This window comes from Somniosus microcephalus, chromosome 8 (genome assembly GCF_052327205.1).
Source record: "Somniosus microcephalus isolate GS21.2 chromosome 8, FLI_Smic_1.0, whole genome shotgun sequence".
NCBI classification, from domain to species: Eukaryota; Metazoa; Chordata; class Chondrichthyes; order Squaliformes; family Somniosidae; genus Somniosus; species Somniosus microcephalus.
In genome coordinates, this window is record NC_140994.1 from 266,534,485 (window position 1) to 266,678,663 (window position 144,179).

The 144,179-nt window shown below is 48.6% G+C and overlaps 2 protein-coding genes across 5 annotated transcripts in view; both read right to left on the reverse strand.

The window, feature by feature from the left end:
- Positions 1-3,316: 3,316 nt before the first annotated feature.
- Positions 3,317-94,230, reverse strand: canx (calnexin). Of its 4 annotated transcripts, none has more exons than XM_085996036.1 (15): positions 94,149-94,230; positions 64,630-64,791; positions 56,218-56,291; positions 51,401-51,459; positions 50,593-50,734; positions 46,431-46,512; positions 44,230-44,422; positions 38,916-39,105; positions 34,644-34,757; positions 33,563-33,719; positions 30,093-30,308; positions 17,728-17,847; positions 14,111-14,243; positions 9,893-10,047; positions 3,317-8,773 (listed from the first exon to the last, which is right to left on the reverse strand). In XM_085996036.1, exons 1-15 carry the CDS (start codon positions 94,218-94,220, stop codon positions 8,732-8,734), a joined length of 1,911 nt encoding a protein of 636 aa, XP_085852162.1. In that variant the 5' UTR covers positions 94,221-94,230; the 3' UTR covers positions 3,317-8,731. The 4 variants fall into 4 exon arrangements, with proteins under 4 accessions (XP_085852162.1, XP_085852165.1, XP_085852164.1 ...); XM_085996039.1 differs by lacking the exon at positions 94,149-94,230 and adding an exon at positions 94,033-94,100; XM_085996038.1 differs by lacking the exon at positions 94,149-94,230 and adding an exon at positions 91,011-91,029.
- Positions 94,231-130,100: 35,870 nt separating this feature from the next.
- Positions 130,101-144,179, reverse strand: part of mgat4b (alpha-1,3-mannosyl-glycoprotein 4-beta-N-acetylglucosaminyltransferase B) — a 373,057-nt gene continuing 358,978 nt past the window's right edge. Inside the window, exons 13-15 of the mRNA XM_085996041.1 lie at positions 139,920-140,007; positions 132,132-132,244; positions 130,101-130,488 (exon numbers count right to left, since the gene is read on the reverse strand). Coding sequence (XP_085852167.1) covers positions 130,462-130,488; positions 132,132-132,244; positions 139,920-140,007 — 228 coding nt within the window. The 3' untranslated portion in view covers positions 130,101-130,461. The remainder of the gene's footprint in view (positions 130,489-132,131; positions 132,245-139,919; positions 140,008-144,179) is intronic.

Below are 144,179 nucleotides of genomic sequence, written 5' to 3' on the forward strand. Positions count from 1 at the left end.
ACAAAGCTTTCCAATAAGGAGGGACTTCACTTATGTGGAGTTCCCATCTAAGTCACACACACCATCCCGACTTGGAAATATATCGGCCGTTGCTTCCTCGTCGCTGGGTCAAAATCCTGGAACTCCCTCCCTAACAGCACTATGGGAGCACCTTCACCACATGGACTGCAGTGGTTCAAGAAGGCGGCTCACCACCACCACCTCAAGGGCAAATAGGATGGGCAATAAATGGTGGCCTTGCCAGCGACTCCCACATCCCAGCAACGAATTTAAAAAAGACTGGAGAAGCTGGGGTTGTCCTCCTTAGAGCAAAGTTAAGGGGAGATTTGATAGAGCTGTTTAAAATTATGAAGGGTTTTGATATAGTAAATAAGGAGAAACTGTTTCCAGTGGCAGGAGGGTCGGTGACCAGAGGACACAGATTGAAGGTGTTTGGCAAAAGAACCAGAGGTGACATGAGGAAACACTTTTTACTCAGTGAGTTGTCAGGAATGCGCTGCCTGAAAGGGTGAGAGAAGCAAATTCAGTAGTAACTTTCAAAAGGGAATTGGATGAAACGTTTTAAAACATTATTTCGGGGCTATGGAATAGGATAGGCATTATGGGCCGAATGGCCTCCTTCTGTGCTGTGTGATTCTATCATTCTTTCTCCTATGCAGTGCTCCAGTACCTCACTCAGGTGAGCCCAGAATGCGATTGGTCAGAGGATATTTGATCTTGGCAGCATTAGCATATCATCATTGGAGAGATTTGTGGTAAAATGCTTACATATATTTTTAAACTGCAGAAACAGTTGAGAGCTATAGTTACAAGCCAGTAACTTTTCCCACCTTTGCCTCCTATAGTTATTAACTTGGCGTAGGATGCCAAATAACCTCTCGTACCCAATTCGTTCTTCATTTGGGAGCCGACAGACAGAGGTTCAAGAGCCAGTCCCGCAGCAGGGACATCACGGCTGATCCCCATCTTTTGCTCACAGTACACTGAACAGATCCACACTTACCAGGTAAGGTTGCTGATTAATTAATTAGTTAATTAATTAACTAATCAATTAATTCTTACACAACCTGCATTTATATACAGTAGCATATTTAATGTCGTAAATCATCCCAAGGAGCTCCACAGGAGCGTTGTCAAACAAAATTTGACACCGAGCCACATAAGGAGATAATAGGACAGATGAGGTAAGTTTTAAGGAGTGTCTTAAAGGAGAGAGAGGCAGAGAGGTTTAGGGAGGGAATTCCAGAGCTTAGAGCCCAGGCAGCTGAAGGCACGGCCGCCAATGGTGGAGCAGTGAAAATTGAGGATACGCAATAGGCCAGAATTGGAAGAGTGCAGATATCTGCGGGTTGCAGTATGCTCAATCCCACCGAGGGCTCTCTCCCTACTGCTCTGCTGCCTCCGCCACTTCTCAATCTTCATCTAACAATCCCACCACATTTCTGACCAAAATCTCCACCCTCTTAGCAAAGGGTAATGGTCGACGGGTGTTTTTGTGACTGGAAACCTGTTTCCAGTGGGGTTCCGCAGGGCTCAGTACTTGCTCTTCTTGGTAATTATCAATGATTTAGACTTCAATGTAAGAGGCACGATTAAGAAGTTTGCAGATGATACAAAAATTGGCCGTGTGGTTGATAATGAAGAATGCTGTAGCCTGCAGGAAGATATCAATGGACTGGTTAACTGGGCAGAAATGTGGCAAATGGAATTCAATCCAAAGAAGTGCGAGGTAATGCATTTGGGGAGGGCTAACAAGGCAAGGAATACACAATACATGGTAGGACACTGAGTAGTGTAGAGGAACAGAGGGACCTTGGAGTGCATGTCCACAGATCCCTGAAGGTAGCAGGACAGGTAGATAAGGATGTTGCCTGGCCTGCTGAGTTTTTCCAGCATTTTCTGTTATTTAGGTGGTTAAGGCAGCATACAGGACACTTTCTTTTATTAGCCAAGGCATAGAATGTAAGAGCAGGGAGGTTATGTTAGAACTGTATAAAACACTAGGTAGGCCACAGCTAGAATACTGGGAGCAGTTCTGGTCACCCCATGGGGCTAGTGCAGGAAAGTGGAGTTGAGGTAGAAGATCAGCCACGATCTTATTGAATGGCGGAGCAGGCTCGAGGGGCCAAATCCTGCTCCTATTTCTTATGTTACAGGAAGGATGTGATTGCACTAGAGAGGGTACAGAGGAGATTTATGAGGATGTTGCCAGGACCGGAGAATTTTAGCTATGAGGAAAGATTGGATAGGCTGAGTTCTGATGAAGGGTCACCGACCTGAAACGTTAACTCTGTTTCTCTCTCTCCACAGCGGCTGCCTGACCTGCTGAGTGTTTCCAGCATTTTTTGTTTTTATTTCAGATTGCCAGCATCTGCAGTATTTTGCTTTTGGATAGGCTGGGGTTATTTTCTTTGGAACAGAGGAGGCTGAGGGGAGATTGAATTGAGGTGTATAAAATTATGAGCAGCCTCGATAGAGTGGATAGGAAGGACCTATTTCCCTTAGCAGAGGTCAATAACCAGGGGGCAGAGATTTAAAGTAATTGGTAGAGGGATTAGAGGGGAGTTGAGGAGAACTTTTTTTCACCGAGAGGGTGGTGGGGGTCTGGAACTCACTGCCTGAAAGGGTGGTAGAGGCAGAAACCCTCATCAAGTGCATATCCAAGTACTTTTTAAATGTGAAGTGCCATAACCTACAGGGCGACGGATCAAGAGCTGGAAAGTGGGAATCGGCCAGCACAGACACGATGGGGCAAATGACCTTCTCCTGTGCCGTAAATCTCGAAATGCTTCAAAAACATCCACCATGAATTCATCCTCCCCCAGAACAGCCGATTGCTATGCCTTGCGCACCTTCATAAAGCTCTCTATACACCACCCCCCCCCCACCTTAACCTACACACTGCACCTCCTGGACTTAGTCTCCAGACATGGCCTCGAGTTACAAGGTCTCCATCTTTATCTTCTTTGATCTTCATTGCTGCTTGTGGAATCCTGCTGTGTGCAAATTGGCCAACGCGTTTCCTGCATTACACTTCAGAAAGTACTTCATTGGCCGTGAGGTGGTGAACGGCGCGATACAAATGCAAATTCTTTCTTCAGCCCTCAAAAAAGGGGAAAAAAAGCCGAGGACAGAGTGATAAAACTAAAGCTGGCTTCGGGAAGGGAGACCTACTCAGACCGACCCCAATCGAGCATTGTGTGGTTGACCATTGTAAGTTATCAGTGACCCAGCAGTGATAGGTAATAAATGTGTTGCCCACAGCCCGAGAACCAAACAATAAAGCAGCCAGCGCAATAAAGAGCCCAGACATCTGTTTTAATTAATCATTTTTTAGTTGCAGGAATCATTTTTATCACATGATCTTGAATTTACATTCCTGTCAGGGAATTACTCAACCATAACTTAACCTGGGATACAAACTAAGTCAATTTTGTCTAACGCTCCAAAACTCTATACAATCAGCATTTTAAAACTTATAAAATAATCTTCTTTGAAAAGGGTTCATCAGGTGCTATCTATGAACCATCAACAGGGTTAGAGTGTCTACGCTACTCAACAAGGTCATTCACCGAGCAGAATGGAGACCCTTTGAACTCGGTGGCAAAAGCATTATTTTTTTTTTACAAAACAGTGAACATTAGACCTCAACTTAATTATAAACTTAACATTGTAAAGAAAACATTATTTTATTACAGGAGTTAAAAGGAATCAGGAATATATTTTGCCAACTCAAAAAAAAATGGCGTTGGTTTAATTTTCTTGGATCAAGCTTCCCATTTGGATGTTCGGACTTGCCTTTGAATGGCCATGGACTGGACAAGCATCAACTGGCGTTGTAGAGAGCAGTCACTTAAAACGATTCATCACTTATACCAGCTCAGTATCAATCAAGGGCTTGTCTTATGACACACCAGTACACAAAAGGCACCTTCACTGCCAGTACAACAAAAGGTGGCATTTAACTTTCGCTGTTACATTAACACCTTGCTGTCAACAATTCCTTTTTTTTTGAAGTTACAACTTGCATATGCTTTAATTGGAAAATACTATAGCGGCCGGCGACGCACTGGTACAACCAGGGTAGCTGTAAAGATGGCCCGGTTAACATTACAGCCTTTCATTCCTGCCACTGTTGACTGCTGTGTCCACGATTAGTACTCCAGCACGGTTTCCTCATTCAGAAGTCAAGCTGCTTATAAAAGCTTCACATCAGAAAGGAAAAATAAAGTGGCCACACATTGCTCATCAGATCCCATAAACACGCGCAAGGGACAGATCCAGCCAACGGGTGGGATCATGGCCCGATGTCACGGGACAGCAGTAGTTTTTGTTTTGAGCTATCCGGCGCCAGTGGTCTTTTACTGCGAGCACACACTAACTGGCAAGGCCATGTTTGTCATCTCTTCCCAACTCCAAAAAAAACCCCCCAACCCAGTATTGCAATAACTTTGGTAGTGTTCCCATCACAGCCAAGAAAGTGTCCCATTAACACACACCACGAGCTCTCGTACAGTAACCCCAATCCCTAACATTCACCCACAAAAACCATTGCAGTTCAACAAGGCAAGCAGCCTAAATTAAACCGAATTACAAAGCTCCGATATTTAAGGAGCCCAGCCAAGAGAGGGGGGGGGGGGTGGGGGGTAATCTCGTTAGATCCCTTCAGACAACTTCTTCAACCAATGGGTTCGACAGCAGTAGCAGCAACAGCAGTAACAAAAAATAGTTAGAGAACTCAGTGCATTAGAACATGGCTAGCTGAAAATGTTAAGAGTGCAAGGACCACGCTGGACTTTATACCTCGGAATTGTTTCGGCAAGGGGGCGAGTCTATGTTATGTAAACGTGAATGCACAGCCATCACTATGTACTTCCTCCACTCAAACCTGCCACCGATTTACCATATCCGCACTAATGCGGTCTTGCAGCTCGCTGCAGCAATTGGGGAATCTGAACTCTTTACCATCAAAATCGAAAGAGGATCCAAATTGGCCGACGCGGTGTTCGCCCACCCCCCCCCCGGCCAGGTTAACTGGTCAGGGATAGAAAGTCTCATTGCTGGTAGAATGAGGTGGTTTGCTTTGATTGGCATTTGTCGGGAGTTTTCCCTCCCTCGCCCACGAAGACATTATTTCAGTGCACCTCGGGGAATGTCTGTCCAGGGATCAAGGTTCCCCGCGAGCGGCGCTTTGTTCTGCGCGGCCCGTTTCTTTTAGTGCGCGGTCCCTTTAAATTTCCACGCATGTGGTATTTACAAATGGGGGGGGGAAAAAGAGAGAGCAAGGCGGTGAGCGTCGCCTGCATGGGACCTTTTCCCCATTGCCGCGCAGCTTAGGAGGGAACATTGCTTCCGATTTTAAAAAAGGAACTCGACTACCAAGGCAGAGCAAAAATGGTCATGCACAAGTGAAGTTTTATCACCGGAAAGCTGAAAATCGCTTGATTGAGAAAGTGGACACAAGATACGGACAGGCTTGTGTTGCCAAGCACGGAGGAGATCTTTTAAGTAGTGTAGTTTGTTTTTAAAAATAAAAAAATCTACAACCATCTTACACCACATCAGAATAAGCAGCACTGTCGCCATGTTTTAGTAACTGGAGTTGGATCATTTTTGTGTTGCAGAAAGTGACTTAACAAAATAGTAACCGGTCGTTCATTTCTTTGTTGTTTGTGAGATGTTCGCTGGTACAGAGGGCTGCCGCGTTTGGCTACATAACTGTCATCGCGATGCTCCAAACTAACTCACTGACGCATTCAGAGGCGTCCGACAGTGTGAAATTTCTATCAAAAAAAGTACAAACCAAGTACCACATCGATGAAAAAATGTCTCACTATTTCTATGGGATTCACATTCACATACTTAACGTAGCATTGCAAAATAAATACTGCGAGTTTGCCATTATATCTATTCAGTGCTTTCCTGTGTGGTTGGTTCCTTTTGCTTTAAACCACCCCCCCACCCCCCCTCATGTACAGCTGTTCAAAGATTTTAAATCACCACAACGGTGATGGGGGGGGGGGGGGGGGGGGGGAAAGAATTCAGGACAATTCGGAGAACTGCCTCCCAACTGGGGAAACTGAAATTCTCCCTCTTCCTCAGCAGAAGAAATTGAAATTCCTTCGTCTGAGGATTGCAGTTTCAGCAGATTCCTACCCGCCCAACGCCAGGCGCGCAGGGTGCACCAGTCACCTTGCTTTTAGATATGGTGTTGGCGAAGGGGGAGACGGTGAAAGGCCCAAAACGTGGAACTAAACTTGCAACTCGGTAATTTTTACCACTCACAACCAGTGCACCATTCAAAGAGTGTGCGGGAGCCGAAGGTATAGAACGCTACAGAATAAATTACCGCGTGACGGGAAGTGATGTGTTCAAACCCACAATTGAATTTACAACACGCGCTCACGTGGAATCGGTCCCGTATTCCTGGAACGTTTACAGCACGCATTAGATTTTATGCGGAATTCCTCAGAAAAAACAATGTACCCCAACCCAAACTTCAAAATCAATACAAGTGTCGCAAGGTGAACCATTAGGTTCTCGCCATCTTTAATACCACCTAAGCTTACATTGTTGTCAAAGCGCTTACTAATGCCCGTGTATGCACCTTAGCAACAGCGGCACGAAGCCCGGGCCATCAATGCCAACAGCGTTTGGACAGTGGAGAGCAGTAGCAGAAACATTTTCACCATAGCAACTGACCAGCTCAGCTCTACAGAGAGCCGATTATGGATTGGAGCTGGACATGTTTGGAAAGAAATTGCAAGCTCTCTTCTGCAAACTACGTCCTGCTCTCCCCGCCCCCCACTTACATAAGTGAGATTCCAATGTTGGTGGGAGTCTAGAAGCAGAGACTTGATCCTCGTGCAGGATAAAAGGCCTCAAAAATAATAGAAGCAGCTGCTTAAGCCAAAAATAACCCCGTGTTCAAAAGTTACAACAAAGTCAGGTGGACAGAAAACAGAAGTCAAATGGACAGGAAGCAAACGATTGAACATTCGGTTCCTCCTGGCTCTTCCACACTGGGTTCAAGACCCAGGAGAGAAAGAGAGAGAGGGAGGAGAGAGAGAGATAATAATTGGATTGAAATGCAAGCCCTTCGGGGATTCCCCCCAACCCACCCTCCCTTAAACAAGGAACCAACGCAGCCAAGAAGAAAAACAAATACAACATTAATACCGGCTACTTATTAACGTGCGCATACAACAGTCTGGATTTTAAAATTCTTCTTCTACATAACCGCATTTACTGGCAGCAGTCAGTACCACCACATCCCACTGGTGAGGGAAAATATAGGACAGGCCGGTCAGAAAACAAAAAGGGTTTTAAAGGTCTCTGAATTGTTCCAAAAAGGGCACGGGCGGTGCGCCGAGCATTCTCCAAACTTGTTAGTAAGTCAAAAACAACAGAAGACGCTGGAAAAACTCAGCAGGCCAGGCTGTTGTTATTTCGGATTTCCAGCATCCGCAGTATTTTGCTATCTGGTTAGTAAGTCAGTTCCGTGTATTCTAATTTCATACAAAACACCATTTATGGGCAGGTAGGGGGGCCAAAATAGGCAAAGTAGCAACGACAGTAACTACAACCCATACTTAATTTCTCATTTTAGTGCAGAGCTCAGAGAATTGGGCTTTTGATGGGGGTGGGGGGGTGAAGCCGGCACATGAAAGAGCAAAGTCCATAAAACGCTCCTTAAAAAAATAAAAAATGTGGGTTGAAGCAAACTGTAAAGACAGCCAATTTAGGGGGGGGGGGGGGGGGGGAGGGCGCGAGGGGAGAACATACTTTTTGAACACAGGTTGGAGCTGGGGGGGGGGGGGGGGGGGGGGAAAGAGAGAGAAAAGAGAGAAAGCGGGAAAAACAAACTCGCAGGAAAAACCTGAATTGTTTGAGAGTTCTCCTTCCCCATTTATATTCAACCATTTTGTTTGAAAAGACATTTTTTAAAATGCTATCTATTCGCATGCGAGACGGCGGGGGGGAGGGGGGGCAAGTGTCAGTCTCGCTAACGTGCTGAGCTTCTACTTGTTGCTCCCCACGGGAATGCAGCAGCGACGAGTTCAAGACGAATTAAGACGTGGAATGGAAATCTCATTACATCCCGAGTAAGGAGACGCTCAGGGCTAAAGACGGGGAGGTTTCTGCTGTTGGGTGGAATTCACGGAATTTCATTCTGAATGAACCTTCAGGAAAAGTGGTCTGCCAACAGAGCGTAGTTTGCAGTTAAAGCCAAATGAAGCGTTCTGACAGTACACAGATCCCATTAGCTTCCCCTCTTTTCCTCCCCCATCCCCTCGCCCCACCCCAGGCTCCCTCCCTCCCTCCTCTTGGCTGGCTTGTGGAGATATCCATCATCTCCCTTGATTATTTTGTTTTTAAAATTCAGCAAGCCTGAAATCCAATTGAAAATTACCGGGAACTAATTTAATAATTCTAACAGTTTAGAGGACTTGTACCAACAAGTGGGAATTTGTGTTCTACTATATAATATATATTTATATATATAAAGTACATTTCAATTCAGGTTACAGTCCTTGCTGAAAACATACAGTCCTTGGTCTAACTAGTGTCTGGTCAGTGGGGTGTGTAGGGTTTTTTTTTTTTAAATTTTTTGTACACAACTCTGGTCTCACGAAATCCTGTAAAAGTTCCGCTCTCTGAAGTCCCAGTGACGGTGGTCTCTCCTTCGAAATCCCAGTGTTGCTCAAATGACGTTACGACAGAAAATGGCTCAATCTTTCCGTGGTTTTGTATTTGTATTCGCACTGTCTTTCTAGAATATAAATAACAAGCGCCACAAATTAAAATTCAAACTTGGGACAAAAGCAGTCAAATCCTAGCCTCCCTTGTATGCACGGGTACGGTTGCGTAGTGGTTATGTTACCGGACTTATAACCCAGAGAAATTAAAAGCTGGCTACCAGTAAAAGTGACCGTGACGCTGTCGGAATTGTGGTTAAAAACCGCAGCTGGTTCACTCATGTCCCTTCAGGGAAGGAAACCTGCCGTCCTTACCCGGTCTGGGCCTGTATGCGACTCCAGTCCCACACCGACGTGGTTGAGTTGACTGCCCTCTGAAGTGGCCCAGCGAGACCGTCAGTTGAATCAAACCGCTTGTTATAAATCTCATCATCAAGAAACTACTCGTGAAATAACGCTGGGCGGCCAGCTGGTGGCGCCGTCCAAGGAGTATAAATACTCTGGTGTGGGCCCAGCTTGCCCAAGGACATTTTGTAAGACAAGGAACTAGTGAAGTACAACTAGACCTCCATGTTCTGAAACAAGTTGATTAAAGCCTTGCTTTATACTCAAACCAAGTGAGTTTTATTACATCACCGCTTACTAGTGCTTCAAGAAAAAGGCCCACCACCACTTTCTCAGGGTGGGGTAGGGGTACTAGGGGCAGGCAAAAAATGCCAGCCTTGCTAGTGATGCCCACATCCCGAGAATGAATTTACAATGATGATCCTTGCATTTTAATATAACATGATAGGCCATACGGCCCCTCGAGCCTGATCCGCCATTCTATATCATGGCTGATCTACTTCCACTCCATTTTCCCGCCCGATCCCCATATCCCTTAATGTCCAAAAATCTAATCACTCAATCTTGCATCCTACATGACTAATAAGTAGGACAATCAAAGCCTCCAATGGACAGCGAGGGTCTCAATTTCCACCTCCACCAAATTAAAACCAAATCTCACTAAGTTAACTAGCTTTATGCAGAACAGTAATCAGGAGGGATTCACCTCCCACTCCCCAAGAGTGCAAGATATAGAAGACAGCACCCACTAAAAAGTTATCAATGTCGTCCTCCCTCTGTTCGATACCGACACGTGTCCAAAATGGCACATGTGACCATTCCCCAATCAAGGTGTCTTTGTGACTTACTTCATCATCCTGCTCCGCACTTCGCTTCTCCTGTGCCCCCTTCTCTCCTTCCTGCTCCTGCTCCTCCTCATCCTCTTCCTCTTCCTCCTCCTCTTCCTCCTCCTGGCTTGCATTTCCCGGAGCGTCCTCAGTATCACTCTTCTGTTTCTCTTCAGCTGCAATGAAATGATTAGCACACATTAAGCTTGAACTAATTTAATTGCACACTAATAGAATGCACGCAACGACAGAATAGAAGAGTTTCCGACCAGCATACAGAGCATTTTCGATTAGATACTTTACAACCTTTCGGACTCAACATTTGATTTCAATAACTTCAGATCATAACCACTGCTCCCATTGTTTTGGACAGCAGCTGCCGGTAGTGGTTCTGCTGTTGCGATTTACACCTCCTCTAGACCCATCTTTTGTTTCTTTACTTCTCCCATTACAGGAATCTCTCGTTTAAACGGCAAAATTCTCACTCCGAAAACAACACCTCAATAACCGGCAATGTTGCCGAGTTAGTCAGTGGGGGTAGTTCTCCAAACTGCCACTACTCGGCTACTTGGCGCTGTCGGAAGTCAGAACACCTCAATAACAGGCGTCTGACTCTCTCGCGCTGCCGGGAGTCTCTTCTGATCCGCCATTTTACAGGGGTACTGTGTGTCTCCCACGCTGCTGGTAGTCATTGCATTGCATTACCCTCAACTGGCAGTACTGTATCTTCCACCATCCATTTAACACAACATTCTGTAGGTGAGTACCCAATTACTGTACACTGCACATTTCTTGATTTTTTTATTTTCTTTGTTAAAAATAGCCTTGGTAGATACCCCTCTCCGTTACCCGGAATTTTTGATCAACCGGTACCATCCTGGTCCCGTCGGTACCGGATACCAAAGAGTTTCCTGTACTGCCCCCTTTTGCCTCGCACCATCAACACTCGTCATTTAATCTCTCCTGCCTTCCACCCCATCACAGGCCTTCCCTTTAGTTCTTTCCTCCCCTCCCCCCTTTCCCTGCCTCACTACTTGCTTATAAACTGTTAAATCTCTAACTTGTTCCAGTTCTGATGAAGGGTCATCGGCCTGAAACGTTAACTCAGTTGCTCTCTCCACAGATGCTGCCTGACCTGCCGAGTGTTTCCAGCATTTTCTGTTTCAATTTCAGATTGCCAGCACCCACAGCATTCAACTTTTGCTTTAGTAATCCAGCATTTTCTGTTCAGTTCAGAGCCTTTTCCTGCTATACTCATTAATTTGAAGGCAGTAAGTAGGACACTGTGGGAGGGGAATTGTACCCAAGTCAAGTCACCAAATTTCAATTCCTAAGCAATGACACCGAAAGGTTATTTAATTGGAAGGGTCATCACATTGGAGCCTAATCGCATCGTCTCATTCTCGACACAAACTAGCTCAGGAGTAACAAAGAGCATAAAATCCTGGCAAAATGATGCCCCGCTAGCCCAGGGATGCTAAAGACAAGAACTTCCCACCATGGCAGGAATGACGTATGAGGAGAGATTGGGTCGATTAGGCTTATACTCGCTGGAGTTTAGAAGATTGAGAGGGGATCTCATTGAAACTTATAAAATTCTAACAGGACTGGACAGACTAGATGCAGGAAGGATGTTCCCGATGGTCAGGGAGTCCAGAACCAGGGGTCACAGTCTAAGGATAAGGGGAAAGCCATTTAGGACAGAGATGAGGAGGAATTTCTTCACCCAGAGAGTGGTGAACCTGTGGAATTTTCTCTACCACACAAGGCCAATTTATTAAATATATTCAAGAAGGAGTTAGATATATTTCTTAAGGCTAAGGGGATCAAGGGATATGGGGAGAAAGCAGGGACAGGGTACTGAATTTGGATCAGCCATGATCGCATTGAATGGCAGAGCAGGCTTGAGAGGCTGAATGGCCTACTCCTGCTCCTATCTTCTATGTTTCTAAACTATGGGCTTTTACCTGTGGTCACAGCAGAGAGGCCATCTCTAAGCAGACTCGCTCTCGAACTACAACCTGTACCGCTGAGTTTGGAGTGAGTGGGTTTGTTTGTCACGGTACCATTTACCCATTACGTATGGTTTACTGGACTGGATAACACGAGATGCTGACCATATTCTCATTTATAATTCTGAAAAGTGGTACAGGTAGACTATCCTTTATCCGAAAACCTCGGGACCAGCCGAGTTTCAGATAAAGGAGAATTTCGGATTTCGGAAGGTGGGTCGGCGGGGGGTCGTGCGCACGACTTACGCTGACGCTCAGCCTAAGTCAGTCGGGGTCGGCGGTTGTGGTTGTCGGGGTCGGCGGGGGGTCGTGCGCACGACTTACCCTTTATCCGAACTTCCGCAACCGGAACCCTCTAAAAACCTTCGGTTTTTTCGTTCAGCGTAAGTCGTACGCACGACTTACGCTGAACGAAAAAACCTTCGGTTTTTAGAGGGTTTCGGTTTTCGGAAGTCCGGATAAAGGGTAGTCTACCTGTATTACATAGAATTTACAGCACAGAAACAGGCCATTCGGCCCAACTGGTCCATGTCGGTATTTATGCTCCACACGAGCCTCCTCCCACCCCTCTTTATCTCACCCCATCAACATATCCTTCCATTCCTTTCTCCCTCGTGTTTATCTAGCTTCTCCTTCAATGCATCTGTGCTATTTGCCTCAACCACTTCCTGTGACAGCGAGTTCCACATTCTCACCACTGAATTCCCTATTGGATTTATGAGTGACTGTCTTATATTTATGGCCTTTAGTTTTGGACTCCTCCACAAGTGGAAACATCTCTACATCTACCCTATTGAACCCCCTCATAATGTTATGTTAAAAGACCTCTATCAGGCTAAAAATTGAATTTATTTACAAGACAATTACACAGAAGCAGCAAGACTTCAGTTCTCAAGGCACTAAGTTGTCTCTTCTCGCACGTATTTCTTGCAGTTCGTTACTCAATAAGGCTTTGGCAATGTAAACCTTCAAATGATGCGATGCTGTAATCGGGCAAGGTGGCTCCTAGGTTGACCCCTGGAGTCGGTGTCGGATCCAGAAGATGAACTAGACATGGATTAAAGTCTGCAGTCTATATTCTAGACCAACAGCCCTCTGAATGCAGAGGCAGTCAATCATGTTCAATGATGCCATGCAGTATCCTATGCAGAGAACCACTCGACAAGACCATTGTTCACACCTCCTGCTTTAACCATGTATAATTTGAAGTAGAAGGGGTTTGCATCCTGGCTAATCTACAGATCGAAGAACCTGCCCGTGCCTCAGACACCCGGGCCCCGTCTCCAATTTTGTCGTTTAGCACAGGAAGGGCACTGTTCATTTCTTAAACAATCGATCAGTAAAAACACTGAATCCTCCCAAAACATTAGACCCATCACTGCCCCAGCTGACTAGAGTCTCGGGCATAATGTGACTGGAAACAGGCGCAATCAACGAGACAGACAATGATAGTGGATAAATTGACCAAAGCAGAATGCCAAACCTATCAATTGGAAAATAATTTATAAGCCGCTCACTAGTGAAGGTAAAAAGAATTCCCAAATCATTACAGCACAGGAGGCCATTCGGCCCGACGTGCCTGTGCTGGCTCTTTGAAAGATCAGTTGTGTTCAGTCCCACCCCCCCACTTTGTGTCCGCAACCCTGTCAGCTCCGCATCCTCGAGAACCCGTCCGACTCGTAAAATTATTGATGGAATCAGCTCCCACCACTTGTTCAGGTCGAGCGTTCCCGATCCCCACAACTCTCAGAGAGAAAACATTTCTCCTCATCACCCCTCCAGATCTTTTACCAATGATTTTGAATCTGGTTACTGACCCACTCACCAGAGGGAATAGTTTTTCTCTCTCTGCTCGATCAAAACCTATCATCTGGAAAACCTCCATTGGGTCACCTCTTCACCACCTCTGTTCCAAGGAGAACAGTCTGAACTTTTCCAACCTCTCCTCATCCCTGAAGTCCCTCATCCCTAAAGTAAAAACTTTTTTGTTTCTACAGCGCCTCTCTCAAGACTTCAGGAGACCCCAAAGCGCTTTACAGCCAATGAAGTACTTTAAGTGGAGTCACTGTTGCAATGTAAGAAACGCAGCAGCCAATTTGCACACAGCAAGCTCCCACAAACAGCTCTTTTGTTTTTTAAAAGCAATGTTGGTTGAGGGATAACTATTGGCTCCAGGGCACCGGGGGAGAACTCCCTGCTCTTCAAAAAGTAGCTCAGAGTTACTTACTTGTCTTTTCTTCTTGTGTTTCCTTTTTTTCCCCCTCTTCCTCCTTTTGCTCCTCCTCTTCCTCCTCCCCCTCTTCCTCCTTCACGTCAGGCTGTGGGGCGTCAGTCTTCTTGTATTCGGCAGCAGAGTCTTTCTACAAAAAGATAATTAACTTTCAATAATTCAGCGTTTATCCAGAACATCCCACCAGGCTTCATGCCAAACCAATTGGGCCTACGTCTGGCATGTTACGAAGCTTTAGCCAGCAGAACAGTTCAAGGGCAGCTCTGGACCATACCCAGCTGGAGGACTAGGACGCAGGTCTCAGGGATGATTACTTGTTTATTGCAGAGGTTCCTGCCTTTCCTGGAGTTGAGTCTATAATTCTCGTCAACATATCAAAGTAGGGACCATCCTGGGTACAGAGAAGGACAACTAAACTGCCACCAGATACAAGGCACCCAAGCCAGAAAGAGAAACTAAGGAACTGGGAAGGTGCAACAATGTCAGGGGGAAATCTTACTGAAGTGTTTTCATGGGGCATCGATTAGCTGAAGACTTAGTTTGACAGGATACACAAACTAACTGGAGACACAGATAGAGGGGGAGGGTGAGCAGTGTTATAAGAAACATAATAGGAGCAAGAGCCTGCTCTGCCACTCAGTAAAATCTTCTACCTCCACTCTACTTTCCCGCTCGATCTCCATATCCCTCGATTCCTCTAATGTCCAAAAGTCTATCGATCTCGGTCTTGAGTATCCTCAACGACTGAGCCTCCACAGCCCTCTGGGGCAGAGAATTCCAAAGATTCACCGCCCTCTGAGTGAAGAAATTCCTCCTCATCTCAGTCCTAAATGGCCGACCCCTTATCCTGAGACTGTGACCCCTGGTTCTAGACTCCCCAGCCAGGGGAAACATCCTCCCTGCATCTACCCTGTCAATCCCTGTAAGAATTTGACATGGTTCAGTAAGATCACCTCTCATTCGTCTAAACTCCAGAGAATCTCACTGCTTCACAGCAGAAGTCTGTGAAGACCAGACTGCCCGGGGACACACTGGAGGTGAAGGGAGTCAGCAAATTCAAGAGGGACCTGGAGTGTCTTTTAGTGGAAGAATGAGTTGCAGGTAAGAGAAAGAGAGAGTATGGCATTTTGTGAAAATTGAGGCAAGGCAGATGGACTACAAGCGTCTTCTCTTTCAGTCTATCCCCATCAAGTACAGCTTTTTTCAAAGCTCGGCAGTTTAATAAAATATAGAATATTGACTCCTGTAAAACATTAAACTTTAATACAAGGATGGTGCACAGATTATAAATCCAGAGTCACTTTGCATAATTGACCTCTCATCTCCAAAGTCTTGTGCTTTCCCGCCAAGATCTTGAAAATAATCACACGCGATTGGAGCGTTTTCACCGTAAAGCGCAACAATGACTGACACGTTCACTTCGTCAAGCTCCCAAAGTTGCCTGTAGCTAATCACTGGCCACTGTGGCCAGGAGGTCACAATTCCAGTCTTTTTGTACATGGCTCCTGTTAAATGCCAGCTTTGCTGGGGGTTTGGTGGGGGGGGGGGGGGGGGCCACTGACTAGGTAGACCAGCTGGTCATTTCAGAGGCTTCCCTTCAAGGAAATTACACACGCAGGATCATTTAGGCAGTGAAGGGGTTCAAACCTTCTGAGGAAGGATGTTCTTGCCATGGAGGGAGTGCAGCGAAGATTCACTAGACTGATACCTGGGATGGCAGGAATGACGTATGAGGAGAGATTGAGTCAATTAGGCTTATATTCGCTGGAGTTTAGAAGAATGAGAGGGGATCTCATTGAAACGTATAAAATTCTGTCAGGACTAGACAAACTAGATGCAGTAAGGATGTTCCCGATGGCGGGGGAGTCCGGAACTGGGGGTCGCAGTCTAAGGATAAGGGGTAAGCCATTTAGGACAGAGATGAGGAGGAATTTCTTCACCCAGAGAGTGGTGAACCTGTGGAATTCTCTACCACACAAGGCAGTTGAGGCCAATTCATTAAATATATTCAAGAAGGAGTTGGATATATTTCTTAAGGCTAAAGGGATCAAGGGATATGGGGAGAAAGCAGGGACAGGGTACTGAGTTTGGATGATCAGCCATGATCTCATTGAATGGCGGAGCAGGCTCGAGGGGCCGAATGGCCTACTCCTGCTCCTATCTTCTATGTTTCTATGTTAAACTGAAGTGCACCCAAGTTTGAACATCCCAACATCAACTACCGGACTAGTGACACCACCTCCCAAAACAAAACTAAATACAGGAGAAGCAAATGATCCTCGTAATTCCCTGGAAGTTTGATGTATGGTAGTCGGGTTATTCCACACAAGGGGCGATTGCGGTCTTACCAGGGAGGGGGCAATGTCTGCATCATTACGCAGATTACTATTTGAGATCCAGCCCATCCCAGTACCCTGGCAGATTAAGTGCAGACAGGTTTATCCCTGGCCATTTGACCAATCAGTTAAACTTTAAAGTAAAGGTCAGGTTGTTAGAATACAAACGGGACCAAAACTAACACACAGCCACTCTGCGAACATGTGAATTTGATGGACCAGGACTGGGGCATTCATGGACCTCGCGGCCAGAGGCAAAAACCATCGAGGCTCATTGGGTAGCCAAGCGGGATTGATTTTCTTCATTTTCTCTGCGATAGTCACGTGCTCAAATTTCACAACATGTTGAAACTTCCAGCACGTGTTGTGCATTCTTCATATTCTGCACAAATAATATGGGCTTCCGAATGGATTCGAGACCAGCGGAGAGCTGACCTGACGAGCGTTTGTATTAACAGATTCAGCTCCTCAAAATTCCTGCTGCCTTTTCCTCTTCATCTCCCAAGATATTGAGCACGGATAGCCTTCCCAATTCCTTACCCAGAGGCCATTCATGTGTTGACCATGATGGGGAGCGTTGGAAGGCTATTCAAAAGGCGGGGTGGTGGGGGGAATTATCGGAACAGGAGTAGGCCGTTTAGCCATTCAATGAGATCATGGCTGATCTGTGACCTAACTCCATATACCCACCTTTGGTCCATATCCCTTAATACCTTTGGTCATCAAAATTTGACAAATCTCAGATTTAAAATTAATTGATCTAGCATCAATTGCCATTTGCGGAAGAGAGTTCCAAACTTCTACCACCCTTTTGTGTCGAGAAGTGTTTCCTAACTTCACTCCTGAAAGGTCTGGCTCTTAATTTTTAGACTCTGCCCCCAAGTCCTAGAATCCCCAACCAGCGGAAATAGTTTCTCTCTCTATCCCATCAGTTCCCCGTTATATCCTATAGCCAAAGCCTAATCCCGTTCTTGCTCCCACATCCACACTCGTGTAATGTTACACCGGGATTTGAAAAGCAGCAGCAGACCCTGGCTGATTCACTCACCCTCCCCACAACCCGTTAAACATCCTTCCAATGCTCACCATCTCGGCTGGCACACGGGACAAGGTAGTTAAAAAGGCGGTCCTACGATCACATAATTGCCCCCCCCCCCCCCAGGCAGCAATCCCAAACCACAGCACACCTGTCGCCACCCTGGTGAAGGAGGTGGTTCTGAAGCAGTTGATGCAACGAACCTGAAAATACCGCAGCCAGTTTGGGGAAAAGGTTCCTACCTTTCCAGTACAGCAGAACACGATAACCAGGAACACAGGCAAGGCGATGATCAGGATGTACACAATCCAGAGCCACGGGCGTTCTTCTGCTGCTGACATCAGCTGTCCAACGACTCCAGACTGCAAACCAAACGCACTTGTTAAAATACCACAGCCTTCCGCACTCAATATCGAGTTCAACAACTTCAGATCATAACCTCAGCCCCGATTATATTTTTTATCCACACTTTTGGTTTGTGCCTTTTCTCTCTCTCCCACATGGCAGCTGTCTCTCACTCTGCCAGCGCATTTCACACTTCATCTCGAGCCATTGTTTGTTTCTTTACCTGTCCTATTACCATCTCGTCTCGCCTTGAATATCTCTTCATGTCTCTTCTTTCATCCCCTCCCCCATTTCCCAGCCCCCAAACTGGCCTTTTAATCTGTTTCATTTCCTGCCTTGAGTATTGTGTGCAGTTTTGGTCGCCTTATCTGAGGAAGGATGTTCTTGCCATGGAGGGAGTGCAGCGAAGATTCACCTGGGATGGCAGGAATGACGCATAAGGAGAGATTGGGTCAATTGGGCTTATACTCGCTGGAGTTTAGAAGAATGAGGGGATCTCATTGAAACTTATAAAATTCTAACAGGACTAGACAGACTAGATGCAGGAAGGATGTTCCCGATGGTCGGGGAGTCCAGAACCAGGGGTCACAGTCTAAGGATAAGGGGTAAGCCATTTAGGACAGAGATGAGGAGGAATTTCTTCACCCAGAGAGTGGTGAACCTGTGGAATTCTCTACCACAGAAGGCAGTGGAGGCCAATTCATTAAATATATTCAAGAAGGAGTTAGATATATTTCTTAAGGGTAAAGGGATCAAGGGATATGGGGAGAAAGCAGGGACAGGGTACTGAGTTTGGATGATCAGCCATGATCTCATTGAATGGTGGAGCAGGCTCGAGGGGCCGAATGGCCTACTCCTGCTCCTATCTATGTTTTTATGTTTTCTCTCAGTTCTGACGAAGGGTTTCGACCCGAAACATTGACTCTATTTCTCTCTCCACGGATGTTGCCTGGCCTGCTGAGTTTTTCCAGCATTTTCTGTTGTTATTTTGCACTTGTTAACAGATGGTCTATCGGAGCCTTCGGACACAAGTATATAGTGACCGGTTCACTGCTGCCTTTCTGTACCATTACCAGATAGTTGCCTGGGCTTTACTACAAGGTCAGCTAACGGGGCTTTATTAAAGCGGGTTTTTAACGTCAAAACACTTTCCAAAATAAAATATGGGAAGAATTAGAGTTGGCTGCAGGTTCTTGCTACTCCCCATTTGAATATTTTTTATTAAAACGTGCTCCAATGTTAATTGGAATTTCCTCAATGTGGAGAGATAGTAATCCATTGGCTCATTTATTATCGAGAAGCTTTGGAGGAGGGTTATAGCCCACAGTGCATGTTGAGGTACAAGTATTTACAGCACAGAAACAGGCCATTCGGCCCAACTGGTCCGTGCCGGTGTTTATGCTCCACACCAGCCTCCTCCCACCCCTCATCTCACCCCATCAACAGATCCTTCTGTTCCTTTCTCCCTCAAGTGATTATCCAGCTTCCCCTTAAATGGATCTATACTATTCGCCTCAACCACTCCCTGTGGTAGCGAGTTCCACATAGAAACATAGAAGATAGGAGCAGGAGTAGGCCATTCGGCCCCTCGAGCCTGCTCTGCCATTCAATGAGATCATGGCTGATCATCCAATTCAGTACCCTGTCCCTGCTTTCTCCCCATATCCCTTGATCCCTTTAGCCTTAAGAAATATATCCAACTCCTTCTTGAATATATTTAATGAATTGGCCTCTACTGCCTTCTGTGGTAGAGAATTGCACAGGTTCACCACTCTCTGGGTGAAGAAATTCCTCCTCATCTCTGTCCTAAATGGCTTGCCCCTTATCCTTAGACTGTGACCCCTGGTTCTGGACTCCCCGACCATCGGGAACATCCTTCCTGCATCTAGTCTGTCTAGTCCTGTTACAATTTTATAAGTTTCAATGAGATCCCCTCTCATTCTTCTAAACTCTAGCGAATATAAGCCCAATCGACCCCATCTCTCCTCATACGTCATTCCTGCCATCCCAGGTATCGGCCTGGTGAATCTTCGCTGCACTCCCTCCATGGCAAAAACATCCTTCCTCAGATAAGGTGACCAAAACTGCACACATTCTCACCACACTCTGGGTAAAGAAGTTTCTCCTGAATTCCCTATTGGATTTATTAGTGACTCTCTTATATTGGTGGCTCCAAGGTTGAAAGGAATAGGAGGGAAGTCAGGATATAGTGATTAGTTGACATCAAGTCTAAAAGGCTGTAAATTGGTAGAGAGCAAGAAAGGTGAGGGAGGTGAGGGGTTCCAGAGGTTTGAGGTCCGAGGAAAGAATGAGTTGAGAGTAGGAAACAGTGCAGTAAGTTTTGATTGCGAGGATGCAGGGAGTAAGAAATCCATTTGGAATAGGGACATTGGAGCATAAGAGGAACAAGAGGAAAGATCGATTGACAAAAGGGATACAAAAATTGCAATGGACAGAGGTCGGAAGCTCCATTTCTCATCAGTCAAGCACATTGAAGCTGGAATAACACCAAAAATAAACAGTGGGGTTAACAGCATTTAGAGTTAGGAACAGGAGGAGGCCATTCAGCCCCTTGACTCTGGTCTGCCATTCAATTAGATCACGTATCTTAACTTCATCTACCCTCAATACCCTTACTCAAATCTCAGTTTTGAAATTTTCAATTGCCCCCCAGCCTCAACAGCTTTTTAGGACAGAGCGTTCCAGGTTTCCACGGCCCTGTGTGTGAAGAAGTACTTCCTGACGTCACCCCTGAACGGTCTAGCTCTTATTTTAAGATTTCTTGAAGACCAAACCCACCCTAGGCTTGGATCTCTGTTCTGGGAAAGGCAACACCTCACGCACTCTGGGTGGGATCCCCCCCCCCACAAAAACCACAGTAGGTTCAATGTCTGATTCATCGCACCTCATCTCCAGCCTTGCAAGACGGTCTTTAATTTACTTTGAACAGTGCTCATCACTCTTCTCTTTCCATTTTGATTTCAACAAGTGTTAAATGCACCATTCTTCCTTCCCCCTACATTCTCACCATTTCCGACTCATCCCTTCCCAGAACCTCAAGACTCAAACTCCTCGCCTCCCTCAGTGTTCCAACTTGCCACCTCCTTCTGCAACCTACAGACTTGGTGTCATTTCCCAACAGTATTTTCAAGAAAATTCCCTCCCGTACAGGCATTACAAGATTTCTCAATGCCCTACACTGAAAAGTTTTCGCTCTTTCAGCAATATGGAGTTAAAGGACTCAATTATAACTCAAACTACAACCACTGCAAGTTATCATCTACTCCCTTTCAATATATACACATTTCTCCACATTATATTCCATTTGCCTTTTCTTGCCCACTCACTTAGCCTTATATCCCCTTGAAGCCTCTTTGCATCCTCCTCACAACTTACATTCCCACCCAGCTTTGTATCATCACCAAACTTGGATATATTACATTTGGTCCCCTCATCCAAATCATTGATATAGATTGTGAATAGCTGAGGCCCAAACAGTGATCCTTGCGGTACCCCACTAGTTACAGCCTGCCAACCCGAAAATGAATAGGAGGTACAGATTACAAAAGCGTGGAAATTATGAAGAACCTGTATAAAACAGTAGTTCGGCCTCAACTGGAGTAGTGTGTCCAATTCTGGGTACCGCACTTCAGGAAGGATGTGAAAGCCTTAGAGAGGGTGCAGAAAAGATTTACAAGAATGATTCCAGGGATGAGGGACTCCAGTTATGTGGATAGACTGGAGAAGCTGGGGTTGTTCTCCTTAAAGCGGAGGAGGTTACATAGAAACATAGAAGATAGGGGCAGGAGTAGGCCATTCGGCCCCTCGAGTCTGCTCCGCCATTCAATGCGATCATGGCTGATCATCCAAATTCAGTACCCGGTCCCTGCCTTCTCCCCATACCCCTTGATCACTTTAGCCTTAAGAAATATATCCAACTCCTTCTTGAATATATTTAATGTATTGGCCTCTACTGCCTTCTGTGGTAGAGAATTCCACAGGTTCACCACACTCGGTGAAGAAATTCCTCCTCATTTCTGTCCTAAAATGCCAACCCCTTATCCTTAGACTGTGACCCCTGGTTCTGGACTCCCCCGACCATCGGGAACATCCTCCCTGCATCTAGTCTGTCCAGTCCTGTCAGAATTTTATAAGTTTCAATGAGATCCCCTCTCATTCTTCTAAACTCCAACAAGTACAAGCCCAATTGTCCCAATCTCTCCTCATACGTCATCCCTGCCATCACAGGTATCAGCCTGGTGAATCTTCGCTGAACTCCTTCCATGGCAAGAACATCCTTCCTCAGATAAGGCGACCAAAACTGCACACAATACTCAAGGTGTGGTCTCACCAAGGCCCTGTACAACTGCAGCAAGACATCCTTGTTCCTGTACTCAAACCCTCTCGCTAAGAAGGCCAACATACCATTTGCCTTCTTAACCGCCTGCTGCACCTGCATGCTTACCTTCAGGGACTGGTGCACAAGGACACCCGGGTCTCGTTGCACTTCCCCTTCTCCCAATCGATTGCCATTCAGATAATAATCTGCCTTCCTGTTTTTGCCACCAATTGGATAACCTCACATTTATCCACGTTATATTGCATCTGCCATGCTTCTGCCCAATCACCCAACCTGTCCAAATCATCCTGTAGTTTCTCGGCATCCTCCTCACAGCACACACGCCCACCCAGCTTTGTGTCGTTTGCAAATTTGGAGATATTACATCTAGTTCCCTTGTCTAGATCATTAATATATACTGTGAATAGCTGGGGTCCAAGGACCGATCCCTGCGGTACCCCACTAGTCACTGCCTGCCACTCGGAAAAAGAGCCGTTTAATCCAACTCTTTGCTTTCTATCTGCCAACCAGTTCTCTATCCAAGTCAATACCTTGCCCCCAATCCCATGTGCCTTAACTTTACACGCTAATCTCTTATGTGGGATCTTATCGAAAGCCTTCTGAAAGTCCAAAGACACCACAACCACTGGTTCTCCCTTATCTATTTTACTAGTTACATCCTCAAAAAATTCCAGTAGATTAGTCAAGCACGATTTACCTTTTGTAAATCCATGTTGACTTTGTCCGATCCCGTCACTATTTTCCAAGTGCTCTGCTATTACATCTTTTATAATGGACTCTAGCATTTTCCCCACTACCGATGTCAGGCTTACCAGTCTGTAATTCCCCGTTTTCTCTCTACCACCTTTTTTGAATAGTGGGGTAACATTAGCGACCCTCCAATCCATGGGAACTGTTCCAGATTCCATCAAATGTTGGAAGATGATCAGCAATGCATCTACTATTTCTAGGGCCACTTCCTTAAGTACCCTAGGATGTAGATTATCAGGCCCTGGAGATTTATCGGCCTTCAATCCCATCAATTTCCCTAACACCATTTCCCTACAAATACTGATTTCTTTCAGTTCCTCCCTTTCATCAGACCCTATGTTCCCCGACATCTCTGGGAGGTTATTTGTGTCCTCCTTTGTGAAGACAGAACCAAAGTATGTATTTAATTGGTCTGCCATTTCTTTGTTCCCCATTATAAATTCCCCTGATTCTGACTGCAAGGGACCTACGCTTGACTTCACCAATCTTTTTCTCTTCACATATCTATAAAAGCTTTTACAGTCAGTTTTTATGTTCCCTGCAAGCTTACTCTCGTATTCTATTTCCCTTTCTTAATTAATCCCTTTGTCCTTCTTTGTTGAATCCTAAACTGCTCCCAATCCTCTGGTTTACTGCTTTTTCTGGCCAATTTATATGTCCTCTTCTTGGATCTTATGCTATCCCTAATTTCCCTCGTTAGCCACGGTTGAGTCACCTTTTTTGTTTTATTTTTATGCCAAACTGGGATGAACAAATTCTGTAGTTCATCCATGCGGTCTTTGAATGTTTGCCATTGCCTATCCACCGTCAACCCTTTGAGTGACATTCCCCAAATCAATCCTACCCAACTCGCGCCTCAGACAATCGTAGTTTCCTTTATTTAAATTCAGGAGAGGAGATTTGATAGAGATGTTCAAAATCATGAGGGGTCTAGACAGAGTAGATAGAGAGAAACTGTTCCCATTGGCAGAAGGGTCGAGAACCAGAGGACACAGATTTAAGGTGATTGGCAAAAGAACCAAAGGCGACAAGAGGAAAAACTTTTTTACGCAGCGAGTGGTTATGATCTGGAATGGAATGCACTGCCTGAAAGGGTGGTGGAGGCAGACTCAATCGTGGCTTTCAAAAGGGAGTTGGATAAGTACCTGAAGGAAAAATATTTGCAGGGCTACGGGGAAAGGGCGGGGGAGTGGGACTAGCTGAAGTGCTTTGCAGAGAGCCGGCACGGGCTCGACGGACCGAATGGCCTCCTACTGTGCTGTAATCGTTCTATGATAGAAGGTCTGATGATCAAAAGGCCTTCGATAAGATACCACATAATAGACTAATGAATAAGGTGAGAGAATGCGGAGTCAGGGGAAGAATGGATAGCTACCTGGCTTCTCAAGACAGAAAGCTGAGAGTAAGGGTAAAGGGGAGCTATTCACAGTGGCAGAAGGTGGGTAGTGGTGTTCCACAAGGATCAGTGCTGGGATCACTGCTGTTCACAATTTATATTAACGATTTAGACTTCGGAATCAGAAACACAATTTCCAAATGACACCAAATTGGGGGGATAGTCAATACTGAGGAGGACTGCAACAAATTACAGGAGGACATGAATAAACTTCCAGAATGGACATATAATTAGCAAATGAAATTCAACACAGATAAATGTGAGGTATTACATTTTGACAGGAAGAACAGGGAGGTCACTTATTATTTGGAGGGTGCGAGTCTGGGTGGGGTAGAGGAACAAAGGGATCTGGGAGTACAAATACACAAATCACTAAAAGTTGCGACACAGGTTAGCAAGGCCATAAAAAAAGCAAACCAAGCACTAGGGTTTATTTCTAGAGGAATAGAATTGAACAGTAGGGAAATTATGTTAAACTTGTATCGAACCTTGGTTAGACCACACTTGGAGTACTGCTTAGAGTTCTGGTCGCCACATTATAAAAAGGATATAGAGGCACTGGAGAGGGTGCAGAGAAGATTTACAAGGATGATGCCAGAAATGCGAGGGTATACATATCAGGAAAGGATGAACAGGCTGGGTCTCTTTTCTCTTGAAAAAAGGCTGAGGGGTGACCTAATAGAGGTCTTTAAAATTATGAAAGGTTTTGATAGATTGGGTACAGAGAGAATGTTTCCACTTGTGGGGAAGAGCATAACTAGAGGCCATCAATATAAGATAGTCACCAAGAAATCCAATAGGGAATTCAGAAGAAACTTCTTTACCCAGAGAGTGGTGAGAATGTGGAACTCGCTGCCACAGGGAGTGGTCGAGGCGAATAGTATAGATGCATTTAAGGGGAGGCGGGAGAAGGGAATAGAGGGTTAGGATGATAGATTTAGATGAGGAAAGACGGGAGGGGGCTCGAGTGGAGCATAACGCCGGCACGGACTGGTTGGGCCGAATGGCCTGTTTCTGTGCCGTAGATCCTATGTAATCCAATGACATCAGGGATACCAAATCAAACAAATTCCTTCGACCGTGGGAACTGGATCATCTTTATTAAACGGTAATAAACCTCGGGAGGAGTCTTCAGGTGTTTGGAGTTTCCTCAGCCTGAGACTCTCGAACCCTGCCCAGTCAATGCCGCACCGACTGAGAACATTGGCACTTAGTTAAAACGCAAAAAAAAACGGAAAATGAACTGAACATGAACACCAACAGGATGTTAAATCTCAGGATAGCATGTGACATCACAATAAATTGTATAGGTGACACACATTTGAAATAAAATGATTCACGTTCAAATAAAAAATAAGAAATAGAAGCAGGAGTCGGTCCTTTGGCCCAGCTCCGCCATTCAATAAGATCATGGCCGATCTTATACCTCAACTCCACCTTCCAGGACTATCCCCAAATCCCTTAATTCCCTCAATTGCCAAAAATCTATCGATCTCAGCCTTGAATACACTCAACGACTGAGCAGCCACAGCCCTCTGGGGTAGAGAATTCCAAAGATTCACCAAATTCCTCCTCATCTCAGTCCTAAATGGCCGACCCCTTATCCTGAGACTGTGACCCCTGGTTCTAGACTCCCCAGCCAGGGGAAACATCCTCCCTGCATCTACCCTGTCAAGCCCTGTAAGAATTTTGTATGTTTCAATGAGATCACCTCTCATTCTTCCAAACTCTAGGGAATATAGGCCTAGTCTCCTCAATCTCTCCTTGTAGGACTGTTGAGGGGATGACTCACCAGGGGAAGGCAGCAGCAGCCAGCTTCCTGGCACCAGGGATGCTTCTGCTGCTCAGGAAGGGAGGAAAAAGAGTGGGAGAGCAACAGTGGTCGGGGATTCTATCGTAAGGGGAACAGATAGGCGTTTCTGTGGCCGCAAACGTGACTCCAGGATGGTTTGTTGCCTCCCTGGGGCCAGGGTCAGGGATGTCACTGAGCAGCTACAGGGCATTCTTAAGGGGGAGGGTGAGCAGGCAGAGGTCGTGGTCCACATTGGGACCAACGACATAGGTAGGAAGGGGGAATGAGGTCCTGCATCAAGAATTTAGGGAGCTAGGTAACAGATTAAAGAGCAGGACCTCAAAGGGTGTAATCTTTGGATTACTCCCAGTGCCACGTGCTAGTGAGTATAGGAATGGGAGGATAGAGCAGATGAATGCGTGGCTAAAGAGTTGGTGTAGGGGGGAGGGTTTTACTTTCCTGGATCACTGGGCCTGCTTCTGGGAAAGGTGGGACTTGTACAAGTCGGACGGGTTGCACCTGAACCAGAGCGGGACAAATATCCTTGCGGGGAGGTTTGCTAGCACTGTTGGGGAGGGTTTAAACTAACTTGGCAGGGGGATGGGAGACAGAGGGGAGCTGAAATAGGGGGTGATGTGCTGCCAATTATAGAGAAAAAAAACAAGTCAGCTTGGTAGACAGGGCAAATATATAAGGGCAAGGCTGGATGGCATCTATTTTAATGCAAGGAGTCTTGCAAGTAAGGTGGATGAACTGAAGGTGTTGATAAACACATGGGAGTATGATATTGTTGCTATCACGGAGACATGGTTGAGGGAGGGGCAAGACTGGCAGCTCAATATTCCGGGGTACAGAATCTTCAGGCGAGACAGAGGGGGAGGTATAAGAGGGGGTGTCGCAATATTAATTAAGGAGTCAATTACTGCAGTAAGGAGGGATGATATATTAGCAGGTTCCTCTAATGAGGCCATATGGGTGGAGCTTAAAAACAAAAAGGGGGCAAGCAGTTTGCTGGGAGTGTACTATAGGCCTCCAAACAGTCAGGGGGAGATAGAGGAACAGATATGTAGGCAAATCCCAGAGGAATGTGCAAATAATAGGGTAATAATAATGGGGGATTTCAACTTCCCCAATATTAACTGGGATAGTCAGAGTGTGAAAGGCTCAGAGGGTGTAGAATTCTTAAAGTGCATCCAGGAGAGCTTTTTGAGCCAGCATGTAGAAAGTCCTACAAGAGAGGGGGCGGTACTGGACCTAATTCTAGGGAATGTGGCCGGCCAAGTGGAAAAAGTGCTAGTAGGTGAGCACTTTGGTGACAGTGACCATAATATGGTAAGGTTTAAGGTGGTCATGGAAAAGGACAGGGATGGGCCGGAAATAAAGGTTCTAAATTGGGGGAAGGCCGATTTTAATAAGATAAGGCAGGATCTGGCCAAAATGGACTGGGATCAGCTACTTGTAGGAAAATCCGCATCAGAGCAATGGGAGGCTTTCAGAAGGGCGATTGGGATCATACAATGGCAACATGTTCCCGTAAAGGTCAAGGGTGGTTCCAAAAACCACAGGGAACCTTGGATGTCAGGGGATATACGAGAATGGATTAGGAAAAAAGAGGGCGGCTTTTGGCAGATACAAAAGGCTAAAGACGGAGGAAGCCCTAGAGGAGTACAAAAAGTGCAGGGGGATACTTAAAAAAGAAATTAGGAGATCAAGGAGGGGCCATGAAATAACACTGGCGAGCAAAATAAAGGAAAATCCTAAGATGTTTTATAAGTATATTAAGGGTAAGAGGATAACTAGGGAAAAAATAGGGCCCATTAGGGACAAAAGTGGCAATCTGTGTGTGGAGCCGCAAGATGTAGGAGGGGTTCTAAATGAATTTTTTGCATCTGTTTTCACTATGGAGAAGGACGATGTAGACATAGAAATAGGGCGGGGGGACTGTGATATGCTCGAACATATTCACATCGAGAGGGAGGAGGTATTGGCGGTTTTAGCTGGCCTAAAAATGGATAAATCCCCAGGCCCGGATGAAATGTATCCCAGGCTGCTGTGTGAGGCAAAGAAAGAGATTGCGGGGGCTCGAACACATATATTCAGGACCTCTCTGGCCACAGGGGATGTGCCAGAGGACTGGAGAACCGCTAATGTAGTACCATTATTCAAGAAGGGAAGTAGGGAAAAACCGGGGAACTACAGGCCAGTGAGCCTAACATCAGTGGTAGGAAAATTATTGGAAAAAATTCTGAGGGACAAAATTTGTCTCCACTTGGAGAGGCAAGGATTAATCAGGGATAGTCAACATGGCTTTGTCAAGGGAAGATCATGTCTGACTAATTTGATTGAATTTTTTTGAGGGGGTGACTAGGTGTGTGGATGAGGGTAATGCAGTGGATGTGGTATACATGGATTTCAGTAAGGCCTTCGATAAAGTCCCGCACAGGAGACTGGTCAAGAAGGTAAGAGCCCATGGAATCCAGGGTGCCTTGGCACATTGGATACAAAACTGGCTTAGTGACAGAAGGCAGAGGGTGATGGTCGAAGGTTGTTTTTGTGACTGGAAGCCTGTGGCCAGTGGGGTACCACAGGGATCGGTGCTGGGTCCCTTGCTGTTTGTGGTCTACATTAATGACTTGGATATGAATGTAAAAGGTATGATCAGTAAGTTCGCGGATGATACAAAAATTGGTAGGGTGGTAAATAGCAAGGAGGGTAGCCTCAGTCTTCAGGACGATATAGATGGGTTGGTCAGATGGGCGGAACAGTGGCAAATGGAATTTAACCCGGAAAAGTGCGAGGTGATGCACTTTGGGGGGACTAACAAGGCAAGGGAATACACAATGAATGGTAAGACCCTAGGCAAGACGGAGGGTCAGAGGGATCTGGGTGTGCAAGTACACAGGTCCCTGAAGGCGGCGGAACAGGTGGATAAGGTGGTAAAAAAGGCATATGGGATGCTTGCTTCATTAGCCGAGGCATAGAATATAAGAGCAAGGAGTTATGATGGAACTGTATAAAACACTGGTTAGGCCACAGCTGGAATACTGTGTGCAGTTCTGGTCGCCACACTACAGGAAGGATGTGATCGTGTTGGAGAGGGTGCAGAGGAGGTTCACCAGGATGTTACCGGGGCTGGAGCGCTTCAGCTATGAAGAGAGACTGGGCAGATTGGGTTTGTTTTCCTTGAGCAGAGGAGGCTGAGGGGGGACATGATTGAGGTGTACAAAATTATGAGGGGCATAGATAGGATGGATGCTGAGGAGCTTTTCCCTTAGTAGAGGGTCAATACTAGGGGCATAGATTCAAGTAAAGGGCGGGAGGTTTAGAGGAAGAACTTTTTCACCCAGAGGGTGGTTGGAGTCTGGAACTCACTGCCTGAAAGGGCTTGTGGAGGCTGGAACCCTCACAACATTTAAGAAGCATTTGGATGAGCACTTGAAATGCCATAGCATACAAGGCTACGGACCAAATGCTGGAATATGGGATTAGATCAGAGATCAGACAGGGCTTGATGGCCGGCGCGGACACGATGGGCCGAAGGGCCTCTATCCGTGCTGTATAACTCTATGGCTCTATGACAATTCCACCCCCCCCCCCCCACCACCACTGCAGGAACCAGTCTGGTGAACCTTCGTTGCACTCTCTCTAAGGCAAGTATATCCTTCCTTAGGTAAGACCACCAAAACTGCACATAGTTTTACTCAGACGTCTACTTTGTAAAAGCCCGATTTCTTTCTCCAGCACATTTCATAAGATTGGTTCGGATCAAGATGACCCTTCAGCCCATCTTGGCCTCACCCTTGCAGAATACCAGCCCTACATCTTTCCATCACCGCTAACTGTTTCTTAAATGACACCAATGTCCCAGGTAGCTCATTCCAGCCGTTCCTCCCACCAAAAGAGGTCAGGCGAGATCCATCTCTTCTAACCCGATCCTGGCCGTAGGTTAAGATTGCATCCTTACCTCAGCCACCCCCTCGGCTGTTTTCTTCAGACCCCAGCCATCGTTCGCCCACTGGTCAGCCACTGCCTTGTCCGAGCAAACTATAAAGTTGTCAAAAAAGATATCAGATGTCATTGACCACAGCTCCAAGCCAACAGCACTGAAGGCAGTCATCCTGAACGGGTGCAGATCCTCAAAGTAGTCCGGATTGAAAATCTTCCTTGGTTTCCAGGCACCCTAAATGAGAAAGATAAAGCGAGAGCTAAAGTCCTCACGAATTTACCGGCGTGATGGATATTGAGATGGGGATATGATCCCATCATAAATTAAGTTAGCAAAATACTGCATTTTGAATTCAAGACTAGTTGCAATACTGTAACTTGTATAACTCACCTTTTCTTACTACTAGCCAAATGCAACCTAATCACAATTCCTAGAAAACCTCAGCACAGAAGGAGGCCTTTCGGCCCATCGTGCCTGTGCCAGCTCTTTGAAAGAGCTATCCAATTAGTCCCACTCCCCTGCTCTTTCCCCATCGACTGAGATTTTATGGATATTGATTTACATTCGCGCCACAGAAATGCCAGGCAATGACTATTCAACAAGCGAGAGTCTAACCACCTCCCCTTGACATTCAATGGCATTACCATCGCCGAATCCCCCACTATCAACATCCTGGGGGTCACCATTAACCAGAAACTCAACTGGACCAGCCACATAAATACTGTGGCAACAAGAGGTCTGAGGCTGGGTATTCTGCAGCCAGTGTCTCACCTCCCGACTCCCCAAAGCCTTTCCACCATCTACAAGGCACAAGTAAGGAGTGTGATGGAATACTCTCCACTTGCCTGGATGAGTGCAGCTCCAACAACACTCGAAGCTCGACACCATTCAGGATAAAGCAGCCCGCTTGATTGGCACCCCATCCACCACCTTCAACATTCACTCCCTCCACCACCGGCGCACCGTGGCTGCAGTGTGTACCATCTACAAGATGCACTGCAGCAACTCGCCAAGGCTTCTTCGGCAGCACCTCCCAAACCCGCGACCTCTTCCACCTAGAAGGACAAGGGCAGCAGGCGCATGGGAACACCACCACCTCCAAGTCACACACCATCCTGACTTAGAAGTATATCGCCGATTCTTCATCGTCGCTGGGTCAAAATCCTGGAACTCCCTCCCTAACAGCACTGTGGGAGCACCTTCACCACACGGACTGCAGCGGTTCAAGAAGGCGGCTCACCACCACCTTCTCGAGGGCAATTAGGGATGGGCAATAAATGCTGGCCTTGCCAGTGATGCCCAGATCCCACAAACGAATAAAAAAAAAAAATGGGGGTCCCAGGGATGAAGGACTTGAGTTATGTGGAGAGACTGGAGAAGCTGGGATTGTTCTCCTTAGAGCAGAGAAGGTTAAGAGATTTAATAGAGGTGTTCAAAAATCATAAAGGGTTTTGATAAGCGTAGAGAGGGAGAAACTGTTTCCAGTGGCAGGAGGGTCAATAACCAGAGGACACAGATTTAAGATAACTGGCAAAAGAACCAGAAGGGAGATGAGGAGAATTTATATGAGTTATGATGATCGGGAAGGCACTGCTTGAAAGGACGGTGGAAGCAGATTCAATAGTAACTTCTGAAAGGAAATTAGATAAATACGTGAAGGGGGAAAATCTGCAGGGCTACGGGGAAAGAGCAGGGGGGAGTGGGACTAATTGGAGAGCGCTTTCAAAGAGCCGGCACAGACAGGATGGGCCGAATGGCCCCCTTCTGTGCTGTGAGATTCTATGATTTGTTTGACTAGCCAATCTCTGAAGATCTCGATTTCTTTTGCAGTCCTGCTTTATGAAGACCCAGGTGAATTAGATAACCTGCACAGCTTACATCATATTGGGGGGCATTGTTCTGTGGACCCCACGCCAGGGCTTCTGTAGCTGACACTGCTCTGAACGGAGAGGTTACAAAACTAGGTTGAACCAAAATTCTTTTAAATACATAGGAATTAGTTAAAATCTGACACCGAGCCACATAAGGAGATATTAGAACAGGTGACTCTAAGCTTGGTCAAAGAGGTCAGTTTTAAGGAGCCTCTTAAAAGGAGGATAGAGATGCGGAGAGGTTTAGGGGGGAAATTCCAGAACTTAGGGCCCAGGCAGCTGAAGGCACGGCCACCAATGGTGGAGCGATGGAAATTGGGGATGTTCAAGAGGTCAGAATTGAAGGAGCGCAGAGATCTTGGAAGGTTGTAGGGCTGGAAGAGGTTGCAGAGATAGGGAGGGGTGAGGGATTTGAATACAAGGAGGAGAATTTAAAAATCGAAGCTTTCGTGGACCGGGAGCCAACGTAGGTCAGCAAGCACGGGGGGGGGGGGGGGGGAAAAGAGGGGGTGATGGGTGAATGGGGCTTGGTGCACCTTTCAGGTGCTTCGGACGTCCCAAAGTGCTTCATGACCAATTAATTACTTTCGAGGTGTAGTCACCATTAAGTCAACAAATGGGGCAGCCAATTTGCGCACAAGATCCCACCAACGAGAAATGACCAAATGATCTGTTTTTTGGTGTTGTTGGGCGAGGAATAAATGTTGGCCCAGGACAGGAGACAAACTCTCCTGTTCCTCTTCTTTGAATACGGTCATGGGATCTTTTACATCCACCCAATCAAGCACAAGTTTAATGTCTGATCCAAAAGGTCACCTCTGATCAGCACAATACTGAGGGGAGTGCACTGTTAAGTATCAGCTTAGATTTTGTGCTCAAGTCTCTAGAGGGACGTGAATCCACAACCTTCTGATTTGGAGTGAGAGCACTGCCCACTGAGCCAAGCAGATATTTGCCTCACAACTCAACATCATGAGGAGGGACTCGACAGGGTAGATGCGGAGAGGCTGTTTCCCCTGGCTAGAATTAGAGGTCAGTCTCAGGATAAGGGGTCGGCCATTTAGGGCCGAGATGGAGGAGGAATTTCTTCACTCAGAGGGTGGTGAATCTTTGGAATTCTCTGCCCCAGAGGGCGGTGGAGGCTCAGTCGTTGAGTATATTCAACACAGAGAGCGATAGATTTTTGGACTCTGGGGGGAATCAAGGGATATGGGGATCGGGCAGGAAAGTGGAGTTGAGGTCGAAAATCAGCCATGATCTTATTGAATGGCGGAGCAGGCTCGAGGGGCCGAATGGCCTCCTCCTGCTCCTATTTCTTATGTTCCTATGAAGGAATGAGCAAAGTCTTCCACCCCTCACTGCAATTGTTGGAAATTCCCCAGTAAAAATATACTAGGCAGCATTTTGTCTGAAGTTCAGAGCTCAGTAAAAGAATGAATAAATGGCTCAGGGATGCAAATTGGACTCAACGAGAACTGAAGGAAGTTCTCGAAGCAAAGCTGGACCATAAAAGGACAAGGAATCCTAAATTATACCGAGTGCAAGAGGGAGGACGATTAATGTGGTGGTTAATCCGGTGGTCAACAAAAGGAACTTTTCCCACTTCATTGCCATTACCTGGTAGTTGGGGTTGTCGATCATTGGAGCCTTCCATTTCCCCTTGTAATCTGGGTTATCAATAATCGGCACTTTCCAGAGCCCACAGCCAGGAGCAGTTTCACACTTAGTATTGGCTACTTGAGGAGCCTCCCACTCACCATCCATTTCCTCGTCCCTAGAGACACAGACAACGAGAAGAGCATCGTTACCAGCAACCACTTCACCGATCTTCACAACCAAAACACCGTCGGCCAGTTTTAGTGCAGTGGGTACATCAATATTGCCGCAGAGCAAATTACTGCCCCATGATAGGCAATCTCACACACTCCCCAATACAACCCACCAGCCCTCAAAAATCCCTCCATACACACACACTCTCCCAGTACACTGCGCAACCCCCCCCAGCACGTGTGTACACAGTGCACCCCGGCACACCACTTCCCCCCAATACACACGCCCACACCGTTCCCAAGCACGCTCGCACACAACCCCCCCACCGCAAGCACGCTCACACACAACCCCCCCACCTAAGCACTTGCGCACCCACCACCCCAAGCACGCTCGCACACAACGCCCCTCACCCCAAGCACGCTCGCACGCAAACCCCCTTCCCCGCCCCAAGCACGCTACCCCCCCTGCCCCGCCCCAAGCACGCAACCCCCCTCCCCGCCCCAAGCACGCCCTCACACAACCCCCCCACCCCAAGCACGCGCGCACAACCCCCCATCCCAAGCGTGCTCACACAACCCCCCCACCCCAAGCGCGCTCGCACACAACCCCCCCATCCCAAGCACACTCGCACACAACCTCCCCCATCCCAAGCACGCTCACATACCCCCCCCACCCCAAGCTCACTCGCACACAACCCCCCCATCCCAAGCACGCTTGCACACAACCCCCCCATCCCAAGCACGCTCGCACACAAACCCCCACCCCAAGCGCGCTCACACACAACCCCCCCACCCCAAGCACACTCACACACACAACCCCACCCCCACCACGCTCACACACCAGCACTAAAGACTGCTTTCGCATGATTACGTCCGGACTTGACTGCTCACAGTTATCTGAAGAGAGCTGGAGTTACAGCTGAACCTACCAGTCCTCTGGCTTTTCTGCATCAGGGTCAGGAATGTATTCAGGTTCGTCATCAAGCCAGCCCTCAGGCTTCACTGCATGTTCATCAGGAATCTTAGCTTCAGCATCCTCGTCCCTGCAAATGGGAGGTGGTCAGAAACCGTTGGTGGACACGAGGTTCCAATAGGCGCCCTTAACTGGTTACATTAACAAGACTAATAGCCTGGGCTGAAGTCACACTGTTCCAATGTTCCACTCCCAGAAGTGTGAGTCACCCCCTCACCCCCATGAGAAACCCTGGTGATGGGTTGATGCCCACACTACAGGATATCAAGTTCGAGAACCATCGGGGAGAATATCTATGAAAGAGAGATGAGAAGTGAAGAGGATGATGCGTTTTAAAAGCCTGTAGAATGTAGCCTGTAGACTGAGGGAAGGGCGGAGTTCCACAGTTTGAAGTGGAGTCACTGTTGTAATGTAGGAAACGCGGCAGCCAATATACGCACAGCAAGCTCCCACAAACAGCAATGTAATAATGACCAGATAATCTGTTTTAGCGATGTTGGTTGAGGGATAAATATTGGCCCTAGGACACCGGGGAGAACTCCTGTTCCACTTTGAAATAGTGCCATAGCATTTTTACGTCCACCAAAGGGGACAGTATAATGATTGGGTCGATTGGGCTTGTATTTGCTGGAGTTTAGAAGAATGAGAGGGGATCTCATTGAAACTTATAAAATTCTAACAGGACTAGACACAGGAAGGATGTTCCCGATGGCGGGGGAGTCCAGAACCAGGGGTCACAGTCTAAAGATAAGGGGTAGGCCATTCAGGACAGAGATGAGGAGGAATTTCTTCACCCAGAGAGTGGTGAACCTGTGGAATTCTCTACCGCAGAAGGCAGTAGAGGCCAATTCATTAAATATATTTAAGAAAGTTACAGGGCTATGGGGAAAGAGCAGGGGGGGGGGGGGGGGTAAGAGGCAGAGGGACTAACTCAATGGGCCAGAACATCGGGTCCCCACGAGCGAGTACGCGCTAGGCACTCAGGCTTAGGCCCAACAAAAGTGCCGGTTTGGTGCATGCACCGCGCACGCACGAGAAACCGGAACTTCCGTTCCCTTGAAGGAAGGGGTTCACAGGTCGAATGCGTGCGTCGGAGAGGCAGCGCGTACGCCTGGAACTTCCCTTTTTATTTTGCAGGTTTCTCCGGGAGGGTAAGTCTCCAGCAGCTGCGCATGAAAAAAGCAGTGACAAGGCCTGCTTTTAACAAGGTAAGAGGTTAATTAAGTAAAATGAAAACATTTTTTCCACAGGCTTATCATTTTAAAATACTTTAAAGAAACGCAAGTTTATTTTTAGCCCCGTTAAAAACTAATTAATTTTTTCAAAAATTTAAATTTGTTTAAAATAGTTAATGTAATTTATAGTTACTTTAAAAATGTGATTAAAATTTTTTTTTGAAGTTTTAGTTATGTTTTGGGCTGATTTGTATTTATAGATTTGACAGGTCTTCCTATCAAATCTATGAATAGAGATTCCCTGCTCCGATTGGCTCTCCATGGCCCACGTGATCCCAGGGGACGCTTCGAACTAACTGCGCCCCTGGGATACGCAAGCACTGCGCGCCGGCAGCTGGAGGAGGCCCAGGATCGGAATCCCACGCGGGCCCACAGCTCAACGGCCGGCGCGCTAGGTAAGTGCAGGTCGGGGGCTTGCACCCACGGGAAGCCACCGACCCGAATTTCTGGCCCATTAATAGTTCTTTCAAAGAGCTGGCACAGGCAGCATGGTCCGAATGGCCGTGACAGACCACAGCCAATTCAAAATGGAGCTGCTTTTACTCTCGAACACTTGGGTGATTAGACTAGGGTTCTGATGGCTGCATAAACTATTTATACTTCTGGTGTCATCAGAACTTATTGTGCAACATGCCAGCCCAGCAACTCGTCAGGCAACTGGGAGGGACACTCAATGCTAGTGCTTCGCGCAAGTGATGACACGACACAAGCAACAGTTCAGCTCATTTGCAAACATTACCCAAGTCCACACGATTATAACACAGCCTTTCAAATTATTATTTTTTTTTTTTAAAAAGTGAATTAATTTGAAAAATCTGTTCATCCATTGTACCACAGGTAAATTATGCAAAATTAAGAATGTGTCTCAATAGATTGCGACTCCACTCCAAAGAAAAAACACGATGAAACACATTGGCCCAGAAATTCGGGTCCCCACGGGCGAGTACGCGCTGGGTACTCACCCGTAGGCCCAACGAAAGTGCCGGTTTCGTGCATGCACTGCGCATGCGCGGGAAACCGGAACTTCCGTTCCCTTAAAGGAAGGGGTTCAGAGTTCGAACGTGTGCGCCAGAGAGGCAGCGCGTGCGCATTGAACTTACGGTTTTTTTAATATACAGGATTCTCCGGGAGGGTAAGTCTCCAGGAGTTACACTTTTAAAAAGCAGTCGCAAGACCTGCTTTTAACAAGGTAAGTGGTGAATTAATTAAAATTAAAACATTTTTTCCCCACAGGTTTATTATTTTTAAATACTTTAAAGAAAGGTAAGTTTATTTTTAGCCCCATTAGAAAATGTAATTAATTTTTTCAAAAATTTAAATTATTGTTTAATAGTTATTTCATGTAATTTATAGTTATTTTTAAAATGTGATGTTTTTTTAAAAATGTATTTGAAGTTTGTTAGTTATGTTTTGGGGCTTATAGTATTTATAGGTTTGACAGGTCTTCCTGTCAAATTTATGAATGAAGCATTCCCTGCTCCCATTGGCTCTCCATGGCCCACGTGATCCCAGGGAACGCATCGAACTAACTGCGCCCCTGGGATACGCAAGCACTGCACGTCGGCAGCTGGAGGAGGCCCAGGATCGGAATCCCACGCGGGCCCACAGCACAACGGCCGGTGCGCTAGGTAAGTGCAGGTCGGGGGCTTGCACCCGCGGGAAGCCTCCAACCCGAATTTCTGGGCCATTAACTGGGCACCATTCTACAAAGGGGATGAGGAGAGGGTGCAATGGGGAGGGCACAGAAGGGAGCAACAAGAACGATTCCAAGTGTAACATGGATTCAGTTCCGAGGCAAGTTAGTGTCAATCTCTGCAGCCGAGAGCAAAGGTGCTTAAGGGGAGGATAGAAATGATAAAATGGTTCAGGTAATATAGATGGTGAAATATTACCTTAGAATAAGGCAGGAGAGTGAGACCTTGGTTACAAACATAAACTAGACTAGATCAGATACAAGTAAAAAGACTTGGGATTCTATAGTGCCTTCCACAGCCTCAGGACGTCCCAAAGCGCTTTACAGCCAATTAAATATTTTTGAAGTGTAGTCACTGTTGTAATGTAGGAAACGCGGCAGCGAATTTACACACAGCAAGCTCCCACAAACAGCATTGTGATAATAATCCCAAGATCGTGATTGCAAGTTTTTCTTTTTTTCTCTTCCTCAATATAAATAAAACAACTTGTAGTAAAACGTCCCAAGGTGGTTCACAAAAGTGTTAATCAAAATTTGACACCGAGCCACAGGAGGAGATATCAGGACAGGTGACCAAAAGCTTGGTTAAAAAAAAAGGCAAGTTTTAAGGCGAGAGAGAGGCGGAGAGGTTTAGGGAGGGAATTCCAGAGCTCGGGGCCCAGGCAGCTGAAGGCACGGCCGCCAATGGTGGAGCGATGGAAATCGGGGATGCGCAAGATGCCAGAATTGCAGGAGTGCAGAGACTGTAGGGTTGGAGGAGGTGACAGAGATAGGGAGGGGGCGAGCTCATGGAAAGATTCGAAAAGAATGAGAATTTTAAAATCGAGGCGTTGCCGAACCGGGAGCCAATGTAGGTCAGCGAGCACAGGGGATGATGGGTGAACGGGACTTATTGCGAGTTGGGACACGGGGCAGCGGAGTTTTGGACAGAGCTCAAGTTTACCACGTGTAGAACGTGGGAGGCTGGCCAGGAGAGTTGAAATGATCAAGTCTAGAGGTATGAGTGAGGGTTTCAGCAGCAGATGGGCTGAGGCAGGGGCGGAGACGGGCGACGTTGCAGAGGTGGAAGTAGACGATCTTGGTGGTGGAGTGGATGTGTGGTCGGAAGCTCATCTCAGGGTCCAATACGACACCAAGGTTGCGAACAGTCTGGTTCAGCCTCGGACAGTTGCCAGGGAGAGGCTGGGGAACAGAGTTGGTGCTGGTGACCGAAGACAAGGTTTTCAGTCTTCCCAATATTTAGCTGGAGGAAATACAATCTTAAGTCCTCGATCGACTCGTAGCAAACCAAGTTACTCACCAGTCTTCCGGTTTGAATGCATCCGGGTCAGAAACTTTTGGTCTCTCATCCCAGTCTTCTGGCTTCTGGTCGTCTGGATCTTCAATCTCTTTTGGAGGATTAATGGGAGGAGTCATGTCATCCAGAAGGTTGCCACTGTTGACAACAGTTTGATCGATCAGGATCTGAAATGAGTTGTCAGGGTTGAGCACTACAAGGGAGGGGGGGGGGGGGAGAAGATAAAAAAATAAAGTTAATTTAATAAATGCTTAAATGCGTCTGCTTTACAACTCCCCAATCCTAGCAAAGAAACAACAGTCAGTCTTGCCCAGATCAGCGATCACTTCATTGTGGGTCTCTGCACAGGATCCAGACAAGCCGTGGCAAAAACCTCAGTCTGTTGCCTTAAACTCCCTTCTGTAAATCTAGATGCCCCAAAATCCACTCAAAAATAGCAAGGTCATCAACTATTGCCAAATAAAACTCGTACCAAAGAAAGATTAACCAGGCCTCAGCTACGAGTGTTGGCACCATACCAACAGTTTCAGACGTATATTGCCGAGTTACTACAATGCCTCAATATTAAAATTCTCATCCTGGTTTTCAAATCCCTCCATAGAAACATAGAAAATAGGAGCAGGAGTAGGCCATTCGGCCCCGCTCCGCCATTCAATGAGATCATGGCTGATCATCCAAATTCAGTACCTTGTCCCTGCCTTCTCCCCATATCCCTTGATCACTTTAGCCTTAAGAACTACATCTAACTCCTTCTTGAATATATTTAATGAATTGGCCTCAACTGCCTTCTGTGGTAGAGAATTCCACAGGTTCACCACTCTCTGGGTGAAGAAATTCCTCCTCATCTCTGTCCTAAATGGCTTACCCTTATCCTTAGACTATGACCCCTGGTTCTGGACTCCCCCGCCATCGGGAACATCCTTCCTGCATCTAGTCTGTCTAGTCCTGTTAGAATTTTATAAATTTCAATGAGATCCCCTCTCATTCTTCTAAACTCCAGCGAATATAAGCCCAATCGACCCAATCTCTCCTCATACGTCATTCCTGCCATCCCAGGTATCAGTCTGGTAAATCTTCGCTGCACTCCTTCCATGGCCTCACCCCTCCAGCCCCACAAGTCGCCTCTGGTTCTTTTGCCAATCATCTTAAATCTGTGCCCTCTGGTTACCGATCCTTCGTCTAAACCTTTCCAGATTTTGGACACCTCTCTCAAATCTCCTCTTAGACTTCACTGCTCGAAGGAGAACAACCTCAGCTTCTCCAGTCTATCCACGCAACCAAAGTCCCTCCTCATCCCTGGAACTTGTTCCAAAAAACACAAACATGGGCAAAAACCCCAAATGGGTCAATTGCAGAACACATGAAGTGGTCCTTTCATTGAACCATTTGGTTTTGGGTCAGAAAAGTGAAAGAACATTGCATCGAGAAGCACTACAATTCTAGTCTTTATTATAACGACCTTTAAATGATCTCTCGGATCCCCTTTCAAGCGGTGTAACATTAAAGATTTTTTTTTTTTTTTTTTTTAAGTATTATAAATGCAAGCGCTTGGCCTAATAACCAAAGCCTCGATGTGCACAAAGTATCAGGGCTTAGGAAGAAGAGTAAGCCATTTAGCCCCTTGAGCCTGTTCCGCCATTCAATGAGAGCATGGCTGATCTGTGGCCTAGCTACAATTGACCCAGCATCAATTGCCCTTTGTGTCTAGAAGTACTTTCTAACTTCACTCCTGAAAGGCCTGGCTCTAATTTTCAGGCTATGTCCCCCAGTCCTAGATTTCCAACCAGTGGAAATAGCTTCTCTCCATCTACCTGATCAGTTCCACTTAATATCTCGAAAACTTCGATCAGATCACCCCTTAACCGTCTAAATAACAGGGAATACAACCCTAGTTTGTGTAATGTCGCCTCGTAATTTAACCCTTGGGAGTCCAGGTATCAGAATCATAAAACCACCCTCTCAGGCAGTGTATTCCAAATCCTAACCACTCGCTGAGTAAAAAAGATTTTCCTCTTGTCGCCTTTGGATCTTCTGCCAATCACCTTAAATCTGTGTCCTCTGGTTCTCAACCCTTCCGCCAATGGGAACAGTTTCTCTCTATCTACTCTGTCCAGACCCCTCATGATTCTGAACACCTCTATCAAATCTCCTCTCAACCTTCTCTGCTCCAAGGAGAACAACCCCAGCTTCTCTAGTCTGTCCACGTAACGGAAGTCCCTCATCCCTAGAACCATTCTTGTAAATCTTTTCTGCACCCTCTCTAAAGCCTTCACATCCTTCCTAAAGTGCGGTGCCCAGAATTGGACACAATACTCCAGTTGAGGCCGAACCAGTGTTTTATAAAGATTCATCATAACTTCCTGGCCTTTGTACCCTGTGCCTCTATTTATGAAGCCCAGGATCCCGTATGCTTTTTTTCCAACCGCTTTCTCAACCTGCCCTGCCACCTTCAATGATTTGTGCACACATACCCCCAGGTCTCTCTGTTCATGCGCCCACTTTAGGATTGTACCCTTGAGTTTATATTGCCTCTCCTCGTTCTTCCTACCAAAATGTATCACTTCACACTTTTCTGCATTAAATTTCATCTGCCACATGTCCGCCCATTCCACCAGCCTGTCTATGTCCTCTTGACGTCTATCACTATCCTCCTCACTGTTCACTATACTTTCAAGTTTTGTCTCATCTGTAAATATTGAAATTGTGCTCTGTACACCCACTTCCAAGTCATTAATATATATCAAGAAAAGCAGCGGTCCTACAACCGATCCCTGGGGAACACCACTGTATACCTTCCGCCAGTCTGAAAAATAACCGTTCACCACTACTCTTAGAAACTAATAGTAAGATTGGGCAGTCAACATGGATTTATGAAAGGGAAATCCTGCTTGACAAACCTATTGGGAGTTCTTTGAGGATGTAACTAGTGGAGTAGACAAAGGGGAACCGGTAGATGTGGTGTATCTGGATTTTCAGAAGGCCTTCGATAAGGTCCCACACAAGAGGTTGGTGAACAAAATTAGGGCACATGGAATTGGGGGTAATATACTAGCATGGATTGAGAATTGGTTAACAGACAGAAAACAAAGAGTAGGGATAAACGGGTCTTTTTCAGGATGGCAGGCTGTGACTAGTGGGGTACCGCAAGGATCGGTGCTTGGGCCCCAGCTATTCACAATCTACAGTATTTCAATGATTTGGATGAGGGGACTAAATGTCACATTTCCAAATTTGCTGATGACACAAGGCTAGGTGGCAGTGTCAGTTGCGAAGAGGCTTCAAGGGGATCTCGACAGGCTCAGTGAGTGGACGAGAACATGGCAGATGGAATACAATGTGGATAAATGTGAAGTTATCCACTTTGGTGGAAAAACAGAAAGGCAGAGTATTTCCTAAATGGTGAAAGATTGGGGAATGCAGATGCTCAAAGGGACCTGGGTGTCCTTGTGCATGAGTCACTGAAAGTGAATGTGCAGGTGCAGCAAGCCATTAGGAAGGCAAATGGTATGCTGGCCTTCAGTACAAGAGGATTTGAGTACAGGAGTAAAGAAGTCTTACTCCAATTATATAAGGCCTTGGTGAGACCACACCTGGAGTACTGTGTACAATTTTGGTCTCCTTACCTAAGGAAGGATATACTTGCCATAGAGGGAGTGCAGCGAAGGTTCACGAGATTGATTCCTGGGATGGTGGGACTGTCATATGAGAAGAGATTGGGTAAACTAGGCCTGTATTCTCTTGAATTCAGAAGAATGAGAGGAGATCTCATTGAAGCATACAAAATTATTACAGGGCTTGATAGGGTGGATACTGGGAGAATGTTTCCCTTGGCTGGGGAGTCTAGAACCAGGGGCCACAGCCTCAGGATAAAGGGTAGGCCATTCAGGACTGAGATGAGAAGAAATTTCTTCACAGAGGGAGGTGAATCTTTGGAATTCTCTACCCCAGAGGGCAGTGGAGGCTCAGTCATTGGGTATATTCAAAACAGAAGTCGATAGATTTCTGACTAGTAAGGGCATCAAGGGATATGGCGATAGAGCCGGTGAATGGAGTTGAGGCAGAAGATCAGCCATGATTTCATTGAATGATGGAGCAGGCTCGAAGGGCCTTCTCCTGCTCCTATTGCTTATGTTCTTATGTACTCTCCGTTGCTATCACTCAGCCAATTTCGTATCCATACTGTCACTGTCCCTTTTATTCCATGGGCTTCAACTTTGCTGGCAAGCCTATTACGTGGCTCTTTATCAAACGCCTTTTGGAAGTCCATGTACACCACGTCAACCCCCCCTGTTACCTCATCAAAAACTCAAATCAAGTTAGTGGAAAATCTACACTGCACTCCCTCCAAGGCCAATATGTTCTTCCCAAGGTGTGGTGCCCAGAACTGAAGACAGTACTCCAGGTGTGGTCTAACCAGGGCTTTCTTTGGGCAGGCAGGTGACAACAAATGGCCACCACTGCACTTCCACTATCGAAAAGATTTCACAACTCATTCCAGCTCAGTGGCATCCCTGGTGCCCTTGTGCTTTGCCTTGGCGTTATCCGACCTCCTTATTACAGATAGAGCCTCGCGCGTGCCACTTGGCACTGTGGGAAATGTGACCTTCCATCGGCTTCAGATCACGATCTCCAGGCAAGAGACGCAAGGCTCCAGGGAAATGCCTCCTCGCTTCATGGCAAGCTCCTGTTGAGCGAGTCACAGAGCAATACCCCTAATGTCGGCCGTGACTCAGTGGGTAGCGCTCTGGCCTTGGAGTCAGAAGGTTGTGGGTTCAAGTCCCACTCCAGGGACTGGAGCACAAAACTCTAGGTTGACACTCCAGTGCAGTACTGAGGGAGTGCTGCACTGTCTGAGGTGCCGTGTGCCCGCTCAGATGGACGCGAAAGATCCCACGGGCACTATTTCGAAGAGCAGGGGTGTTCTTCCTGGTGTCCTGGGGACAATATTTATCCCTCAACCAACATCATTAAAACAGATTAACTGGTCATCATATTGCTATTTGCTGTGTGTAAATTGGTTGTCGCGTTTCCTGCATTACCACAGTGACCATCAACGTTCCCTCGAAGATGCGCAGCCGTCAGACGGTCCCGCGCAGCCCTTTTCAAATGTGAAATTTTGTGCATGCGCAGAACTTTGAATGAGCTGCACAACCCGTTAAAAGGACCACGTACCCCCCAAAAAAATTAGGGGGGGGGGGGGGGGGGGAAAACAGTGGTGACCGCATTTCAAAACTGACGTGAAAGGCAAGTCTTTCCATCAAAGTTCAGGAAGTGCGGACAGAGCTGATGATAAACAGGAGCTGCTATTGAGCAATACCTAGCGAGTAGAGGTGAGTCTTCTTGTCCGTGTAATAGCTTTTCAGGTCCACGTCGGAGCGTTTCGCATGCTTCTCCTCGTACTCTCCGGTTTTGAGGTTCTTGTGCCTGAAGATGAAGTGGAGTTTGTAATCTTCGCCGCACTTGTCTGGGCCAAACATGATGGTGTACGGAGTTTTGTCGTAAAATTTCTCCTACCAAGGAAAGATAAAACGACCAAAATTAAAAGCTGTTAATAGACCCAAACCCATTGCAGCCAGAGACAAACCTTGGAAGATGACGGGATTGAAGAGCAACAGGGTCATCACCTTCAGGAAAAGGAGGCGCCCAGAAATTCAGGTCCCCACGGGTGAGTATGCGCGGGGTGCTCACCCGTAGGCCCAACGGAAGTGCCGGTTTTGTGCATGCGCGGGAAACCGGAACTTCAGTTCCCTTAAAGGGGTTCAGAGGTCGAACACATGCGCCGGAGAGGCCGCGCGTACGCCTGGAACTTCCGTTTTTTTTTGCAGGTTTCTCTGGGAGGGGAGGGTAAGTCTCCAGGAGTTACACATGTAAAAAGCAGGCGCAAGGCCTGCTTTTAACAAGGTAAGTGGTGAATTAATTAAAATTAAAACATTTTTTTCCCCACAGGTTTATTATTTTTAAATACTTTAAAGAAAGGTAAGTTTATTTTTAGCCCCGTTAGAAAATTTAATTAATTTTTTCAAAAATTTAAATTGTTTAATAGTTATTTCATGTAATTTATAGTTAGTTTAAAAATGTGATGTTTTTTTAAAAATGTATTTGAAGTTTTAGTTATGTTTGGGGCTTATAGTATTTATAGGTTTGACAGCTCTTCCTGTCAATTTTATGAATGGGCATTCCCTGCTACCATTGGCTCTCCATGGCCCACGTGATCCCAGGGGACGCATCGAACTAACTGCGCCCCTGGGATACGCAAGCACTGCGCGCCGGCAGTTGGAGGAGGCCCAGGATCGGAATCCCACGCGGGCCCACAGCACAACGGCCGGTGCGCTAGGTAAGTGCAGGTCGGGGGCTTGCACCCGCGGGAAGCCTCCGACCCGAATTTCTGGGCCAAAAAAGGAAAAGACGGGGAAAACACAAAACCAGGGTACACGCTCATCCACTGCAAAACACAGATAGACCACAAGTTCCAACAGACCAGCCACAGCAACGGAAAGGCAAACAGTGAGTGGCTGCTGCTAAATACTTCCCCATGACACTATTGGATAATACGCTTCCTGCATGCTGGACCGCTTAATATAACAAGAGTCTAAACTACTGTCTGAGCCAGAATCGGCAGGATGAAACTGCTCTGTTTAGTTACACATGCCCCACTAGTGGGTAAACACACTATTTGACACAGGACTAAGATCTATACACCAGGAAGGTCGTAGACTTAGTTCAGCAAAACTTCAAATGCAATCCCAATACATTTGCTTACAATTGAGGCACCGACTCTAAACTACTTCTAGTAATATTAAACTATTGCACCTCCGACATTTCTTCACCCACTCCTGTTCTAGTTCACCCAAAAAGAACAAACTTGCGTTTATATAGTGCCTTTCATGACCTTGAGGCATCGCAAAGCGCTTTACAATCAATGAAGCACTTTTGAAATGTAGTCACTGCTGTAATGTAGGAAAAGCAGCAGCCAATTTGCACACAGCAAGCTCCCACAAACTGAATCTTTTTTCTTAGTTACGTTGGTTGATGGATATTGGGCCAAGACACTGGGGAGAACTCCCTGCTCTTCTTCGAAATAGTGGCCATGGGATCTTTTAACATCCACCAGATAGGGCCTTGGTTTAATGTCTCATCCTACAGACTACCCCTCCGACAGTGCGGCGCGCCCTCAGTACTGCCCCTCCGACAGTGCGGTGCTCCCTCAGTACTGCCCCTCCGACAGTGCAGCACTCCCTCAGTACTGCCCCTCCAACAGTGCAGCGCTCCGGACAGTACAGTACTCCCTCAGTACTGCCCCTCCGACAATGCAGCGCTCCCTCAGTACTGCACTGGGAGTGTAGTACTTTCCGTTTGGATCAGGACATTAGACTCAAGGCTGGCCCTGCACAATTTCGATTGAGGACATGAAGATGATACTCCGCTGCAAAGAGATTCCGTCAAGCGGTCGCTGAATAAATGCAAATAGGAGGACTGGCTATTCCCAGGAAGCACGCAGTGAAACAAAATCCCACTCACCAGATTTAAGTCTTTGGTTTGCGAGAGTAGCTTAATATATGCGCCACCACATTCAATTCCATTCTGAAAATTCACTTCGTACCTGAAAAGGTAATTTTATGGAAAAAAAATCAATTTTCAAGCTAAAATATTTTAAGCGTTAATTATTTGCACTTGGTGACAGTGAACAAGCTGCAAGTCCAACAGCTGCTCTAGATCACACTTACACACATACCAAACAATGTCATAAAAAGATCGACCAGGAGATCTTTTGGGGGGAGGATTAATTTGGTGCTCGTAGAAGGCAAGGAATGTATGAACTTGGGAACACAACACTTGCCCGTTTTACTGACAGCCAGTGCCAGCACCAAGCACACCCAGGTCAGCTCAGCGCAGCGCAGTGAAACTCCCCATGGCATACCATCATCCCATCTTAAACCCAACCTCAGAGGATCACAGCTTTTTGTAAGCTTAAATAAGGGCCCAGAATTTGCAGTCAGCGGCGAAGCTAAGGTGCTCACCGCTGGCCCCGAAGAAAGCTGCCCACAAAGATCATAGAAATTTACAGCACAGAAGGAGGCCATTCGGCCCATCGTGTCTGTGCCGGCCGACAAAGAGCTATCCGGCCTAATCCCACTTTCCAGCTCTTGGTCCGTAGCCCTGGAGGTTTCGGCACTTCGAGCGCACATCCAAGTACTGTTTAAATGTGATGAGGGTTTCTGCCTCTACCACCCTTTCAGGCAGAGAGTTCCAGACCCCCACCACCCTCTGGGTGAAAAGAACCCTCCTCAAATCCCCTCTAAACTTCCGACCAATTATTTTAAATCTCTGCCCCCTGGTTATTGACCTCTCTGCTAAGGGAAATAGGTCCTTCCTATCCACTCTATCGAGGCCCCTCATCATTTTATACACCTCTTAAATCTCCCCTCAGCCTCATCTGTTCCAAAGGAAACAACCCCCAGCCTATCCAATCTTTCCTCATAGCTAAAATTCCCCAGCCCAGGCAACATTCTCGTAAATCTCCTCTGTACCCTCGCTAGTGCAATCACATCCTTCCTGTAATGTGGTGACCAGAACTGCACGCAGTATTCTAGCTGAGGCCTAACTAGTGTTTTATACAGTTCCAGCATAACCCCCCTGCTCTTATATTCTATGCCTCGGCTAATAAAGTCAATTGTCCCGTATACCTTCTTAACCACCTTATCTACCCATCCTGCTACCTTCAGGGATCTGTGGACATGCACTCCAAGGTCCCTCTGATCCTCTGCACTTCAGTGTCCTACCATTTATAAGATCTCGATCTCTGTGGCGAGAAGTTTGCCTTTTGCGTCGCTCAAGTGATTTCAGTGACGTATAGTTGGGAATCCCTAGCGCGATCTGCTGTGGCCTCAACAAGCTGTCTGAGCAGCCAATCACAATGCAGAATTCTCACAGACCGGGAAACCAGGAAGTGAAGAAACGGCTTTTATTCAGACTTTTAAAAATGTTAGGGAGCAGAACAAAAATTGGGGCTCTCACATGGGGAAAAGGTAAACCTTAAATAAAGATGAACCAATTAAAAAAAATATATACTTTTTAATATAAAGTTCCTTAAGTTGCGGTCAGTTTCAAAAGGGTAATAACAGCAAAGGCCGTTCGTTCACCTTTTGTACCCACTGCAAATTCTGGACCATGAACGTTCTCCCGTCACACATTGGCCTATTACAACCTCCAAGTTAGACGGTCAATTCCTGGCTAACCGGTGGTCAGTCTCCTCTTGTAGCCCCACCAGAACTAAACCAGGATACCAAACTTATTTCACTCAAAATCTCTACTGCAGTTAAGAGACAAAACTCCCACCCATTCTCTGTTCAAGTCGCAGACATGAAATAAAATATTCTAAGCTACCGTGACCCCCACAGTCCTCAGTAAATATCAATTTTAGTACTTTAATTTGCATACAAATAATGGAATCTTACAACACAGCAGGCCATTCGGCCCATCGTGCCTGTGCCGGCTCTTTGAAAGAGCTCTCCAATTAATCCCACTCCTCTGCTCTTCCCCATATATCTGCACATTTTTATTTTCCAGTATTTATCCAATTCCCTTTTGAAAGTTATTATTGAATCTGCTTCCACCGCCCTTTCAGGCAGCGCATTCCAGATCACAACAACTCGCTGCGTAAAAAAAATGTCCTCACATCCTCTCTGGTTCTTTTGCCAATCACCTTAAATCTGTGTCCTCTGGTTACCGACCCTCCTGCCACTGGAAACACTTTCTCCTTATTAACTATCAAAAACCTTCATGATTTTGAACACCCGTGTCAAATCTCCCCTTAACTTTCTCTGCTCCAAGGAGAACACTCCCAGTTTCTCCAGTCTAGCTCCAGTACATAGATCCCTGAAGGCAGCAGGACAGGTAGATAAGGTGGTTAAAAAGGCGTATGGGATACTTATATTCTATGCCTCGGCTAATGAAGGCAAGAGCAGGGAGGTTATGATGGAGCTGTACAAAACGCTGGTTAGGCCACAGCTGGAATACTGTGTAGCGTTCTGGTCGCCACACTATAGGAAGGATGTGATTGCGTTGGAGAGGGTGCAGAGGAGATTCACCAGGATGTTACCTGGGCTGGAGCGCTTCAGCTATGAAGAGAGACTGGACAGGCCGGGGTCGTTTTCCTTGGAGCAGAGAAGGCTGAGGGGGGACCTGATTAAGGTGTACAAAATTATGCGGGGCATAGATAGGGTAGATAGAAAGGAACTTTTCCCCTTAGTAGGGGGGTCAATAACAAGAGGGCATAGCTTCAAGGTAAGGGGCAGGAGGTTTAGAGGGGATTTGAGGAAAAACTTTTTCACCCAGAGGGTGGTTGGAATCTGGAACTCACTGCCTGAAAGGGTGGTAGAGGCAGGAACCCTCACAACATTCAAGAAGCATTTAGATGAGCACTTGAAACGCCATAGCATACAAGGCTACGGACCAAGTGCTGGAAAATGGGATTAGAATAGACAGGGCTTGATGGCCGGCGTGGACAAATAAGGCAAGGGAATACACAATGAGTGGTAGGACCCTAGGAAGTACAGAGGGTCAGAGGGACCTTGGTGTACATGTACATAGATCCCTGAAGGCAGCGGAACAGGTAGATAAGGTGGTTAAAAAGGCATATGGGATACTTGCCTTCATTAGCCGAGGCATAGAATATAAGAGCAGGGAGGTTATGATGGAGCTGTACAAAACGCTGGTGAGGCCACAGCTGGAGTACTGTGTGCAGTTCTGGTCGCCTCACTATAGGAAGGATGTGATTGCTTTGGAGAGGGTGCAGAGAAGATTCACCAGGATGTTACCTGGGATGGAGCGCCTCAGCTATGAAGAAAGACTAAACAGGCTGGGGTTGTTTTCCTTGGAGCAAAGGCGGCTGAGGGGGGACCTGATTGAGGTGTACAAAATGATGAGGGGCATAGATAGGGTAAAGAGGAACTTTTCCCCTTAGTGGGGGGGGTCAATAACAAGGGGGCATAGATTCAGGGTAAGGGGCAGGAGATTTAGAGGGGATTTGAGGAGGAACTTTTTCACCCAGAGGGTGGTTGGAATCTGGAACTCACTGCCTGAAAGGGTGGTAGAGGCAGGAACCCTCACAACATTCAAGAAGCATTTGGATGAGCACTTGAAATGCCATTGCATACAAGGCTATGGACCAAATGCTGGAAAATGGGATTAGACAGGACAGGGATGGATGGGCGGCGCGGACACGATGGGCCGAAGGGCCTCTTTCTTCGCTGTAAAACTCTGACTCTATGGGCCGAAGGGCCTCTTTCTGTGCTGTATAACTCTATGACTAGTCAGATAACTGAAGTTCCTCATCCCCTGTATCATTCTCTTAAATCTCCTCTGCCCCCTCTCCCACCTAACCAGTGTTTTATAAAGGCTCAGCATGACTTCCTCTATTAATAAAGCCAAGGACCCCACATGCTTTCTTAAAACAGCCTTCTCAACTAGTCCTGCCACCTTCAACGAATGATTCATAAACACAAACAGAAACCTTGTCTGAAGCCTTGCTGTGCATCACACATCGATCAGATCATCCTGCTCCGGATTCTGGGGTCTTCAATCCCACCACTGGGACAAAGTGAAGGCCCAGCCCAGCCCAGGAACCACCGTCTACAACCTGACCAGTCACATACACGTTGCAAAATTCGGCCATACTTACTGGAGAAATAGCGGCTTGCTGTCGAATATGAATGGTTGCTCCAGTAAAGCCGCGATTGCGTGATGCTTAGCACGAGTTTTGAGAACCAGTCCCTTGTCTCCATTAAGTCTGCTGTCTTTCATCTCTTCCACCTCCCACTTGCCTGAAGAAAGAAAGAAAATACAAGAACCGGTCTTCATTTCATGCACCACCCATTATGGTTACTGACCAGCCCACCCATCACAATATCCTGAGTAGCCTACCCTCCACCACCCCCCCACCAAAATAACCTCCCCGCCCCCAGACCCCCCCTCCCCCACACCGTACCCTCCCCCAGACCCCCGTAACACCCCCCCAAACCCCCGTAACCCCCCCTCCCCACAGGCCCCCGCCACCCACCCCCCCACCCCCGCCCATCCATACCGCAAGTAGCCCCCACCCAATATCCTCCTAGTAGCCCCCACCTCCCTCCCCAGGCCAATATCCAGAGTAGCCCCCACCCAATACTATCCGGTATCTGCGCCCACGAACGCCCCCCTTCCCCCACACCAACATCCTCTAAGTATAAGAAATATTTTGAATCACAAATCCTCATTGATCACTTGAAAGCATAAAATTCTTACTACTTCTGTGAGGAAAGTTCCTCCCCATGCCCTATATTCTCTGCTGAAGGTGCCGTTTTATGCCAACCTGGTCTCATAATTTAACCCTTTTAGCCCCGTATCATTCTGGTGAAGCTGCGCTGCTCTTCCTCCAAGGCCCGAGGTGTGGTGCCCAGAGCTGTGCCCACATACAAAAATGCTTAAAAATGTACAGAAAATTCTCTCACCGTCGTATTTTGCAATATCTTCGTCGGTGTCTTCCTTTTTGGCTTTGGAGATGACCCAGCTGCAATGTGAAGAGAACAAGAATAGCAAACATCAAATGACAACGCCGGGCAGTCTCCAAGCCCCACAAGGCATTTTCTGGTCACACGAAACAGTTTTTGTCATGTGCCTGGACACCACTGGTTCAAAGTCCAACCATCCTTCAGGAGCAAAGGTTACGCTCACCACTTGCAAGGTGCAAAAAGTCATCAGGAAGGCTGTTGGAAAGTTGGCCTTTCTCTCGAGGGGGCTGGAGTACAAAGGGGAGGAAGGGAAGCTTCAGCTGGACAGAGCCTTGGTCAGACCCCATCTGGAGGAACCGCGTTCAGTTCTGGCCGTGCTTGAAGGGGGGGGGGGTAAATTCAAAACTAATCTACGGAAACATTATTTCAGTGAGCGAGTGGTCAATCTCTGGAACAGGCTCCCTGGGGAGACGGTGGAAGGAGATAGTATTGATGAAATTAATCCAAATTAGATAAATTTCTTTCGGAAAATAACATTTTGGGATCCAGTATATGAGTAATTTGAGATGTGACGTGTGGGGAGTGTAGCGAGCTCAGGAGGAACAGGTGACTTTGGACCCAAAGCTCTCCATCACTGGGGGTTTTCCTCGCCTCGTGTCTGGGTCTGGGTCTGTTGTCGGCTCATTGATAGAGACTGATCGCCGTGATCAGTCAACAACTCCATTATCGTTGGATCATGGGACTGCCAGGGTGGTAGATGGCGAACCTGATGGACCTTGGTCTGCCCTCATCTAACAGTTCCTACATTCCTGTATATATGGGGGGGCTGGGTCAGGTTGGAAGGGGTGAAAATGATGGGTCTGGACAGAGTAGAGAGAGAAACGGTTCCCATTGGCAGAAGGGTTGAGAACCAGAGGACACAGATTCAAGGTCATTGGCAAAAGAACCAAAGGCGACATGAGGGAAAACTTTTTTACACAGCGAGTGGTTAGGATCTGGAATGCACTGCCTGAAAGGGTGGTGGAGGCAGACTCAATCGTGGCTTTCAAAAGGGAGTTGGATAAGTATCTGAGGGAAAAAATTTGCAGGGCTACGGGGAAAGGGCGGGGGTGTGGGACTAGCTGAAGTGCTCTTGGAGAGAGCTGGCACGGGCTCGACAGGCCAAATGGCCTCCTTCTGTGCTGTAACCATTCTATGATCAGCCGCGCTTCCAATGCTCAGATCAATAGATTTCTGGGCACTAAGGGAATCAAGAGATTATGGGAATAGAGCGGGAAAGTGGAGTTGAGGTAGAAATTAATGACCTTATTGAATAGAAACATGGAAATATAGGAGCAGAAGTCGGCCCTTCGAGCCTGCTCCACCATTCAATACAATCATGGCTGATCCTCTTTCTCAATACCATATTCCCGCTCTCCCCTTGATGCCTTTTGCGTCTAGAAATCTCTCTCTCTCCTTCTTAAATATACTCAGTGACTTGGCCTCCACAGCCTTCTGTGGTAGAGAATTCCACAGGTTCACCACCCTCTGAGTGAAGAAATTTCTCATCTCAGTCCTAAATGTCCTACCTCATATCCTGAGACTGTGACCCCTCATTCTAGGCCCCCCCAGCCAGGGGAAACATCCTCCCTGCATCCAGTCTGTCTAACCCAGTCAGAATTTTATACGTTTCAATGAGATTCCCTCTCATTCTTCTAAACTCTAGTGAATACAGGCCTAGTCGACCCAATCTCTCCTCGTAAGACAGTCCTGCCATCCCAGGAGTCAGTCTGGTGAACCTTCGCTGCACTCCCTCTATGGCAAGTATATCCTTTCTTAGGTAAGGAGACCAAAACTGCACACAGTACTCCAGGTGTGGTCTCACCAAGGCCCTGTACAACTGTACTAAGACATCCTTGCTCCTGTACTCAAATCCTCTTGCAATGATGGGAGCAGGCGCGAGGGGCCGTATGGCCTACTCCTGTTCCTATTTCCTATGCGCTGCTGTTGTGTGCGGGAACCTCAGGCACGGAGAGAAATGGGCATCACTGCATTTGTCATTTTAGGGTGTGCATCAGGTCAGTCAGTTTGTGTTAATATCCCAGGCTCAGTAAACAGACTCACAGCTGCAGAGAGAGAAGCAGCCAAGAATGCAGGTGCTCTGTGAAGCAGCTCGATAAGAGTTTTTTTTTAATGCGTACGCGATCATCTGTAATAAAGGGATTACGCGATTTGGGGAGATGGTCAGGTGGTGCAAGCCAACAGCTCAGCAAATGCGCTGCCTCTCAATCAGCCCACAGCCAAAACAAAGAGATATGTTGATGATAATGAACAGGACTCCCAAAGGAACTGCTGTGACTCATCGCAGATATGCACTGGCCCATGATCAGTCAGTGAAATACTTGGGTGTGTACCAACAATTCTTTTTTCAAACACAGGATGAGGACATTATTCTCGTGTGTGTTCATTTTGAAAATGTTGCAAATTAAAGTTTGTGATCCAGTTTGCAATATAGCGCCCTTCACAAACTCAGGATGTCCCAAAGTGCTTCACAGCCAATGACGCACTTTTTTTTTATAAAGTGTATGTTAGTAACACAGCAAGATCCCAGAAACAGCAATGTGATAATGACCCCATAATCTGTCCCCCCCCCCCCCCCCCACAAAGGAGCTATTTAGGGATAAATACTGGCCAGGACACGAGAGATTAATCCCCTGCTCTTCTTCGAAATGGCACCATGGGATCTTCTCCGTCCACCGGAGGGGGCAGACGGGGCCTCGGTTTGAAGTATCCTCCGAAAGGCGGCACCTCCGACAGTGCAGCGCTCCCTCAGTACTGCCCCTCCGACAGTGCTGCACTCCCTCAGTACTCACCCTCCGACAGTGCAGCACTCCCTTAGTACTGCCCCTCCGACAGTGCGGCGCTCCCTCAGTACTGCCCCTCCGACAGTGCGGCGCTCCCTCAGTACTGCACTGGAAGTGTCAGCCTAGATTATGTGTCTGGAGTCCCTGGAGTGGGACTTGAACCCACAACTTTCTGACTGAGAGGCGAGTGCGCTGCCCACTGAGCCACGGCAACAAGACCATCAGGCTCATCTACGCTCACCCTATCCATTAAGGTGGTGCCACGACTAACCCTTAACTCCTATGTCTGCCTCCGGAACTCTCCGTTCCTCTGACATCTTTTGTACCCTCCTCTCCCTTCGCCTCTCCATTGGCAGTAGCCTGGCTTCCGAGCCTCCCTAAACCCTTACCCTCAATCACCTCTTCAACTAAGCTTCTGGTTATCGCTCCTAACCTGACCTATCCCCACTGGGCATCCATTTTCCAGATGTCTGTTTGTCAAGCACCTTGGGATATTTGTACATTTAAAGTTACTTTCAATTTGTTGCCAAGGCAACAAGAATTTTACAAGCATCCAACTGATACGGTAGCACAGCGGTGATGTCACTGGATCGTAATCCAGAGGCCTGGACTAATGATCCAGGGACGGGAGTTCAAAATCCCACCACCGCAACTAAATTCAGTTAATGAAATAAATCTGGAATTTAAAAAGCCATGAAACTACCGGATTGTCGTAAAAACCCATCTGGTTCGCTAATGTCCTTCAGGGAAGGAAATCTGCCACCTTTACCCGATCTGGCCTATATGTGACTCCAGGCCCACAGCAATGTGGTTGACTCTTGACTAGCGAGATACTCAGTTGTATCTTAGGGACAGGCAATAAACCCGTGATGCTCAGCCATCTATCAACCATATATCCCAATTTCCTGGAGTTTGGGACTGTACTATGCCATCCAAAGGGTAAGAAACAGGTTCGTTTGGCCCAACTGGTCTATGCTGGTGTTTATACTCCACACGAGCCTCCTCCCACCCTACTTTATCACATCCTGTCAGTATGTTCTTCTCTTCCTTTCTCTCTCTCTCATCTACTTTTCTAGTTTCCCCTTAAATGTATCTCTGCTACTCGCTCCACTCCCTGTGGTAGCGAGTTCCACATTCTCACCACTCTCTGGGTAAAGAAGTTTCTCCTGAATTCCCGATTGGTTTATGAGCGACTACCTTATATTTATCTCTAGTTTTGGACTCTTTCTCTCCCCCCCCCCGACAAATGGAAACATCTTTCTCTACACCTTCCCGAACAAACCCTTTCATAAGACCTCTATTAGAGTTGAGGGCAGTCAAGGGGACAGACAGAGGCTTTTGAATTTGGATGTACCAAGGTAGAGGCATTTAAGAACATAGAAGATAGGAGCAGGAGTAGGCCATTCGGCCCCTCGAGCCTGCTCCGCCATTCAATAAGATCATGGCTGATCATCCAAACTCAGTACCCTGTCCCTGCCTTCTCCCCATATCCCTTGATCCCTTTAGCCTTAAGAAATATATCTAACTCCTTCTTGAATATATTTAATGAATTGGCCTCTACTGCCTTCTGTGGCAGAGAATTCCACAGGTTCACCACTCTCTGGGTGAAGAAATTTCTCCTCATCTCAGTCCTAAATGGCTTACCCCTTATCCTTAGACTGTGAACCCTAGGAGCAGGAGTCGGCCATTCGGCCCCTCGAGCCTGCTCCGCCATTCAATAAGATCATGGCTGATCATCTACTTCATCTCCATTTTCCTGAACTATCCCCATATCCCTTGATTCCTTTGGAATGGAGAATGGGGAGGTAGTGGGGTGGGGCAGGGACAAGACAGTGAAAGCTCCGATGGAGCAGAGAGCACAGCAAATCAGTCGACTACCCAGAACAGCGCAGTTTGCCCGGACTCCCTCACTATGGATATCTGGAGGGTGCAGCCCTCGGCTCCAATGTTATAACCTCAGGATGTTGTCCTTACCTTCCCAAAGTGCCTTCATCGAACGATTCTGCGAAATTCACTTCTCCAATTGGAACAGGGGCTGTGTACGTGACCTGCAAAGCAACAAACGCATTAAATGAGGGCTTCATTTTTAGACAATTAGCACTGCATTCAGAACTGGAAAAGTGCAGAGTTTCAACATTGGGTTTAGACGCTGCTTAACCCTCGATCAAAACACAAGCCAGTTCAGAGGGCTCTCTGGGTTCTCTTCTGAATCCCGCAGGCCTATAAACACACTGCCACCTGCCCCACCCAGCAGCTGTATTCGAATTCCCACTGTCCCTGTTTTGGGGGGGGGGGGGGGGCAAGAGGTTGAAGAAAGGAAACTAAACTCTCAGCAAAGCTATTGTGGTGTGCTTATTAAAAAAATAAATCTTCAACCTCAGTTCTTCAGTCATATTTCAGACGTATCTGGTACAAGGACATCAGGTTTCAAAGGCCAATGCCATCTCGATCCCAAATCCCTTTGCAGTAACAAAAGAGAAATGTATCGCGCACAATCCCAGACTTTCAGCCCTTGAAGCTCCAGCCACTTCAATGCAACAGGCAGATCTCATTATAGTCCAACTCCTCAAGGAGGAGCCGTCGGTGATTTTATAAATTTTATAAATTTCTTATCTGCTTTGGGAGGACTTTTAGTTATAGCATTAAAGAACGGGGGAAGACGAGCCAGAAAGAAGAGAGAGAAAGCAAGAACGACAGGAAAAAATTACATTTATATAGCACCTTTCACTTCCTCACGATGCCCCACAGCGCTTCACAGTCGATGAAGTTCTTTTGAAGAGTAGTCACTGTTCCGACTGTAGGAAATGCAAGCTGCCAATTGCATAACAAAGGAAATAGGAGCAGGAGTCGGCCATACGGCCTCTCGAGCCTGCTCCGCCATTCAATAAGATCATGGCTGATCATCTTCGACCTCAACTCCACGTTCCTGCACTATCCCCATATCCCTTGATTCTCCAAGAGTCCAAAAATCTATGACGGAGCATCCACAGCCCTCTGGGGTAGAGAATTCCAAAATTCCACCCTCTGAGTGAAGAAATTCCTCCTCATCTCAGTCCTAAATGGCCGACCCCTTATCCTGAGACTGTGACCCCCCAGTTCTAGACTCTCCAGCCAGGGGAAAACAACCTCACAGAGGGCTTGACGTAAGAATTTTATACATTTCAATGAGATCACCTCTCATTCTTCTAAACTCCAGAGACTATAGACCCATTCTACTCAATTTGCGCACAGCAAGCTCCCACAAACAGTGCTATTAACATCAAGAAAAGCAAAGAAATGATTGTGGACTTCAGGAAGTCCAAAGGCGAAAGTCACACCCCCATCCACATCAATGGGGCTGTGGTGGAAAGGGTGGACAGCTTTAAGTTCCTCGGAGTCCACATCACGGAAGACCTCTCCTGGTCCCTCAACACCTCCTCTCTGGTGAAGAAGGCCCAGCAGCGCCTATATTTCCTAAGGAGGCTGAAGGGATGTAACCTGTCACCCCTGATCCTCTCTAACTTTTACCGCTGCACAATAGAGAGCATCCTGACGAACTGTATCACAGTATGGTATGGCAGCTGTAGCTACTATGACCGGAAAGCCCTGCAGTGGGTAGTCAAAACTGCCCAACGCATTACCGGCACCCGGCTACCGACCATAGAGCGCATATACCAGAAACGCTGTCTACGGAGGTCACGGTCCATCATCAAAGACCCTACCCACCCCAGCCACAGTCTGTTCGCCCTCCTGCCATCTGGGAGACGCTACAGATGCATTCGCACCCGTACGACCAGATTTAGGAGCAGCTTCTTTCCCAGGGCTGTCATCCTACTGAACTCCACAAATAAACTCTAAAGCCTGCACATCTGCCAATGCACTTTATTATGGTTATGTTTATGTTAATGTATTACAAGCCAAATGTATGTTGAATGTTTAAATGTCTTAATCCAAATGTACACTCTCGGGAGCCGCAAGCCTACATTTCGTTGTACTGCACTTGTGCACTAACAATGACAATAAAAGTTGATTTGATTTGAAGGTAAATGTCCAAATACTGTAATGGGGAAGATTTAACTCAAATTGAGCCAGAAATGGAGCTGTTTCTATAACAGGCACCAATCCATAACACCAGCGTTATGGTGGCAGGACTGGTTGAAAATTTGCTCTCAGGTGGATGGAAAAGATCCCATGGCACTACATCGAAGAGGAGCAGGGGAGTTCTCCAGTGTCCTGGGGCCAATATTTATCCCTCAACCCAACATCACAAATGTAAGAAATCACACAACACCAGGTTATAGTCCAACAGCTTTATTTGAAATCACAAGCTTTCGGAGCGCTGCTCCTTCTTCAGGTGAAGTGGAGAAATGCATAAAGACACAGCTTATATAGTCAGAGAATCATGTCAGATGTTTACAGGTAACCTTTCCAACTGCCATTAATCACACCTCGGCAGAGAGATAATCACAGCAGTCAAAGGTGTGAATGGTGTCCAAACAGGTCAGTCAGGGAAACATTACATCAAAGAACAATGAGGTGGGGTCACAAGGTGTGATTAATGGCAGTTGGAAAGGTTACCTGTAAACATCTGACATGATTCTCTGACTATATAAGCTGTGTCTTTATGCATTTCTCCACTTCACCTGAAGAAGGAGCAGCGCTCCGAAAGCTTGTGATTTCAAATAAAGCTGTTGGACTATAACCTGGTGTTGTGTGATTTCTTACATTTGTCCACCCCAGTCCAACTCCGGCATCTCCACACCACAACATCACAAAGACAGATTACCTGTTCATTTGTCACATGTGGTTTTTTTTTTTTTTTTTTATAAAATGGGACCTTGCTGTGCCCAAATTGGCCAATGCGGTCCCCACTTACAACAGTACAGGAAACACTTTTTTATCCGGCACTGACGGCACCGGCGTGGTGCCGGTTGATCAAAAAGTCCAGATTACAGAGAGGTATACTTACCAAGGTACGAGAGCCCCGGTTACACGGCCACAGGTGCAGGAGCCCCGGTTACACGGCCACAGGTGCAGGAGCCCCGGTTACACGGCCACAGGTGCAGGAGCCCCGGTTACACGGCCACAGGTGCAGGAGCCCCGGTTACACGGCCACAGGTGCAGGAGCCCCGGTTACACGGCCACAGGTGCAGGAGCCCCGGTTACACGGCCACAGGTGCAGGAGCCCCGGTTACACGGCCACAGGTGCAGGAGCCCCGGTTACACGGCCACAGGTGCAGGAGCCCCGGTTACACGGCCACAGGTGCAGGAGCCCCGGTTACACGGCCACAGGTGCAGGAGCCCCGGTTACACGGCCACAGGTGCAGGAGCCCCGGTTACACGGCCACAGGTGCAGGAGCCCCGGTTACACGGCCACAGGTGCAGGAGCCCCGGTTACACGGCCACAGGTGCAGGAGCCCCGGTTACACGGCCACAGGTGCAGGAGCCCCGGTTACACGGCCACAGGTGCAGGAGCCCCGGTTACACGGCCACAGGTGCAGGAGCCCCGGTTACACGGCCACAGGTGCAGGAGCCCCGGTTACACGGCCACAGGTGCAGGAGCCCCGGTTACACGGCCACAGGTGCAGGAGCCCCGGTTACACGGCCACAGGTGCAGGAGCCCCGGTTACACGGCCACAGGTGCAGGAGCCCCGGTTACACGGCCACAGGTGCAAGAGCCCCGGTTACACGGCCACAGGTGCAGGAGCCCCGGTTACACGGCCACAGGTGCAGGAGCCCCGGTTACACGGCCACAGGTGCAGGAGCCCCGGTTACACGGCCACAGGTGCAGGAGCCCCGGTTACACGGCCACAGGTGCAGGAGCCCCGGTTACACGGCCACAGGTGCAGGAGCCCCGGTTACACGGCCACAGGTGCAGGAGCCCCGGTTACACGGCCACAGGTGCAGGAGCCCCGGTTACACGGCCACAGGTGCAGGAGCCCCGGTTACACGGCCACAGGTGCAGGAGCCCCGGTTACACGGCCACAGGAACCCCGGTTACACAGCCACAGGTGCAGGAACCCTGGTTACACGGCCACTAACACAGTAAAACTTACCTGAACCTACTCCTGAATTTTGCCGGTTAAGAGAGGTTTCCGGATATTTAGGTGCCGGTTAAAAGAGAGTTTCCTGTACTTCATTGGCTGTAACGCGCTTTGGGATGTCCTGAGGGCATGTAAAGCGCTGCAGAAATGAGAGTTCTTTCTCTAGGACTGTAATTATTTGCGCACTTCACACCTTGACAATTCAGAGAGAGAGACAATCTTCAGTCCCAAAGTTTCCAATCCTAAGGTTTTGCTCGTAAGCAACTCAAACCCACAAGTGCTGCATTTGAAGAGGGGCAAGTAGAACAGGCGTATCTCCCAGCCTCAACACGGACTTCGGCAACTTTAGATCATAACCACATTTATCTCAGACAGCAGGTGTGGGTAACGGTTCTGCCGTGGCCATTTACACCTCCTCCGGACCCAGCTTTTGTTTCTTTCCTTGTCCCTCTTGCCTCGCGCCATCGTCCCTTTAATCATTTAATCACTCCTGCCCTCCACCCCATCACAGCCCTGGAAGGATATGCTGATGAAGAGGGTTGGGAGGAGGTGCAAATGGGGCAGTGACTCCAACATGGACCAGTTGGGCAGAATGGCCAGTTTCTGTGCTGCAGACTTGATAAAAACCTTCCCCCATGTTCTTCACTGCTCCCCTTTCCCTGCCTCTGCACTTGCGTATAAACTATTAAAAGGGGAGAAATTCATTATCGCCCCATTTGGGAGCGGTACCTTTTGAAAGCTGGCAAACTTAGCGCCAGGCGCTAATAATTTCCCAGCTTTCACAAAATTGGGTTTAGCGCTCCACTTCCTTCCTGGAGCGTTAAAGGACGCAGGCGGGGCGGTAGTGGTGCAGCGCGGCACAATGTCCCGTGCAGCGCCGCCGCGATCAGAGGCTCCTCCCCCTCCCTTAAAGGGAAGGGCCATCGCTGCAGGCTCTGCATTGGGACCAGCCAGCTGGTCCCCGACGGTGGCTGCGCTCTGGCCCGATCAGCCCCGCGCACTCCCGCAGAGCGCCGGGCCCATCGATCGCGGCCCAGGAGAAGTGGGGAAAAAATATTTTGCTGCTTACCTCAGCAACCACCCCTTCTGCGCTCGGCCTCCCGAACAATGCCTTCTGCAGCTGTCGGTGTTTTTGTCCGGCGATGCCGCAGGGGGCGGCACCAACGTTCGGGTCCGGGGACGCTGTGCACGGCGATGACATCATGACCACCGGGTGGGGGAGATCGCGGCGCAACGTGTTACCGCTGCTGCAAACCTCCCGGCCAAGTTAGCGGGAGTCGTTCATCTCGCCACGCCCGGGCGGTAAGTCGTTAGCGCCCCGTTATCGCACCCCCCCGGGGGCGCTAATCCAGAGTTTCTCCCCCAAAATCTCTAACTTCTTCCAGTTCAGATGAAAGGTCATCAACCTGAAACGTCTGTTTCTCTCTCTCTACAGATGCTGCCTGACCTGCTGAGTATTGCCAACATTTTCTGTTTTTATTCCAGGTTGCCACCGTCCGCAGTATTTCGCTTTTGTTTCTCCCACCAATTCCAGTACAAACTTTAGAAAGATTTCCCCTCCTCCCGAGGGCTCAAATGCTCTCCCACAGTGTAAAATTCAGCCACACAGACCAGGGAAGTCTTCACAGGAACAGGAGCAGGCCATTCAGCCCCTCGAGCCTGTTCTGTCATTCAATGAGATCATGGCTGATCTGTATCTTAACTCCATCTACCCGCCTTGGTCCCGTAACCCTGCATACCCATGGGCTAGCAAACATCTATCAATCTCAAGAAATGAAATTAATTGAGCTAGTATCTATTGCTTTTAGTGAGAGAGTGTTTCACACTTCGATCACCCTTTGCGTGAAGAAGTGTTTCCTAATTTCAGTCTCTCCGCCTGGTCCCAGACATGTTACATAGAACGTACAGCACAAACAGGCCATTCAGCCCATGCCGCCCATGTTGGGAACATTTAGGGTGTTTGGAAGAAAAAGGGGAAACTTTTTTTTTTTTTTTTTTTAAATCAGCCCGAGTTTCTGTTCCTAATCGCTATCCAGTGATTTACAGATATGTAAAGAGAAAAAGATTGGTGAAGTCAAGCGTAGGTCCCTTGCAGTCAGAATCGGGGTAATTTATAATGGGGAGCAAAGAAATGGCAGACCAACTAAATACATATTTTGGCTCTGTCTTCACAAAGGAGGACACAAATAACCTCCCAGAGATGCCGGGGAACATAGGGTCTGATGAAAGGGTGGAACTGAAAGAAATCAGTATTTGTAGGGAAATGGTGTTAGGAAAATTGATGGGACTGAAGGCCGATAAATCCCCAGGGCCTGATAATCTACATCCCAGGGTACTTAAGGAAGTGACCCTAGAAATAGTAGATGCATTGGCTGGTCATCTTCCAGAACTCGATAGACTCTGGAACAGTTCCCATGGATTGGAGGGTAGCTAATGTTACCCCACTGTTCAAAAAAGGTGGTAGAGAAAAGGCGGGGAATTATAGACTGGTAAGCCTGACATCGGTAGTGGGGAAAATTGCTAGAGTCCATTATAAAAGATGTAATAGCAGAGCACTTGGAAAGCAGTGACTGGTTACCCAAAAAGGTAAATCATGCTTGACTAATCTACTGGAATTTTTTGAGGATGTAACTGGTAAAATAGATAAGGGAGAACCAGTGGATGTGGTGAATTTGGATGATCAGCCATGATCTCATTGAATAGCGGAGCAGGCTCAAGGGGCCGAATGGCCTACTCCTGCTCCTATCTTCTATGAACTGGAATGGAATGGTAAGTGGACCTTCGCTGCCGTCAATGTCACCTGCTGACAATCACTGCCAGCAAATTCAACTAAATGGTCGAGTTTTAAAGGGGGTGCAAGAACAGTGCAACCTGGGGGTTCAATACACACATCTTTTGAAGGTGGCAGGACAAGTGGAAAAGGCCGTTTAAAAAGCATACGGGATCCTGGGCTTTATTAATAGAGGCATAGAGTACAAAAGCAAGGAAGTTTTGCTAAACTTATATAAATCACTGATTGGGCCCCATATTGTGGCCAATTCTGGGCACCGCACTTTAGGAAGGATGTCAACAACCTTGCAGAGGGTGCAGAGGAGATTTACCAGAACGGTACCAGGGATGAGGGACTTCAGTGATGTGCAGAGACTGGAGAAGCTGGGATTGTCCTCCTTAGAGCAGAGAAGGTTAAGGGGAGATTTGATAGAGGTGTTCAGAATCATGATGGGTTTTGACAGAGTAGCCATGGTGTGGAGATGCCGGTGTTGGACTGGGGTGGACAAATGTAAGAAGTCACACAACACCAGGTTATAGTCCAACAGCTTTATTTGAAATCACAAGCTTTCGGAGCGCTGCTCCTTCGTCAGGTGAAGTGGAGAGATGCATAAAGACACAGCTTATATAGTCAGAGAATAATGTCAGATGATTACAGGTAATCTTTCTAACTGCCATTTATCACACCTCGGCAGAGAGATAATCACAGAAAACAAAGGTGTGAATGGTGTCCAAACAGGTCAGTCAGGAAAACATTACATCAAAGAATATTCCAGCAAAAAAAAATGTTTTCTTGTCTGTTTTTTGTTTTTCCATAGACCCCAGCATCTGCAACATTTGACCCCTTGTGACCCCACCTCATTGCTCTTTGATGTAATGTTTTCCTGACTGACCTGTTTGGACACCATTCACACCTTTGATTATCTCTCTGCCGAGGTGTGATAAATGGCAGTTAGAAAGATTACCTGTAATCATCTGACATTATTCTCTGACTATATAAGCTGTGTCTTTATGCATCTCTCCACTTCACCTGACGAAGGAGCAGCGCTCCGAAAGCTTGTGATTTCAAATAAAGCTGTTGGACTATAACCTGGTGTTGTGTGACTTCTTACATTTGACAGAGTAGGTAGGGAGAATATTTTTCCCAGTGGCAGAAGGGTCGTTAACCAGAGGACACATTAAAGTAATTGGCAGAAGAATCAAGACAAGGCGATTTTTAAAAAATGACCTGGAATGCGCTGCCTGAAAGGGCGGTGGCAGCAGATTCAATAGTAACTTTCAAAAGGGAATTGGAGAAATACTTGAAAAGGAAAAATTTGCAGGGCTGTGGGGAAATAGCAGGGGGGAGTGGGACTAATTGGAGAGCTCGTTCAAAGAGCCGGCACAGGCACAGTGGGCCGAATGGCCTCCTTGAGTGCTGCATGAGTCTATGATTATCTGGGCTCACAGATGAAGACTGGATACTCAGGCAAGACACGTAGGGAGCTGATCCCCCAACACGAGTCAACACCAATCAGGCAGAGAGACCGAGGAAACGTACAGGATTTCAGTGTTTATTCTAAAGGGCAGTGGTCGATCCTCGACCGGGCCTCACCTTAGGAGGTGGCGGGGAGCTTGGTTCGGTCTCGCTTTCTATTGGGCTTTCGTCATCTTCATCTTCAACAATATCGCCATCGTCGTCATCTTCATCTTCAGCACGGACCACAGCAACACCAAAGAGCAGCACCAACACCAACCACAGCTTGATCCCCATGTTCTGAGAATAAAGGTAAACACATTAAAAACTCTTCCACTTGTTGCCAACGCCAAGTTTTCTTTTTTTTTTTTTAAAAAGGTTAAAATAAGAAATTGAGAATGTTGCCGTCAAACACCCAAGAATTTCCGTGTGTTAACAGGCACAATGGGGCTCCATTAGAAACTCCCAAAGTTCACTGGTGGATGAGCAAAGAACATCATTGCATCGTTACAGCTTCTACAACCCAAATAATTTGCACAAAGGTGCTTTTTAAAAAAAAAACATAATAAACCCCTGCCTCTCCGCCCTAGCCCTCAGCGAAATAGTTACAGGTTCCAATCCCAGTCCAGTTACTTAAACACACGAGCCAGTGTCACTCCACTATTTAAGAAGGGCAAGAGTGATAAACCTAGGAAATTACAGGCCTATTAATCCAACGCATGTCTATTATTTGGGGCAGTGTGACTGAGCATTTGAACAAACATGAACAGGTCAGCATGGGTAAGTCATGACTAACGAACCGAGTTGAATTTTTTTTGAGGTAACTAACATGGTAGATAATGGAATGTCTGTGGATGTTATTTATATCAATTTCCAGAAGGCATTCGTAAAGGTTCCACATAAGAGACTGTTAACAAAAAGGAGAGTGCATGGATTTAGAGGTAAACCTATTGGCTTGGATAGGGAATTGGTTATGAGGTAAGAGACAGAGAGTAGGGATAATGGGCATGTACTCACATTGGCAGGACGTGACTAGTGTTGTCCCCTAGAGATCTGTACTGAGATACTGTAGTCATAAAAAAAATTGTATTTATATAGCGCCTTTAACGTAGTAAAACATCCCAAGGCTCTTCAAAGGCACATTATAAGAAAAAATTTGACACTGAACCATAAGGAGAAATTCAGGCAGGTGACCAAAAGCTTAGTCAAAAAGGGAGGTTTTAAGGAGCATCTCAAAGGAGGAGAGAAGCGGAGAGGTTTAGGCAGGGAATTTCAGAGCTTAAGGCCTGGGCAAATAAAGAGAGCTGTATATCCAAGTTTTCTGACGACACTAAGTTCGGTGGCACAGTAAATAGAGTAGACGGGAGCAGAAAGCTGCAAAGGGACATTGATAGATTCAGTGAGTGGCCAAAACTGTGGCACATGGAGTTCAGTGTGGGGAAGTGTGAGGTCATCCACTCTGGATCCGAGAAAGATCGATCAGAGAATTCTCTAAACGGCGAGAAGCTCGGAACTGTGGAGGAGCCGAGAGATTGAGCAGTCCAAGCAAACCAATCACTAAAAGCTAGTGGACAGGTACAAAAAATAATTTAAAAGGCCAATGGAGTGTTGGCCTTTATCTCGAGGGCTGGAATACAAGGGGTGGAAGTTGTGCAGCACCTTGGAGAGGCCCGATCTGGAGTTACTGCGCTGAATTGTGAGCCCCGCCCCTCAGGAAGGATATATCGGCCTCGGGGGGGGGGGGGGGGGGAGCAGCACAGATTCACCAGAATGATCCCGGGGCTAAAAGGGTTAAATTACAAGACAGGTTGCACAGACTGGGCTTGTATTCCCTCGAGTTTAGAAGATTAAGGGGTGATTTAATTGAGGTGTTTAAGGTGATTAAAAGGAGAGAAACTATTTCCTCTGGTTGTGGAGGGGGTGGGGAAGATAGAAGGTGGAGAAGGGTCCAGAACAAGGGAACATAACCTTAAAAAAAGAAAACCGATGGCTTGCAGTTCTATATCACAACCTCAGGACCGTCCCAAAGGCCTTTACAGCCAATTAAGTAAAGTCACTGTTGTATTCTAGGAAATCTAGCTTAAAATTAGAGCCAGGCCGTTCAGGGGTGATGTCGGGAAGCACTTGTTCACACAAAGGGTGCTGGAAATCTGGAACTCTCTCCCCCAAAAAACTGTTGAGGCTGGGGGTCAACTGAAAATTTAAAAACTGAGATTGATATTTTGTTGGGTAAGGGGATTAAGGGTTACAGAACCAGGGCAGGTAGATGGAGTTCAGATACAGATCAGCTGTGATCTGATTGAATGGTGGAACAGGCTCGAGCAGCTGAACGGCCTCCTCCTGTTCCTATATTCCTAATCCAGGCTGACACCCCAGTGCAGTACCGAGAGATGCCACAGTAGCAGATGTTGAGCCAAGCCAAGCCTGCACAGTTAATGCCTTAATGGGGAGATAGTAGGGTTAGTATTTAGGATGGAGGGGATGAAATGGAGCAAAGAATTTCTCAATGAACTCTTATCTTGCGATGAACTGTTGCACGAATGCAAGAATCTGGATTGTAAACCTGGCCACACGTCAATTAGAACGGCTCTCAGTCACCCATCAGGGAATCTAAGCAATGGTCCCTTCCATTTCCTACATTGCCTGTAGCACTCAAAAGCTGCAGTGCCAATAATCACCAAAACAGGAAAGGAAGTAATTTGTTGCAACATTCGTCCTCAATGGGACAGATTCAGGCTCAAATCCTGTGCTGCTCAGTTCCCTACCCAAGATTGGAGGTGCCCAACATTGTGGGAAGAGAAGAAATATAGAAACATAGAAGATATAGGAGCAGGAGTAGGCCATTCGGCCCCTCGAGCCTGCTCCGCCATTCAATGAGATCATGGCTGATCATCCAAATTCAGTACCCTGTCCCTGCTTTCTCTCCATATCCCTTGACCCCTTTAGCCTTAAGAAATAGATCCAACTCTTTTTTGAATATATTTAATGAACTGGCCTCCACCGCCCTCTGTGGCAGAGAATTCCACAGGTTCACCACTCCCTGGGTGAAGAAATTCCTCCTCATTTCAGTCCTAAATGGCTTACCCCTTATCCTTAGACTGTGACCCCTGGTTCTGGACTCCCCGGCCATCAGAAACATCCTTTCTGCATCTAGTCTGTCCAGACCTGACAGAATTTTATAGGTTTCGATGAGATCCCCCCTCAATCTTCTAAACTCCAGTGAGTATAAGCCCAATTGACACAATCTCTCCTCATACGTCATTCCTGCCATCCCAGGTATCAGCCTGGTGAATCTTCGCTGCACTCCCTCCATGGCAAGAACGTCCTTCCTCAGGTAAGGCGACCAAAACTGCACACAATACTCAAGGTGCGGTCTCACTAAGGCCCTGTACAACTGCAGCAAGACATCCTTGTTCTTGTACTCGAACCCTCTCGCTACGAAGGCCAACATACCATTTGCCTTCTTAACTGCCTGCTGCACCTGCATGCTTACCTTCAGCGACTGGTGCACAACACCACCCAGGTCTCTTTGCACTTCCCCTTCTCCCCATCTATTGCCATTCAAATACTCTGCCTTCCTGTTTTTGCCACCAAAGTGGATAACCTCACATTTATCCACATTATAGTGCATTTGCCATGTTTCTGCCCAATCACCCAACCTGTCCAAATCGTACTGGAGTTTCACGACATCCTCCTCACAGCATACCCTCCCACCCAGCTCTGTGTCATCTGCAAATTTGGAGATATTACATCCAATTCCCTCGTCCAGATCATTAATATATATTGTGAACAGCTGGGGTCCTAGGACCGATCCTTGCGGTACCCCACTAGTCACTGCCTGCCACTCGGAAAACGACCCATTTATTCCAACTCTTTGCTTTCTGTCCGCCAACCAGTTCTCTATCCAAGTCAATACCTTGCCCCCAATCCCATGTGCCTTAATTTTGCACGCTAATCTCTTATGCGGGACCTTGTCAAAAGCCTTCTGAAAGTCCAAATACACCACATCCACTGGTTCTCCCTTATCTATTTTACCAGTTACATCCTCAAAAAATTCCAGTAGATTAGTCAAGCACGATTTACCTTTTGTAAATCCATGTTGACTTTGTCCGATCCTGTCACTGCTTTCCAAGTGCTCTGCTATTACATCTTTTATAATGGACTCTAGCAATTTCCCCACTACCGATGTCAGGCTTACCGGTCTATAATTCCCTGCTTTTTCTCTGCCACCTTTTTTGAATAGTGGGATAACATTAGCTACCCTCCAATCCATGGGTACTGTTCCAGAGTCTATTGAGTTCTGGAAGATGACCAGCAATGCATCTACTATTTCTAGGGCCACTTCCTTAAGTACCCTGGGATGTAGATTATCAGGCCCTGGGGATTTATCGGCCTTCAGTCCCATCAATTTTCCTAACACCATTTCCCTACAAATACTGGTTTCTTTCAATTCCACCCTTTCATCAGGTCCTATGTTCCGCGGTATTTCTGGGAGGTTATTTGTGTCCTCCTTTGTGAAGACAGAACCAAAATATGTATTTAGTTGGTCTGCCATTTCTTTGCTCCCCATTATAAATTCCCCCGATTCTGACTGCAAGGGACCTACGCTTGACTTCACCAATCTTTTTCTCTTTACATATCTATAAAAGCTTTCAGTCAGTTTTTATGTTCCCTGCAAGCTTACTCTCATATTCTATTTTCCCTTTCTTAATTAATCCCTTTGTCCTCCTTTGTTGAATCCTAAACTGCTCCCAATCCTCAGGATTATTGCTTTTTCTGGCCAATTTGTATGTCCTCTCCTTGGATCTTATGCTATCCCTAATTTCCCTTGTTAGCCACGGTTGAGGCATGCCTGGGTCTCCACCTTGCATAATGTTGGGTTATTTTGGAAAATCTAACGTTCCGTGAGAATCCAACAAGAGACAGAGAAAAAAAAATCGATGAAATGTTAACAACTGGCAATGATGTAGCACCTTTAATGTAGAAAGATGACCCAAGGCATTTCACAGAACCTTAAATCAGACGAGAATCGAATACAAACAATAGGAGAGACAACTAAAGGCTTGGTCAAAAAGGTGGATTTTAAGGATGTCTTAAAAAAGAGTGATGGGGATTAGGGAGAGAATTCCAGAGCTTAGGAACAGTAGGCGGCATTCAACCCCCTCGAGCCCCTTCCACCATTCAATAAGATCTGTATTCTAACTCCATCCACCCGCCTTGGCACCATATCCCTGGCCAGCAAAAATCTATCAATCCCAGGTTTAAAAGTAGCTAACATCTTTGTGGGAGAGAGTTCCACACTCCTACCACCCCTTTACGTGAAGTGTTCCCCCAAGATGAGCTTCCGACCACATATCCGCGCCATCACCAAGACCGCCCATTTCCACAACACCGCCCCTGCCTCAGTTCATCCGCTGCCGAAACCCTCATCCATGCTTTTATTACCTCTAGACTTGACTATTCCAACGCTCTCCTGGCCATACTCACATCTTCCACTTTCCATAAACATAAGGTCAGCCAAAAATCTGCTGCCCGCATCCAAACTTACACCGTCCCCTTCATCGACTCCCGATTAGGTTAAGCAACGCCTCAATTTAAAAATTCTCATAATAGCAAAATACTGCAGATGCTGGAAATCTGAAACAACAGAAAATGCTGGAAATACTCAGCAGGCCAGGCAGCATCCGTGGTCCCAGACCTGAAACGTTAACTCTGTTTCTCGCTCCACGGATGCTGCCTGGCCTGCTGAGTATTTCCGGCATTTTCTGTTATTAAAAATTCTCATCCTTGTTTTCAAATCCCTCCATATCTCTAACCTCCTCAAGCCCTACAATCCTCAGATCTCTACACTCATCCAATTCTGGCCTCTTGCGCATCCCCGATTTTAATCGCTCCACCATTGGCGGCCGTGCCTTCAGCTGCCAAGGCCCCACGGTCTGGAATTCACCTCCCTAAACCTCTCCACCTCACTATCCTCCTTTAAGACGCTCCTTAAAACCTACCTCTGACCAAGCTGCTGGGTCACCTGTCCCAGTAACTCATGTGGCTCGGTGTCAATTTTTGTTTGATAACACTCCTGTGAAGCGCCTCGAGACATTTTACTACGTTAAAGGTGCTACATAAATGCAATTTGCTGTTCTCTCCTGAACGGTCTGGCTCTGATTTTAAGGTTCTGTCCCATTGTCCTAGACTCCCCCCACCAGCGGAAATAGTTTCTCTCTATCCACCCTATCAACTCCTTTCAAAATCCTGAAAACCTCAATCAAATCACCCCTTAACCTTCTATATTCCAGGGAATACAAGCCTAGTTTATGTAATCTCTCAAGGGATCCTTGGAGCCCTGCACTCCCTTCCAGATATGAATGTAGGAGGTATGATCAGCAAGTTCGCAGATAACACGAAAATTGGTGGAGTGGTAAATAGCGAGGAGGGAAGCCTCAGGCTACAGGACAATATAGACGGGTTGGTCAGATGGGCAGAACAGTGGCAAATGGAATTTAACCCTGAAAAGTGTGAGGTGATGCATTTTGGGAGGACTAACAAGGCAAGGGAATACACAATGAATGGTAGGACCCTAGGAAGGACAGAGGATCAGAGGGACCTTGGTGTGCATGTACATAGATCCCTGAAGGCAGCAGGACAGGTAGATAAGGTGGTTAAAAAGGCATATGGGATACTTATATTCTATGCCTCGGCTAATGAAGGCAAGAGCAGAGAGGTTATAATGGAGCTGTACAAAACGCTAGTTAGGCCACAGCTGGAATACTGTGTGCAGTTCTGGTCGCCACACTATAGGAAGGATGTGATTGCATTGGAGAGGGTGCAGAGGAGATTCACCAGGATGTTACCTGGGCTGGAGCGCTTCAGCTATGAAGAGAGACTGGACAGGCTGGGGTTGTTTTCCTTAGAACAGAGAAGGGGGGACCTGATTGAGGTGTACAAAATTATGAGGGGCATAGATAGGGTAGATAGAAAGGAACTTTCCCCCTTAGTAGAGGGGTCAATAACCAGGGGGCATAGTTTCAAGGTAAGGGGCAGGAGGTTTAGAGGGGATTTGAGGAAGAACTTTTTCCACCCAGAGGGTGGCTGGAATCTGGAACTCACTGCCTGAAAGGGTGGTAGAGGCAGGAACCCTCACAACATTCAAGAAGCATTTAGATGAGCACTTGAAGTGCCATAGCATACAAGGCTACGGACCAAATGCTGGAAAATGGGATTAGAATAGACAGGGCTCGATGGCCGGTGCGGACACGATGGGCCGAAGGGTCTCTTTCTGTGCTGTATAACTCTATGACTATGACTTTCACAGCCAGTATGCTTTCTAAGGGGCGGTGCCCAGAACACTACACAGTGCTCCTGGTGTGGTCTAACCGGGGCTTTGTGTAGCTGTAGCAAAACTTCCTCCTTTATATTCCAGCCCTCTAGTTATAAAGGCTAACATTTCATTAGCCTTTTTGATTATTTTGTACCGGACCACTACATTTTAGTGGTTTGTGTATATAGACCTCTAAATCTCTTTGGACCTCCATTGTTCCTAGTTTTTCACCATTTAAATAATACTCAGATCTCTCCTTTTTTTGGTCCAAAAGGGATGAGCTCACACTTGCGTGCGTTGAAATCCATCGGTCACATTTATGCCCATTCACTTAATCCATCGAGGTCCCTTTGCAACTTCCTCTTCTCATCTACACAATTTACTGTCTCCCCTAACTTGGTCACATCTGCAAACTTGGATATACAACTCCATTCCTACATCCAACTCATCATATACACAATGAAAATCTGAGGCCCCCAACACAGATCCTTGAGGACCACCACTTTGTCACATCCCATCAATCAGAGAATGCTCCCTTTATCCCTACTCTCTATGTCTCCACCCTCCCACCCAATTACCAACCTACGGACTGGATTTTATGAATGGCGACGTGTTGGAGGCGGGGCTGCTGCTTGCCAGGTTTCAGTCCCGCCTCCATCAGCTTCTGGCCAACCAGCAGGATTTTCCCGATTGATCTCGTTAAGCCCGCCCAGCGGACTCAGCAGGCCAATTAGGGGGAAGTCAGTGACAGAGCACGTCAACGTATGACGTGTCATGTCAAGAATTTTTGAAAGAAGAAATGTCATCGTTTGACAGCTCTGTGAAGCCATCAAACACTGACATTCTGTGTAGTTTGATGAGTCCTTGTGTTCAGGACTCATCAAACCTTCCAATTTGCAGAAATCAGCTGGCTGTTGTATCGAAGGATGCAACAGCCAGTCTGTGATCTCTACAATGGAGATGTCAGGGACTCCGGCTCCACAGCGGCTGAAGGCTGTAGGTAGAAACAAAGATAAGTTAACATTTTCTAACACTTTACACTCATCTCACATACTTAGCGCACCACACTTGCACCGATCACTCACCTCTACAATCGCACTTTCAGACCCCTCCGACCCCCCGGCAGGGTTCCCCCAGGTCGGGAAGCCCGCACTTCAGGACGAAAAATGGGGATAATCCTATTTTCTGCCCATTAACTACCTGTTAACAGGCAGTCAATAGACTTTAATCCCTTCCCACCTCCAAGGAGACAGGACGGGACAGCTTCCCGCCTCCTAGCGAGAGGGCATGGAGGCAGTTTGGGGGCCCAAATTCTGCCACTTTCCCTGCAGTCCCCCCTCCATGGGGCTGGTAAAATCCAGCCCTACCTCTCCAATTCTATACATTTTTCTTCTTGTTGTTAACCTCTTGTGCGGAATCTTATGAAAGACCTTCTGGAAGTCCATACAGACAACATTCATAGACACTCCCCGTGTTAGTGAACTCCTCAAAACAATGCAGCTACATTAATCAGATATGACCCACCCTGCACAAATCTATGCTGACTGTCTGATCAGATTATACTTGTCTCAGTGCTCAGTCATTCTGTCCCTGAGATTCCAATAACTTTTCCACAACTGATGTTCAACCGACAGGTCTGTAGTGCCCTCGTTTCTCCCTTCCTCCCGTCTTAATAATGGAGTGACAAAAGGCACAATCCTGAATCTAGAGCACTTTGGAAGATTTATTATTGCAGATGTAAATTTCTCACCTGTTTCATATTAATATCCTGGGGTGGAAACCCTCAGGTCCTGGAGACTTGTCTACCACCTTAAGTCGCATTATTTTCTCCATTGCCATTTTTCTTTAACTTACATTAAATCTACCAAGTTCCCCCACCTTGACTTATTTTTAGGCTAACTTATATCACTGCTATTTTGTCCTCTTCCTGCGCTCTGAAAATGGATACAAAAAAGTACTCATTTAATAAGTCTGCCATTTCCTTACTGCCCATTATAGTCTCACCTAAATGGGTCCACATTCCTCCTTTACAACTCTCTCACTCTTCAATATGTTCATAAAAACCTTTACTTTGAAAACACTCACTTTTCTTCATATATCTTTTTTGCACCTCTCACTTTCTTTGTATCCCATTGTTGCTTTTTATAGCTCTTCCAGTCCATTGATTTCCACCTTTCCTTGCATGTGCAAGCTATTTTTTTTTAATTTTTTTTTTTTTTTTTTTATAAACGCGCGATACGGTTTCATCATTTGTTGCCCGTGGCTGCTTAACTGCACTTACTGGTTTTGTATTGTATCAAATATTTCTGTTAATTCTTCACACCATGTCTGTGGGCTTACACATTAACAGTTCAGCCCCGCTTACTGGGGTCAATGAATTTCTCATCCACTCAAAGTTTCCCTTACTTAAATTCAAGAGCTTAGTTTGTGACTCTTGCGTTTGGTTCCCCCTCTCAAACCCTTACCGTCAGATTGTTAGCTATTTCTGGTTCATTACTCATCGCTAAATCCAGCGTGGTCTGTTTGTTCCCTTGTCGGTTCAGAAACATATTGTGCCGAATATGTTCTAGGGATTTGTTGCCTCTGCTACTTTTGAGCGATTCTGCTTTTCCCAGTCTGTGAGAAAATTTAAATCTTCCATTGCAACTGCATTGTTTCCGCTACATGCTATTCTGATCTCAATATTTATACATTCCCCCCCTCCCCCATCACTACTTTCAGGAAGGCATGGCCGTCAATGGTTGAACGATTATAATCAGGGATGCTCAAGAGGGCAGAATTAGCAGAGCACAGAGATCTCGGAGGGTTGTGACGCTGGGGGAGATGAGAGAGATAGGGAGGGGGCGAGGGCCATGGAGGGATTTGAAAAACAAGGAGGAGAATTTTGAAATCGAGGCGTTGCTCAACCGGCAACCCCCACCCCCCCCCCCCGCAGTCTGGAATCCTTTGCTGTTCCTTAGTTCTATCCAGTTTTTTCCATTGGCTGTTCGTATTTACTGAAATCACTTTGTTCTACATACAATGTTACAGCACAGAAAGAGGCCATTCGGCCCAACAACTTGTATTTATATAGCGCCTGTAACGTAGCAAAACGTCCCAAGGCGCTTCACAGGAGTATTAGAAGACAAAAAATTTGACACCGAGCCACATAAGGAGAAATTAGGGCAGGTGACCAAACGCTTGGTCAAAGAGGTAGATTTTAAGGAGCGTCTTAAAGGAGGAGAGAGAGGCGGAGAGGTTTAGGGAGGGAATTCCAGAGCTTAGGGCCCAGGCAGCTGAAGGCACGGCCACCAATGGTGGAGCGATTAAAATCAGGGATGCTCAAGAGGGCCGAATTAGAGTGCAGATATCTCGGGGGGTTGTGGGGCTGGAGGAGATTAAAGAGATAGGGAGGGGCGAGGCCATGGAGGGATTTGAAATCGAGGCGTTGCTTAATCAACAGGTCCATGCCGGCGTTTATGCTCCACACGAGGCTCCTCCCACCCCCAAACAACATATCCTTCGATTCCTTTCTCTCTCATGTACTTATTCAACTTCCCCTTAACTGCATCGATGCTATTCGCCTCAGTCACTCCCTGTGGCAGCGAGTTCCATATTCTCACCACTCTCTGGGTAAAGAAGTTTCTCCTGAATTTCCTTTCGGATTTGTTTTTGACTATCTTATATTTATGGCCCTTAGTTTTGGACTCGCAATTTGTAAAGCAAATTTGTTGTAAAACCTTTTTTTTTGAAAACTTAGAACAAGGTAAATTCTGCGAAAATTAAAACTGCAGTGAGATGATTGTCCAGTTAAGCGATTGTTGACATGTTGTTTGAGAGAGGGCAGCAGATTATTGCCCTGCTCCTTGAATAATCCTGTGGATCTTTAGTATACACCCCAGCAGTCAGCCGGGACCCCGATCACCGGCCATCTCCGACAGTGCAGCACTGCCTCAGTACAACATTGAAGCAGCACCCTAGATTAGCTGCTCATGTTCTGGAGTGGGGATTGAACACACGGCTCCCTGGCTCATGGGCAAGAGTCATTACCAACTGAGCCAAGTTGACTGAGGGAATGTTTGGTCTTCTAACTCAAAAAGTTGCAAAACTCAAACATGCTCCTAGGGGAAGTTAAACAACCCCATTCCCCACCTCAGAACAGGGAGACAATGGGACAAGAGTCTCAAACATATTTCCTATCTGCTAGCTCAGAGCACCCTGCGAGGTCACTTAAACACCCACCCAGATGCACTGAACGGACAAGAGAAAAGAATGATACAGCACAGGAGGCCATTCAGCCCATCATGCTGGCTCTTTGAAAGAGCTCTCCAATTAGTCCCAGTCCCCTGCAAATTTTTTTCCTTTAAGTATTTTTTATTTATTTATTTATTCATTCATGGGATGTGGGCGTCGCTGGCAAGGCATTTATTGCCCATCCCTAATTGCCCTTTAGAAGAACCGCCTTTTTTTTTGTAGCGGTTTAGTACAACCGAGTGTCTCGCTGGGCCATTTCCATGGGGCAGTTAAGAGTCAACCACATTGCTGAGGTCTGGAGTCACATATAGGCCAGACCGGGTAAAGACAGCAGATTTCCTTCCCTAAAGGACATTAGTGAACCAGATGTTTTTTTGTGGTAATCCGGTAGTTTCATGGTCATGACTGATACTAGCTTTGTTTTTTTTAAGTCCAATTCTCTTTTGAAAGTTACTATTGAACCTGCTTCCACTGCCCTTTCAGGCAGCACGTCCCAATTCACAACTCGCTGCGTGAAGAAAATTCTTAGTTGCCCCTCTGGTTCCTTCGCCCGATTATCTTAAATCTCGTGTCCTCTGGTTCCCGACCCTCCTGATAGGAAGATTGTGACTCATGGTTCTGTGGCTCCTTTTACAACAGTACGTATTGCTCAGGAAAAGACAGACATTTGTACTTTGTCAATCAGCAAACAATTCTCAACAGGACTAGCTTCTGTCTAGCCTGGTAACTGCAAACTCCGCCAAAGCTCTCCCAAGGGGAGCTAATTTTCTGATTCAGTGACAAGTAGTGATATTGGCTGAAGGCCAAGGGAGGAGAGGCGGGAATCAACCAAATACAGACCTCGACCAACGTCACTAAAACAGATTATATGATTATCGGATTGGTTTGTGGGATCTTGCTGTGCGCAAATTGGCTGCTGCGTTTCCTACATGACAACAGTGACTACACTTCAAAGAGTACTTCATTGGCTGTGAAGCGCTTTGGAATGTCCCGAGGTCACGAAAGGCGCTATAGAAATGCAAGTTCTTTCTTTGTGACCATAGAGAAAGTTAAACAGGATTAAAAGGCCATTCAATCTATTTTGTCGAGGGAAAGATTCCTCGATTTGAAAGTAAAATTCTTCCTGGTCCTGGACACATCCTGGTATTCCCATCCCATAGGCTACAAGCACCCAAGAGGGTCAACAACAGAAAACTGCTGTTCTGAAGTCAGGCGCCAAAAGAAAAATAAAATAACCCAAAACAGATTCTTCTCTACCCCTGTCCCACCACCGCCCACCCACCCCGCCCCCACAGCCAAGATTATAAAATACAATACTTCCATTTATACTGTCATAGAATTACAGCACGATCTTTGAAAGAGCTATCTAATTAGTCCCACTCCCTCACTCTTTCCTCACAGCCCTGCAATTGTTTTTCCTTTAAGTATATATCCAATGTTGAAAGTTACTATTGAATCTGCTTCCACTGCCCTCTCATTGACTCAGTTGGTAGCAACTGTGGCCTTTGAGTCATAGGTAGTGGGTTCCAAAAGCACCGGGAGTTTTCCTGGCATCCCAGTCAACATTCCTCCCTCAACCATATCACAAAAACACATCCTCTGGGCATTAGTTAATTGGCTGGTTCTGGGATCTTGCTCTGCACAAATTGGTTTCCATGTATGCCCACAGAACAGCAACTGCACGTTCCAATTAATTTATTGGTTGTAAAGTACTTTGGAGACATCCTAAGGATGTGGGAAGATGCTATAACAATCCAAGTTCTTTCCTCTCTCTATATATACAGCAACATACAAAGTACTTGGAAGTACAATGACCATTATGTAGACAAACATGGGCTGCCGTTCTGAATCAACAGCAATGGGATGAGTGACTGGTTACCGTTTTTTTTGGTGGTGTCGGGTCAGGTCACCCTTATTTTTGTTGGGGAAGGGCATCAAGGAATATGTAGCAAAGCCGGGTAAATGGAGCTGAGGTGCCGATCAGCCATGATCTAATCGAATGGCAGAACAGGCTCGAGGGGCCGAATGGCCTCCTCCTCTTCCTATGGCACCAGGGAAACACTCCGCTCTTTTTTGGCAAGTGTCGAGGGCTTTTCAACAGCCATCAGAAAAGGGCCTCGGTTTAATGTATTAATCTGACGAGCAGCACCTCTGACAATGAACACAAGAAACTGGAGCAGGGGTCGGTCATTTGGCCCTTCAATAAGATCATGGCTGAACTTCTACTGCAACTCCACTTTCCTGCACTATCTCCATATCCCGCGAATCCCTTAATATCCAAACATCTATCGATCTCTGTCTTGAATATACTCAACGACTGAGCCTCCACAACCCTCTGGGGCAGAGAATTCCAAAGATTCACCACCCTCTGAGTGAAGAAATTTCTCATCTCAGTCCTAAATGGCCGACCCCTTATTCTGAGACTGTGACCCCTGGTTCTAGACTCCCCAGCCAGGGGGAAACATCCTCGCAGCATCTACCCTGTCAAGCCCTGTAAGAATTTTATATGTTTCAATGAGATCTCACCTCATTCTTCTAAACTCTAGAGAATATAGGCCTAGTCTACTCAATCTCTCCTCATAGGACAATCCCCCCATCCCAGGAACCAGTCTGGTGAACCTTCGTTGCACTCCCTCTATGGCAAGTATATCCTTCCTTAGGTAAAGAGACCAAATGGAGCGCCAGTCCGATATACGAGTTCAAGTCCCAGAGTGGACACTGAACCTACAACCTTCTGACTAAGAGACAAATGTGCTACCAACTGAACAAATGTGACAACCTGGGGAACCCGCAGGCTAGAATCCACATCCGATGACAGAAATGTTATCATTTAGCAAACTACTTTTGTTTTTCTAAATCCAACTGGGTGGGGCAGCGGTTAGTCGACCTCCTGTCGACCTCAGGTTGATGAGTCGACTGCCTGAAGCAGCCCTACGCAGAGCAGGTTTGGGCACACAGCACAAAAACCGCTAATAACCACCAGACTCGCTCACTGGCCACAAGGATGGTGATATATGGCAAGGTGGTCACTGGTGGTTGGGGCTGGAGCAGCTTTGCACTGCATCAAATCTACTTGAGCACAAAATCCAGGCCGACGCTCCCAGTGTAGTTACAGAAGAAATAGGAGCAGGAGTCGGCCATTCGGCCCCTCGAGCCTGCTCCGCCATTCAATGAGATCATGGCTGATCCGATTTTGGCCCCAACCCCACTATCCTGCCCGCTCCCCATAACCCTCGACTCCCCTGTTGCTCAAATATCTGTCTATCTCCGCCTTGAATATATTCAGTGACTCCGCCTCCACAGCTCTCTGGGACAGAGAATTCCACAGATTCACCACCCTCTGAGAGAAGAAATTCCTCCTCATCTCCGTCTTAAATGGGCGACCCTTTATTCTGAGACTATGCCCCCCCCTCATTCTAGATTCCCTGACGAGGGGAAACATCCTCTCGGCATCTACCCTGTCCAACCCCCTCAGAATCTTATGTTTCAATAAGATCACCTCTCATTCTTCTAAACTCCAATGAGTATCGGCCCAGCCTGCTCAACCTTTCCTCATTAAGACAACCCCTTCATCTCCGGAATCAACCTCGTGAACCTTCTCTGAACTGCCTCGAATGCAAGTATATCTTTTGTTAAATAAGGAGACTAAAACTGTACGCAGTACTCCAGGTGTGGTCTCACCAACGCCCTGTACAGTTGCAGCAAGACTTCCCTATTTTTATCCCCTTGAAATAAATGCCAACATTCCATTTGCCTTCCTAATTACTTGATGCACCTGCACATTAACTTTTTGTTTCATGTACAAGGACACCCAAATCCCTCTGTACCGCTGCATTCTTTAGGCTTTCTCCATTTAAATAATATTTTTCTTTTCTATTCTTCCTACCAAAGTGGATAACCTCACATTTTCCCACATTATACTCCATCTGCCAAATTCTTGCCCACTCACTTAACCTATCGATATCCCTTTGCAGACTCTATGTCCTCCTCTCAATTTGCTTTCCCATTTATCTTTGTATTGTCAGCAAATTTGGCTACAATACACTCGCTTCCTTCATCCAAGTCATTAATATCTCTTCTTCTTGGGCAGTCCCTCGGAACCGAGGGTGACTTGCTTCCACATTAAAAATGAGTTCTCAGGTGACTGATGAGTCCAATGCGGGACCTACAGTCTCTGTCACAGGTGGGGCAGACGGCGGGTGGGTGGGGTGCTTGGGTTAACGTGCGTTCCGCTTCTAGCGAAGCGACTCGAGGTGTTCGGCACCTTCCCGGATGCTTCTCCTCCACTTTGTGCGGTCTTGGGTCAGGAATTCCCAGGATACGGTGGGGATGTTACACTTTTTCCAAGGAGACTTTGAGGGTGTCCTTGAAACGTTTCTTCTGCCCACCTGGGGGTCTCTTGCCGTGTCGGAGCTCCGAGTAGAGCGCTTGTTTAGAGAGTCTCGTGGACGATGTGACCCGTCCATTGGAGCTGATCGAGTGTGGTCAAAGCTTCGATGCTGGGGATGTTGGCCTGAGCGAGAACAGACGTTGGTGCGCCTATCCTGCCAATGGATTTGCAGGATCGTGCGGAGGCAGCGTTGGTGGTACCTCGCCAGTGCTTTGAGGTGCCTGCTGTACATGGTCCATGTCTCTGAGGCATACAGCAGGGCAGGTATCACTGCTGCTCTGTAGACCATGAGCTTGGTGCTGGGTTTGAGGTCCTGGTCTTCAAACACTCTCTTCCTCAGGCGACCGAAGGCTGCACGGGCACACTGAAGGTGGTGTTGGACTTCGTCGTCGACGTCTGCCCTTGTTGACAGTAGGCTCCCGAGGTATGGAAAGTGCTCCACGTTGTCCAAGGCCTTGTCGTGGATTTTGATAATCGGGGGGGCAGTACTGTGTGGCGGGGGCAGGTTGGTAGAGGACCTTTGTCTTACGGATGTTTAGTGTAAGGCCCGTGCTCTCGTACACTTCGGTGAAGGTGTTAACGATGGTTTGGAGTTCGACCTCCGAGTGAGCGCAGACGCAAGCGTCGTCTGCATACTGTAATTCGACGACAGAGGATGGGACAACCTTGGATCTGGACTGGAGGCGATCTAATATAGATTGAAAATAGTTGAGGCCCCAGCACTGATCCCTGTGGCACCCCACTAGTTACTGATTGCCATCCTGAAAATGATCCATTTATCCCGAGACTCCGTTTTCTGTTCGTTAGCCAATCCTCTAATACTGAGGGAGTACTGCACTGTCGGAAGTACCGTCTTTCAGGTAAGACGTTAAACCGAGGGGCCGACTGCCCCCCTCTCGGGTGAATGCAAAAGATCCCACAGCCACTATTTCAAAGAAGATGGGGAATTATCCCCGGTGTCGTGGCAAATATTTAACAAACAACCAACATCACTAAAAAAAAATTCGCTGGTAATTTATCTCCTTGCTGTTTTTGGGATCTTGCTGTGCGCATATTGGCTACTGCGTTTCCCTACATTAGGACAGTGGCTGCACGTCAAAAAGTACCTCATTGGCTGTAAAGCACTTTGGGGCGTCCAGAGGTCGTGCAAGGTGCTGCAGCAATGCAAATCCACCTTTCTATGCACCATCTGCCCCAGGGGTGTTCGATGCAGACACTGGGTGCCTTGAATGGAAAGGGACCCATTTTCTAACATGAGTATTCCACGTCTTCACAAGCACAGAAATTAAATTACTTACAAGGAGCCAAACCAATGTCTTCACACCCTGCGTGAGAGAAGCCCCAGGCATAAATCCCAGCTCTGGGTGTATTGTGCTGCACCCGCCCAGTAAAAAGATTCATCCCTGGGTCAGACCTCCCAATGTCATTACACTGGAGCTGAACTCCTGCAATAATAAGTGTTATACATTGGAAACTAAAATTGCGGAATTGATTATTGCGAAAAGGTATATAGGAAGAAAAACACAACTGGTGGAATGAGGAAGGATTTCGCATGCTCGCTTGCACTTAAAACCTTCGAAATTCCCCACCCTTTTTTCTGTCTAGACCACACACCAACTTCAGCTGCAGAACAGTCATGTGAGCTCCTCCCCGTCAAAGTCACTGATTCAGGTTGGGCAGGAGCCCGCTCCATGCCAACTTCCCTGACCATTTCCCCCCTGCTTGGGAACACACTTTCACAGTCGCGATTAGGAACAATATGGGGGGGGGGGAGGGGAGAAATGAAAGATAGACTTGCATTTACATTACAGAATTACAGCACTCGGCCCATCGTGCCTGTGACGGCTCTTTGAACAAGCTCTCCAATAAGTCCCACTCACCCGCTCTTTCCCCACAGCCCTGTGAATTATCTCCAGTCAAGTATTTGTCCAATTCCCTTTTGAAAGTTACTATTGAATCTGCTTCCACCGCCCTTTCAGGCAGGCGTTCCAGATCACAACAACTCGCTGTGTAAATAAAAAACTCACCCCTGGTTTTTTTTGCCAATTACTTTAAATCTGTCTCTTCTGGTTACCGACCCTCTTTTTGTGGTTCGGAGTTTGATAAATACGTGAAAAGGAAAAATTACAGGGCTATGGGGAAAGAGCAGCCGGAGCGCAGGGACTAATTGGACAGTTCCTTCAAAGAGCCGGCACAGGCACAATGGGCCGAATGGCCTCCTGTGCTATGAGATTCTATGAGTACAAGGAAGCTGGCTGCGAGCCATCCCAAATTGCACGTGACGCCAGCACTGAATGAGAAATTCTACATGTGGGAAATAACCTGTGTGGCAAGAATTCTAAAACTGTTGGAACAGGACAAATGTCAGTGTGAAACTAAAGGTGATCAGAGGCAATAAAAAAGGTCCATCAATCACTTACAGAATGAAAGCATTGACCCATAACTGGGACCAATTAGTTGCGAGTGAATTTCTGGTGAAACTTCCCCTAGTTCAAACAAAATTAAAAGTTCTGTAACAAATCTACCTGCAAACATCAGGCATTTAGTCAACAGGGACTGAGTTTCCACTCCACAGATATGGTCTTTGCCCCGCACTCCACAGATACAGCACTCAGTATACTAGTCCAGAAGCCACGACAGTGTATGGCAATTAATAGATGCACGCTGTCGTACTCCCCGCCGAGGCATGAACTGTTGCTGGAACACGTTTACACAGCACGGGGTGGGAAGAGAGGGCATCTGTCACAGCTCAGCTTATGGCCACCCTCGCTCGACACTCACTCAGCCGGGAATAGCGATCCTCCCCCCCCCCCCATTCCTCCCTCTCCTCTTCCCCCCCACCCCCCCCCCCAATTCCTCCCTCTCCTCTTCCCCCCCCCCAATTCCTCCCTCTGCTCTTTCCCCCCCAATTCCTCCCTCTCCTCTTCCCCCCCCAATTCCTCCCTCTCCTCTTTCCCCCCCGCAATTCCTCCCTCTCCTCTTTCCCCCCCGCAATTCCTCCCTCTCCTCTTCCCCCCCCCCATTCCTCCCTCTCCTCTTTCCCTCCCCCAATTCCTCCCTCTCCTCTTCCCCCCCCACAATTCCTCCCTCTCCTCTTCCCCCCCCAATTCCTCCCTCTCCTCTTCCCCCCCAATTCCTCCCTCTCCTCTTCCCCCCCCCCATTCCTCCCCTCACCTCTACCCCCCCCCATTCCTCCCTCTCCTCTTTCCCTCCCCCAATTCCACCCTCACCTCTTCCCCCCCCAATTCCTCCCTCTCCTCTTCCCCCCCAATTCCTCCCTCCTCTTCCCCCCAAATCCTCCCTCTGCTCTTCCCCCCCCATCCTCCCTCTCCACTTCCCCCCCCCCCAATTCCTCCCTCTCCACTTCCCCCCCCCCAATTCCTCCCTCTGCTCTTCCCCCCCCCAATCCTCCCTCTCCTCTTCCCCCCCAATCCCCCTCCACAATCCCCCCCCAATTCCACCCTCACCTCTTCCCACCCCCCAACAAACCCCCCAACCTCCACTCCCCCCCCCCCCCACAATTCCTCCCTCTCCTCTCCCCCCCCCACAATTCCTCCCTCTCCCTTCCCCCCCAATTCCTCCCTCTCCTCTTCCCCCCCCCAATTCCTCCCTCTCCTCTTCCACCCCCCCAAATCCACCCCCCACTTCCCACCCCCCCAATTCCTCCCTCTCCTCTACCCACCCCCCCAATCCTCCCCTCACCTCTCCCACCCCCCAATCCACCTCACACCTTCCCCCCCCCAATTCCTCCCCTCCACACACCCCCCAATCCTCCCTCCCACTCCCCCCCCCCAAATCCTCCTCTCCTTCCCCCCCAATTCCTCCCTCTCCTCTTCCCCCCCCCCCCAATCCTCCCCTCCTCTCCCCCCCCCACAATTCCTCCCTCTCCTCTCCCCCACCCACAATCCCCCCCTCCCTCTTCCCCCCCCCAATTCCACCCTCCCTCTTCCCCCCCCAATTCCCACTCCTCTTCCCCCCCCCCCAATCCTCCTCTCCTCTTCCCCCCCCCCCAATCCACCCTCACCTCTTCCCCCCCCAATCCTCCCTCTCCTCTCCCCCCCAATTCCTCCCTCTGCTCTTCCCCCCCCCAATCCACTCACCTCTCCCCCCCAATCCTCCCACTCCTCTTCCCCCCCCAATCCTCCCTCTCCTCTTCCCCCCCCCAATTCCTCCCACTTCCCCCCCCAATTCCACCCTCTTCCCCCCCCATTCCTCCCCCCCCAATTCCTCCCTCACCTCTTCCCCTCCCCAATTCCTCCTCACCTCCCCCCCCAATTCCTCCCTCTCCTCCCCCCCAATCCTCCCTCACCTCCCCCCCAATTCCTCCCTCACCTCCCCCCCAATCCTCCCTCTCCTCCCCCCCAATTCCTCCCTCTCCTCCCCCCCCAATTCCTCCCTCACCTCCCCCAATCCTCCCTCAATTCCTCCCTCTCCTCCCCCCCCCAATTCCTCCCTCTCCTCCCCCCCAATTCCTCCCTCTCCTCCCCCCCAATTCCTCCCTCTCCTCTCCCCCCCCCCCAATTCCTCCCTCTCCTCACTCCCCCAATTCCTCCCTCTCCTCTTCCCCCCCCCCCAAATCCTCCCTCTGCTCTTCCCCCCCAATTCCTCCCTCTCCTCTTCCCCCCCCCAATTCCACCCTCTCCTCTTCCCCCCCCCACAATTCCTCCCTCTCCTCTTCCCCCCCCACAATTCCTCCCCTCCTCTTCCCCCCCCCCAATTCCTCCCTCTCCTCTTTCCCCCCCCAATTCCTCTCTCCTCTTCCCCCCCCCAATTCCTCCTTCTCCTCTTCCCCCCCCCCAATTCCTCCCTCTCCTCTTCCCCCCCAATTCCTCCCTCTCCTCTTCCCCCCCCAATTCCTCCCTCTGCTCTTCCCCCCCCCAATTCCTCTCTCCTCTTCCCCCCCAATTCCTCCCTCTCCTCTTCCCCCCAATTCCTCCCTCTCCTCTTCCCCCCCCCCCAATTCCTCCCTCTTCCCCCCCATTCCTCCCCCCCAATTCCTCCCTCTCCTCTTCCCCTCCCCAATTCCTCCCTCTCCTCCCCCCCCAATTCCTCCCTCTCCTCCCCCCCAATTCCTCCCTCTCCTCCCCCCCAATTCCTCCCTCTCCTCCCCCCCAATTCCTCCCTCTCCTCCCCCCCAATTCCTCCCTCTCCTCCCCCAATTCCTCCCTCACCTCCCCCAATTCCTCCCTCTCCTCCCCCCCCAATTCCTCCCTCTCCTCCCCCCCAATTCCTCCCTCTCCTCTTTCCCCCCCCCAATTCCTCCCTCTCCTCTTCCCCCCCCCAATTCCTCCCTCTCCTCTTCCCCCCCAATTCCTCCCTCTCCTCTTCCCCCCCCCAATTCCTCCCTCTCCTCTTCCCCCCCAATTCCTCCCTCTCCTCTTCCCACCCCCCCAATTCCTCCCTCTCCTCTTCCCCCCCCAATTCCTCCCTCTCCTCTTCCCCCCCCAATTCCTCCCTCTCCTCTTCCCCCCCCCAATTCCTCCCTCTCCTCTTCCCCCCCCAATTCCTCCCTCTCCTCTTCCCCCCCCAATTCCTCCCTCTCCTCTTCCCACCCCCCCAATTCCTCCCTCTCCTCTTCCCCCCCCCCCCCAATTCCTCCCTCTCCTCTTCCCCCCCCCAATTCCTCCCTCTCCTCCCCCCCAATTCCTCCCTCTCCTCCCCCCCAATTCCTCCCTCTCCTCCCCCCCAATTCCTCCCTCTCCTCCCCCCCAATTCCTCCCTCTCCTCCCCCCCCCCCCAATTCCTCCCTCTCCTCCCCCCCCCCCCAATTCCTCCCTCTCCTCCCCCCCAATTCCTCCCTCTCCTCCCCCCCAATTCCTCCCTCTCCTCCCCCCCAATTCCTCCCTCTCCTCCCCCCCAATTCCTCCCTCTCCTCCCCCCCAATTCCTCCCTCTCCTCCCCCCCAATTCCTCCCTCTCCTCCCCCCCAATTCCTCCCTCTCCTCCCCCCCAATTCCTCCCTCTCCTCCCCCAATTCCTCCCTCTCTTCCCCCCCCAATTCCTCCCTCTCCTCCCCCAATTCCTCCCTCTCTTCCCCCCCCAATTCCTCCCTCTCCTCCCCCCCCAATTCCTCCCTCTCCTCCCCCCCCAATTCCTCCCTCTCCTCTCCTCCCCCCCCAATTCCTCCCTCTCCTCCCCCCAATTCCTCCCTCTCCTCTCCTTCCCCCCCCCCCAATTCCTCCCTCTCCTCCCCCCAATTCCTCCCTCTCCTCTTTCCCCCCCCCAATTCCTCCCTCTCTTCCCCCCCAATTCCTCCCTCTCCTCCAATTCCTCCCTCCCCTCTCATCCCCCCCCCCAATTCCTCCCCCTCCTCTTTCCCCCCCCCCCCACCAATTCCTCCCTCTCCTCTTCCCCCCAATTCCTCCCTCAGCTTTCACCTCACTCCTCTGGGAATAGTGATCCAGAATGGGAATTGCCCCACTGCTTGCTCCTCACTGTGCCAGGAACAGCGATGCGGAGTGGGAAGGGAGTGCTTGCTCCTTACTCTCCTCACCCCGGTCTGATTCTATTGCCCCTGTTCTCAGGAGCTTCCTAACCTGTGTGGCTCAGGGTCACACTAGCTCGTGTGGAGCACAAATACCAGCATGGGCTAGTTGGGCCGAATGGTTAATTTCTGTGCTATAAATTCTTTGTAATGGGCAACTCATCTGCCCACATAGCCATGAGAGACCACTAGTGGTCACATACTGGTGGAACACATGGTGACTGATGGTCACAAGATTCAGATTATCATCTATCCCAAACAACCCATGACAGCCTCAACAAAGGAAAATAGCATTTCGACAGCTCCTTTCACAACCCCAGGACGTCCAAAGGAAAATAGCATTTCGACAGCTCCTTTCACAACCCCAGGACGTCCCAAAGCGCTTTACAGCCTATGAGGTACTTTTTGACGTGTAGTCACTGTTGGAAACGCGGCAGCCAATTTGTGCACAGCAAGCTCCCACAAACAGTAATGCGATAATGACCCAGATAGAGTCAGAGTCATAACAGCACAGAAGGAGGCCATTCAGCCCATTGAGTCCATGCCGGCTCTCTGTAGAGCAATCCAGTCAGTCCCATTCCCCCGCTCTATCCCCGTAGCCCTGCAAGTTTATTTCCCTCAAGTGCCTATCCAGTCTCCCCTTGAAAACATTGAGTGTCTCCGCTTCCACCACTTCCGTCGGCAGCGAGTTCCAGGTCATCACCACTCGCTGTGTAAAAAAGTTTTTCCTCACATCCCCCCTGTATCTATCGCCCAAAACCTTAAATCTGTGTCCCCTAGTCCTTGTACCATCAACTAGTGGGAACAGCCTTTCCCCGTCTAGCCTATCCAAACCCGTCATAATCTTGTAACCTCTATCAAATCACCCCTCAACCTCCTTTGCTCTAATGAAAACAAATCCCAGCTTCTCCAACCTGTCCTTGTAGCTAAGATCCCCCATCCCCAGAACCATTCTGGTAAATCTCCTCTGCACCCTCTCAAGGGCCTTCACATCCTTCCTAAAGTGTGGTGACCAGAACATAAGAAGTAGGAGCAGGAGTAGGCCATACGGCCCCTCGGGCCTGCTCCGCCATTCAATAGGATCATGGCTGATCCGAATCTAGACTCACGTCCACTTCCCTGCCCTCTCCCCGTAACCCCTAATTCCCTTATCTGCTAGGAAACTGTCTATCTCCGTTATAAATTTATTTAATGTCGCAGCTTCCGCAGCTCTCTGGGGTAGCAAATTCCATAGATTTACTACCCTCTGAGTGAAGAAGTTTCTCCTCATCAATACTCCAGTTGTGGCCTAACCAGCGCTTTATAAAGATTCACCATAACTTCTCTACTTTTGTACTCAATACCTCTATTTATGAAGCCCAAGATCCCAAATGCTTTGCTAACCACTCTCTCAATATGTCCCGCCACCTTCAAGGACCTATGCACATTAACTCTCGGGTTCCTCTGTCCCTGCACACTCTTTAAAACTGTGCCATGAAGTGTATATTGCCTCTCCCTGCTCCTTCTGCCAAAATGCATCACCTCACACTTCTCTGTATTAAATTCCATCTGCCACTTGTCTGCCCATTCTGCTAGCCTTTCTATGTCCTGTTGCAGTCGATTGATATCATCATCCGCTTTTTTAAGTGATGTGGGTTGAGGAGTAAATATTGGCCAGGACATCAGGGATAACTTTGCTGCTCTTTGAATACTGCCAGGGAATCTTTTACGTCCACCCGAGCGCGCCGACGGGGGCCTCAGTTTAACGTCTCATCCAAAAGACAGCACCTCCGACAGTGCAGCACTCCATCTGTACTGCACTGGGAGTGTCAGCCTGGATTATGGGCTCAAATTTCTGAAGTGGAACTTCAATCTTCTGACTCGGGAGGCGAGAGTGCGGCCCACTGAGGCACGGCTGACACGTGCATCCACTTAAACAGGGAAAACGAGGCTTCATCTGAACGACAGAACTTCTTACTATGCAACACTTCATCACCAGCTGTGATTATGTGCTAAAGCCTCAACTGTCGGACTTCAGCTTTAATAGAAGAATGGGAGGGGATCTCATTGAAACTTATAAAATTCTAACAGGACTAGACAGACTAGATGCAGGAAGGATGTTCCCGATGGCTGGGGGAGTCCAGAACCAGTCACCTACACTCCGGAGGATACAGTACAGAAGGAGGCCATTCTGCCCATCGTGCCTGTCTTTGATCTTTGGTAGAGATATTAAATCAATCCCTCTCCCCTCCTCCCCCCGTTCTTTTTCCTGTAGCCCTGTACATGTTCTCCCTTCAAGTATTTCTCCAATTCCCTTTTGAAAGTTACGACTGAAACTGCTTCCACCGCCCTTTCAGGCCGCGCATTCCAGATCATCATAACTCTTATTTTAAAAAGTTTCATGTCACACCTGGTTCTTTTGCCAATCGCCTTAAATTGTGTCCTCTGGTTACTGAGATTGAGATGTGGATTTTTGTTCGGCAAATGGAGTTGAGATACAGATCAGCCACGATCTCATTGAATAGAGGACCAGGCTGGAGGGCCTGAATGGCCTCCTCCTGTACCTACAGAAACATCGAAGATAGGAGCAGGAGTAGGCCATTCGGCCCCTCGAGCCTGCTCCGCCATTCAATGAGATCATGGCTGATCATCCAAATTCAGTACCCGGTCCCTGCCTTCTCCCCATATCCCTTGATCCCTTTAGCCTTAAGAAATATATCCAACTCCTTCTTGAATATATTTAATGAATTGGCCTCAACTGCCTTCTGTGGCAGAGAATTCCACAGGTTCACCACTCTCTGGGTGAAGAAATTCCTCCTCATCTCTGTCCTAAATGGCTTACCCCTTATCCTTAGACTGTGACCCCTGGTTCTGGACTCTCCGACCATCGGGAACATCCTTCCTGCACTTAGTCTGTCCAGTCCTGTTAGAATTTTATAAGTTTCAATGAGATCCCCTCTCATGCTTCTAAACTCCAGTGAGTACAAGCCCAATCGACTCAATCGCTCCTCATACATCATTCCTGCCATCCCAGGTATCAGTCTGGTGAATCTTCGCTGAACTCCTTCCATGGCAAGAACATCCTTCCTCAGATAAGGCGACCAAAACTGCACACAATACTCAAGGTGTGGTCTCACCAAGGCCCTGTACAACTGCAGCAAGACATCCTTGTTCCTGTACTCGAACCCCCTCGATACGAAGGCCAACATACCATTTGCCTTCTTAACCGCCTGCTGCACCTGCATGCTTACCTTCAGCAACTGGTGCACAAGGACACCCAGGTCTCGTTGCACTTCCCCTTCTCCCAATCTATTGCCATTCAGATAATAATCTGCCTTCCTGTTTTTGCCACCAAAGTGGATAACCTCACATTTATCCACATTATACTGCATCTGCCCAATCATCCAACCTGTCCAAATCATACTGGAGTTTCTCGGCATCCTCCTCACAGCACACACGCCCACCCAGCTTTGTGTCGTCTGCAAACTTGGAGATATTACATCTAGTTCCCTCGTCTAGATCATTAATATATATTGTGAATAACTGGAGGAACAGAGGGGGGGGGGGGGGGGGTGGGGGCGGTTTAATGAGGGAATTCAGGAACGCTGGGCCGAGGCAGCTGCAAGTCGTCACAACTGAATGGGACAGTCTGCATGGAACACTTGGTCTTTTCCTGTCCGGCACTTTCACATCGGCACCGAGGCCCGAAGGACCACTGGGGCAGAAATGCAAAAAAAAAAGTGATGGGGAAATGGGATACTTGATCGAAATTAGGGTTGAAACATGTGCGAGCAGAGCAAGGGGAAATCTATTTTCTTCACTTTGGTCAGTTCTTTTCTCCTTCCACAGGTACTAGGCATCCCCCAGTAAACATCATTCACCAGGCATTGCACATTAGCAGGCCACTTAACCATGAGGGGCATCACAGTCTGCAGCCACATCGGCCAGACCGGGAAAGGACAGCAGATTTCCTTCCCTAAAAGACATGTGAACCAAAAGGGTTTATACGACAATCCAGTAGTTTCATGGTCATCATTACTGATACTAGCTTTTTATTCCAGATTTATTTAATTAACTGAATTTAAATTCCCCAGCTGCCCTGGTGGGATTTGAACTCACGTCTCTGGGTCAGTAGTCCAAGCTGCTGGAATAAAAAAAAGACTTGCATTTATATAGCGCCTTTCATGACCACTGGACGTCTTAAAACACTTTACAGCCAATGAAGTAGTTTTGAAGTGTAGTCACTGTTGGAATGTAGGAAACACGGCAGCCAATTTGTGCACAGCAAGCTCCCACAAACAGCAATGCGGAAAAATGACCAGTGAATCTGTTTTAGCGATGTTGGTTGAGGGATAAATATTGGCCCCAGGACACCGGGGAGAACTCCCCTGCTCTTCTTCGAAATAATGGCCATGAGATCATTTACGCCCACCTGAGAGAGAAGACGGGGTCTTGGTTTAACGTCTCCTCCAAAAGACGGCACCTCCGACAGTGCAGCGCTCCCTCAGTACTGCCCCTCCGACAGTGCGGCGCTCCCTCAGTACTGCCCCTCCGACAGTGCAGCACCCCCTCAGTACTGCCCCTCCGACAGTGCAGCGCTCCCTCAGTACTGCCCCTCCGACAGTGCGGCGCTCCCTCAGTACTGCACTGGAATGTCAGCCTAGGTCTTGAACCCACAACCTTCTGACTCCGAGGCGAGTGCGCTACCAACTGACCCATCGCTGATACTAATACTAATCCAGTAACAAAACCACTATGCTACCGCACCCCACCTCCCTCAGGCAACGCATTCCAGATCATAATTTTGTATTCTATTCCTCTAAATATGAACCCCAGCACAGTACTTTCTGCTCTGCGTGTCTCAGCTACTCTCAGTATCGGTAGGGCAGTACTAGGGGAGCGCCGCCCTGTCGGAGGGGCAGTGCTGGGGGAGCGCCGCCCTGTCGGAGGGGCAGTGCTGGGGGAGCGCCGCCCTGTCGGAGGGGCAGTGCTGGGGGAGCGCCGCCCTGTCGGAGGGGCAGTGCTGGGGGAGCGCCGCCCTGTCGGAGGGGCAGTGCTGGGGGAGCGCCGCCCTGTCGGAGGGGCAGTGCTGAGGGAGCGCCGCCCTGTCGGAGGGGCAGTGCTGAGGGAGCGCCGCCCTGTCGGAGGGGCAGTGCTGAGGGAGCGCCGCCCTGTCGGAGGGGCAGTGCTGAGGGAGCGCCGCCCTGTCGGAGGGGCAGTGCTGAGGGAGCGCCGCCCTGTCGGAGGGGCAGTGCTGAGGGAGCGCCGCCCTGTCGGAGGGGCAGTGCTGAGGGAGCGCCGCCCTGTCGGAGGGGCAGTGCTGAGGGAGCGCCGCCCTGTCGGAGGGGCAGTGCTGAGGGAGCGCCGCCCTGTCGGAGGGGCAGTGCTGAGGGAGCGCCGCCCTGTCGGAGGGGCAGTGCTGAGGGAGCGCCGCCCTGTCGGAGGGGCAGTGCTGAGGGAGCGCCGCCCTGTCGGAGGGGCAGTGCTGAGGGAGCGCCGCCCTGTCGGAGGGGCAGTGCTGAGGGAGCGCCGCCCTGTCGGAGGGGCAGTGCTGAGGGAGCGCCGCCCTGTCGGAGGGGCAGTGCTGAGGGAGCGCCGCCCTGTCGGAGGGGCAGTGCTGAGGGAGCGCCGCCCTGTCGGAGGGGCAGTGCTGAGGGAGCGCCGCCCTGTCGGAGGGGCAGTGCTGAGGGAGCGCCGCCCTGTCGGAGGGGCAGTGCTGAGGGAGCGCCGCCCTGTCGGAGGGGCAGTGCTGAGGGAGCGCCGCCCTGTCGGAGGGGCAGTGCTGAGGGAGCGCCGCCCTGTCGGAGGGGCAGTGCTGAGGGAGCGCCGCCCTGTCGGAGGGGCAGTGCTGAGGGAGCGCCGCCCTGTCGGAGGGGCAGTGCTGAGGGAGCGCCGCCCTGTCGGAGGGGCAGTGCTGAGGGAGCGCCGCCCTGTCGGAGGGGCAGTGCTGAGGGAGCGCCGCCCTGTCGGAGGGGCAGTGCTGAGGGAGCGCCGCCCTGTCGGAGGGGCAGTGCTGAGGGAGCGCCGCCCTGTCGGAGGGGCAGTGCTGAGGGAGCGCCGCCCTGTCGGAGGGGCAGTGCTGAGGGAGCGCCGCCCTGTCGGAGGGGCAGTGCTGAGGGAGCGCCGCCCTGTCGGAGGGGCAGTGCTGAGGGAGCGCCGCCCTGTCGGAGGGGCAGTGCTGAGGGAGCGCCGCCCTGTCGGAGGGGCAGTGCTGAGGGAGCGCCGCCCTGTCGGAGGGGCAGTGCTGAGGGAGCGCCGCCCTGTCGGAGGGGCCGTACTGAGGGAGCGCCGCCCTGTCAGAGGGGCCGTCTTTTGGATGAGACGTTTCCCCCACCTGAGGGGGCAGATGGGTTCTCAGGTTAAGAGATCCCACGGCCACTATTTTGAAGAGGCAAAGGGGAATTCTCCCCGGTGTGCGAGCCAATATGTACCCCTGAAGCAACAAAATCCTGATTTCATTATTGTTTGTGGGAGCTTGCTGTGCACAATTTTGGCTACCACGTTTCCTACATTCGAACACTGACGACATTCCAAAACTGCAGTAAAGTACTTCCCGAGGTCATAAAATTATCTCTATCCTTTCCTTTCACAATAATAGCACATTTCTAATCCTGAATTCATTCAATTGCACGCAATTAAAACTCGCTCCAGAGAGAGATTGAAAGGGGCTGTGGACAAGTGCTGCCAGAGCATAGTACAGAGAAGATGACTTGACATTTTACACCCAGCCCGAAACCCAGCACAGGACAACCGGAGAGGCCGAGCCAGCCCAGCCCGAGAATGTTAAACTCCAGCTTTAACCGTGACTGTGACCTTAACCCGTGCCCGGACCCCAGGATCACACACAGACAGAGACAGACACACAGACAGACAGACAGACCATGCACACAGGGCCCTACTGCCGGGATTCCTCAAGCTGTATTTACAGCGAGGAGCAGGAGAGCGAGTTAAGGCTGCGGGCCCAGTAACTGGCCAGAGGGCTCAGACTTTCACCCCGCGCACCCACACAGGCCGGAGCCGGGGAGCCCAGAGCCGGCGGGGAGATGATCCAGATTACCAGGCACCCGGAGCCGGAGCCGGAGCCCCAGCCCGTGACTTTGGCCGTGTCCCCGGGACAATAAGCCGGGCTCAACGCTCCTACCCCCGGGGCCTGGACACAGCGAGCAGCTCCCGATCGGCAACATTGTGTCGGCGGGCCGGGGAATCGGCTACATTGTCTCCCCGCGCGGTTACACAGTATCGGCCGACGCTCCTCACCAGTCCAGTCCGCTCCCAGTCCGCCGCTGCTCCGCTCACACACCGCCCAGCCCTAGCACCAGCCCCGCCCATTGGCTCAGGCCCAGCCCCCCCTCTCCCATTGGCCCAGGCCCCCACCGAGCCCCCTCCCATTGGCCCAGGCCCCCCGCCAATCAAATGACCTCACCCGCCCCCCGAGCGCGCGCCATGCTTCCCTCGTGGAGCCCACCGATTGGAGGAGCCGCGATGAGGAAGTGCGGCGGGGGGGGGGCTGGGTGGACCACGTGGCCGTGAGCCAGGCACGGTGGGGTGGGAGGGGGATGGTTAGTGACTGCAGCCAATGGGAGAGAGGAGCAATTGGGAATAGAGAGGAGAGGAGGAATTGAGGGAGAGGAAGAATTGGGAATAGAGAGGAGGAATTGAGGGAGAGGAGGAATTGAGGGAGAGGAAGAATTGGGGGAGAGGAAGAATTGGGAATAGAGAGGAGGAATTGAGGGAGAGGAAGAATTGGGAATAGAGAGGAGGAATTGAGGGAGAGGAGGAATTGAGGGAGAGGAAGAATTGGGGGAGAGGAAGAATTGGGAATAGAGAGGAGGAATTGAGGGAGAGGAGGAATTGAGGGAGAGGAATTGGAGAGGAGGAATTGAGGGGGACAGAAATGAGAGGAGAGGAATGGGGAGAAGAGAATGAGGGGTAAGCCATTTAGGACTGAGATGAGGAGGAATTTCTTCACCCAGAGTGGTGAACCTGTGGAATTCTCTACCACAGAAGGCAGTTGAGGCCAATTCATTAAATATATTCAAGAAGGAGTTGGATATATTTCTTAAGGCTAAAGGGATCAAGGGGTATGGGGAGAAAGCAGGGACAGGGTACTGAGTTTGGATGATCAGCCATGATCTCATTGAATGGCGGAGCAGGCTCGAGGGGCTGAATGGCCTACTCCTATCTTCTATGTTTCTATGACAGAGAATTGGGGGAACAGGAGGGGAGGCGGAAGAGGGGGAGGGTAATAGAACTAAAACCAGAAAATCTTAGAATTATAGAAAAATTATGGCACAGAAGCAGGCCATTTGGCCCATCGTGTCTGTGCCGGCCGAAAAAGAGCTCTCCAGCCTAATCCCACTTTCCAGCTCTTGGTCCGTAGCCCTGTAGGTTACGGCACTTCAAGTACTGTTTAAATGTGATTTTGAAAATGCTGGAAATATCTAGAAGGATAGAGCTGAGGGCCTGACGGCACGGCCACCAATGGTGGAGCGATGAAAATCAGGGATGTGCAAGAGGCCAGAATTGGAGGAGTGCAGATACCTCGGGGGGAGGGGGTTGTGGGGCTGGAGGAGGTTACACAGATGGGGAGGGGCGAGGGCCGTGGAGGGATTTGAAAACAGGGATGAGAATTTTAAAATCGAGGCGTTGTTCAACTAGATGATGTGGTCAACGCGTGGACTGGGCATTGAACATTGAACCTCTTGACCCAGGGCCAGAAACATAGAAACATAGAAACATAGAGATAGGAACAGGAGTAGGCCATTCGGCCCTTCGAGCCTGCTCCGCCATTCAATGAGATCATGGCTGATCTTCGTCTGAGATCATAGCTGATCTTACCAGTTCAGTACCCCGTCCCCGCCTTTTCTCCGTAACCCTTAATCCCCTTAGCCTTCAGAAATATATCCAATTCTCTCTTGAAAATATTTATTGAATTAGCCTTCACAGCCCTCTGTGGCAGGGAATTCCACAGGCTCACCACTCTTTGAGTGAAGAAATTCTTCCTCATCTCTGTTTTAAATGATTTGCCCGCTATTTTTAGACTGTGGCCCCTGGTTCTGTGCTCCCCGGCCATTGGAAACATTCTCTCTGAATTCAGCCTGTCCAGGCCTGCCATAATTTTATATGTTTCGATGAGATCCCCTCTCAATCTTCTAAACTCCAGTGAGTACAAGCCCAAACTATTTAATCTCTCTTCGTAGGTCATTCCCGCCATTCCAGGTATCAGCCTGGTGAATCGCCGTTGCACTCTTTCCATGGCAAGAACATCCTTCCGCAGATGGGGCGACCAAAACTGTACACAATACTCCAGATGCGGTCTCACCAGCACCTTGTACAGCTGTAGTAAGGTATCCCTATTCCTATACTCGAACCCCCTTGATATGAAGGCCAACATACCATTTGCCTTCTTGATCGCCTGTTGCACCTGCATGCTCTCCTTCAGTGACTGGTGCACAAGAACACCCAGGTCCCTCTGCACTTCCCCATCTCCCAATCTATTGCCATTTAGATAATAATCTACCCTCCTGTTTTTACCCCCAAAGTGGATAACCTCGCATTTATCCACATTATAGTGCATCTGCCACGTATCCGCCCATTCCCCCAACCTGTCCAAATCGCACTGTAGCCTCCTGACATCCTCATCAGAGCCCACCCCTCCTCCTAGTTTAGTGTCGTCAGCGAATTTGGAAATATTGCATCCAATTCCCTGATCCAGATCATTTATATATATTGTGAACAGCTGGGGTCCCAGGACAGATCCTTGCGGCACCCCGCTGGTCACTGCCTGCCACTCCGAAAACGAGCCGTTTATTCCAACTCTCTGTTTTCTATCCGCCAGCCAGTTCTCTATCCACGTTAATACTTTGCCCCCAATCCCATGAGCCTTAATTTTGCATGATAATCTTTTGTGTGGAACCTTATCGAAGGCTTTCTGGAAGTCAAGGTACACCACATCCACTGGCTCTCCCCCATCTATTTTACCAGTTACTTCCTCAAAAAATTCCAGCAGATTAGTCAAACACGATTTACCCTTTGTAAATCCATGTTGACTCTGTCCGATCCTTTCCCCATTTGTCAAGTGCTCCGCTATTTTATCCTTAATAATGGACTCTAGCATTTTGCCCACAACCGATGTAAGGCTTACTGGTCTATAATTCCCTGCTTTCTCTCTACCCCCCTTTTTAAATATTGGGGTAACATTAGCTACCCTCCAATCCACGGGTACTGTTCCCGAGTCAATGGAGTTCCGGAAGATGATCCTTAGAGCATCTGCTATCTCCAGGGCCACCTCCTTAAGTACCCTAGGATGTAGTTTATCAGGCCCCGGGGATTTGTCGGCCTTCAGTCCCCTCAACTTACCCAACACCATATCCCTAGAGATACTAATTTCTGTCAGCTCCTCCCTCTCATTAGTCCCTATGTTTGCCGATATTCCTGGGAGGTTATTTGTGTCCTCCTTTGTGAATACAGAACCAAAGTAGGAGTTTAATTGGTCTGCCATTTCCTTATTCTCCATTATATATTCTCCCGAATCGGACTGCAAGGGACCGACTTGGGATTTTACCAGTCTTTTCCTCCTGATATACCGATAAAAGCTTTTGCAGTCTGTCTTTATGTTTGCTGCAAGTTTACTTTCGTATTCTATTTTCCCCTTCCTGATTAATCCCTTTGTCCTCTTTTGCTGTATCTTGTACTGAGCCAAACTGACATGGTACTTACACCGTTGACTCTGTTTCTCTCTCCTCGATGCTGCCTGACATAAGAACATAAAAACATAAGAAACAGGAGCAGGAGTCGGCCAATCGGCCCCTCGATCCTGTTCCGCCATTCAATGAGATCATGGCTGATCCAATCTTGGCCTCAACTCCACTTTCCCGCTCTCTCCCCATAACCCCTTGACTCCCCTGTCGTTCAAATGTCCGTCAATCTCCGCCTTGAATATATTCAGTGACTCCGTCTCCACAGCTCTCTGGGGTAGAGAATTCCACAGATTCACGACCCTCTGAGAGAGAAATTCCTCCTCATTTCCGATTTAAAAGGGTGACCCCTTATTCTGAAACTATGCCCCCCTCGTTCTAGATACCCCCACGAGGGGAAACATCCTTTCTGCATCCACCCTGTCAATCCCCCTCAGAATCTTATGGCCTAGAAATTCGGTGGGCTGCGCCACCAGGTAGCGCCCAAAGAGTGCACTTAGTGGCTTTAGCGCCACTGGCCACGCACCCCGCGAAATTTAGCGGGGCGCTAATGGCGGCGTTAGCCTGTAGCGCTGCGCCGCCACCGATGACGTCATCGGTGTGCGCAGCGCCCCGATCGCGATATTGGGTCACGCCCCCCGCTGTAACGCTGGTCGCAATCTGCGACCGGTTCAGGGGGGCCAACCTGTGGCAGTAGTGGCGCTAATTACAGGGGAGGTGCGGGGCGGCCATTTTTTTTGCTGGCCGCCTGCTAGCACTTCCTCGCGCCGCCGTCCCCGGCCTCCTGAGCCCCCTCCCGGGCAGTGCCGGCTGTGTCCCAAGAGCCCGGCACCTCTTCTCAGTGCCGGGCTCTTTTGCCGGCACTCGTGATCTCTGATCGCGCTGGTGCAGGCCCCTCCCCTTTAAGGGGAGGAAGGCCTGCAGTACCGCAGCACGCCGTGCCGCAGCGTGCGTTGCGATATTCAGTTTCAGCGCCCCAAGAGGGACGTGGGGTGCCTCGAGCAGCGCCCCGCTTCTGTTTGGGGCGCTGAAACTGAATATCGCGCTGGCGCAAGCGGCTCCGTCTGGAGCGGAAATTCCGGTGCCCCAGTGAGCTTGGCGCCCCAACCAGGGCTCCACAGAATTTCTAGGCCTATATGTTTGAATAAGATCACCTCTCATTCTTCTAAACTCCAATGAGTATAGGCTCAACCTTTCTTCATACATCAACCCCTTCATCCCAGGAATCAACCTAGTGAACCTTCTCTGCACTGCCTCCAATGCAAGTATATCCTTCCTTAAATAAGGAGACCAAAACTGTACGCAATACTCCAGGTGTGGTCTCACCAACGCCCTGTACAGTTGCATCAAAACTTCCCTACTTTTATATTCCATCCCCCTTGCAATAAAGGCCAACATTCCATTAGCCTTCCTAATTACTTGCTGTACCTGCTGCTAACTTTTTGTGTTTCATGTACTCGGACCCCCCGATCCCTCTGTACCGCAGCATTTTGTACTCTCACTCCATTTAAATAATGATTTGCTTTTTCACTCTTCCTTCCAAAGTGGATAACCTCACATTTTCCCACATTGTACTCCATCTGACAAATTTTTGCCCACTCACTGAACCTATCTCTATCCCTTGGCAGGCTCTTTGGGGTCAATTTTAACTCAGCTGCGGGGAATTGTCGGGTTCCCCGAATTTAGTGTTTCCCACACGAATCTAAATGGGTCTGTGAGATTGATGCAATTTTAACTCAATTGGCCAATTGATTTCCAACGTGTGGGAATCCTTGGCAATTGAGTATTTCCAGTCAGAATGTCGCAGAATATGACGTCATCATTGCTGCTGCTTTTAAGGTCCACAGCAAGCCTTGCATCTTCTGAAGGCTTCCAAACTTCACCATTAAGATGGCACAGGAGCCTGCAGGAGCAATGGCCAGCGGGAGGGCAAGAGCTGCCCCCAAATTTGATGAGGCTTCACTCCAGGCATTGCTGGATGGTGCTAGGGCCCACAGGGAGGTCCTGTTCCCTTCTTCAGGGAGGAAGAGGCCTCCCAGTCAGAGCAAGGCTGTGTGGCTACAGGTGGCTGGTGAAGTCAACTCCTTGGGGCTCACACGGCGCACCTGGATGCAGTGCAGGAAAAATTCCATGACCTTCACCACACTGGAAAAGTAAGTATGAAGTTTCCATCACCCTCAATCTGATCCCCATTGCCTTTCCTCACCAGCACTCTGCTTTGGCACTCTCTTCCTCCACGTCCCACTTGACACTCACATCCATGCACCCTTAGCCATTCCCTCTCTCTCTATGCTCACATTCACCTAACTATTCGACCATGCAGCCCTCACACTCCCTCTCACTCTGATGCTTTGAACACAACTGACAACACACAGGGAGGGCCCTTGGTCTTGCAACCTCACTCCATCTTTGTCTCCTTCTAAGTATCTATGCTATGCAATCTCCACACTCACTCCTTCATCCTCCTCCTCCTCATCATCATCATCATCTGAGGCGGGTATGTGAGGAGCCACTTGGTCCTCAGGAATCTGCAAGCCACGACGTTGTGCCATGTTGTGGAGTGCACAGCAAACCACGACGATTCTGGAGACCCTGGCTGCTGAGTACTGCAGGGCTCCACCTGATCTATCCAGGCATCTGAAGCACATCTTCAGCAAGCCGATGGTTTGCTCAATTATGGATCTGGTGGAAATGTGGCTGGAGTTGTAGCGCTCCTCAGCTTCGTTGGCTGGCCTCCTCAACGGCATCATTAGCCAAGTCCTCAGGGGATAACCCTCGTCTCCAAGTAGCCATCCGTGAAGTTAGTCTGGTGGCCTGAATAGCGGAGGCACACTAGACTGATGCAGTATGAAGGAGTCATGGCAACTGCCAGGGTACTTGGCACAAACATGCAAAATCTCCTTCTTGTGGTCACATACCAGTTGAACGTTAAGGGAGTGGAAGCCCTTGCGGTTGACAAAATACCTGGATTGCGATGGGGTGCCCTAAGTGCCACATGTGTGCAGTCAATGACGCCCTGCACCCTTGGAAAGTCTGCCAGATGAGCTAATCCAACCACTCGCGCCGTCACATTTGCGCGATCCCTGGTGAAATGGATGTGATTGTGCGCGAGGGCAAAGAGGGCATCGGTTACCCGCTTGATGCGAGTGTGTGCGGCCGCCTGGGAGATGCCGCTGATGTCTGCTGATGATCCCTGGAATGAGCCTGAGGCAAAAAAGTTGAGTGCGGTGGTGACTTTGATGGCCACTGGTAAGCAGTGTCCACCTGGTCCTCTGGGCAGCAGGTCTTGCTGTAGCATTGCGCAGATGTCAGTCACTACCTGTCGCGAAAGTCGGAGCCGCCTTTGGCACTGCTGTTCAGTCATGTTGAGGTAGCTGACCCTGTGTCTGTAGACTGTGGGGTTGCTATGTTAATCAAGGATGGAATCACTGCAATAGTGAGAAATGATATTGGGTCAAAGGATCAGGATAGTGAAACAGTTTGGGTGGAGATAATGAATAATAAGGGGAAAAAGTCACTAGTGGGCGTAGTCTATAGGTCTCCTAACAGTTGCAACTCTGTCGGTCGGAGTATAAATCAGGAAATAGTTGGGGCTTGTAATAAGGGAACAGCTATAATCATGGGGGATTTTAACTTTCATATTGACTGGACTAACCAAATTGGGCATGGCAGCCTTGAGGAAGAGTTCATAGAGTGTATTAGGGACGGGTTCCTTGAGCAATATGTAACTGAACCAACCAGGGGGCAGGCCATCTTAGATCTGGTCCTGTGTAATGAGACAGGATTAATAAAAAATGTCCTAGTAAAGGATCCCCTTGGAATGAGTGACCATAATATGGTTGAATTCCAAATTCAGTTTGAGGGTGAGAGAGTTGGATCTCAAACCAGCGTACTGAGCTTAAATAAAGGAGACTATGAAGGTATGAGAGTAGAATTGACTAAAGTGGACTGGGAAAACAGATTAAAGTGTAAGATGGTACAAGAGCAGTGGTCTACATTCAAGGAGATATTTCACATCTTTCAAGATAAATATATTCCACTGAGGAAAAAGGGGAGTAAAAGAAAAGACAGCCATCCGTGGCTTAGTAAAGTAATAAAGGATAGCATCCGACTGAAAACAAGGGCATATAAAGTAGCCAAATCTAGTGGGAGGATAGAAGATTGGGAAGCATTTAAAAGCCAGCAAACAATAACTAAAAGATGAATTAAGAAAGGGAAGATAGATTATGAAAGTAAACTAGCAAAAAATATAAAAACAGATAGCAAGAGTTTCTACAGCTATATAAAAAGAAAAAGGGTGGCTAAAGTGAACATTGGCCCCTTAGAGGATGAGACCGGGAAACTAGTGGTGGGGAACACGGAGATGGCAAAGACGCTGAACAAATATTTTGTATCAGTCTTTACAGTAGATGACACTAAAAATATCCCAACACTGGACAAACAGGGGGCAATGGGGGGGGGGGGGGGGGGGGAGGAGCTAAACACGATTAAAATCACTAAGGAGATGGTACTTGGTAAAATAATGGGACTTAAGGCGGATAAATCCCCCGGACCTGATGGCCTACATCCTAGGGTCTTGAGAGAAGTGGCGGTAGGGATTGTGGATGCATTGGTGATTATTTTCCAAAACTCCCTGGACTCAGGAAAGGTCCCGGCAGATTGGAAAACTGCTAATGTAACACCCTTATTTAAGAAGGGAAGTAGACAAAAAGCTGGAAACTATAGACCAGTTAGCCTAACATCTGTGGTTGGCAAAATGTTGGAGTCCATTATTAAGGAAACAGTAACAGAGCATTTGTATAAACATAATTTAATAGGACAGAGTCAGCATGGTTTTATGAAGGGGAAGTCATATTTGACAAATTTGCTCGAATTCTTTGAGGACGTAACATACAGGGTGGATAAAGGGGAACCAGTGGATGTGGTGTATTTGGACTTCCAAAAGGCATTTGACAAGGTTCCACACAAAAGATTACTGATCAAGATAAAAAATCATGGGATTGGGGGTAATATACTGGCATGGGTGGAAGATTGGCTATCTAACAGAAAACAAAGAGTTGGGATAAATGGTTCATTCTCGGGCTGGCAATAAGTAACTAGTGGTGTTCCGCAGGGGTCAGTGCTGGGACCCCAACTCTTTACAATCTATATCAACGATTTGGAGGAAGGGACCGAGTGCAACATATCCAAGTTTGCCGACGATACAAAGATGGGAGGGAAAGCAGTGAGTGAGGAGGACATAAAAAACCTGCAAAAGGACATAGACAGGCTAAGTGAGTGGGCAGAGATTTGGCAGATGGAATATAATATTGTAAAGTGTGAGGTTGTGCACTTTGGCAGAAAAAATCAAAGAGCAAGTTATTATCTAAATGGAGAGAAACTGCAAAGTGCTACAGTACAAAGGGATCTGGGGGTCCTGGTGCATGAAACACAAAAAGTTAGTATGTAGGTGCAGCAGGTGATCAGGAAGGCCAATGGAATCTTGGCTTTTATTGCAAGGGGGATGGAGTATAAAAACAGGGAAGTCTTGCTGCAGTTATACAGGGTACTGGTGAGGCCACACCTGGAATACTGCGTACAGTTTTGGTTTCCATATCTAAGAAAAGATATACTTGCTCTCGAGGCGGTTCAGAGAAGGTTCACTCAGTTGATTCCGGAGATGAGGGGGTTGACGTATGAGGAAAGGTTGAGTAGGTTGGGCCTCTACTCATTGGAGTTCAAAAGAATGAGAGGCGATCTTATTGAAACATATAAGATTGTGAGGGGGCTTGATCGGGTGGATGCGGTGAGGATGTTTCCACTGATGGGTGAGATTAGAATTAGGGGGCATAATCTTAGAATAAGGGGCTGTGCTTTCAAAACTGAGATGAGGAGAAACGTCTTCACTCAGAGGGTAGTAAATCTATGGAATTTGCTACCCCAGAGAGCTGTGGAAGCTGCAACATTAAATAAATTTAAAACGGAGATAGACATTTTCCTAGCTGATAAGGGAATTAGGGGTTACGGGGAGAGGGCAGGGAAGCGGACGTGAGTCTAGATTCGGATCAGCCATGACCCTATTGAATGGCGGAGCAGGCCCAAGAGCCGTATGGCCTACTCCTGCTCCTACTTCTTATGTTCTTATGACCCTGTTTGGGGGGTATCTCCTGCGCCGACGGGCTTCCATGCGCTGGCCCCTTCTGGCCTGTGCAGCTTCAGGTGGGTGAGCAGCAGCTTGGCGCTCCTGTTGTTGCCGCTGCTGTTGTTCCTGGTTCTGCTGGTGCCGCGGCTGGTCTTCGTCCTCATCTAATGTCCAGAAGGGAAGGAAATAAATGGCTCCCATGCTTCTGGTATATGCCTCAGTTGAGGAAGCGCTCAGTGAAGGTGGCGAGAGTGGTTTCCCAGGAGGTCACACTGGAGATGGGTGTCAGGCTCCAAACTTCCACAGCTGTGGTTATGCCTTCTAAAAGTTCCCCCAGACCTGAGACAACAAAGTCCTGCCACCTACAAATGATGGCTGATCAAATCTCCTCTTTATCAGCTGCAGCTCCACCATTAGTCAGCAATCCAATTGTGATCCCCACCAGGTTTCACAGGCGTGATCCCCACCAGGCGTGTTTTACGCCTGTTGCAGGCGGGACTGATTCAGGACCATCAGACACGCCTGGGTTAAAATGGCTAGGTGTCGGGAACCAGGCGGGGGGGGGTCCCGACCCCCAGGTTTTGCGATTTTAACCCCCACACGCCTCAAAGCCCGCCTGACGGCTGCGTTAAAATTAAGCCCTTTGTGTCCTCTTTGTGTCCTCCTCACAGCTTGCTAACCCACCTATCTTTGTATCATCATCATCAGACCTGCTGAGTGTTTCAAGCATTTTCTGTTGTTATTTCTGACATGGAACTTGTCACTTTGACCGCACCGATTGATGGACCACTGACTTGGATAGAGAACTGGTTGGCAGACAGGAAACAAAGAGTTGGAATAAACGGCTCTTTTTCTGAGTGGCAGGCAGTGACTAGTGGGGTACCGCAGGGATCGGTCCTTGGACCCCAGCTATTCACAATATATATTAATGATCTAGACGAGGGAACTAGATGTAATATCTCCAAGTTTGCAGACGACATAAAGCTGGGTGGGCGTGTGTGCTGTGAGGAGGATGCCGAGAAACACCAGTATGATTTGGACAGGTTGGGTGATTAGGCAGAAGCATGGCAGATACAGTATAATGTGGATAAATGTGAGGTTATCCACTTTGGTGGCAAAAACAGGAAGACAGATTATTATCTGAACGGCAATAGATTGGGAGAAGGGGAAGTGCAACGAGACCTGGGTCTCCTTGTGCACCAGTTGCTGAAGGTAAGCATGCAGGTGCAGCAGGCGGTTAAGAAGGCAAATGGTATGTTGGCCTTCGTAGCGAGAGGATTCGAGTACAGGAGCAAGGATGTCTTGCTGCAGTTGTACAGGTCCTTGGTGAGACCACACCTTGAGTATTGTGTGCAGTTTTGGTCGCCTTATCTGGGGAAGGATGTTCTTGCCATGGAGGGAGTGCAGCGAAGATTCACCAGACTGATACCTGGGATGGCAGGAATGACGTTGGGTTGATTGGGCTTATACTCGCTGGAGTTTAGAAGAATGAGAGGGGATCTCATTGAAGCTTATAAAATTCTGACAGGACTAGACAGACTAGATGCAGGAAGGATGTTCCTGATGGCAGGGGAGTCCAGAACCAGGGGTCACAGTCTAAGGATAAGGGGTAAGCCATTTAGGACAGAGATAAGGAGGAATTTCTTCACCCAGAGAGTGGTGAACCTGTGGAATTCTCTACCACAGAAGGCAGTTGAGGCCAATTCATTAAATATATTCAAGAAGGAGTTGGATATATTTCTTAAGGCTAAAGGGATCAAGGGATATGGGGAGAAGGCAGGGACAGGGTACTGAATTTGGATGATCAGCCATGATCGCATTAAATGGCGGAGTGGACTCGAGGGGCCGAATGGCCTACTCCTGCTCCTATCTTCTATATTTCTATGACCCAGCCAAAGGCATAATAGATGTCAAAATAGCAAAATACTGTGGATGCTGGAAATCTGAAATAAAAACAGAAAATGCTGGAGACACTCAGCAGGTCCAGCAGCATCTGTGGAGTGAGAAACAGAGTTAACGTTTCAGGAGCATGACCTTTCATCAGAACCGGCAAAAGTTAGAGATGTAACAGGCTTTAAGCAACGATAGAGGAAGGGAAAGGGGTGGGTGGGTGGAGGGGAGGAAGGAACAAAAGGGAAGGTCTGTGATAGGGTGTACGGCAGGAGAGGCCGCCATCTCCTGAGGTCACGTACACAGCCCTTGCTCCAAGTGGAGAAGTGAATTTCGCAGAATCGTTCGATAAAGGCACTTTGGGAAGGTAAGGATGACATCCTGAGGTTGTAACATTGGAGCCGAGGGCTGCACCCTCCAGACATCCATAGTGAGGGAGTCCAGGCAAACTGCGCTGTTCTGGGTAGTCGACTGGTTTGCTGTGTTCGCTGCTCCATCGGAGCTTTCACTGTCTTGTCCCTGCCCACCCCCCCCCACCCCACCACCTCCCCACCCCACCCAACAACCTCCCCATTCTTCATTCCAAAGGAATCAAGGGATATGGGGATGGTTCAGGAAAGTGGAGATGAGGTAGAAGATCAGCCATGATCTTATTGAATGGCGGAGCAGGCTCGAGGGGCCGAATAGCTGACTCCTGCATCTATTTCTTATGTTCTTATTAAATGATTAAAGGGATGATGGTGCTATGCAAAAGGGACAAGTAGAGAAACAAACGATGGGTCTAGAGGAGGTGTAAATGACAACAGCAGAATAATTACCAGCATTATATATATTTTTTATTAGATTTCTGACCAGTAAGGGCATCAAGGGATATGGGGATAGGGCCGGTGAATGGAGTTGAGGCAGAAGATCAGCCATGATCTCATTGAATGGCGGAGCAGTCTCGAATGGCCGACTCCTGCTCCTATTTCTTATGTTCTTATGGAGTCCGTCGGTGCTGAGGTTTTTCCATTGTCCAATCCAGAGAAGCTCCCCAAAGGGCACTGGCTGCTTCACTCTTCTTCTCACTTCCTCCTCCTGCTGCTGGGAGTGAGGTCAGACAAAGTATGGGGCAATGGTACACTTTGGCATCCTTTAATTTCAGGACACTTCCCTCCAAGGGCTCAAGTTGAAAGGGTAATTGCTTCACAGTGGACTTGCAGAATGCAAGAGTAAAGGGCCTAGAAATTCAGTAAGGCCCCGCCAGGTCTTCAGCGCCCGAAATTTAGCGCTCGCCCGGATTCCCGCAGCGCCCGCCTGAAATTCAGTTGCCACGGGCGAAGACGGAGGCGGGCGCTACTGCAGGGTTTGGCCGCCTCGATTGGGGCGATGAACGTCTATTTCAGCCGTCCAGCTGCCGCTGCGCCACCCGATGCGGTGCGGCAGGCTGGAGTACTGCAGGCCTCCTCCTTCTCTTAAGGAGGAGCTGCCTGCAGCCGTGAGATCGCCGTTGGATTCTCCCGGCAAATGAGCCCGGCACCACGGAGAAGTGCCGGGCTCGCGGGAGTCAGACAGCAATGCAGCGGGGGGGGGGGTGGTGCAGGAGTCCGGGGAGGGAGGTGCGGCCATGCGGCCGCCGGGAAAGCGGCCAGCCGCCCCTCCACCTTTATGCGCCGGCCTTTCGGAGCTGCAAGGCACCGTTTTCAAAACGTTGTTTGCGGCCGCTGCGGGCGAGGCGGCCGCAACTGAAGTTGGCTTCAGCGCGGAATCGCGTTGTAACCGGGGCGCTGCGCACACCGATGACGTCATCGGTGCCAGCGCAGCGCTACCGGCTAACGCCGATGTTAGGGCCCAACTTAATTTCGGGCGATAAGAAACTTCAGGCGCAAACCACTTTATAGCCAATAAGTGGGCGCTAACGCAACTGAATTTCTAGGCCAAGATGTCTTACTGCAATTATATAGGGCCTTGGTGAGACCACGCCTGGAGTATTGTGGACAGTTTTGGTCTCCTTAGCCAAGGAAGGATATACTTGCCACAGAGGGAGTGCAACGAAGGTTCACCAGACTGGTTCCTGGGATGGGGGGATTGTCCTATGAGGAGAGATTGAGTAGACTAGGCCTATATTCTCGAGAGTTTAGAAGAATGAGAGGTGATCTCATTGAAACATATAAAATTCTTACAGGGCTTGACAGGGTAGATGCAGGGAGGATGTTTCCCCTGGCTGGGGAGTCTAGAACCAGGGGTCACAGTCTCAGAATAAGGGGTCGGCCATTTAGGACTGAGATGAGGAGGAATTTCTTCACTCAGAGGGTGGTGAATCTTTGGAATTCTCTACCCCAGAGGGCTGTGGAGGCTCAGTCGTTGAGTATATTCAAGACAGAGATCGATAGATTTTTGGACTCTAGGGGAATCGAGGGATATGGAGATCGGGCGGGGGAGTGGAGATGAGGTAGAAGATCAACCATGATCTTATTGAATGGCAGAGCAGGCTCGAGGCTATGAATGGCCGACTCCTGCTCCTAATTCTTATGTTCTTAATATGATACCGCACGGTTGATATCTCTCCATCATATCACATCCACTCTCAGTTCACTTCCTGTAATGCCTGAGGGTGGCTCAGCGCTTTTAGTTGTCCACCTGGGAAGGTAGAGGGCCTCCTTTGGCATCTCTACCTGCATGACAAGAGGCCTTCAGTAGAAGATCACCTTTGCCATTGCTATTTCAGATCGTGTAGCTTTAGTAACTGCCACCATTACCACTGGTAGATCCCTGTCTGTTCAACAACAACCTGCATTTATATAGCGTCTTTAACGTAGTAAAAACGTCCCAAGGTGCTTCACAGGAGGGATCAAACAAAATTAAAATTAGAAATAGCTGAGGCCCTAACCTACCTCTTTGACCAAGCCTTTGGTCGCCTGGCCTACTATCTCCTTATGTGGCTCGGTGTCAAATTTTGTTTGACAATTGCTCCTGTGAAGTGCCTTGGGATGTTTTACTATGTTAAAGGAGCTATATAAATGCAAATTATTGTTGTTTCTGATCAAAGTTCAGTATCTGCCAGAATCAGCACTGGGTCAAAGTCTCCAGCACCATCCTGTCCCATAAAGAAGGGTTGGTCTTCTGGTCCTTACCAATTGATCTTGAGAAGTCAAGAGCCAATAACCGTGAGCTTGACTTGGGTCCTTATACTGGTGTATTGGAATTAGATTGAGTCTCCAGTCGACCAATTCAGCTCCTTCCCAATACGCCTCTGCTGGTCTTACAGGATCACCGAGAGGAAAGATTGTCTGTGTCAACTCTGCCCAATCTTGCCCTTCACGATGGCTGCCGTTGTGGGTGCTCATAGAATATTGCAGTACAGGAGGAGGCCATTTGGCCCATCATCCCTGTGCTGGCTCTTTGAAAGAAAATTGCAGGAGATCCTCCTCTCTTCAAGCCTCTTTGGTCCCTTTTCGTACCTTGGAACTTCTGGCAAATTTCGCTGAATGCAATACCTGCCAGAATGAACAGAAATCATGACTTATGTGTTACAACTTAAACCAGTTATGCAGATTCAGGGGACCGCATTGTACAACTTTTTTTTTTTTTTAAGTTATGAAACAGCAAAAAACTTAAGCGTACCAAAATAATCTCAGACCACCAAACTAGACCACGGGTGGGACACCAGCTGAAGAGAGTTTCTATAATTCGACAACTGGGACCCCAATATTTGCATGGAGGGGGGGAGGGTGCGGGAATGCGGAGGGATGGAGCGGGGAGAGATCGCAGGGGAAGTGAGATCATGGGGCTTTGGTATAATCTATCATCTGCCCTTCTTCGAAATAGTGGCCGTGGGATCATTTATGTCCATCTGAGAGGGCAGACGGGGACTTTGGTTTAATGTATCATCCGGAAGACAGCACATCCGATAGTGCGGCGCTCCCTCAGTGCTGCCCCTCCGACAGTTCGGCTCTCCCTCAGTACTGCCCCTCCGACAGTGCGGCGCTCCCTCAGTACTGCCCCTCCGACAGTGCGGCGCTCCCTCAGTACTGCCCCTCCGACAGTGCGGTGCTTCCTCAGTACTGCCCCTCCGACAGTGCGGTGCTCCCTCAGTCCTGCCACTCCGACAGTGCGGTGCTCCCTCAGTACTGCCCCTCCGGCAGTGCGGCGCTCCCTCAGTACTGCCCCTCCGACAGTGCGGCGCTCCCTCAGTACTGCCCCTCCGACAGTGCGGCGCTCCCTCAGTACTGCCCCTCCGACAGTACGGCGCTCCCTCAGTACTGCCCCTCCGACAGAGCGGCGCTCCCTCAGTACTGCCCCTCCGACAGTGCAGCTTTCCCTAAGTACTGCCCCTCCGACAGTGCGGCGCTCCCTCAGTACTGCCCCTCCGACGGTGCGGCGCTCCCTCAGCGCTGCACTGGGAGTGTCAGCCTAGATTTTTGTGCTCAAGGCTCTGGAGTGAGGCCTGAACCCACGACCTTCTGACTCAGCGGTGAGAGAGAGAGAGAGAGTGCTGCCCACTGAGCCACGGTTGAGTCAATGGTAAGGAAACTCGGACGAGAGTGTGTAAAGGGCAAGCTGATCTTCTACCACCCCGTCTGCACCCCCGCCGACATTGAGTTTCACCCCTCACCCTCCCTATTGTGTTTACAAGGCCTGCTTGTAACCTCCCCCTAAGAACAGGGGGTTTGAAGAGATAAGGGAGTAAAACCAAAGGTGACCAAATCGTTCCGAGGATTGTAAGTAAATGTTTGCATTACCGGGTGCTGTTTTAATGTGCAGGAGCTCAGCACAGACAGTTCTGTTGCCATGTTCTATGTGTTATCAAATGACATCATTAGCCGCGAGTTATTTAATCAATTACCCATCTTGTTTACTGATACACAAAGCGAGGCAAAGGACAGGGACTGAGTCCTTTGAGGCTTCGTTAAAATGGTGAGCGCGTGTATATGTAGAGAGCTCAAAGAGCCAAAGACAGGGTGGAAATTATCTTTCTTCACAATTACGTGAGCGGAGTTTAGTGTCATCCCATGTGTGCACCTTTGAGCGAGCGAGGTCATCATAGACTCGGCTTTTAATGATCTTAACCCCGACCCTTCCCCAAACTGGACTGACTCTTACCGGGGTCGTCTTCTTAGGCAGTCCCTCAGAACCGAGGATGACTTGCTTCCACATTAAAAATGAGTTCTCAGGTGACTGATGAGTCCAATGCGGGACCTACAGTCTCTGTCACAGGTGGGGCAGATGGTGGTTGAAGGGGCGGGTGGGTGGGGTGCTTGGGTCGACGTGCGCTCCTTGCGCTTGGCTTCCGCTTGCTCCCGGCGAAGAGGCTCGAGGTGTTCGGCGCCTTCCCAGATGCTTTTCCTCTTACCAGGGTACAGTTCCACTGGTCATAGCACCTCTAGTGACTCAAACTCATGGTCTCACCTTCCTGCATATGAGTCTAGACGGTGAGTGTTGGCAGGTTCATTTGATACCTAGATCAGCACTTTCCAGAAAGGATCACTAGCTGACATCAGGAGCAGGAATCCCGGCTCATTTTACCAGTCACAGGGACAAGAGGAGGCCATTCAGCCCCTTGAGCCTGTTCTGCACTTCAATTAGATCATGGCTGATCCGTATCTTCACTCCCATTTAAAAAAAATTAATTCACAGAACATGGGCGTCGCTGGCAAGGCCAACTTTTATTGCCCATCCCTAATTGCCCTTGCAAAGGTGGTGAGCCATCTTCTTGAACTGCTTTGGTTCCGTAACCCTTGTGCACCAGTCGCTGAAGGTAAGCATGCAGGTGCAGCAGGCGGTTAAGAAGGCAAATGGTATGTTGGCCTTCGTAGCGAGAGGGTTTGAGTACAGGAACAAGGATGTCTTGCTGCAGTTGTACAGGGCCTTGGTGAAACCACACCTTGAGTATTGTGTGCAGTTTTGGTCACCTTATCTGAGGGAGGATGTTCTTGCCATGGAGGGAGTGCAGCGAAGATTCACCAGACTGATACCTGGGATGGCAGGAATGACGTATGAGGAGAGATTGGGTCGATTAAGCTTATACTCACTGGAGTTTAGAAGGATGAGAGGGGATCTCATTGAAACGTATAAAATTCTAACAGGACTAGACAGACTAGATGCTGGAAGGATGTTCCCGATGGTCGGGGAGTCCAGAACCAGGGGTCACAGTCTAAGGATAAGGGGTAAGCCATTTAGGACTGAGATGAGGAGGAATTTCTTCACCCAGAGAGTGGTGAACCTGTGGAATTCTCTACCAAAGAAGGCAGTAGAGGCCAATTCATTAAATATATTCAAGAAGGAGTTAGATATATTCCTTAAGGCTAAAGGGATCAAGGGATATGGGGAGAAGGCAGGGACAGGGTACTGAATTTGGATGATCAGCCATGATCGCATTGAATGGCATAGCAGGCTCAAGGGGCCGAATGGCCTACTCCTGCTCCTATCTTATATGTTTATCTGTTAATATCCTTGCCTACCAAAAATCTTTCCATCTCAGTTTTGAAATTTTCAGTTGACCCCCAGCCTCAACAGCTTTTTGGGGGAGAGTTCCAGATTTCCACCACCCTTTGTGTGAAGAAGTGCTTCCTGACATCACCCCTGAACAGCCTGGCTCTAATTTTAAGGTTCTGCCCCCTTGTTCTGGACTCCCCCCACCAGAGGAAATGGTTTCTCTCTCTCTACCATATCAACTCCTTTAATCATCTTAAACACCTCAATTTGATCACCCCTTAATCTTCTAAATGCAAGGGACTACAAGCCTCGTCTATTCAACCTGCCCTCGTAATTTAACCCTTTCGGCCCTGGTATTATTCCCCGGCCTAAAGGCATTGAGGCCAGTTTGTATGGTCAACAAATTCAGTGTGGAGGATCGGAACCGAGGTTTGTGAGATCTTCACAGCTCGCAATCACAATGGGCCGCCACCCACAAAGTCATTGGGCAAGCTTTTATTGTGTTGTATTGTGAGCAGTGTGTCACTATTAGTGAAATGCTTGTGACGTGTCACAATCAAAATGTAGTGTCACGATGGGGTTGAGATGGGGAGAGTGGCTAATGAGTTGGGTGGAAGCCAAGATGAATGAAATACACTAATTTTTCCAAAATCATATAATGGAAACACAATCAGCTCCCAGTCACACACACCATCCTGACTTGGAAGTATATCGGCCGTTCCTTCATCGGCGCTGGGTCAAAATCCTGGAACTCCCTCCCTAACAGCACTGTGGGAGCACCTTCACCACACGGACTGCAGCGGTTCAAGAAGGCGGCTCACCACCACCTTCTCAAGGGCAACTAGGGATCAGCAATAAATGCTGGGCCTTACCAGCGACGCCCACAGCCCGAGAATGTATTAAAAACAAAATATGTATACTTTAGAAGGAAATCCCAGCTTTTACAATGAGACAATGTTTAGACCACTTTTTTCGAAGAGGTGGCTCCAGGCACCTACAGCCCTGAGCAGGGAACACTCTAATGAATCCCATAATGACTTAGAGACTCAACAAATTTAGATTATGCCCAACAGCAGAACCGTTCTCTCCCTCTTGTAATCTGAGTGTTTATGTGGTTGCCAAGGTGCCGCTTGATAAAGATGAGAATGAGCTGCAGTATCACAGAGAAATCTTTTATTTCTCGTCCCGCTCTATCTTCCCTTCCCGGCCCTGCACTTTCTGGGTTCATCTTCGTCCAGCTTGTTTTCCCCTCCTCTCCCCAAGGCACGGCCTCTCGCTGGCGTTCCAGGGACGTCAGGTGGGGCGGTGATCCAACATTGTTGCACCTGTTTCTTTTTGGGGAGTTAAATCAACGACGAATTTCGGGCCGGGATTTCTCCGCCCGATCTCCCCCGGAAACGCGCTGGTCTGCAGAGAGCCCAATGCCTGAAACAGGTATTAAGCGCCCTGCGTATGCAAATTGGGATCCTAACACCGGTTTGTGGGGCCTTGATGCAAAAACTGGTCGTCAAATGGGCGGAGTTTGTGCTGGGGCTTCAGCGGCTCTTAAAGAGACCCCCGCCCCATCATTCCCGCCCAGGCTTGGTGTCAGAGCCGGCTGCATTTCCTGCGGCCCTGATTGACGAGCTACAGCGGGAAGCCAGATCGGTGTCGCCAACTCGCCAGTTCAATTCAAATGAGGCCCGATGCCAAATTCAGCTCGGAACGCTAGGTTGACGTCTGTGGGCGTGCGTTGGAATCGCGCCGGACATGTCACACCGGACATGTCACACCGGGAGCCACTGCGAGTTGAGCTTCTCCCTCCTCGATGTTGTGGTAAACCACTGTATTGTATATTGCCACCTCTGGGTGGCGCTGTGTATGGAGGCATGCCTCAGCTGACTCCACCCACCACTGTGTGGGTTTCGTTCAGACTTGTTCAGTCACTCACGAAGAAGCATGGTCTCTTCTTAGCTAATAAAAGCCTTATTCATCTCTTCTTTCGACTCATCATCTCTTCTTCGACTCATCACCTTTTATGAAGTAATTGATAAGCGTATCAATTTTATTAGCTAAAAGTTAAATGGCGACACCTGAGGAGCAACAACAGCAACGGATACAGCAGACATTGCTGAGAGCCCTCAGACCACCACGCCTGGACCTCGACCCTCAAGATGTGGGTGCATCAGCCAAGTTTGAACACTGGCTGAGCTGCTTTGAATCCTTCCTCGCAATCTCACAGGTTACAGAGGAGGATCACAAACTGAAAATTTTGACCGCCCAGGTGAGCCATCAAGTATATATGCTAATCCGGGACTCTAATACGTACGTGGCGGCCCTCGAGCTACTAAAAGGGCAATATACGCGCCCAGTGAACACAATTTACGCCCGACACCTCTTGGGATCCCGCAGGCAGCAACCGGGAGAATCGGTAGGGGCATTTGCACGGGCGCTACTGGCACTCTGCAGAGACTGCGATTGTAAAGCGGTAACGGCTGTGGAGCACGCGCAGGGACTCGCCTGTGATGCCTTCGTCAGGGGCCTCCAGTCAGACCACACCCGGCAGAGACTGCTAGAAAGCAAGGAACCCGACCTGAAGACGGCCATTGCCCTTGCGCTCTCGTTAGAGGAGGCCCACCGAAACCTCGAGGCATACCCCCGTAACGGCGCCGAGACATGGCAATCGAAACCGTGGGACACGGGACCGCCGCCCCCGGCACCAACCGCTGCAGCGACCCAACCGAGACAGCAGCCTCCGGTAAGAACTGCTGCGATGCCCAGTAACCAGGCCCAAAAATGCTATTTCTGTGGCCAGTTAAAACATCCCAGAGCGCACTGCCCAGCTAAGACAGCTACCTGCTCGGGCTGCGGGAAGAAAGGCCATTACGCTAACGCCTGCAAGGGGAAGCCAGCCAGCAGCGCAGCGTGCGGGCCGTGGGAGCAGCCATCTTATCCGCCATTTTGTGTACCCCCGGCCGCATGGCATCCGCCGCCATCGTATCCAACGCACTCAACCGCCATTTCGTCACCGGAACCGACCACCGTCTCGGCGGATGACTATAGTGACTCACTAAGCCACATACTGGCCTCCGTGACGCTGGATCAAGGCCACCCTCACCATCTATCCAGCTCCATGATGGATATCGCGGTAAACGGCCGCGCCACCAGTTGCCTGATCGACAGCGGGAGCACAGAGAGTTTCGTCCACCCCGACACGGTACGTAGCCACTCCCTCACGATTCTGCCAACGCACCATCGCATTTCTATGGCGTCCAAGTCCCAGTCAATGGACATCAGCGGCTACTGTGTGGTGACCCTGTCAGTAGGGGGCACTGAATATAAAAAATTTAAACTGCTAGTCCTGCCCCGTCTTTGCGCTGCCGTCCTGCTAGGGTTGGATTTTCAGTGCCACCTTAAGAGTGTCACACTAGCATACGGTGGACCCCTCCCCCCACTCACAGTCTGCAACCAACAACTTTTAAATCGCCCGCTGCAAACCACCTGCAGCCTTTCCACATTAAAAGTCCCCCCGCCTCCCCTGTTCGCTAACCTCACCCGCGACTGTAAACCCATCGCTACCAAAAGCAGGCGGTACAGTGCCGGGGACAGAGCTTTTATCAGCTCTGAGGTGGAGCGGCTCTTGAAGGAGGGCATTATCGAAGGTAGCACTAGCCCCTGGCGAGCCCAGGTTGTAGTCGTTAAAACCACTGCAAAACGCCGCATGGTAATCGACTACAGCCAAACCATAAACCGGTACACCCAGCTGGACGCGTACCCCCTCCCTCGCATATCTGATATGGTCAATCAGATTGCGCAATACAAAGTATTCTCCACCATCGACCTTAAGTCAGCGTACCACCAGCTGCCCATCCGCCATGAGGACCGCCAGTATACTGCCTTCGAGGCAAACGGCCGCCTCTACCACTTCCTTAGGGTCCCCTTCGGCGTCACCAACGGGGTTTCGGTCTTCCAAAGGGAGATGGACCGAATGGTTGACCAGAACGCGCTGCGGGCAACCTTCCCCTATTCGGATAACGTCACCATCTGCGGCCACGACCAGCAGGACCACGACGTTAATCTAGCAAATTTCCTCCGTACGGCCCAACGGCTGAACCTAACGTACAATAAGGAAAAATGTATGTTTCACACCAAGCGCCTGGCCATCCTCGGCTGCGTGGTGGAGAACGGAGTCATCGGGCCCGACCCCGACAGAATGCGCCCCCTAATGGAGCTACCCCTTCCCCACTGCCAAAAAGCACTGAAGAGATGCCTGGGGTTTTTCTCCTACTACGCCCAGTGGGTGCCCCTCTATGCAGACAAAGCCAGGCCCCTCATCAAAGCCACCTCCTTCCCCCTGACACCAGAGGCGTGTGCAGCCTTCACTCTTATCAAGAACGATATCGCGAAGGCCGCAATGCACGCGGTGGATGAGTCCATCCCCTTCCAAGTGGAGAGCGATGCCTCCGACTTCGCCCTAGCCGCGACCCTTAACCAGGCGGGCAGACCCGTGGCCTTTTTCTCAAGGACCCTCCAGGGCCCCGAGACGAGACACTCCTCCGTCGAAAAGGAGGCCCAGGCTATTGTAGAAGCGGTGCGTCACTGGAGGCATTACCTGGCCGGGAAACGATTTACCCTGCTCACTGACCAGCGTTCAGTAGCTTTTATGTTTAATAATAAGCAGAGGGGTAAAATCAAGAACGACAAGATCTTGAGGTGGAGAATCGAACTCTCCACCTACAATTATGATATCTTGTATCGGCCAGGGAAACTCAATGAGCCCCCAGATGCCCTATCACGTGGTACATGCGCCAACGCGCAGAGTGATAGAAACATAGAAACATAGAGATAGGAACAGGAGTAGGCCATTCGGCCCTTCGAGCCTGCTCCGCCATTCAATGAGATCATGGCTGATCTTCATCTGAGATCTTAGCTGATCTTACCAGTTCAGTACCCCGTCCCCGCCTTTTCTCCGTAACCCTTAATCCCCTTAGCCTTCAGAAATATATCCAATTCTCTCTTGAAAATATTTATTGAATTAGCCTTCACAGCCCTCTGTGGCAGGGAATTCCACAGGCTCACCACTCTTTGAGTGAAGAAATTCTTCCTCATCTCTGTTTTAAATGATTTGCCCGCTATTTTTAGACTGTGGCCCCTGGTTCTGTGCTCCCCTGCCATTGGAAACATTCTCTCTGAATTCAGCCTGTCCAGGCCTGCCATAATTTTATATGTTTCGATGAGATCCCCTCTCAATCTTCTAAACTCCAGTGAGTACAAGCCCAAACTATTCAATCTCTCCTCGTAGGTCATTCCCGCCATTCCAGGTATCAGCCTGGTGAATCGCCGCTGCACTCTTTCCATGGCAAGAACATCCTTCCGCAGATGGGGCGACCAAAACTGTACACAATACTCCAGATGCGGTCTCACCAGCACCTTGTACAGCTGTAGTAAGGTATCCCTATTCCTATACTCGAACCCCCTTGATATGAAGGCCAACATACCATTTGCCTTCTTAATCGCCTGTTGCACCTGCATGCTCTCCTTCAGTGACTGGTGCACAAGAACACCCAGGTCCCTCTGCACTTCCCCATCTCCCAATCTATTGCCATTTAGATAATAATCTACCCTCCTGTTTTTACCCCCAAAGTGGATAACCTCGCATTTATCCACATTATAGTGCATCTGCCACGTATCCGCCCATTCTCCCAACCTGTCCAAATCGCACTGTAGCCTCCTGACATCCTCATCAGAGCCCACCCCTCCTCCTAGTTTAGTGTCGTCAGCGAATTTGGAAATATTGCATCCAATTCCCTGATCCAGATCATTTATATATATTGTGAACAGCTGGGGTCCCAGGACAGATCCTTGCGGCACCCCGCTGGTCACTGCCTGCCACTCCGAAAACGAGCCGTTTATTCCAACTCTCTGTTTTCTATCCGCCAGCCAGTTCTCTATCCACGTTAATACTTTGCCCCCAATCCCATGAGCCTTAATTTTGCATGATAATCTTTTGTGTGGAACCTTATCGAAGGCTTTCTGGAAGTCAAGGTACACCACATCCACTGGCTCTCCCCCATCTATTTTACCAGTTACTTCCTCAAAAAATTCCAGCAGATTAGTCAAACACGATTTACCCTTTGTAAATCCATGTTGACTCTGTCCGATCCTTTCCCCATTTGTCAAGTGCTCCGCTATTTTATCCTTAATAATGGACTCTAGCATTTTGCCCACAACCGATGTAAGGCTTACTGGTCTATAATTCCCTGCTTTCTCTCTACCCCCCTTTTTAAATATTGGGGTAACATTAGCTACCCTCCAATCCACGGGTACTGTTCCCGAGTCAATGGAGTTCCGGAAGATGATCCTTAGAGCATCTGCTATCTCCAGGGCCACCTCCTTAAGTACCCTAGGATGTAGTTTATCAGGCCCCGGGGATTTGTCGGCCTTCAGTCCCCTCAACTTACCCAACACCATATCCCTAGAGATACTAATTTCTGTCAGCTCCTCCCTCTCATTAGTCCCTATGTTTGCCGATATTCCTGGGAGGTTATTTGTGTCCTCCTTTGTGAATACAGAACCAAAGTATGAGTTTAATTGGTCTGCCATTTCCTTATTCTCCATTATATATTCTCCCGAATCGGACTGCAAGGGACCGACTTGGGATTTTACCAGTCTTTTCCTCCTGATATACCGATAAAAGCTTTTGCAGTCTGTCTTTATGTTTGCTGCAAGTTTACTTTCGTATTCTATTTTCCCCTTCCTGATTAATCCCTTTGTCCTCTTTTGCTGTATCCTGTACTGCCCCCAATCTTCCGGTCTGGTGCTTTTTTTTGCCAGTTGATATGCCCTTTTTTTTGATTTTATGCTGTCCCTAATTTCCCTCGTTATCCACGGTTGAGCCACCTTTTTAGGTTTATTTTTATGCCAAACCGGTATAAACATGTTCTGGAATTCTTCCATTCTATCTTTGAATGCTTGCCATTGTCTATCCACTGTCAATCCCCCCAGAAACACCACCCAATCAATCTTACCCAATTCCCGTCTCATACCCTCGTAATTCCCCTTATTTAAGTTCTGGACCTTAGTCTCTGATTCAATTTCCTCACTCTCCATCTCGACTGAGAGCTCGATCATATTACGATCGCTCTGACCCAAGGGGCCTCGTACAAGAAGATTGTTGATAAGTCCCTTCTCATTGCACAATACCCAGTCTAAAATGGCCTGATCTCGAGTCGGCTCCTCGACATATTGGTCCAGATAACCGTCCCGAAAACATTCCAGGAATTCCTCCTCCTCAGAATTTTTACTAATTTGGGTAGTCCAATCAATATGTAAATTAAAGTCACCCATGATGACAGCTGTGCTCTTATCGCACGCTTCTCTAATTTCCCTTTTTATGCCTTCCCTCACCTCCATATTACTATTTGGAGGCCTATATATCACACCCACTAACGTTTTCCTCCCCTTGCTATTTCTCATTTCTACCCATACAGATTCCGTTTCATCCGAGTTAATATCCTTCCTTTCCATTGCATTAATCCCCTCCTTTACCAGCAATGCTACCCCACCTCCCCTACCTTTTTGCCGATCCTTCCTAAATATTGTATATCCCTGGATGTTAAGTTCCCAGCCTTGCCCACCCTGCAGCCACGTTTCTGTAATCCCAATCAAATCATACTTGTTTACCTCTATTTCCACAACTAATTCATCCACCTTGTTCCTAATGCTTCTAGCATTAAGATACAAAGCCTTCAGGCTTGCTTTTTTCACACTCTCATTATGAATTAGTTTGGCCCTTTGTGTTTCTCTCCTTTGCTTATTGCTTCTTACCTTGCTACCATCTATTTCTGACTTCATATGACTTCCCTCTTTTCCACTATCTAGGTTCCCATCCCCCTGCCAAATTAGTTTAAATCCTCCCGAACCGCCCTAGAAAATATTACCCCGAGGACATCGGCTCCCTCACAGCTCAGGTGTAGACCGTCCCCTTGGTACAGGTCACTCCTCCCCAAGAACATAGGCTGCAGTCCCTCCACAATGACCTCTGCCACCCGGGGGTCACCAGGTTTTTCCATTTTATCAAATCCCGTAACCTGCCCTACTCCATCGAGGAGGTCAGGACCATGACCAAGAGCTGCCAAATCTGCGCCGAGTGCAAACCGCACTTCTATAGGCCGGACAGAGCAAGCCTGATCAAGGCCACCCGCCCCTTCGAATGCCTGAGCGTCGATTTTAAAGGGCCCCTCCCCTCCGCTGACCGCAATGTGTACTTCCTCAACATAGTTGATGAGTACTCCCGTTTCCCCTTTGCCATCCCTTGCCCAGACATGACCAGTACCACGGTCATCAAGTGTCTGAATGACATCTTCGCTCTGTTCGGGTTCCCCAGCTATATACATAGCGACAGGGGCTCATCGTTCATGAGCGACGAACTTCGGCAGTACCTGCTAACAAGAGGTATCGCCACGAGCAGGACCACCAGTTACAACCCCCGGGGGAACGGCCAGGTGGAAAGGGAGAACGCGACGGTTTGGAAGGCAGTCCTCTTAGCACTAAAATCTAAGGGCCTTCCGACCTCCCGCTGGCAGGAGGTCCTCCCTGCAGCACTCCACTCCATTCGGTCACTGCTTTGTACTGCCACTAATGCGACCCCTCATGAGAAAATGTTCGTTTTCCCCCGGAAGTCTACATCGGGAACCTCGCTACCGGCATGGTTGACTTCTCCTGGGCCCGTCCTACTGCGGAGGCACGTGAGGACGCATAAAACGGACCCCCTGGTCGAGCGGGTGCACCTCCTACACGCCAACCCCCAGTATGCCTGGGTGACATACCCAGACGGGCGGGAGGACACGGTCTCCATACGAGATCTCGCACCCTCGGGTACCCCTGAATTACCACCGTTATCCCCCTTACCACCGTTATCCCCCTTACCACTGTTATCCCCCACCACCCCTCCCAACCCAACCCCTGCAGACGGCATGCCAAAGCCCCAGGAATCTTCGCCAACCACCCAGACACCAGACCTGACGTCGGATGCTGCAACACCACCGCTGCCACCACGACGATCAGGACGTCAGACAAGGCCTCCTGATAGACTTAACTTGTAGTACCCTTCACCCTGCCGGACTTCACATTAAACAAGGGGTGAATGTGGTAAACCACTGTATTGTATATTGCCACCTCTGGGTGGCGCTGTGTATGGAGGCATGCCTCAGCTGACTCCACCCACCACTGTGTGGGTTTCGTTCAGACTTGTTCAGTCACTCACGAAGAAGCATGGTCTCTTCTTAGCTAATAAAAGCCTTATTCATCTCTTCTTTCGACTCATCATCTCTTCTTTGACTCATCACCTTTTATGAAGTAATTGATAAGCGTATCAGATGTCCTCCTGTACCTTGTCCAAGTGATCAATGTTTACATGAGCCTACGTAGTGAGTGTTGGCAGGCTATTAGATTCCAGGGGTTGGGGGCATCATGACCGAGGGTGAAGAACTTGTCTATTTGACTGCAAGGTGCAGCAGAAGAACATAAGAATTAGGAGCAGGAGTCGGCCGTTCGGCCCTTCGAGCCTGATCCACCATTCAATAAGATCATGGCTGATCTTCTACCTCATTTCCACTTTCCTGCCCGATCCCCATATCCCTTGATTCCCTTAATATTAAAAAATCTATCGCTCTCTGTCTTGAATATACTCCAACGACTGAGCCTCCACAGCCCTCTGGGGCAGAGAATTCCAAAGATTCACCACCCTCTGAGTGAAGAAATTTCTCCTCATCTGTCCTAAATGGCCAACCTCTTATTCTGAGACTGTGACCCCTGGTTCTAGACTCCCCAGCCAGGGGAAACATCCTCCCTACATCTACCCTGTCAAGCCCTGTAAGAATTTTGTATGTTTCAATGAGATCCCCTCTCATTCTTCTAAACTCTAGTGATTACAGGCCTAGTTGACCCAATCTCTCCTCATACAACAGTCCTGCCATCCCAGGAATCAGTCTGGTGAACCTTCGCTGCACTCCCTCTATGGCAATTATATCCTTTCTTAGGTAAGGAGACCAAAACTGCACACAGTACTCCAGGTGTGGTCTCACCAAGGCCCTGTATAACTGTAGTAAGGCATCCTTGCTCCTGTACTCAAATCCTCTTGCAATGAAGGCCAACATACCATTTACCTTCCTAACTGCTTGCTGCACCTGCATGTTTGCTTTCAGTGACTGGTGTACAAGGACACCCAGGTCCCTTTGCACATCAACATTTCCCAATCTATCACCATTTAAATAATACTCTGCCTTTCTGTTTTTCCTACCGAAGTGGATAACTTCACATTTATCCACGTTATACTGCATCAGCCATTTATTTGCCCACTCACTCAACTTGTCTAAATCGCCTTGAAGCCTCTTTGCATCCTCCTCACAACCCCACCTAGTTTTGTGTCATCAGCAAACTTGGAAATATTACATTTGGTTCCCTCATCCAAATCATTGATATGTATTGTGAATAGCTGGGGCCCAAGCACTGATCCCTGCGCAAGGCATTCCTGATCTGGAAACAGCAACAGAACTCAAGAGCAAGAAAGCAGCTCTACAGATGCCTGAAGGCCGAGGTCCAACAAAAAACTCACGACCTAAAGAACAGATGGTGGGTGGAGAAAGCGCAGGAGATCCAGCAGCTAGCCAACAACCACGACGTGTGTGGATTCTTTAACGCAGTCAAGACCATCTACGGCCCTAGCACCCAAGGTCCTACCCCACTGCGGGCCAAGAACGGAGAGGTACTCATCAAGGACAGAGAGGCAGTCAGTGCCCGCTGGAAGGAGCTCTTTAAAGATCTCCTTAACTGAGGCTCTGTCTTCGACGCGAGTGTCCTCGGCTCCATCCGCAGCATGCTATCCGCCACCAGCTCAGCACAACCCCAGCCCGGCATGAGGTTGAAAAGGCCATCCGACAACTGAAGAACAACAAGGCCTCAGGAGCAGATGGAATCCCCGCCGCGGCACTAAAACATGGCGGAGAAGCACTACTGGCGCGAATACATGAACTCATTTCTCTTATTTGGAAGGAGGAGAGCATGCCAGGGGATCGCAGAGACGCCGTAATCGTGACCATCTTCAAGAAAGGTGACAAGTCCGATTGCGGTAATTACAGAGGAGTTTCCCTGCTGTCTGCCACAGAGAAAGTAATCACAAGAATCCTCCTCAATCGCCTTCTCCCAGTGGCTGAAGAGCTCCTCCCAGAGTCGCAATGCAGATTCCGCCCACTAAGGGGCACAATGGACATGATCTTCACCGTGCGTCAACTACAAGAGAAATGCAGGGAACAGCACCAACTGCTGTATATGGACTTCTTTGACCTTACAAAGGCCTTCGACACTGAGGGATTATGGAGTGTCCTCCTCAAATTCGGCTGCCCTCAAAAGTTTGTCACTATCCTCCACCTGCTTCACAACGACATGCAAGCTGTGATCCTGACCAACCGATCCACAACAGACCCAATTCACGTACGAACCAGGGTCAAGCAAGGCTGTGTCATCGCACCAACGCTCTTCCTGGCTGCAATGCTCCATCTCACCCTCAGTAAGCTCCCCACTGGAGTGGAGCTAATCTACAGAACAAACAGGAAACTGTTCAACCTCCGTCGTCTCCAGTCCAGATCCAAGGTCGCCCCATCCTCTGTCATTGAATTACAGTATGCAGACGACGCTTGCGTCTGCGCACACTGTGAGGTCGAACTCCAAACCATCGTCAACACCTTCACCGAAGCATACGAGAGCATTGGCCTTACACTAAACATCCGTAAGACAAAAGTCCTCGATCAACCTGCCCCCGCCACACAGTACTGCCCCCCGATTATCAAAATCCATGACCAGGCCTTGGACAACGTGGGCCACTTTCCATACCTCAGGAGCCTACTGTCAACAAGGTCAGACGTCGATGACGAAGTCCAACACCGCCTTCAGTGTGCCAGTACAGCCCTCGGTCGCCTGAGGAAGAGTGTTTGAAGACCAGGACCTCAAACCCAGCACCAAGCTCATGGTCTACAGAGCAGTAGCCCTCCTGTATGCTTCAGAGACATGGACCATGTACAGCAGGCACCTCAAAGCACTGGAGAGGTACCACCAACATTGCCTCCACAAGATCCTGCAAATCCATTGGCAAGATAGACGCACCAACATCAGTGTTCCTGCTCAGGCCAACATTCCCAGCATTGAAGCTTTGACCACGCTCGAACAGCTCCGATGGACGGGTCACATTGTCCGCATGCCCGATACGAGACTCCCAAAACAAGCGCTCTACTCGGAGCTCCAACAAGGCAAGAGAGCCCCAGGTGGGCAGAAGAAACGCTTCAAGGACACCCTCAAAGCCTCCTTGAAAAAGTGTAACATCCCCACCGACACCTGGGAATCCCTGGCCCAAAACCGCAGAAAGTGGATGAGAAGCATCCGGGAAGGCGCCGAACACCTCGAGTCTCTTCGCCGGGAGCAAGCAGAAGCCAAGCGCAAACAGCGGAAGGAGCGCACGCCCACCCACCCCTTCAACCACCATCTGCTCCACCTGTGACAGAGACTGTAGATCCCGCATTGGACACATCAGTCAGCTGAGAACTCATTTTTAGCGTGGAAGCAAGTTGTTGGAGGAAATTTTAAAATGGCACCGTAGTGCCTGCTGGAATTCTGGACATTCATTAACATTTTGCAGACACTGGCACAACAGGCAGCTGACTTGATCTGCTTACACCAAACGTGTGATGTCACTTGCACAGAACAGTAATATAATTAAGTTGTTTGCTAACGGTATAATAATATGATCAACTTGTTTTTGATAGAATGTGATTAAGGGTTGCTAAGCTATCGGATTGGCCAAAGTTAAAGAATGCTAAAGTGCCCGATTGGTCAAATGTAATATGGTATCTTTCCTGTTTTTAAATGGTATAAAAGGAGCACGGCTGCTATTGCAAAATTGAGAAGTTTGGTGATCACACCCATAAGGTGTTAGCGCTTCTCCCAGAGCTCTGTAGTATAATAAATACTGTTCTCCTTTGATTGGTGTCCGTGTCCGGTTTATTTAAAGCAGAGAGTTAAGTTGGGTACGTGTCGACTTTGTATATCACTTAGTCCGCTCAGGCACCAATTAATTCTATATCAAAGTCATCCTCGGTTCTGAGGGACTGCCTAAGAGAAGAAGAAAAAACCCCACTAGTCACCGCCTGCCACCCCGAAAAAGACCCATTTATTCCTACTTTCTGTTTCCTGTCTGTTAACCAATTTTCAATCCATGCCAGTATATTACCCCCAATCCCTTGTGCTTTAATTTTGCACACTAACCTCTTATGTGGGACTTTATCAACGGCCTTCTGAAAATCCAAAAACACCACATCCACTGGTTCTCCATTATCTATTCTACCAGTTACATTCTCAAAAAACTCCAGGAGGTTTGTCAAACATGATTTTCCTTTCATAAATCCATGTTGACTTTGTCTAATCCTGTTGATATTTTCTAGGTCTCCTGTTATCACATCCTTTATAATAGACTCTAGCATTTTCCCCACTACTGATGTTAGGCTAACCGGTCTGTAGTTCCCTGTTTTCTCTCTCCCTCCTTTTTCAAATAGTGGGGTTACATTTGCCACCCTCCAATCTGCAGGAACTGTTCCATAATCTATAGATTTTTGGAAGATGACAACCAATGCATCCAGTATTTCCATGGCTACCTCTTTTAGTACTCTGGGATGCAGATTATCAGGCCCTGGGATTTATCAGCTTTCAGTCCCATTAATTTCTCCAGCACTTTTTTTTACTAATACTAATTTCCTTTAATTCCTCCTTCTCACTAGACCCTTGGTTCCCTAGCATTTCTGGGAAGTTATTTGTGTCCTCTTCCATGAAGACAGAACCAACGTATTTGTTTAATTGCTCTGCCATTTCCTTGTTCCCCATTATAAATTCACCCGTTTCTGACTGTGAGGGACCTACATTTGTCTTCACTAATCTTTTTCTTTTTACATACTTGTAGAAGTTTTTACAGTCCACTTTTATGTTCCTTGCAAGTTTATTCTCATACTCTATTTTTCCCCTCTTAATCAATCTCTTGGTCCTTTTTTGTTGAATTTTAAACTGCTCCCAATCCTCAGGCTTGCTACTTTTTCTGGCAACTTTATATGACTCCTCTTTGGATCTAATACTATCCTTAATTTCTTTTGTTAGCCATGGTTGGGCTGCTTTACCAGACTGATACCTGGGATGGCAGGAATGACGTATGAGGAGAGATTGGGTCGATTGGGCTTATATTCGCTGGAGTTTAGGAGAGGGGATCTCATTGAAACTTATAAAATTCTAACAGGACCAGGCAGACTAGATGCAGGAAGGATGTTCACGATGGCGGGGGAGTCCAGAACCAGGGGTCACAGTCTAAGGATAAGGGGTAAGCCATTTAGGACAGAGATGAGGAGGAATTTCTTCACCCAGAGAGTGGTGAACCTGTGGAATTCTCTACCACAGAAGGCAGTTGAGGCCAATTCATTAAATATATTCAAGAAGGAGTTGGATATATTTCTTAAGGCTAAAGGGATCATGGGGTATGGGGAGAAAGCAGGGACAGGGTACTGAATTTGGATGATCAGCCATGATCTCATTGAATGGCGGAGCAGGCTCGAGGGGCCGAATGGCCTCCTTCTCTGCTGCAAAATTCTATGATTTCTGATTGGTGAATTAAAAAAACGAGTAATAGACTCAGTCATTGGCCATGTTTTTGTTTATTCGATTATGGGATGTGGGCGTCGCTGGCAAGGCCAGCATTTATTGCCCATCCCTAATTGCCCTCGAGAAGGTGGTGGTGAGCCACCTTCTTGAACCGCTGCAGTCCGTGTGGTGAGGGTGCTCCCAGTGTTGTTAGGGAGGGAGTTCCAGGATTTTGACCCAGTGACGATGAAGGATCGGCCGATATATTTCCAAGTCAGGATGGTGTGTGACTTGGAGGGGTACTTGGAGGTGGTGGTGTTCCCATGCGCCTGCTGCCCTTGTCCTTCTAGGTGGTAGAGGTCGCGGGTTTGGGAGGTGCTGCCCAAGAAGCCTTGGCGAGTTGCTGCAGTGCATCTTGTAGATGGTACACACTGCAGCCGCGGTGCACCGGTGGTGGAGGGAGTGAATATTTAAGGCGGTGGATGGGGTGCCGATCAAGCACATCATGTGATCTCAATACTCATATTTGCATGGCGTGTGCGGGCGAACTTTAACCTGTGTGTTTGATGGTAAATTAGTTAAGACGAAAAGCAGAGTGCGAGTGTTTATTGATCGCTATGGCTGCTTTACTCCCTTAGTCAATGAACGGTGGGAGATGGTCGCTAAGTAAATATGCCCGAGAGTGATACATTTACCTGTACTGTATGTAAGGCATTTTCGACTAAAATTAGTGCACTTGGCTGAAACAGTATCGTCGTCCCCTCACCTGGGGCTGGTCAGCGGTTTCTATTGAATAAGACTGGGTTACAGTTATCACAGACGGCACCACTCCCCACATCGACCGAAGGGACCAAGACTCATTTGGAGGTGAAGGACAGAGGAGGAGAAAAAAGTAAATTAATCTAGACAAATACTTTATCCATCAGAAATCTATTGAAAAAGCAGTGTCCTGTTCAAAAGAAATCCATGAGGGGTAATCGGACTGTGCAGCTACAAGCTTGTTTCCATTTTGGTCGTGTCCACACAGCAGCTCTGCAGGAGTTAAAATTTAGAAAGAATGGATTTGGTACAATTCGATCAACAGTGTCCGAGACACAGCCCAGTGGGTCTGATGGGCACGTTGTTCTCGGTCTCACCAGCCCGTAATCTGCGGTCAGTGGCGAAGCAAAGGCGCTTGTCGCCGGCCCTGAAGTAAGCTTCCCGTAAAGACCTCGCGATCTCTGTGGCGAGAAGTTCGGCTTTTCCGGTGTTTCGTTGAGATCAGTGTAGGTTAACGGGGAAGCCCCAACGTGAGCTGCTGTGATGTCAACAAGCTGTCTGAGCAGACAATCACAATGCAGAATGCTCACAGACCCGGGAACCAGGAAGCGAATAAGCTCCTTTTATTCTAACTTTTTTTAAATGTTGAGAGAGCAAAAACAAAGGTTGAGGCTCTCACAAAATTTAAATGAGTGTTTCAGGGCCATAACGTTTAGCAGTCGATACGCTGGGCCAAACCTGCCTCTTAATAATCACTGGCCTCTCAATCCACATCACTTAAAACAGATTATCCGCTCATTATCACATCGCTGTTTGAGGGATCTTGCTGTGCGCAAATCACAACATTACAACAGTGACTACACTTCAAAAGCACTTCATTGGTGTGAAGCGCTTTGTGACGTCCTGAGGTTGTGAAAGGCGCTATAGAAATGCAAGTCTTTTTTAATAACTTTCCCTTGCTTCCTTTACAGGAGAGGGGACGGACTCTGCTCCGAACGGAGACGCAGCTCCTCCATTAGCTGAAAGGTAGAGGAACACCTCTGTTTCTTTGCACAGTTCTGGTCTCCATATTATAAAATGGATATCGAGGCACTGAAAGAGGTGCAAAAAGGTTTTACAAGGATGATACAAGAACTGAGAGGTTATACTCATCAGGAAAGATCGAACAGCAGCCCCACTCTACCCTCCCCCACTCTACCTCTTCCCCCCCCCTCACCTCTCCCCCCCCCACCTCTCCCCCCACTTACCCCTCCCCCTCACCTCTCCCCCCCCCACTTACCCCTCCCATCCCTGCTTCTGCCCCTCCCCCCACCATCATTGTGACCAAGACCAACTGACGTGGAACGGACCAAGCACTGAACCAGGGACATTACTGGTCTGAGTGACGGATGGGAACCTCAAACAATGAAGCCATTAGGAGACCAATCAGTCTCCAGCCAAATGAAATCAGAATATTCAGGTTAACTAGCATTACTCAGACTAATACATGGTCATTTGATTATAATGATTTTCCCCATCCACAATTACGCATTTGTAACGATACACATTTATTATCTACAAACTGGACCTCATTTACAGATTGTTGTGTAAAATAGTACAGTTTATAAAATGAATATATTAAATTCTTTCATCCATTCGCTGTGAACTTTATTACTGTTAACATAAAACACCTTGAGAGTAGAATTCCTCTGTCAATAATTTTACGTGGAAAGGGTGAAGTGAGCGCAATAGAGAATCCTCTATTTTCCATTCACACCAACTTTCACGGTACAATTATCGACACGGTAACATTCCGACCCTTCAACTTCGAACCACGAATAAGAACGGAGTCCAGTACCGCGCTTGTTTTGGTTTGATGCGCGCTTGACAAGGATTTGTGAACAAAGGACCGGCATTCATTAGGCAAAGTTAATGAATGAGTTCTTGATTCAGTGTAGCCCTATAGTCACTCCATCTGGATCAGAGCACAAACAGTTCATTTGTTCTGTCAAATATTCTCACCGCCAGTTCAGCAGTAAAAGGGTCAAAGTGCTATGCGGAGTATTCAAGACTGCCCCCCAAAAAATTGTGTTTTTTTTCCCACCACATTTAATCAACAAATTTACACAGGAAACAGGGATTTATCCAGCATCCATTTCCCAAGAGTCCGTGTGAACTCAGACTCTAGTTAAATATTTCAGTGATTTTTTTATAGTTAGAGTCAGCAATCAGGCGTACATCGATTTTAGTGGATATAAAATTGTCTCTAAAATGAGTAAAAATAAGTACATACAAGATCTGGATAAATCCCTGATTAGAGACACTCATTGTTCAGAGACGCTCTGTATCCCTTCGATCAGACATGCTCCCTCGCCTTCCCCTTCGATTAGAGACGCTCCCTAGCCCTCCCTTTTGATTAGAGACGCTCCCTCACCCTCCCCTTCGATTAGACGCTCCCTCGCCCGCTCCTTCGATTAGAGATGCTCCCTCGCCCTCCCCTTCGATTAGAGACGCTCCCTAGCCCTCCCCTTCGATTAGAGACGCTCCCTAGCCCTCCCCTTCGATTAGAGACGCTCCCTAGCCCTCCCCTTCGATTAGAGACGCTCCCTAGCCCTCCCCTTCGATTAGAGACGCTCCCTATCTATCTCCAAAGCAAAAGGGTCCGTTACTGTCAGCACCTCGCAGTGAAAACAATCAGCAAAATAAAGGTTAAAAATGGTACACAATTTTTAATAAATTGGACCAGTGTGCGCGTCAGAATGGAAGATCCCATTAAAAAAAATGGATTTTCTTTCACACAATTTTTGTTGAGTATAAAATGGTGTCACGGCGACCCGAACTGCTCGTAGGTGTCTCAGTTTAGGCAGTTTTGGGGATTTTTTTTTTGCCTCACAAGGTTTTCCCCTCTCCTGCTCTTCCTGGATTGACCAGCAGGTAGCGGTGTTTCTCTGCGATGAAATCGATGGTCCAAGAACAGAGGAGAAAGAGCTTCCAAAAGACAAACCGCCCCAGTCCAGAGGGGAGCAGCAGCTTTATCATCATCAAAACTAAATCTTCTCTAGTGTTAAGTCTCGGCTTTCTTTATAAATATCTGGGGGAAGAAAAATCAAATATTGTCACAAATTGTTTAGTGATAAAGGCACAATGTTTTTTTAAGCATAGAATGTACAGCACAGAAACAGGTCACTTGGCCCAATTTGTCTACGCTCCACACGAGCCTCCTCCCACCCCTCTTCATCTCACCCCATCAGCATAATCTTCTATTCCTTTCTCCCTCATGTGTTTATCTAGCTTTCCCCTTAAATGTATCGATGCTATTCACCTCAACCACTCCCTGTGGCAGCGAGTTCCACATTCTCGCCACTCTCTGGGTAAAGAAGTTTCTCCTGAATCCCCTATTTGGGTTTATCAGTGACTGTCTTATATTGATGGCCCCTAGTTCTGGTCTCCCCCACAAGTGGAAACATCTCTACGTCTACCCGATCAAACCCTTTCATAATTTAGGATCTCTCAGGCCACCCCTCAGCCTTCTCTCTTCCAGAAGAAAGATCAAACAGAAGAATCCAAATACAGTAGAGGATTACACCAGTAGAGAGAGACAGCACACAAATCTAGAGAGATTGTATTGTTGCCGTTCCGGGTATTAGTCAGTCCACATCTGGATTACAGCGAGAAGTTCTGGTCAAAGTTATAGGATATTCTCTGGCTCAGTGGGCAGCACTCTCGCCTCTGAGTCAGAAGGTCGTGGGTTCAAGTCCCTGCTACAGAGACTTGAGCACAGAAATCGAAGCGGACACTCCCAGGGGAGCGCTGCACTGTCGGAGGTGCCATCTTTCGTAGGAGACATTAAACCGAGGCCCCGTCTGCTCTCTATTGGAAGAAGAGCAGGGGAGTTCTCCCCGGCGTCCTGGGGCCAATATTTATCCCTCAACCAACATCACTAAAACAGATGATCTGGTCATTTATCACATTGCTGTTTGTGGGAGCTTGCTGTGTGCAAATTGGCTGCTGTCTTTCCTACATTACAACAGTGGCTACACTTCAAAAGTACTTCATTGGCTGTAAAGCGCTTTGGGACGTCCTGAGGCCGTGAAAGGCGCTATAGAAATGCAAGTTCTTTCTTTCAAGATACTTTTAAGCTGTGACCGTAAATCACCAGTGTAACAACAACAACTTGTATTTATAAAGCGCCTTTAATGTAGTAAAACGTCCTAAGGTGCTTCACAGGAACATTATCAAACAAAATTCGACACCGAGCCACATAAGGAGATATTAGGAACAGGTGACCAAAGCTTAGCCAAAGAGGTAGGTTTTAAGGAGCGTCTTAAAAGGAGGGGAGAGAGGCGGAGAGGTTTAGGGAGGGAATTCCAGAGCTTAGTGCCGAGGCAGCTGAAGGCACGGCCGCCAATGGTGGAGCAATGGAAATCCGGGATGCTCAAGAGGCCAGAATTGGAGGAGCAGAGATATTTCGGGGGGTTGTGGGGCTGGAGGAGGTTACAGAGGTAGGGAGGGGGCGCGAGGCCATGGAGGGATTTGTAAACAAGGATGAAAATTTTAAAATTAAGGCGTTGCTTAGCCGGGAGCCAGTGCAGGCCAGCGAGCACAGGGGGTGATGGGCGAATGGGGCTTGGTGTGAGTTAGGACACGGGCAGCAGAGTTTTGGATGACCTCAAGTTTATGTAGGGTAGAACGTGGGAGGCCGGCCAGGAGTGTAAGATGGTCAAAGAGAGTTACCTCACTAAGTATCACCCAGACCGGCGAGTCCGACAGGGTGGTCAGACGAATACCCTCCAGTGGCCCGAACAATGGGTCTACCTCTCCCTCGGCGATGCCATTCATGAAGGAACCTGAAACACAAAGACCCGTTAAGCCACGAGGCATCACCCGTGGGCAATTATTCACCCTATTCTCTTAGCCCAAGCTGTGCTGAGCCCTGCAACTGGCTACGCTCGAGGCTGCCCATCAAGCGTGGGTCTGTTCGATGCAAAGTTATGTACAGCATCTCGAGGCTGTGCAACAGGAGTAGAAACCTCAGCAGTGACACAGAGTGTCAGCTGGGGCTCAGTGGGATCAGGTCCCACTTCAGGGGCTTGAGCACAAAATTCTGGGCTGTCACTCCCACTGCAGTGCTGAGGGAGCGCTGCACTGTCGGAGGTGCCGTCTTTCGGATGAGTGCTGTGGCATTGAGTGCTGCTAGAGTTTGGTAAGTGGGAGAAAAGTCATTTAAGTGTATTTTGTGAATTTTAGTGTGTTAAAAAGTTAATTATTTGAAGTGAGTTTAATTTTTTAAGTGTATATTAAACTGCTGGGGAGTTTAAACCAGAAGTAGAATCCAGGTATGAAAGGGGCGGGACTAGTGCTGTTGCACAGAGTGCTGTGGCATTGAGTGCTGCTAGAGTTTGGTAAGTGGGAGAGTTCGGGCAAGTGGGAGGTGAGGGTGTGTTTTTTGCTCTGTTTCGTTCCCCACTCCCAGGCTTAGACAGCACTGCGGAAGCGGAGCAGCGAGACGAGTCAACCAAACAGGCCCCACAGGCAGTATTCAAGGAGGAGGTTGGTGATCAGCTGGTTGGTTGGTTTTCTTCCTTCTCTTTTATACCTTTAAGTTGGTAAGTCCTATTAAATAGTGGTGTAATATTATCATCTATCTCGGGGCAGAGGGTCTTCATAACTAATAATAAGAAATTTAATTAATTACATAGATATGGGTGAACAGGTGATGTGTCACTGTTGCGAAATGTGGGAGCTGGTGGACCCCATTGAGGCTCACGGTGATTACATTTGCGATAAGTGTTTGCTGCTAGAGGAACTCAACCTCCATGTTAAAGAGCTTGAGACCGAGCTTCAGACACTGCGACACATCAGGGAGGGGGAGAAGTTCCTGGACTCCATGGCCCCGATTTTCGGCTTGTGTGGGGAATGGTCGGATTTCCCCGAATGTGGGGTTTCTGACACATAAAAATGTGTCAGCCAGCTCCATGCAATTTTCCCTCAAGTGGCCAATTAATTCCCAGCATGTGGGAAGCCTTGCTAATTGTCCAATTCAAGTCAGAAATCCCCACACTATGATGTCATCATTCATGGTGCTTTCAAAGCGTCCAGCAAGCTTCTCCACCTCTGCAGGCTTCTCAACCACTCTTGCACAATGGCAGAGGAGCCTGCACCAGCTGCTGCCAGCGGCAGAGGCCGAGCTGCCTTCAAATTCGACGAGGCTTCACTGCAGGCATTATTGGATGGGGTTAGGGCCCACAGGGAGGTCTTCTTCCCTAGGTCAGGGAGGAAGAGGTCTCCCACTGAGACCAATGCTGCATGGATGCAGGTGTCAGCAGATGCCAACTCGCTGGGAGTCACCAGAAGAACCTTGGCATTACATCTCTAACTCCTTCCTTTACTCCCCCACAGTACCATCCAGAGCCCCCGTCCTCACTGTGGAGGAGGAAGAGGCTGTGCAGCCAGACTCCTCAGAGGAAGCTCCAACCTCTGAGGGCGCAGCATCAGCAGAAGTAAGCGCACCCAGCACCAGCGCAGACACTCACACCTCGGGGGGACCTTCAGGACATAGAGTAGTGTTGTCACCTGGTGTTTCACAGCTCACAAGTGAGCCTCAGCAGATTCTGAAAACAGGGACAGCAGTGGAGAGACCTCGTCGGAGGGCGCAGGACTCTGCCAGCTCAGCTCAGCTGTGCTGCATGACGACCCTCTGCCTCTGGGTCCATCCACAAGAGAAGAGGTGATGGATCTCCATGCACAGATGCAGGAGTCTCTGGCAGGTTTTGTCTCCAGGGTCGCTGCGAGTGCTGAGCAAATGGAGGAGTCCATAGCGACCATGAGCAGAGCGTTTGTGGAGTCAATGGCGCATGAACGCATCACCATGGAAAGGTTGGCAACCTCCATGCAGGAGATAACTCGCCAGGGTACGGAAAACATGGTGAGTGCTCATAAGAGAATGACATCTCTTGAGGAGCGTTGGCCATCTGTTGAACAGAGAAACCAGATCTTCATGGAAGTCCTTCTGAGTAGGATTGCCAGTGCAGAAACGGGTCCCACTGGCCCCCTAAAGCGCAGCAAGGTGCTCTCAAGCCACTTCCAAGCGCTGGCCCCTTCTGGCCTGTGCAGCTTCAGGTGAGTGAGCAGCAGCCTGGTGCTCATCCTGCTGTTCCTGGTTCTGCTGCTGCCGCCTCTGCTGTTGGAGATCCTCTAATGCCAGGAAGGGAACGTCCCAAAGGCCTCCCATGCTTTTGGCAGATGCCTCCGTTGAGGGGGCGCTGAGTTAGGGTGGTGAGAGGGGCTTCCCAGGAGCTCACACTGGAGAAGTGTGTGAAGCTCCAACTTTCTGCAGCTGCTCCTAAGGCTTCAAAAAGTTCCCCCAAGCCTTGATCAACAAGGTCCTGCAGCCTGCAAATGCTGCCTCTTTAAATATCGTCAGCCCTCAGCGACCTGCTGCTGCAAGCAAGCAAGCCAGCTGTTTTCACGCCAGCTCTCAGCAGCGGGGTTCCCCGCAGGCGGGTTTCAGGTGGGGAAAGCCCCAAAGTCGCAACGGCACGGGAAAATCCACTTCAACAAGCAGATAATTGCTTGTTAGTGCTCCGACGACCAGTCCCGCCAGCGGCGGCCGTGACTGAAGCGGGGCGCGCGGAAACGGCAGTCCGAAAGTCGGACGGGGCGGGGAATCAGGCGGTTGGGGGGGGGGGGGGGGTGGGTGGTCGCGACCTGCTTTTTCACCGATTTTCGGCCCCTGGCCGCATGAAAAGCCGCCCGACAGCGGCCAGAAAATCGGGGCCTATGTTTCAGGAGGTGGTCACACCTATGAAATTAATAAATGCAGATGTAGTCCGTGGTCAGGGACAGGACAGTATGACTACGAGTGAGGCAGGTACAGGGATCCAGGAGGTAGTGTTGAAGGAGCCGCAGCCCTTGCTCTTGTCAAGCAGGATCGAGGTTCTTACTCCCTGTGAAGGCGGGAGCGGGGACCGCAGGGAGGATGAGCAACCTGACCACAGCACCGTGGTACAGGGGGCCATTCAAGTGGAGGGAGTAAAAAGAAATGTTGTAGTGGTAGGGGATAGTATCATTAGGGGGATAGATAGGGTTCTCTGCAGTCAAGAGCGGGAGTTCCGAAGGCTGTGTTGCCTGCCCGGTGCCAGGGTTAAGGACATCTCTTCTGGGCTGGAAAGAAACTTGGAGTGGGAGGGGGAGGATCCAGTTGTTGTGGTCCATGTTGGTACAAATGACGTAGATAGGACAAGGAAGACGGTTCTGTTAAAGGAGTATGAGCAGCTAGGGGTCAAATTAAAAAACAGAACCTCAAGGGTAATAATCTCTGGATTATTACCTGAGCCACGAGCAAATTTGGCTAGGATAAATAAAATTAAAGAGTTAAATGCGTGGCTCAAAGACTGGTGTGGGAGAAATGGGTTTTGCTTCTTGGGACACTGGCACTAGTACTGGGACAGGAGGGAGCTGTTCCGTTGGGACGGACTCCACTTGGCCAGTGCTGGGACTAGAGTCCTGGCGAATCATATAACTAGGGCTGTAGAGAGGGCTTTAAACTAATTAGTGGGGGGGAGGTTTCTAGAGAGCAAATAATAGAAATGACAACGGAGAAGGTCATAGACTTAGGTAGCAGTGGGGGAATTAAAAAACAGAACAGGTCAGGAAGGGACAGAAGGTATGGAGTAAAAGGTAAAGTACTAAAAGGGGAAAAAACAGGAACTAAGTGACACAAAACATATTGGAAAGTTCTTTATCTGAATGCACGTAGCATTCGTAACAAAATGAATGAGTTAACGGCACAAATAACTACATATGGGTATGATCTTGTGGCCATTACAGAAACATGGCTGCAGGGTGACCATGACTGGGAATTAAACATACCAGGTTATTTAACAATCAGGAAGGACAGGCAGGAAGGGAGGGGAGGTGGGGTGGCTATGTTAATAAAGGAAGGAATCACTATAATACAGAGAAATGATATTGGGTCAAAGGAGCAGGATAGTGAAACAGTTTGGGTGGAGATAAGGAATAATAAGGGGAAAAAAACACTAGTGGGCGTAGTCTATAGGCCTCCGAACAGTTGCAACTCTGTTGGACGGAGTATTAATCAGGAAATAGTTGAGGCTTGTAATAAGGGAACAACTATAATTATGGGGGATTTTAACTATCATATTAACTGGACAAATCAAATTGGGCAGGGCTGCCTTGAGGAAGAGTTCATTGAGTGTATTAGGGATGGGTTTCTTGAGCAGTATGTAACTGAACCGACCAGGGGGCAAACAACCTTAGATTTAGTACTGTGTAATGAGACAGGATTAATTAAAAATGTCCTAGTAAAGGATCCCATTGGAATGAGTGACCATAACATGGTTGAATTCCATATTCAATTAGAGGGTGAGAAGGTTGGATCTCAAACAAGCGTGCTGAGCTTGAATAAAGGAGACTATGAAGGTATGAGAGCGGAATTGATTAGAGTGGACTGGGAAAATAGATTAAAGGGTAAGACGGTACATGATCAGTGGTGTACATTTAAGGAGTTATTTTACAACTTCCAAAAAATATATATTCCACTGAGGAAAAAAGGGTGTAAAAGAAAAGATAGCCATCCGTGGCTAAGTAAAGTAATTAAGGATAGTATCCGACTAAAAACAAGGGCATATAAGGTAGCCAAATCTAGTGGGAGGATAGAAGATTGGGAAGTCTTTAAAAGACAGCAAAAAATAACTAAAAGATTGATTAAGAAAGGGAAGATAGATTATGAAAGTAAATTAGCAAAAAATATAAAAACCGATAGCAAAAGTTTCTATAGTTATATAAAAAGAAAAAGGGTGGCTAAAGTAAATGTTGGTCCCTTAGAGGATGAGACCGGGAAATTAATGGTGGGAAACATGGAGATGGCAAAAACGCTGAACAAATATTTTGTATCAGTCTTTACGGTAAAGGACACTAAGAATATCCCAACACTGGACAAACAGGGGGCTAAAGGGGGGGAGGAGCTAAATACGATTAAAATCACTAAGGAAGTGGTACTTGGTAAAATAATGGGACTCAAGGCGGATAAATCCCCATGACCTGATGGCTTACATCCTAGGGTCTTGAGGGAAGTGGCGTTAGGGATTGTGGATGCATTGGTAATAATTTTCCAAAACTCCCTGGACTCAGCAAAGGTCCCGGCAGATTGGAAAAGTGCTAATGTAACACCCTTATTTAAAAAGGGTAGTAGGCAGAAGGCTGGAAACTATAGACCTGTTAGCCTAACATCTGTGGTTGGTAAAATGTTAGAGTCCATTATTAAGGAGACAGTAACGGGACATTTGGATAAACATAATTTAATAGGACAAACTCAGCATGGTTTCATGAAGGGGAAGTCATGTTTGACAAATTTGCTCGAGTTCTTTGAGGAAGTAACATACAGGGTGGATAAAGGGGAACCAGTGGACATAGTGTATTTAGACTTCCAAAAGGCATTTGACAAGGTGCCACACAAAAGATTATTGCTCAAGATAAAAAATCACGGGATGGGGGTAATATTCTGGCGTGGGTGGAGGATTGGCTCTCTAACAGAAAGCAGAGAGTTGGTATAAATGGTTCGTTCTCAGACTGGCAATCAGTAACTAGTGGTGTTCCGCAGGGGTCAGTGCTGGGTCCCCAACTCTTTACAATCTATATTAACGATTTGGAGGAGGGGACCGAGTGTAACATATCAAAGTTTGCAGATGATACAAAGATGGGAGGGAAAGTAGTGAGTGAGGAGGACATAAAAAACCTGCAAAGGGACATAGACAGGCTAAGTAAGTGGGCAGAGATTTGGCAGATGGAATACAATACTGGAAAGTGTGAGGTTATGCACTTTGGCAGGAAAAATCATAGAGCAAGTTATTATCTTAATGGCAAGAAACTGGAAAGTACTGTAGTACAAAGGGATCTGGGGGTCCTGGTGCACGAAACGCAAAAAGTTAGTATGCAGGTGCAGCAAGTGATCAAGAAGGCCAATGGAATGTTGGCTTTTATTGCCAGGGGGATAGAATATAAAAACAGGGAGGTATTGCTGCAGTTGTACAAGGTATTGGTGAGACCGCACCTGGAATACTGCATACAGTTTTGGTGTCCATACTTAAGAAAAGACAACCTCTCGAGTCAGTACAAAGAAGGTTCACTCGGTTAATCCTGGGGATGAGGGGGTGGTCATATGAGGAGAGGTTGAGTAGATTGGGACTCTACTCATTGGAGTTCAGAAGAATGAGAGGCGATCTTATTGAAACATATAAGATTGTGAAGGGGCTTGATCGGGTGGATGCGGTGAGGATGTTCCCAATGATGGGTGAAACTAGAACTTGGGGGCATAATCTTAGAATAAGGGGCTGCTCTTTCAAAACTGAGATGAGGAGAAACTTCTTCACTCAGAGGGTGGTAGGTTTATGGAATTTGCTGCCCCAGAAAGCTGTGGAAGCTACATCATTAAATAAATTTAAAACAGAAATAGATAGTTTCCTAGAAGTAAAGGGAATTAAGGGTTACGGGGAGCGGGCAGGAAATTGGACATGAGTCTAGGTTCGGAATGGTCATGGCCCTGTGGGTAGTGGAGTGGGCCCAGGGGCCGTGTAGCCTGGTTCTGCTCCTACTTCTTGTGTTCTAATTCTCTGTTAGATTTCAGAAGATGGTTTTATTCCTGTTCCTGGCTGGGGTGGAGATCGCCTTTACAGAAGGTAAGTACTGTAGAAAATATAGGGACAGAGTGATCTCCTGGAAGAGTTTCGATCGCCTAGAAGGGTCGGAGAGGAATTTCCCAGATTTTTTCTCCCAAATTGGCCATTGGGTTTTTTAACTGGTTTTTCGCCTCTCCCGGGAGATCACATGGGTTCGGGTGGATGGAGAGTGATAGAAGATTTGAGGTTAGGATCAGATCAGCCATGATCTTATTGAATGGTGGAGCAGGCTCGAGGGGCCGATTGGCCTACTCCTGCTCCTATTTCTTATGTTATGTTCTTAAACCGAGGCCCCATCTGCTCTCTCAGGTGGACGTAAAAGATTCCATGGCATTTGATGTAAGAAAACTACTAGGCACTTGGTCTAAGCGTTAAACAAAGCTTTAATCAACTGTTTTACAACATGGAGGTCTAGTTGTGTCCGTCACTAGTTCCTGTTAAGAATGTCCTGTGCAAGCTGGGCCCGTGCCCGAGTATTTATACTCTCCCTGGACAGCGCCACCCGCAGGCTGCTCAGTTGATTCATGTCAGCATTATTTCAAAGAAGAGCAAGGGAGTTCTCCCCGGTGTCCTGGCCAATTTATCCCATAACCAACATCACTAAAAACAGATTATCTGCTCATTATCACATTGCCGTTTGTGGGATCTTGCTGTGCGCAAATTGCCTGCTGCGTTTCCTACATTACAACAGTGACTACATTTCAAAAGTAATTCATTGGCTGTAAAGCACTTTGGGACGTCTGGTGATTGTGAAAGGCGCTGTAGAAATGCAAGTCTTTTTTTTTAAGCACTAAATATTGTACATCACTGTGTGAAACAGTCTTACCGATTCGGATATACCCGTCTTCCGTTCTCTGGTACTTGGGAGACTTCTCTTTACCATCCAGTAAGGTTTCCTTCCCCGACTGCACCGTCTGTGAACCAAAATAATAGAGTCCATTAAAGGTAATCGGTATATCGTTGTCTAAGATATTAATCTTCCCAGTGTAATACTGCAGAACCTACATTGACCGACACGCTGACCTACATTGGCTCCCGGTCCGGTAACGCCTCGATTTTAAAATTCTCATCCTTGTTTTCAAATCCCTCCCTATCTCTGTGACCTCCTTCAGCCCCACAATCCCCCCAGAGATCTCTGCGCTCCTCCAATTCTGACCTCTTGTTTCTCCACGATTTTAATCGCTTCACCATTGGTGGCCGTGCCTTCAGCTGCCGGGGCCCCGAGCTCTGGAATTCCCTCCCTAAACCTCTGCGCCTCGCTCTGCTCCTTTAAGACGCTCCTTAAAACCTCCCTTTGACCAAGCTTTTGGTCATCTGTCCTAGTATCTCCTTCACAGAAATCACAGAAACCCCACAGTGCAGATAGAGGCCATTTCGACCCATCGAGCCTGCACCGACACATGTCCCACCCGATCTCTGTAACCCCTACACCAACACATATTCCACCCTATCCCTGTAACCCCACGTATTTAATCCCCCTAACACTAAGGGTCAATTTATCATAGCCAATCAACCTAACCCGCACATCTTTGGACTGTGGGAGGAAACCGGAGCACCCGGAGAAAACCCACGCAAACACGGGGAGAATGTGCAAACTCCACACAGACAGTCACCTGAGGCCGGATTCGAACCCAGGTCCCTGGCGCTGTGAGGCAACAGTGCTAACCACTATGCCACCGTGCTCCTTATGGGGCTTGGTGTCAAATTTTGTTTGATAACACTCCTGTGAAGCGCCTTGGGACGTTTTACTACATTAAAGGTGCTGTATAAATGCACGGTGTTGTTGCTGGAAGGAATAATGCACCCTTACCCCCAAGCACCCACTCAAAGCAAATGGTACCCCTGAATGGGTAGGGAAAGGAGGTGAAGGGAAAAGCTACTGATAGTTATCCAGTGATCCTTTTTGGAGGCTGCACTCATGAACGAAGGCCAAGGTTAAGACTTGGATTATTCAACCTTTCATGGTCGAATTGCCTGTGGACAGTCACACTTGAAGGTGGAGAGATTATTTAAATAAAACTGGTAAATAAACAGTGACTCATGCACTCCCACTATTCTCCTCAATACGTACATGAACAGGAGGAGGCCATTCATTTAGATCATGGCTGATCTGTACCTCAAATCCATTTACCCTTTGCTCCATATCCCTCGATACCTTTAGCCAACAAAAATCTATTGATCTCAGTCTTTAAACTATTCAGTTGACCCCCAGCCTTATCAGCTTTTTGGGGGAGAGAGTTCCAGATTTCCACCACCCTTTGTGTGAAGAAGTGCCTCCTGACATCACCCCTGAATGGCCGGGCTCTAATTTTTAAGGTTATGCCCCCTTGTTCTCTGTCTCGCTAGAAATAGTTTCTCTCTATCTATACCTATTGGATCCCTTTATCATTTTAAACACCTTGTTTAGATCACCTCTCAACCTTCTAAGCTCAAAGGAATACAAACCATAAAATAATGAAGACCGAACTCACTCTCTATATACAGTGGCCTAGAAATTCAGTATAGCCACGTTTGGGGCGCTACAGCCGGGCGGCAGCTAAAGTTTGCGCCCGGCGCAACTTCGCGCCACCTTCGCCGATATTCAGTGGCATCGCCCCAAGAGGTTGCTGCTGCGCTAAAACAGGCGATGCACGACTATCATTAGGCGCTAAGCCGGCGGCCCGGGGCGATACCCCCGAGGGCGGGCGCAGCGCAGGTGCGGCGAGTTGCTGATTGACGGCAGACAACTCTGGCGCCGGTGAGCTCTTAAAGGGGAAGGGTGGATTTGTTTGCCTGCCACGCCCTGCACACTGCAGCCCTGAAGCAAGGCCTGACCACTGCTGCTTGATCTGTACAACGCCCAGGACTATGGAGAAGGCCAGGGAGAGAGCGCAGCGCTTCAGCGACGGTGACCTGAGGGTGCTGGTTGGCGCAGTGGAGCGCAGGTGCCATGTTCTGTTCCCTGAAGGTGGCAGGAGGCCGCTGCCCAGCGCCTATAGGAAAGCCTGGAGGGAGGTGTCAAACAGGGTGACCTCCAACAGCGTGGTTGCCAGGACTCCTGTGCAATGCCGGAAAAAGTTCAACGACCTCACTCGGGTTGTCAGGGTGAGTACCCTTTCCAGTGTCCTCCTCATCCCTGCATGTGCACCTCAGTTTATGGGCAAAGGGACCTGAAAGCCCTAATGCCCAGCCCTCATCCAGCAGCTATGGGACTGTCATGAAAATCACTTGCACATTCAGCACTTTGCACACTGTACAAGCTATTCGACCATGGGAGGCAGTACAGCCAAGATCAGGGCTTCACACTGTCAGGGCTAGTCCACCATGGGAGGCAGTGCAGACAAGATCAGGGCTTCACACTGTACTTAGAGGCCGTCCTTTCTCTTGCAGGGCAAGGTGGCGCACAACCGAAGGCAGCAGCGTGAGACCGGGGGAGGCCATCCTGACCTCAAAGAGCTCTCCGACCTGGACCAACGTGTGGAGCGCATTATGTCAGGCCGGCTGATTGGCCCCGTCGCCAGTGGAGATGCCGACCCTGTTCTGGGCCCCAATGGTAAGGGCATCACCTTTTTGACCTCTCTCTTTCCACTTGCGCCTCAGAACAGCATCCTTTGCCACTGTCTGACCAATGCAGTGCATAGCAGCACTCATGCCTCCCTCGCTGCCGCCCTGTCCTCACTCTAAAGCAACTCTTGTGCCTCCCTGCTTTCAGATGCTGAATCGCCAGGTGAGGAGGCAGGCCCTCAACCTGGCACTGTGAGTGAATCGGAGGGTGAGGAGGAGGAAGAGGAAGCCGGACCATCAGTGCCACCCTCAGCCGAGGCAGCCCATGGCGATGATGGGGACACGTCTTCCCTGGAGGGGAGCCAGGGGGAAGGGTCGAAGGAGAGTGAAGCTCCGGGGCCCAGCGGCCTGCAGCAACGCGGGAGGGGTGGGGAAGCTCGGCGGACTTCTCCCTGGAGGGTGAGTGCGGCCTCCAGTCCTGCGACGGTGAGCGCAGAGGAGGTGCGGCTCCTAAAGGAAATGGCCGCCCAGGCTGAGCGCAGGCACACTGAGCTCATGGCTGCAGTGGCAAGGATGCCTGACTCCATAGAGTCACTGTCAAGGAGTGTGCAGGAATTCAGGGCAGCACAGGCGGCTTCTAGCCAAGTGCTCAGTCGTGCCGTCCATTCACTGGCTGGTGTCATGCGGACACAGACCAGGGCCACACGGGCACTAACTGGTGCCACCCTCGCTGGATCGGCCAGGCATCGCCAGGGCACTCGCCGCGCCGCAGCAGCCCAGCAGTCTGTGCTTCAGCAGATTGCTGCGCATGCTGCAGTGCTGGCCCGTGCGAGTGCCACTGTCTCAGGCGACCAGGGAGTACCTGTGATCTGTCAGGTTGGCAGCATTCCTGCAGCCGACACTGCCACTCCTCCATTGCAGCTGCCACCAGCCGCTGGACAGACTGCTGCCGCACAAGCAGAGTTGGAGCAGTCAGCAGCCGGCCCCTCCAGGGCCAGAGCTGGTCCAGGCCGACCCCCAAGGGCATCTGCCGTCTCGCCATCTGACCCTCAGCAGCCTTCCCCCAGCCTTGCTGCAGCTACTGGGGTCCCATTGAGGAGGAGCTGCAGGGCGGGCAGGGGCCAGTCACGGATGCGAAAGGCATCACCCTCGCAGGGCAAAAAGTAGAAGGTGTGCCCAAATGTTTTGTTTCACTTGTAAAGGCCGAGACTGGTTGATTTGTGTTTTTTGAAAGGCCGAGACTGGTTGATTTGTGTTTTTTGAAAGGCCGAGACTGGTTGATTTGTGTTTTTTGAAAGGCCGAGGCTGGTCGATTTGTGTTTTTTGAAAGGCCGAGGCTGGTCGATTTGTGTTTTTTGGGGGGGCTTCTCTCCATTAGTTTGTTATGTGGGAAGGGCAGAGGTATCAAAGTAATAAATGTTCTTAAATCGCACTGTCCATGCTTTCTTTTGGAAGTTCTGGTTGCCCTGCTCGGCTGAGGGCTTGTGGAGCAGCTACATTCATCTTGTGCCATCAGCCATTCCCTGCGAGGAGGCCTAGAACCGACGTTCAATAAGCCGCCGACGGGCGGCCCTTGCACTTTCTGCCTCCCTCCTGTGCTGGT

Excerpts from the sequence above, each read along its gene's own strand:
- canx (XM_085996036.1), bottom strand. The coding sequence starts at position 94,220 with ATGGGCGGGGCTGGTGCTAGGGCTGGGCGGTGTGTGAGCGGAGCAGCG. Across the intron at positions 56,292-64,629 it reads GCTCCCCGCCACCTCCTAAG|GTCACGTACACAGCCCCTGT; the intron begins GTGAGGCCCGGT and ends GTTGCTTTGCAG. Across the intron at positions 33,720-34,643 it reads GCAGAAAAGCCAGAGGACTG|GGACGAGGAAATGGATGGTG; the intron begins GTAGGTTCAGCT and ends CTGTGTCTCTAG.